We start from the raw sequence: 144,179 nt of genomic DNA, 5'->3' as shown, positions 1-144,179 counted from the left end.
CACACCACTGATCCACAATTCTGTTTTCACTTCTCAGAGCTTTCGAAGGTATTTCCCTCAGCAGACGTTGTCATACCTTCTTGAAGTTCTCAGAAGGAGAATAGTGGTCAAGTCAAATTTCCTACAGCACCTGCAGCACCTTGCCTTCCCTTAAATAATATATTGGATGACTTAACATCAGATACTGTACCACCTGGGGCTTGCAGATGATTGCTACAAACTAACCCCTCTAACCCTTGGAGCATCCTTAAATATTCTTGTGGATTTTCTATAGCCAATTCTGGTCAAATAACTCTCTCAATCCTACCCATAGGCTCGTATGCTGCCATTCTCCTGTCAATCATCTAATCTCTACTCCTTTAATTTGGGGCAATAATCCTGCATGCACACACACTGGTCAATATGTAGATCCACAGTCTAGTCACCATTTCTGAAACCCACTCAGGTAACTCTGTCATGAAATCTCTAAATAGGCCCTTGCATTCTCTTGCATGGCTTCTACCTTACCAGTACATTACCTGTTTCTCTTCTTCCTCAGGCAGATCTCAGAGCAACACCACCCAAAGATGTCCACAAGGCCCGATACTCCTTTCATGCTCACGGACCCGTCTGTGACTTTCACACATGGCCCACCCCTAGCAGCTGTCCAGCCACTCATACTGTTACTCCATGTTACACCTTACCTACTCCTTCCACTGAGGTATGTACCAACACATATTCATAAAAGAAGAGTAAAATACAACACAAAGTCTCAATACTTTGCTTACGACATGGCCTACTACACAGTCCCATGCCCTTGGTCACCTTGAGTTATAAAGTAAGTGAACGGTTTAACAAGTAGGGGTCGCTGCAGCACCCCAATCCCAGACACGACCAAGGTGACACAAGTCTCGGATTCAAATAAAAGGGTTATTATAATAAAGTCAACTTAAAAAAAGGCTTCTTTGTAATAATAACCACACCACAAGTGCAACTCTCTTCTTTCCTTTCCCTCCACTCCTCCCAGGCAAGCTTTGTCATCTTTACCTGACTCCAGCTGACGTGAATGAAGTGTAGCAGCTTCTCTTATACCAGTGCAATTAGTTCTGGCAGAACCTCCACGCTACAAGAGATCCTTCAGCTGCTCTCCCTAGAGGGACCTGAGGACCCCAACAGGACCTGAGGACCCCAAAAGGACTGCCTACCAAAACTACAACTCCCACGTAGATCTGCATATGTCCCAAATGGAAGCACGGCAGTGGCATGTTGCCACAAAGGGTACAAGAGAAGCATATGGTCCTGAGAAGCAGTCTCTCCCTGCCCATCCATTATTCTGGCCTCCCGACCGTGAAAGGTACCACTAGCCAACCAGGTCAGGATGCCCATCCACCCACATCCTTCCATTAAAATGGCCTCCTGGGCAGGTGAGGAACCATCCATCCTGCTGGGGTTCCAGCCAGGCCGTGTTGTCTATTACAATGGACATTAGAATTGATGGCTGATTGACTACAAGACACATTAAACCATTTCTGTGGCAGTCAGGGACCTTGATGCCTGCCTTCCACCTCATAATGTATCCCGGTCTGATTCTGTATGGATCTCTTTCTGAATTTATAAGTTTTATTTATTTAAAGCACACAACCCTCTAGTGAATTGACAGTGCCAATTGTACACATTAGAGATGCCACTTATTACTGTCAGTAATTACTAAACAGTTTGACATAATTTCCACAGTGCTGGCTGACTATTCTAAAACAAGCAATAAAAACAGTAAAAAGAGTTGTCACATCGGTACAATTCCTGCTTCTCACTATCTGTCTTTTAAGTTTTCATAGAGGAAGGTTTTTTTATAGATTTTTTTTCATTAAAGAGGTTGTAAAATTGATAGACCATGTATTTTGCCCAGAAAGAAGTGAGATCAGGAAAACAAAAGAGAAACCGGCACCAGTGTGAAAAACAGGAAGAACTTTTTTTTGAGAGCAAGCGATGCTGACGTCTGCTTGGTTTTTAAATAGCAGATTTTCAGCTATTGTTCATATTTAAGTGCATACTTGGCTCATAGTGCTGAAAAGCAAGCAAACAACTGTTGTCAAGAAAATCCAGCCCGTACCTTTGTGTGAAGTCGATAGCTTTTTTTTTTTATTCTTTATTTTAAAGAAATATATTATAAATGTCTCAAGAAGTATAGTCTGTATTACTGAAAAGATGCACAATTATTCCGTCAGGGGTAACATTCTTGCTTAGTTAAAATCTTTTTAGGTAAACAACAGTAGTAATAATAATTAATTGATCAGTTTCTGAAGGAAAAAAAAATTGGGCACAAGGCACAACTAAACTCTGACTGGAGTGCCATACCATTACTGGTCACATAATGACATGGGTGCCCACCCTAATTCGTAACAGGGCAGTTTAGTACTGCATATTAACCTGTCAAGCATGTCTCTTTAGAGTGGGAGAAAGGCCTATGAGAAAATGGAAGTGAAAAGTCCACACAGACTGTGACAAGCCTACATTTGAATATACTATTTTGGAACCACTGTGTCACCCATTAATAATAATAAGAAGAATAAGAGAATGTCTACAGACAGACATTGAACAACTGTGTCAACAAGAAGCTGACGTGTGAATGGTTGAAAGGCTATGTGGTGAAGGGCCAGACAGAGAGTCTCCTTAAGACAAATCAGAATCAGACACTTAACATGTGCTACCATCAGACGAATATTCTCAAGATGGATGTTGATAGCAAGTGCAGCAAATGCCAGCAACAAGAAGAGAATATCAGTCATATTGTTGCTGGATTCTCAATGCCAGCACATAAAGAACACACTTATCAACAAGTCCTGGTGTCTTGTCCAGTGTTTGTTTTTGCCTTGCACTCTATGCTAGCTGGGATAGCCTCCAACCTCTCGTGATGCCAGTTTGGATTATGTGGGCTAGAAAATTATATGACATGGCAATTATATAGCTAACTGCCTTCACTGGTCAATGCTCCTTGAGCTTGACCTCCCAGTGCCTAATCATCGGTATGATCACCAGCCTGAAAATGTTGTCAAGGCAAAGAACTCCACCAATATGTGTGATATGGCTGTGTACACTGATCACACCATTGGAGCCAATGAACCGTACATTATTTTCCTTGACAGAAGCATGAGGTGATGTCTACTAACCGACATAGCCACTCCAGGTGTGGCATCTTAGTCAAAGAGGTAGAAAAACTTGAGAGATCTTGCACTTGTGGAACACAAAGGCTCATGTGATTCCAGTTATAGTTGGAACTGCTCGACTAGGTTTCCAAAATATTTCAATGAACTGCCAGGTATCGAAGCAGATTTCCCACCTCGGAACTGCCAACATATTTTATAAGGTCTTGACCATTGGACAATAAGACCAAAGGACCCTAGTGGGTTCCCAGTAAAAAAGCAATTAGTACAAATTGGGGGAAAAAGGAAAAACCCTGATAATAATAATAAAAGATGCGGGCACCAAGACTAGAGCTGTGCCAGTGGTGGTAGGGGCTCTTGGTACTATCAAGAAAGGATTTGACACAGAATCTGCAGGAGCTGCTGGGACACCACACAGCCCAAGAAGTGCTGAAGATCACACTGATGGGTAACCCTCACATTCTTCACAGAGTGCTGGCTTAAACCTTCAGTCCCTGGTTGGAGAACAGACACCTCAACAGCTGTCAGCAAATCACTGTGATAAATTATAATAATAATTATAATGAGGATAATGATCTGCACTGCTGCCTCATACCTTCAGAAACATGGGTTTGTTATCCCAATATGGTTTTAGAAAAATGATAGATCAATGAAGGGATAGATGGACAATGATAATAAAACCACCATTGTGTGGACCCATTAACTACTAACAGGGGTATATAACCTACCCAGTTAATTGCTTCTGCTAGGCCTGGAACAAACACTGTGTTCAGTGCTAGTTTATAGCTGGTCAAAATTATCATGATTACTTTTTATTATGGGTGACACACTAACTCAGTAGTTAGCACTGCTACCTCATTGATCCAGTATCATGGGTTCCAATACTGTGCGTAAGTGAAGTCTGTATGTTCTCCAGTAGATTTTTCTCTGAATGCTCCAGTTTTCTTTCCAAACCCAAAGGATGTGCATGTTAAATTATTTGGCAGTTATAAATGAGTTCACTCCAGTTTAAATCCAATGAGGCTAGGATAGGCATTGGCCTGCCATGATTCTGAACTGGAATAAATGGGTTTGAGGGTATAATAATTATAATTTGCTGGCATCTAGGTACCTAAGGTTTAACACAGCAATTCGTGAGTGGTTCCCATTAGTGGAATCATCTGCACTTCTTGGACTGTGGAATGTCCCGACAGCTCTAGCAGATTCTTGTTGAATCCTTTCTTGATGGTACCAAGAACCCTGAACACCTCAGGTGCAACTCTAGTTTTGGTGCCCCACATCCTGATGATCTCGATCTTCAGATCTTTATATTAGCTTTGCTCCTTTGAGCGTGGTGTTGTTGTTATTTGGGACCACTGCATTCATCAGCTGGCATTGGTTCTCCTTCTTGCAATGGACCAACATATCAAGATGGGTTCATAAAACGATACAATCGATTAGCACTGCCATGGCCCACATAATGGTGGTGTCTCCAATGTGGATGACAGCCTCCAACATGTGCTGCTACCATTTCTCAGGAGTTTTGTCCACCAAGTGCACACCACACATTGACCAGTGCAAATAGCTGGAAACTGGTTTATGTAATGGGTAGAAGCATCCATTGTACCAGTGATGATATGGTGGATAATTTCCTCAGCCACATTCTGCACTTTCTGTCAACTGACTACTTCCAAATGTTCAGCTAGAGATATCTGGTGTTGAGTGCCTGGCCCTGAGCTGCCATGACTAGGCTTTCAGTCTCTTCTTCAAGCCTTATTATTATTATTATTATTATTATTATTATTATTATTATTATTACCAACGTTCTAAACCCACAGTCTGCATAAAAAAGCCTACTTCACTGGCAGCAAGCACACTTCCAGAAAGAAAGAAAGAAAGAAAGAAAGAAAGAAAGAAAGAAAGAAAGAAAGAAAGAAAGAAAGAAAGAAAGAAAGAAAGAAAGAAATGTTGATCGTCCTGTCTTCACTTTTTGCCCTTCAACCTGATTTACATTTTCTTGCAGCTAATTTGTAAGTCATTCTGTGGGTGACTGGTACCGATCGCCATTTAAATGCTGTTACTCCTGACCCGGTGCCAAACCCATTTTTCAGATTTATAATTTAGGGTTCTATTTGTAGCTTCTTTTTACAGCGTTTAGAAAATCCAATTGACCAAGTTAAATTGGAATGAAATAGTGACCAGTGGCCAAATGGGATTTGCAAACGCAGCGAGCTGCAAATGGCCTTATGGTTTAAATACTGAAACCAATTTGAGAAAGTAGTTTTCATTCAATATCAATTCAGACCTGTTCAGGGCAATAAAAACAACATTTGCTCATTTAAACCTACTGAAACAATAACACTTGGTGCCTGGTCTGTGACAAATAGGATTTCCACCAGGACGAGGTGTGAGGCAAGCCATCTCAATGATGTTCAGTGTTCACTTTAGAGCGATACTTCACTATGCTAGCCCTTGTGCTGTTTTTCACTTAGCTGAAACGAAATAGAAAGCAGTTTGGTGCCTTGTACCTGCTCCTAGATTAAATCTGAGAAAGGCCTTCATTGGAAAAACAACAAGAACCTGACAAAAGTAGTTTTGTGTTAAGTCATGCTGAAGATTGTTGCTTTAAATAACTCCATGGCAAGAGCCGATGCTGTTCTAATTTGAGCTTTTATTGGTGTTAGACAATAGGCCATTAATTATAAGAAAAAAAATTATAAAAAGTCTGCCCATTCATCAATTTGACTTTATTTCACATATATTTCACACTTTACATTAATGCTGTGGTGTGATTTTATCTACAGTACACCAGAATTCTCTAAGCCTTTAAAGTGGGTGGCACAGTTTCATGATAATTAGCATTGCCACCTTTCCACACTTAGGGCTCAGGTTTGAATTCTTGCTAAGGTGTAAACTGTCCAGAGTTTGTTCTTGTGAAATTTACTCCAGGAGGTCAGATTGCCTGTAACAGTAAAAAGTCATGCCAGGATTATTGGCCTGGTATGAGTGGGTGTGACGGGGAAGGTTTAAGCTGGACTGGCATCGCATATAGGGTATGTTCCTACCTTTCATCATTTTCTGATGTCATGCCTTACACCCTTTGCGTAACACTTAGACCTGGTAATAGGAAAAGTAGGTTCAGGCAATAAATGGATGGATGGATGGATGAACAGATGTGATACATACACTCACTGAGTACTATACTAATACTAGGTAGGACATCCTTTTGCTCTCAAAACAGCCTCAAATCTCCATGGTGTGGATTCCACAAGATGTTGGAAACATTCCTTTGAGATTCTGGTCCTTGTTGACATGATTGAATGATGCAATTTCTGCAGATTTGTCATGCTTTCATTCTACAACATATCAAAACTATTCTATTGGATTCAGATTTGGTGACTGGGAAGGTAAACTTCAGAAAACTGAACTCATTGTCATATTTGTGAATCCAGTTTGAGATGACTTTTGCTTTATGACATGGTGAATATCATTCTAATAGAGGCCTTTAGAAGATGTGGAGACTGTGGCCATGAAGCAATGCATATGGTCAGCAAAAATACCCAAATAGGCTGCGGCATTCAAGCAATAATTGATTGGTTTTAAAAAGCCAAGAAGTATGTTAAGAAAAGATGTCCCACACCATTTCACCAACACCACAAGCTTGAACTGTTGGTATAAGGCAGGTTGGGTGCATGGATTCATGCTGTTGGTGCCAAATTCTGACCCTACCATCTGTGTGCCTCAGCAGAAATTGAGATTCAGCAAATCAGGCTACGTTTTTCCAGTCTACAGCTGTCCAGTTTGGTGATCCTATGTCCACTGCAGCCTCAGCTTTCTGTTCTTGGCTGACATAGTCTTCTGCTTATTGTATTCAATGAGTTGTGCTTTGTGAAATGCTTTCCTGATCACCACACTTGTACAGAGTGGTGAGCTGAGTTATTGTAGCCTTTCTGTTAGCTCAGTCCAGTCTGGCCATTCTCCTCTGACCTCTCTCATCAATAAGGCGTTTCCATCCACAGAACTGCTGCTCACTGAATGTTTTTTTCTTTAACACACCATCCATTCTGAGTAAACTCTAGAGACTGACAGAGTGGAAATCCCAGAAGATCAGAAATTGCAGAAATACTCAGATCAGCCATTCTGGCACCAACAGTCTGGCACTCGATATCACTAAGATCACATTTTGTAACCGTTCTGGTGTTTGATGTGAATATTAAATGAAGCTTCTGACCTGTCACTGCATGATTATAAGCATTGCATCACTGACACACAGGCTGATTAGAAAATTGCTTGGATAAGTAGGTGTACAGGTGTTCCTATAAATGTTTTTTTGGTGTGTGTAGATACAGAAGATTTAGGGTAGAGTGCTCTAGGATGTATGGTATGTCTTATTTGTGTGTCAGTAACATTTCCCTTTGCTACAGGATCTCATTTTGCTGACTTATTATGGAGTTTATTATGCATTGTATTAAACATTCAGACATTTTACAAAGAAAGCTGTATTGTTCTTAACACTAATGGATACGTTGTTGTCTGTAAGAAGGTGTGAACTTTTGAAATTACATCAACAGCCAGTTCTTATACAATGGAACGGGTTTAGTCTTACTCTGTAATGGCTCCTCCCACAATATCTATCCCTCAACCCAAAGACATGCATGTGGTACCAAGTGGTTGAGTGCGGGTGTGTGTATGAGTGACAATATGACAGACTGGCATCTTGATTAGGGCTGGTTCCCACCCTATCCCTGTTTCCATTGGTACAGGGTCAGGCTCTAGCAATCTTGGACTAAGTCAAGAGAGTTTGATAATGGATGTGTCCTGGAAGAAACGGACAGGTGATTTAGTTACTAATCTAAACTGGGAGAGATGCATAAAAGATGAAACCAGAGCTAATAAAAACAAACCCTAGCCACAAGATTCTAATGAGAAACAAGAATCATAGTTGAAAATTAGGCAAGGAAGTCAAACCAAATGAAACTTGTGAGAAGCATTATAACTAAAGGTTTATTATTTAGGAGGTTTGTATCCACAGGTCAGATAATGAAAGGAAACCTCTTATCTCATCATGGAGAATACCGATTTGTAATACGTCTAGCAACATCAGCTCTCAAAATGGATAGAAGGACTTAAAAATAGTATTAAAGACATAGAAAATACCTAATGAATTCATGCAAAACCGAATCATAACCGGATGAACCCTATGATGAGCTGGGGCCTAGTGAAAGGCTGGTCCAGTCCATACCCATATCTTATTCACAATGCCAAGTGTGCCACAGTACGAGGGGTGCTACAAAAGTCATTAACCATCAGTTCTTAGTGACATCATTTGGAGATTTTATTCTTTCCTGAGTTTATTAAAAAAAATCTTACCCACAGGAAGTCATATTCAGTGGTATGAGGGGGAAGAGTGAGAGGAGCGGAGGTCACCCCTGCCTGATTCTGAACAACTCATTTTTCCATTATGACAATGCACTGGCACACACTGCAAAGCTGACCACTCAAACTTTGGAGAAATCTGGGGACTAGTTGGTTGAAGCCCCTCCTTATGCATCTGATTTAGAGTCTTGTGATATCTGGTTGTTCCTAAAAAGTAAAGAGCCTTGGTGTGGAAAAGGTTTTGATTATGCGTTATGAATTAATTGATGTGATGAATGAGTAGCTTAAGAGCTTACCTCAAGTTGATTTTGCTGCTTACTTTGACAAATGGATCAAATGGATGTGTTGAAGTTACCAAAAAACGAGCTTTCATTAAGGAAAACATTTTTGCCTTATTTATTTTTTCTCCCTAAGTGAACCAACAGAAAATGGCACATCTCCATGCCTACAGAAAAGATGCAAAACATGTGCCCACATCTATGATACAGACCGTATAGTTATACCACACTGCCGACTTGAACATCACATAAAGGAATCATTTTCCTGCAGATCATCTAATGTAGTCTACCTAATTTTCTGCATGAAATGTCCTGACACTATGTGGGAGAAACTGGACAAACACTCCGCCAGAGAATGAATTTACACAGGTTCCACATTAAACATGGCAACACAGATGTTCCTGTGGCGGCCCACTTCAACAGCCATGGACACTGTGAGAGGGATTTTAAAGTCACAGTGCTTATGGGCAACTTCAAAACACAGCAAGAGAGAAAAGAATGGGAAGTTAAACTCATGCTAAAATTTAATACATTACAACATGGCTTGAATAAAGACAAGAGTTTTATGGCCAGATATGAGGATTGTTTACATCTCTCAGAATGACAGACAACCTGTCTACAGACCCACATTGTTTTGAAAAACTCATTACAAACTTCAAAAGACTTTGTTAGACAGTTATCTTATCCAAAGATCTTGACCATACATTGTTCTTCTCTCTCTTGTTAAATTAACCCTAGCCTGAATGAATCTATTAATTTTTTACATTCAAAATCTCTCATTTAAAGATTTACCAATGTTGTTTCTTGTCCGAGAGTGTGTATATAAACATAGGAAACTTCAGTTTCTGTATTACATCTTGCCTGAAGAAGGGGCCTGAGTTGCCTCGAAAGCTTGCATATTGTAATCTTTTTAGTTAGCCAATAAAAGGTGTCATTTTGCTTGGCTTATTTTTTCATGAAAGGCTTAAGGACTTTTGCAATACCCAATGTACAACCTGATAATGGAAATATCTGGCTGACTGGGAGTATAGTAATTTTTTACATTTTCTCTTTTTCTTGTAAAAATAATTAAAACTTCATTCTGGGGGTTTTAGATTTCAAGGGTTGTCACATTCATTATTGTATCTAAAGCACTCTAATGATGTTTAAAAATAAATACAGCATATCTTCAACATTTGCGGATTCTTTCTCCACTGTTATCAAAGTGTAACCCATTTCCTGACACCTGTGGTCTAATCTTGCTTATTCATGGCCATGTGGAGTATGAAACAAATTCGGAGGGGTGTACTTTTCTCAGGGAAGAGAAACTATGGACTTTTCTGTTGTATACTGTGAACAGAAGCTTGTTGAGAGATAATTCCTTATTAATAAACTATTATTTACACCCGGGACTTGGTGCTGCATAATCCTTTGTGTCAGGGATTTGGGGTGCTGCTGCTACTCCCCCTACTGGTCACAATGTTAATGAAGCACTTGCCTTATCCGCTTGTGTTTGTCCCTGAATGTATGATCAGCCAAGTACCCAAATTAACCTCGGAGTGCTGCATGCACACTCACACATGCATCTGCACCCGCTCGGATCCTGACTATTTAGTTAAAATTTAGAAGGCAACAAATCACTCTCTTCACAGGCATAGAAAAGCCGTACCCAAAGGGCGACCCTACAAAGACCTAAAGCAGAAGGTGGCATGGCTCTACCTAACTTTCAATTTTATTGCTGGGCGGCAAATATACAAACTATAAAAACCTCGACATTGACACAAATAGATGAACATACACAGGCTTGGTCTGCAATAGAAATAAAATCCTGCAGTACTTCTTAATATTACTTGTTTTGTATCCCTGTAAGTACAAGTCATTGCCAATATGCTAACAACCCAATTGTGCTTCATTCACTCAGAATATGGAACCAATGTAGGAAGTAATTCAAGATAGAGAAGCTTATAACTGTGGCACCTCTGCACGATAACCACCTTTTCCACCCTGTCAAACATAAGCAGTTATTAATGTCTGGAAAACATTCAGGATTAAATCACTTGGAGATCTGTACATAGGCAATATCTTCTCATCCTACGAACAATTACACTCCAAATTTAACTTTCCAGCAATACATTTCTTTCACTACCTTCAAATTAGAAACTTTGGTAAACAAAACCTGCCCAGTTTTCCTCACCTTCCACCTCCCTCTATGCTGGAAAAAATATTGATCAGTCTTGAGGACACAGGCAGCATTTCTGTAATATACAAAAACATTTTAAAGTCCCTTCCTTTCAAAGATCCCAGAGTACAGTGGGAAAAGGATCTCTTAGTCAACATTTCAGAAAAGGAGTGGAAGGTAGCAGTTCAGAGAATTCATTCGAGCTCCATATGTGCAAAGCATTCAATTATCCATCCATCCATTTTCAAACCCGCGGAATCCGAACACAGGGTCACGGGGGTCTGCTGGAGCCAATCCCAGCCAAAACAGGGCACAAGGCAGGGAACCAATCCTGGGCAGGGTGCCAACCCACCGCAGGACACACACAAACACACCCACACACCAAGCACACACTAGGGCCAATTTAGAATCGCCAATCCACCTAACCTGCATGTCTTTGGAATGTGGGAGGAAACCAGAGTGCCTGGAGGAAACCCACGCAGACACGGGGAGAACATGCAAACTCCACGCAGGGAGGACCCGGGAATCGAATCCAGGTCCCCAGGTGTCCCAACTGCGAGGCAGCAGCGCTACCCACTGCGCCACCGTGCCGCCCGCATTCAATTATTCAACTTAAAATCTTATATCGAGCACATCTATCTTGTTTAAAATTGTCCAAAATGTTTCCAGGGTAAGATCCAACCTGCAAACATTACAATCAAGTTCCAGCCTCACTGGTCACAAGTTTTGGGCCTGCACTAAATTACCATCATTTTGGACCAAAATCTTTAAATGCCTATCAGACAGCCTTGGTGTCACAATCCCTCCTAATCCACTAACAGCTGTGTTTGGTGGGCTCACAGAGGGGCTTAAAGTGGAGAAGGACAAACAAACTGTGATTGCCTTTACTACAATATTGGCACGCAGACTTATTTTGCTCAACTGAAAGAATCCTAACTCACCTCTTTTAAGTCAGTGGGTAGCTGATGTTTTATACTATTTGAAACTGGAAAAAATCAAGTTCTCACTTGGAGGATCTGTTCAAAAGGTTTTTAAAATCTGGCAGGACCTAATCAATAACATTTTAAAATAAGCTTTTGAATTGAGGAAGTGGATTCTCTTCCCTTATTTATTTTAATTATTATTATTTTATTTTATTTATTTATTTATTTATTTATTTATGTATGTATGTATGTATGTATGTATGTGTGTTTATTTACTTATTTTCAAACTATTAAAGTTTTACTCTGCTGGTCTAGCTCTCTCTCTCATGGGTGGGGGTTGATTTGATTTGAACTTAGTTTTGTCAAATTTGACTTGCTTGTATGGAATGTTATTTGCTTTTAATAAATTCAATAAAATGTTTATTAATAATAATAATAATAATAATAATAATAATAATGAAATCGTCTAATTTAATGATCACTGATCCAGTCATTTGGGATGAAAATCGTCTGATCTAAATCTTAATATCTCTAAATACAAGTGAAATTAAAGAACCATTTAGGTAAAAGGAGCAGGCATATATTTAGTCAGAATAAACAAATCAGCCAATCTCAATCACAGCATCTCACAATACATGCAGAATCATTGCACTGATTAGCCAACATGAACAGGCATAGATTTATTCAGAATAAACAAATACATACACAAGGCAAAACCAAAAAAAAAGTCAAAAGGTAAAAATGGAAAATTCAAAATACCAAAACAAAACGTGAGAAAAATACGGGCTATTCAAAATGAAAGAGCAGATTTCAAAAATGTATTTCAAACAAACTGTATAAGAGAGAAACACATTCTGCACATTACTGGATGGAGGAAAGTTCAAAGTTTAAAAGCCAGTCTAAAAGTAGCAGTGAATGCCACCGACTTCATTTTCATGCAAGATGGTGCCCCGCCTCATTTCTACTTGGAGGTCCGACGTTACCTGAATGACACCATTCCAGGACGATGCATTGGAAGAGGTGGACAACAAGAACTTGCTCATCATCAATGGGGCCTCTCAGGTCTCCTGACCTTACCCCCTGTGATTTTTGTCTATGGAGGTACATTAAAGAAAGAGTGTTTGTTCCACCTATGCCTGGTAATCTTCAAGATTTGTGACATCAAATTGAGGAATTTGTGAATTCAGTGACTAGGGACCAGTTGACTCGTGTGTGGCAAGAAATGGTCTACCGTTATGATGTTTGTCGCATGGTGTTCATGTTGAGTGCATGCAACCTCAAGGACCATAGGACCAAACTTTGAACTTTCCTCTCTCCAGTGATGTACAGAATGTGTCTGTCTTATACAGTTTGGTTGAGATACATTTTTGAAATCTGCTCGTTCATTTTAAACAGAACTGTATTCAAGTATAATGAAAACTGGATGAAACGTAGTGTGTTAGAAGTCCACAGAGATGCTGGGATGCAGCAATAAGCTATTATTTGTGCTGTGGACAGATTAACTAATAAAATCACTTCTGATTTAATCATGACATATTGAGAAGAGCACCCTCCCTTAGTTTTTAATATTGGGTTCGGGTATCTGGAGTGTCATCTAACATCATACTGCACTTGAGCTGGCCCTGGATGGAGTAGGTCATCTGACAGAACATTGTTATTGGGAGCTATTTGGCTAAAATCTGAGCTTTGAATCTGAAGTTACCAAGTGATATTAGTGAACAGAAGTTTTCCCTGGGGACCCCTAAACATACCATGGTTATCCAGCCAAACTTCCAGGAGCAAAAATCATCCTGGATCTTCTGGATGAGTTTACTGATTGTATTGATAAGGTGTGAATCCATGTGTGCAGTTTTGTGTAACTCTACATTAGTGTTTATATTAAAATTTATGTGCAAAAATAACTATATTGTGAGTCAGAGGAGAAGTGTACAATTTAATGTAAGGCACCTTAGAAAACAAAGAATGGTTGTGTGGGCTGATTGTGGCTGCAGAAAGATGTAAAACAAAAGTTCTGTTTGTCACCCAGAGAACATGTAAATTGGCTGAGACACAGTATGTCTGTCCTTTATTAGGCCGAGGGGATGTGCTTTTGTCAATCAGAGAGTAACAATGACTGTGACCTTTCCCTGACTGTATACATTGCTGCCTTTATAAAAGTAATATATTTGGCTGTGAGTAAGTTTTACTGCTGCTGCCTTTAAGCCCTGAGATTCCTCACTCCCCCAAATCATCATTTGTAATAAAATGTTCATAGAAGCCCCGCTGTTGCATTTGCTATCCTTTTTTCATTACTTCACAACTGGATCTTCAAAACATCCATTTTTTTTAACTGTACACTTTCCAGATGTGGAAGAACGGTGGGGCACATAATGCTATTTAAAAGTCCTCAAATGGAATCGGCATCAGGGCACAGAAGCGCGTGGCGCAGCAGACAATTTATTAGACAAAAGCGGGATTAAGGATAAGTGATTTGTCGATCTGGTGATTCTCAGCAGGCTATTAACCATCTGCGATAGAGCAGAGGAGGCGGCCGTCAGAGGAAGAAGAGTGCCGGATGTGCCAGCTTTGCTGAAACTGAAGAGACGGGGGCTGCACTGCTGGTGCACTAATGCTAGTGCCGGCTTTGTGCGAGGCTCAAGGATGTCACTCAAGTGGATTTAGTAAACTTCTGGAAAGATTGTGTCCCTGGTGAAGAAGTCAACTGTCTGGTCACATGTCATCAATATTCAAGAGCTCTCTTTGAGTGGAATGAAAGTGAGAGACGCATTGTAACCCATTGCTTTCGGAGGTCATGTGGCTTGTGTGCGCACTGCTTACCAGTTGCAGCTTAGTTGGCTGAGCTGGCAGTAGCACTCTGCTGCTAGAGAGTAAATCACTCTGGGCATCACATCTCAGATACAGTGGATTCAGGAAGCATTCAAACCCCTTCACTTTCTGCACACTTTACGTTTTCAATTTTAAATGGAAACATTTGCCATTTTTGCCGATCAATCTGTGCTTAATAATCCATTTCCTTTTTTTGACCTTAACTCATCCTTGACTATGGGTTTGCTTTTCCTCCTTCCTGCTCATCTCCTGATGTTTTCTCCTTGTGAAAGGTTTGCAAATTTCTTAAAAATCAAAACTAAAATACTCATTCGTAGAAGTATTCTGACTCGTAATTCAATACTTTGTAGAAGCCCTTCTGGCAGTAATCAAGCTTCTTGGCAAATCTCTACAAACTTTGCACACCTGGATTTGGGCAGTTTGTCCCACTCTTCCTGGCACATGCTCTCAAGCTCTGTTAGACTGGGTGTGAAGTGTCTGTAAACTGCCATGTTGGTGTTCTGTGGAGTGTGGGCTTCTGGCAAATGGCGAATTTCAAACATAAGCATATGAGGTGTCATTTTAGACTGTTTCAGTATCAATGATTCTGAATATGATGTTGTTTTAGATTTTAATCCTTTATAATCAGAAGGATGAAAAAATGACAAATTTCTCTTAAAAAATCAACATTATTTAGATATTAAACATTTTAAATTGAAGCACATATTTCATATATTTGACTCAACTATTATATACTTCTACCTCTCAAAGTAAATTATTACATTTCTTATGGACACCCTGAATTAGGGCAGCTTACACTGATTCTAACTTTTCTTTTTGGTTGTAATAAATTTTAATTTGGAGTTATTTGTACTTGTCCTAGAGTTCTGGAATATGCAGATTGAAAAATAAATCTTTATTTCACAGTTTACAGCTATTTTAAATTAGTATCATATAGTAACTAAAATCATAACAACACTAATGCAAATCTTTGTTGTTTTAAAATAAAATGTGAAACAGCCTGGCATTTTCCTTTTTTTTTGGTTATTGTCAAAATACTGTTTATGTCTCCAAATGTACTGCATTTTCTGTGTAGAGCATTTAGGCAGCTTTCCTTACCATCAAACTAAGCTTAAGAGAAAGCTGTAGAAACATTTAACTTCTGAAGCATTGAACTTGACTGTGCGCCCAGTAAATCACAGTTGATCCTAGATGAGTGCATGCCTGTTTAGTTTTTTATCGGGGTAATGAACATAAAATCACTACATGCTAAAAGAAAGCTAATTCCACATGAGAATTATTCATTGTCTTTTCTAGCACAATGTCCTGGACCACGGCACACAGGTCAGCTACATTTTTTTTAACTTACACCCTCCAGATCCTCTCTAAAGAACCAGAAATTACAGCCTGACCTAGAAGATGAAGATTCAGCAGTTTTATAAGCAAATGTAACAAAAATAGAATATTTGCATTTCTATTTTAAAAGACATCAGACCTGAATTCAGTACAGAGAAGGCAGACAAACTGTAACTTTAGCAACGATGCGTCTTAAGAGGCACACATAAGCTCCCAAACTTAAGAAGGCAAGCATAGTTCAATTTTAGTAATTATGAAAGTCTTTTTACTTTCTCATATGCAAAGTATAGGAAAAGTATTGTAATTGTCCAAAAGTTCGATGTCAAGATTTTGATGAATCTCGATGTTTTAGACCTCCCTGACTTTCTCATATGCGAAGTATAGGGAGAGTACTGGAATCCTCCAAAAATTACATTTAGAGATTTGGATGAATCTCAAAGTTTTAGAGTTCCCAGAGTCCAAAACACCATTTTTGGAATTATGTCTATGTGTGTGTGTGTGTGTGTGCGTGTGTGTGTGTGTGTAAAAACAATAACTTGAGTTTGCTTTCACTTAGGTCAACCAAATTTTGCATACTAGTATTAGATACAAAACATAAATTTTGAGAGAAAGAATTCTCTGCCTAAAAGGTAATATTTCAGACGTCCAGGGGCCCTTGTGACACTAAGGACTTCTCACTGGGGAGGTACAAAATGCTGATCCTGGAAAACATTCGGGATTAAATCACTTAGAGATCTGTACATAGACAATGTCTTTGCATCCTATGAACAATTACACTCCAAATTTAACTTTCCAGCAACACGTTTCTTTCACTATCTTCAAATCAGAAACTTTGTTAAACAAAACCTGCCCAATTTTCCTCACCTCACACCTACCTCTATGTCGGAAAAAATATTAATCAGTCTTGAGGACTCAGACAGCATCTCTGTAATATATAAAACCATTTTAAAGTCCCTCCCTTTCAAAGATCCAAGAGGACAGTGGGGAAAAGGATCTCTCACTCAACATCTCTGAAAAGGAGTGCAAGGCAGCAATGCAGAGAATTCACTCGAGCTCCATATGCGCTGTGAGACTTGCGCGGACACCATCAGACAGACACCGCATCTTTATAAACAGCACGTTTATTTTCTCTGTTCTCCAACACACAACTCAACTGTCCCGCACAACACACTGTGTTTTTCGCCTCTAATCACCGTTTCTCTCAATGTTCCTGGGCCACCTGTCCTCTCTCTCCAGGAGCTTTGTCCTGCTCCTGCTCCTGACTCCAGCTCCCTGGAGGTGCTCTGCCTGACGTCACTTCCTGGTGTGGCGGAAGCATCAGGACAGCACCCAGAAGCACTCCGGGTGTCCCTGGAAGGAGGATCATCCTCCAAGAGCGTGGCGGAAGTAAATATGTCCTGGGCTCTATGAGGCTTGGGGTGCCCCCTAGCAATGGATACGGGCCCCAACGGGCTTGAGCCTCCCTGCTCCCCTTCCGTGGCCCTCTTCTGCTCCAGGGCGGTTGCCCCCTTGTGGCCCGGAGGGTAAATGCGCCACCTCTCGGTCCTTCTAGGCATCCCGGCCAGGTCTGACCCCTAGCCTCCTGCGACAGTGTAAAACATACAATTATTCAACTCAAAATTATATATCGAGTGCATCTGTCTTGTTTTTAAATTGTCCAAAATGTTTCCAGGGTAAGATACAACCTGCAAACATTGCAATCAAGTTCCAGCCTCACTGGTCACAAGTTTTGGGCCTGCACTAAATTACCATCATTTTGAACCAAAATTTTTAAATGCCTATCAGACAGCTTGGTGTCACAATCTCTCCTAATCCACTAACAGCTGTGTTTGGTGGGCTCACAGAGGGGCTTAAAGTGGAGAAGGACAAACAAACTGTGATTGCCTTCACTACACTATTGGCACGCAGACTTATTTTGCTCATCTGAAAGAATCCTAACTCACCTCTTTTAAGTCAGTGGGTAGCTGATGTTTTATATTATTTGAAAAAATCAAGTTCTCACTTAGAGGATCTGTTCAAAAGGTTTTTAAAACCTGGCAGAACCTAATCAATAACATTTTAGAATAAGCCTTTAAATTGAGGAAGTGGATTCTCTTGCCTTATTTATTTATTTATTTATTTATTTATGTATGTATGTGTGTTTATTTACTTATTTTCTAGCTATTAAAGTTTTATTCTGCTGGTCCAGCTCTCTCTCTCATGGGTGGGGGTTGATTTGATTTGAACTTAGTTTTGTAAAATTTGACTTGCTTGTATGGGATGTTATTTGCTTTTAATAAATTCAATAAAATGTTTATTAATAATAATAATAATAATAATAATAATAATAATAATAATAATGACTGCGGTGGGTTGGCACCCTGCCCGGGATTGATTCCTGCCTTGTGCCCTGTGTTGGCTGGGATTGGCTCCAGCAGACCCCCGTGACCCTGTGTTCGGATTCAGCGGGTTGGAAAATGGATGGATGGATGGATAATAATAATGAAATCATCTAATTTAATGATCACTGATCCAGTCATTTGGGATGAAAATCGGCTGATCTAAATCTTAATATCTCTAAATACAAGTGAAATTAAAGAACCAATTAGGTAAAAGGAACAGGTATATATTTACTGTAGTCGGAATAAACAAATAGCCAACATGAACAGGCATAGATTTATTCAGAATAAACAAATACATACATAAGGCAAAACCAAAAAAAAAGTCAAAAGGTAAAAATGGAAAATTCAAAATACCAAAACAAAACGTGAGAAAAATACGGGCTATTCAAAATGAAAGAGGGGCTTAAAGTGGAGAAGGACAAACAAACTGTGATTGCCTTTACTACACTAGTCAGTCAGTGGATAACTGATGTTATATACTATTTTAAACTGGATCAAATTCACACTTAGAGGATCTGTACAAAACTTTTTAAAAACCTGCTAATCAATTACATTTTAGAACAAGCATTTAAATTGAGGAAGCAGGTTCTCTCCCCTCTTTTACTCCATTTATCTTTATCCATCCATCATCCAACCCGCTATATCCTAACTACAGGGTCACAGGGGTCTGCTGGAGCCAATCCCAGCCAACACAGGGCTCAAGGCAGGAAACAAACCCTGGGCAGGGAGCCAGCCCATCGCAGGGACAAGGTGCCAATGCACCTAACCTGCATGTCTTTGGACTGTGGAGGAAACCCACGCAGACATGAGGAGAACATGCAAACTTCATGCAGGGATGACCCGGGAAGCGAACCCGGGTCTCCTAATTGCGAGGCAGCAGCACTACCCACTGCACCACCTATTTATCTTTATTCATTTGTTACTTTATCTATTTACTTATTTTTACTAGCTTAAAGTTTTACTCTGCTGACCATGCTCTCTTTCTCGGGGGGTGGGGGGGGTTGATTTGTTTCAAACCTATTTTTGTAAAACTTGATTTATTTGAATGAAATGTTATTTGATTTTAATAAAATCGATAAAAGAAAAAAAATGCTGATCCCTCAGAAAGAGCTTCCATCTCTGGTACACTAGCAGGTGATCCACTCCTCTGTTGTCCTGCATCACTACGCTTCTCAGTCCTTTCTCAGAAACATCCGTCTAAAATAATTAATGAAATACAAAGGAGTAAAAAGGATGCAAAAGGGGGTAAAATAATGTAAAATTACAGAAACAAAATAAAATCCTAGAGCTTTTGTTGGTATAGCCAAAGCAAAAGAACAAGCGTCATTCGAGTCTTTGAATGTTTCAATTAAGGGAATAGTTGAACCACAGGATTATTCAGAGGACAAGGAGAAAACATCACGGGATGAACAGGAAGGCAGAAAAGCAAACCCATAGTCAAGGATGAGCTGAGATCGAAATCCAAAGCATCAATGCCAAGGGCCTAAACGGGCACAAAGATCTATAAAAAAGGAAGGTTGAAACCAAAATGAAACTTACTTCCAACCTCTTATTCTAAGGTCATGATCTTCTGTTTAAAAAGAATGGCTTGTTTGAGCTCAGGTAAGGACTGAGCAGCTACCCCAAGTGGAGGAGGTCAAATACCTCAATGACTTATCACGGGTGAAGGACAAGCAGTTAAATGCTTCCTTTACACGCCCCCCAAGGGAAGTGTACGAGTCATGGCACCCTTGGGGGAAGACCCCAAGACACTTTCAAAACGCAACGCAAGAATTACGCTGGATTCAAAAAAGTACTTCCAACCTTTTACATTCTGCACACTTTGTCGTGTTGTACATTTAATTTTAAATGGATAAATTTGATATTGGGCAGTGTGGTGGCGCAGAGGGTAGCACTGCTGCCTCGCAGTTAGGAGACCTGGTTTCGCTTCCTGGGTATAGCGGGTTGGATAATGGATGGATGGATGGAAATTTGATATTTTTGCCCATCAGTCTATACTCCATAATCCATAACGACAAAGTGAGAACACATTTTCAGAAAGGTTTTCAGAATTTCTAAAAATCAAAAACTGAACTCTTTCCTTAATTAAACTATTCAGTCCCTTAATTCTGTACTTTATAGAAGCCTGCCTGTCAGCAATTACTGCTTCAAGTCTTCTTGGGAAAGTCTCTACAAGCCTTGCACACCTGAATTTAGACAGTTTATCCCATTCTTAATGGCAGATCCTCTGAAGCTCTGTAATGTTAGATGGGTAGCGTCTGTAAACTGTCATCTTCAGATCACTCCACAGATGTTCTATGAGGTTTAAGTCTGGGCTTTCGCTGGATCACCAAAGAACAAACAGAGACTTATCATAAAGCCACTGCAACACATGTCTTCACTGTTTGCTACCAGTCATTGCTGAGGTAACGGGTGAACCATCACCCCAGTCAGACTTTGCATGCACTCTGGAGCAGGTTTTCTTCAAGGACTTCTCCTTACTGGCTACATTCATCTTTCCCTCAGTTCTGACCAGTGTCTCTGTTATCCCATTGAGAAACAGCCCCTAGCAAGATGTTGCCATTACGCATCACTGTAGGGTTTAATATTAGACAGATGATGAGTCCAGATACCAGGACATCACTAGACGTAGTGTTGGGAGTGCTGCCCAAACAGTGCAAGTTTTGTCTCATCAGACAAGCGGCTCTTTTTCCTCATGCTCACAGAATCCTTTAAATGCTGTTTGACAAACTCCAAGCAAGCTGTCATATGCCACTTACATAAGAGAGGCCTTCATCTAGCCACTTTCTCATTAATGCCATATTTTTGATGTGCTGCTGAGACAGTCATCCTTCCAACAGTTTCTCCCATCTCAGAAGAGGACTTCTGAAGCTCAGTTATAGTGACCATTGGGTTCTTGGTCACCTTACTGTCAGTTTGGCTGAATGGCCAACTTTAGGAAGAGTCCTTGTGGCTCCAAACTTCATCCATTTCAAAACTGATGAGGCTACTGTGCTTCCTGGAACACTCAAAGCTTTAGAAATGGTTTAAAACCTTGGACCTGATCTATGACTCACCACAGTTTAATCACAGAAAGTTTCTTGGCCTTGGACTTCATGAATTGTGGGAACTTTCATATTCGTGCCTTTCTAAATAGTGTCCAATCAGTTTTATTTGCCACAGGTGGACCACAATCGAGTTCTAGATCAATCTCAAGGAAACAGGATGCACCTGACTACCATTTGGTGTGACACAGCAAAGGTTCTGAATACTTACCTAAGTAAGACGTTTCAGTTTTTGATTTTTTTGATACATTTCCAAAGCTTTCTTAAAACTTATTTTCAGATTGTCATTATGTTGTAATTGAGTGTAGATCGTTGAAAATAAATGGCAAATGTATCCATTTGAAATTAAGTCTACAGCACAATAATGTGTACAGAAAGAGAAGGCACCAGAATGCTTTCTGAATCCACTGTACTGTATACATTTAGCATTTCCCAGGAGGTGTTGTTGAAGTTGGCCTGGTCAGCACAGCTCAGCACGCTACCACTCCGCCCTCGATCAGGATAAACGGAATGAAACTGATGATAATAGTGACGATAACCATCATTTAGTCCGCCATAAACGACTCTAGGCGCAGACAGGGCGTTGAGGGGGTCCGGTTTCGTGGACTCAGGATTGGGTCACTGCTTTTTGCAGATGATGTTGTCCTGTTTGCTTCATCAGGCCGTGATCTTCAGCTCTCTCTGGATCGGTTCGCAGCCGTGTGTGAAGTGGCTGGGATGGGAATCAGCACCTCCAAATTCGAGACCATGGTCCTCAGCCGGAAAAGGGTGGAGTGCCCTCTCAGGGTTGGGAGCGAGATCCTGCCCCAAGTGGAGGAGTTCAAGTATCTCGGGGTCTTGTTCACGAGTGAGGGAAGAATGGAGCGTGAGATCGACAGGTGGATCGGTGTGGCATCCGCAGTAATGCGGGCTCTGCATCGGTCTGTCATGGTGAAAAAAGGAGCTGAGCCGCAAGGCGAAGCTCTCAATTTACCAGTTGATCTATGTTCCTACCCTCACCTATGGTCATGAGCTATGGGTAGTGACTGAAAGAATGAGACTGCGAATACAAGCGGCTGAAATGAGTTTTCTCCGCAGGGTGTCTGGGCTTTCCCTTAAAGATAGGGTGAGAAGCTCAGTCATCCGGGAGGGCCTCCGCATCGAGAGGAATCAGATGAGGTGGATCGGGCATCTGATCAGGATGCCTCCTGGACGCCTCCCTGGTGAGGTGTTCCGGGCACGTCTAACCAGGAGGAGGCCACGGGGAAGACCCAGGACGCGCTGGAGGGACTATGTCTCTCGGCTGGCCTGGGAACGCCTTGGGATTCTCCCGGAAGAGCTAGAAGAAGTGGCCGGGGAGAGGGAAGTCTGGGCATCTCTGCTCAAGCTGCTGCCCCCACGACCCGACCTTGGATAAGCGGAAGAGGATGGATGGATGGACGACTCTTTACACCAGAATGTTCTGGAGGAAAAGAGTGAGACCAGCTGACTAACACTTTTCATAAATTAACGTTATTCCTTTTTCTGGATACTTGTTTTTTATTGTAGAGAATTGACTTTGTGGGATCTTTATTATTTGGAGAAAGTTTAATTTTTATTTTGGTCAATACTGTCTTTTGTTTATGCAATGTACAGTTAGCGTCACACGACCTAGAGAAGCGCATAAGTGACGTAAGTGGAATTTCTGATATAAAAACAGAGGCCTCATCCCTCGATGGATAAATCCTTTCATATAAAAACTTCCGGCATTGCTACAGTAGTTTATCTCCAAGCAGGCCCAGCACTAAATTTCATTTGGGTTTTGACTTCTTTTTCAATTTGCCTTCATGTTTGTTTTTCTTTCCTTTGCATTGTGAACTTTGCCTGGCCTGGCGTGACATTCTGTGGTCTCTCTGTATCTCACAATGATTTGTGGAGACACTCTCTCAGCAACACCTGTAGCTTGTCAGAAAGTGAATCCTAAACACATCAACAAATCTGAAACCGAATGGCCTAAAAAAGAGAAAAAAAAAACAAGTTTGTAGTTTGTGGCCTAGTCAACGTACGGACCTCAACCCCTTTGAGAAGCCATGGCAGAACCTTAAGAGAGCTTTACATGTTTGAAACTGACTCCACCACCATGTGACAGAAAATGAATGGATGGATGGATGTACTGTGCATGCAGAAAGCGGGACTACATCAACTAATTACAATTGTAAAAACCTTTTAAGACACACACCGTGGTGAACTATTGTTGTACAGGATAACATCAATTTTAAAGACAAGCGCATTTTGAGAGAAAGACATAGACAGAGGGATGGATGCAAGTAATTAGTTAAACTAGTCTTTAAATAAAATTACAGTAACAAAGACTTTTTTTAGCCACGGAAAAAGTCCTGTAATTGAGGTAGAGATGGACAACGATAACAAAAGAGACTGGGGAAAAGTAACTAGCAGCCCTTGCGGCACAGCATGGGACGTTCAACCACATGCCGACTTGTGTGTAACAAATGTTCGGAGCGGGCTTCACCTTTGCTTTGCTTTTCTTTTCTTTGAGGCTTTTTTCTTTTTTCTTGCCTTTTGCACAATGTATCATTAAGAGCTGCAGGATCTGTGAAGTCTCTATAGCAATCCCACCAGCGTAACAGCAGCTTATAATAAACTTTCAACAACTTTGGTTGCTCATTAGATAATAAAACTCATCTTACTTTTAATTATATACAACAAGTTGGTATTTTGTGAAATCATTACTTAAATGAACTCCTTACTGTTTCAATCATTGCCTTTTCCATTTTATGTTCACCAAATCCTCAGACCATTAAAGCCGGTCAAAAGAGTTGATGTTTATGAATTATACATTGGGTGCTTTTTTTCATTTAAAATAAAAAGGACTGCAGAACATGACTGCCATACCAGCCTAAACAGAAATAAAAATATCATAAGGTATTAGATGTGGTGGAAAAATATAAAATTGGCATGTTCCTGTAGGAACAGGAAAATCCGCTTCCCTCGCATCCCTTCATTGCTTTTATTTCCACAGCACTTATTATTTAACAGTGCTGGCAGCATGAAGGCTTGGCAGCATGAACTGTGCAAGGATCTATCGCAGGACACACACAGGCTGTCACTTCAAAATCCTTGTAAACCGACTTTCCATAAGTTTATTTATGCACTCTGCTAAGTTGATGTACAAAGGTGACATGAATTCCCATGGCGAATTTAGAGATGTATACAGTGTATGTCAGAATGAATAGATTTTAAAAGAAAAGTGGTGACTTTATTGTTTCTCTCAGTCTCTCCCCATGATTCTTATCCCTCTCAGGCCATCATGTCACTTGATAGTAAGCTGTCGTGGAACTGGAAGCTGTCCTGTGGCTTATTTATTTATAGCTCATTTACTTCTAGTGTATTTATTACTTTATAGCGTATGCAGTGATTTAATAATGAGCTCAATTCAATCATGCCATATTTATGAAATCCACTGGGAGTCTGGCAGAAGCTTTAGATTTGCCCTGCTTTTTAAACAGTAACATGTAATTATTTATTCCTTTGAGTGCCAGTTGAAAACGGGTCATTTCTAAAATAATAATACTGTCATTTTCTGAGCCTTCATTTTTCGTTACAGGGTTTATCAGGGAGTTAGAACCTATCCTGACAACATAAGGTCCAGGGCAATAACCATCCCTGGATGAGACACCTGTCCATCACAGGACACACTCACACACACAAACGGGCAGTCACTTACATGGCACCAATGTGGAGGTGCCAATCAATCTAATGTACTAATGTATGTGACCATGAAATGTAGGGGGAAGCTGGAATTACTCAGAGGAAACCCATAGAGGCATAGAATAACCTACAAAGTCCACGTGTACAATAGCTGAGCCATGATTTGAAACAGGTACCCTGGAGATGCAAGGCAGCTGTACTATCTCATTGTGAAAACAACTAACTTAAAAATATGTCCTATCATGATTGGGTTTCATATTTAATGAATCTTTCGTATATCTGTTGTTCAAATTTTCTTTTGCCCATTGGAAATTTTGAACTTTGCAGAAATCACTTTTGCTCGCTAAATTCACGTGGGATTAATGTTTGGCAGTGTTGATTTTGGTCTTTGTCTTTTCCAATGCCATTTTGTCTTGCAAGGGTTAGGCTTAGGGTTAGGTTTAGGGTTAAGGATCCATTTTCTTGGTTCCTTATATACTGTTGCCACCATGGGATGGTCAGAGGTTGCAGCTTGTGATGTCATCAGGTCAACAGTATAAAAGTCACCACTACTTACATCTTGGTTAAAAACAAAAGACTTCTTTATTACATTTACATTTATTTGCTTGGCAGATGCCTTTATCCAACGTGACTTAAAACACAGGCAAACATAAAGTAATTGAGTAACAGTATGCTAGGGCCTGTTTGTTCAGCAAGTGGAATAGGACAAGTAACAAAAGTTGATTGTCACAAGTGAAAAGATGTAATAAATAATAAAATTAAATGGTAGGAAATGTGTCTGAGCTGAGTGAGGTGTTAATCATATGTGTATTTACAACAGTTAGTGAGGGGGAGAAGGCTTGAAGGAGGCGTGAGGGGACAGGGTCAAATGGACATGCATTTATCTCTAGTAGGATTGACTACTGCAATGGTGTTCACTGGATGTTCAAACTGCTCTTTATACAGCCTCCAGTTAATCCAAAATGCAGCTGCGAGAATTATTACAAGAACAAGAAAATACGAACACATACCTCCAGTTCTTAAATCCTTACACTGGCTCCCGGTTAAGTTTAGGGCAGATTTCAAAATCCGTCTTTTAACATATAAAGCATTAAATGGTCGAGGTCCGGCTTACTTGTCTGAACTTATCATGACTTACAAACCTGAGTGCACATTAAGATCTCAAGATGCTGGTCTGCTTATGATTCCAAGGATTAATAAAATAACAGTGGGAGGTCGAGCTTTTAGTTACAGGGCCCCTAAACTGTGGAATTGTCTGCCTGCTACTATAAGAGATGCCCCTTCGGTCTCAGCTTTTAAATCCCGGCTGAAGACTCACTACTTCAGTTTAGCATATCCTGACTAGAGCTGCTGATTAACTGTACAGACTGCATCTCTGTTGTTAGTCATTAGCACTTAAACATAAGTAACTTGACAGTTATAATTGTATACTAACCCTCACTTATTCTGTTTTTCTTCTCGGTACTCAAATGTGGCACTTGGTGCCATGGCCCACCTGCCAAGTTGTTTTGCCTGCCTAAGGAAAAGTCATCCCAGATGGAGGATCGCAGGAATCGTGGGAAAGAGGGGTCCTTTCATCGGATTGGCTGGCCGAGCACTATTTCAGCCGTGGAATGGCCAAATGGGGGAGGCAGCTTGAAGGATGAGGTCTCCAGGACTCTACACAAATCCAAATCTTATCATGGGATATATCACCTACTCTAAATTCTGCTCTGTACTTCTAAAATTTATATTTTTTATTTCTTACTATATTGAGAAATTGTTCTGTGTACTGTACTGTATTGTATTGTATTGACCCCCTTCTTTTGACATCCATTGCACGCCCAACCTACCTGGAAAGGGGTCTCTCTTTGAACTGCCTTTCCCAAGGTTTCTTCCATTTTTCCCTACTAGGTTCTTTTGGGAGTTTTTCCTTGTCTTCTTAGAGAGTCAAGGCTGGGGGGCTGTCAAGAGGCAGGGCCTGTTAAAGCCCATTGCGGCACTTCCTGTGTGATTTTGGGCTATACAAAAATAAACTGTGTTGTATTGTATGGGGTGATTGGAGAGGAGGTTGGAAACATCAGCGGCAGAGAGTGGAGAGAATGTGGAGAATGTTGGGTGATGCTTGGGAGTAGGCATAACAGGTGGTAGTCAGGGTGAAAAATGACTGCTGATAGCAGATACCCTATCCCTAAAAAAGGTGGCAAAGTCATCAGCCAACAAGGAGCTTGGGGGAGGAGGTGGAAGAGAGTTAAGAAGGGAAAAGGAGATCAGATAGCATGTGTTGGTGGAGCTGTTAACTCTAGTCAGATAGAACTTTAACTTAGCATTGATGTCGGCAGAAGGAAAAGATACAAGAAGGGATTGATACTTAGCCAGATCTACCTGAGCCTTTGACTTCCTCCATTTCCTTTCAGCTGTCCTGAGCTCGGCCTGTTGATTGTGAAGTGCTTCTAAAAGCCAGGGACAGGGGGGTCTTTCACATGCAGGCCTGGAAAAGAGAGGACAAACACTGTCAAGACAGGAGGACAGAGTTGAGCATAGGGTGTCTGTGGCAGTATTGGTGTCTAGAGAGGAGACCTAGTCAGGAAGAGGGAGAACAGAGGAGAGTATTTAAGAGAAATGGGTGAGCAGAGGTGACGGTGGAAGGATACAATGGAGGGAGGAGAAGAGTGAGAAGAGGGAAGCCACAGAGAGAACAGAATGAAAAAGTGGTGAGACGTGTGTAGAGGAGTAACTGTTGCATTTGTGGGAGTGTAGCTGTGTGAGAGAATAAGGTCAAGCAGATTGTGACTCAGTGGGTTGTGGATGAAACATGGTGTGGAAGCAGGAAAAAAGAGCCAGAAACTCAGCAGCAGGAGGGCCGTCCAGATGGATCTTCAGGTCCCCAAAAAATAGAAGTGGACTGCCGTAATCTGGGAGTGAAGAGAGCAGTCCATTCAACTCATCAAGGATGTTCCTGAGCAAATCTGGAAAGTGATAAATAACAACAATGTTCATGTTAATTAGGAAGGAGATAGTAATCGCATGTTACTCAAATGTAGTGATGTTGCGTACATTACCTAGGGCGGTGATTCTCTCAGCCAGATCAGTGGAGCAGTAAGAGTGGGAGAAGCTGAAGGCAGAGGAGAGTGCTATCAGAGTTACTGTCTTTCCTGGTCAAATCCATGTCCCCTTCAGAGCCACCACTTGCAGACCCCTTTGGGTGACAAAAGCTCTAATAAAGTCTGCTTTGTTGACCACAGACTGGCAGTTCCACAAGCCAAAGGAGAAGAAGGTGTCTGAACTGGTGGCTTGACGTAACAGAAGGTTGTCTGGATTTCGCCCTTTCCTGCTAAAAGGGTGAGAGAAGTGTCTTATGTTAATAACAGGAATGTATTGTTGGCACTTACTGAAGACTTTATTGAAAGGGAAGCAAAAAACTGTACCTTAGTCAAGTAGGAGTGACCCTTGCCTTGTCTGGTGTACTTGCTCGGTGGACTTGCACAGGTTGATTCGCCGTCTTTACACAAGTAGGTCTTCAACCGAGGAGGGCTGCTCATGATTACTGATGCTTGTGCCAATGCTTATGCAGCAGCGACTTAAGTTGCCTTAAGTAGAGAGCAGAAGAGTAAGCCTGGATGCCATGATCCTCGAAGCAATTAGCAACACAAAACAAGGGGACGCCATTCATTAAACAGAATGAAACTACACAGTAAGCAGGCAAATAAATACTTTAAGCTGAATGATCTATCCATCCATTATCCAACCCACTATATCCTAACTACAGGGTCACGGGGATCTGCTGGAGCCAATCCCAGCCAACACAGGGCACAAGGCAGGAAAAAAACCCTGGGCAGGGTGCCAACCCACCACAGGGCGTGCAAACACACACACACACCAAGCACACACTAGGGACAATTTAGGATCGCCAATGCACCTAACCTGCATGTCTTTGGGCTGTGGGAGGAAACTGGAGCACCCGGAGGAAATCCACGCAGACACGGGGAGAACATGCAAACTCCACGCAGGGAGGACCTGGGAAGCGAACACAGGTCTCCTAACTGCAAGGCAGCAGCGCTACCACTGCGCCACTGTGCCATCCTAAGCTGAATGATAAACAGTAAAATCAACTTAATAACGATAATAATAACTAAGCACAAGGATAACTATTGCAATGCATAAGTACAAATCACTAACAGAAACCCAAACCTGAAGACACTTACCTCTCTTGAAACAGATGCCTATAAACTGAGCACTTACTTGTTGGTTTATGCTTTCATGTTTGTTTTCCTGGTACTAAAAATTGGTTTTTTGATTTTGATTTTTTGATTATGATTCTTGACTTTATTGAAAGATAGGATTACTTTTGGTTTCATCTTCTAGTCACCATTTTCCTAAGTGTATTTTTCACTACAAACATAACACTGTGACTATGGAACCTAAAACAATTGTGTCATATTTTGAGTTTACAGCATATCTAGTTTGTCAAAAGACTTGTCATAATCTGCTTTTGTATTTATTTTTTCTGGTTTTATTTTCTTTTTTTATCCTTAGTTTTTCTATTAAAAGTTTTGATTTTGTCTGAGTTAATTTCTGCTATTATTTATAAGGATTCTGTTGTTTTAAGGGTCCTAAAAATATTAGCATCGTCCACATTTGTCATATTGTTTCCCATGGATGCTGGCACGGGCGGCACGGTGGCGCAGTGGGTAGCGCTGCTGCCTCGCAGTTAGGAGACCCGGGTTCGCTTCCCGGGCCCTCCCTGTGTGGAGTTTGCATGTTCTCCCCGTGTCTGCGTGGGTTTCCTCCGGGCGCTCCGGTTTCCTCCCACAGTCCAAAGACATGCAGGTTAGGTGGATTGGCGATTCTAAATTGGCCCTAGTGTGTGCTTGGTGTGTGGGTGTGTTTGTGTGTGTCCTGTGGTGGGTTGGCACCCTGCCTGGGATTGGTTCCTGCCTTGTGCCCTGTGTTGACTGGGATTGGCTCCAGCAGACCCCCGTGACCCTGTGTTTGAATTCAGCGGGTTGGAAAATGGATGGATGGAAGTATCTATCTAACATGGCCTCTACATCTTTGTAATAAAAAATGAGAACATAGGAAAACATTCAAACAGTATTTACAAATTAAAATCTGAATATCATCTAGGGAAAAATGAAGATGGCTACTTAAATTATTTTATAACAACAGTAATACAACTTGTGAACCTGTGAAAAGGTCATTTTTGTGTGTTGGACAATGTGATCAGCAGCAACAATTAAATATGTGTGAAGTTTAGAGTAATTTCTTATAATTATAAAAGGTGTGTTTTAATATTTCTGTTAGAATGTTTTTATAATTTACCCACAAGTCTCCAAGACACATGAATGATAAATGAGGCCCAGCCTTGGTCTTTTTAATACAATTACCATCTTGCTTTCACTTATATGGACACTATTTTGTTATTCATCCATGTCTCCTGAGCTTTATTTTTCACAGCTTCGCATGTATTCCCATCATTCCCCAAAACAGGAATGTCATATGAGGCAGCATTAATATAAAATCACATTTCACTCTCCTCTAGGTATACTTGTTCTCACTGCAAGGGACAGCAGTAGAATTTACTTAGAAAAGGAATCAAGTGATGAATCGTAATGAAAGTAATAAGTGGTGGATCGTAACCAGGACGTCAAAGAACAGAAAACCAAGGTTCAAGATGTGTGATGAAAATTGTAGTCAAATAGCAAATAGTCAAAAAACTCCTCAGAATAGCAGCGCCTATTAGAAAAATTGCATGACACTTATATTCAACACTAAACACTAAAATTCTTGAAACAACTTTGACATTTTTTGTAGGGAGCAAGGAGGATTTATAAAATCTTGGAAACAAGAACAATCATGGCAAAACTAATCTTCCATATCTCTTGCAGAGGATTCCAACTTGCATCACAGGAAGCTGGGAGAAGCAAATTATTCTTTTCTTTGTCTCTATCCAGTGAATCTTCTTTTGAAGGATTTCTGGATTAAGCGGAACCAATTTGAATGTTTCCACAAAATCCAGGACAGCAACACCTTTACTCTGAGATCTACCCAGATCAAATGGCTAATCCTCGTGACAGGACAGCAAATATGGAAGAGGAACTTCATTTCTGACACATGTGGAGTTAGCCTTTCACACCAGACAGACACGGGACACACAAGTCCAAAACACACACGTTTCATTTTCTTCTTTACTTTACACAGCACCTGACACAGTGTACACGTACAGCCACAATATAACTCAGTCCTCTACTTTCTTTATCTCTCTCTCTCTCTCTCTCTCTCTCTCTCTCTCTCTCTCTCTCTTCTTCTCTACATTTTCTTTCTATTCTCCTGCCACCTCCACTCCTCTCCCACAAACTCTGTCCGGGTTAGGTGGCCCCTTTTATATTGTGCCCGGATCTGTTCTAGTTGCTCGTTGATGGTATTCCTGGAGCACTTCCTAGTGTTGTGGAAGTGCAGTATGGGCACCTGGAAGCACTCCGAGTGTGCCTGGATTCTCTTCTGGCAGCACTTCCTAGTGTGGCGGAAGTGCTGCAGTCCAGGGCTTAACAAATGTTCAGGCGACCCCTGGCAGTAGCCATGGGCCCCCACAGGGTTGAGCTTCCAAGCTCCGTGGCTCCGACACTCACCAGGGGGACTGCCCTCTCGTGTTCCAGGGGAGATACTATTCCTCTCCCGGTGATTCCAGTCTCCAGGCGTGTCCTGGTCCTAGCCAAACTTACAATGACAGTGGTGGATAGATTGAACAGTAAATGAAAGCTCTGGTCCAACAGAAGGCCTGCATTTCCTCTGATACTGGAAAAATCAACAGGTCAATTTCATGATGCTCTCTACCCTCTCATGCAGCTCTTAAACCCCTACAGCAAGGGCAACTGAGCTCCCTTCATCTTCAAATGAATCGAAAGAGTCGTGATCTTAGATTTAGATGTGCTGGTAATCATCTAGAGGTCTTCATACTCAGTTGTGGACCCTGAAGATTACACCCAGCGAGATGAAGAGGAAACATACATACTCAAACTGAAAATATTCAGCTCTCTGTATAAGCTCTGTCTTGATACCCTGTCCATAAAAGAAAAATAAAATATCCTGTTGAAAAATGGTGTCCCTTGTCAGCTTTTGTCTGCGGGTGAGTTTTGTTTGGTGGCGATCTGTCACAAATATTGCAGTGAGATGTGCTTGTGCCTGTCAGTTACACACAAAGGAAGCAGAAAACAAATCTGTGGCACTTTGCATTTTTGTCACATTGGAATGTGACTTGCGTGACATTGGGCAACAGATGTTACAATATACTACAAAACAGAAGCAACTTTTATTATTAAAGAATATCTATCATCAGAAAATGTGTATTTTTACTATATGACTGTAATAAAGATGCTAAGAACTCTCATTGAAAAACCCTAGCGTGTTAGTAGTTCATAATAATAATAGTAATGATAATAATCATAAATGTTAGCAGTGGTAATATTCATAAGTGCTGCTAAATTACTGAAACATAATGATATGAAAGACAATATGATACAAAACCCAAGATGATCGCTCTTGAGTAAGATTCCTCACATTTAATTCAGCAGTAATGATCATGGAAATAATGCGTGTGTGTTTCTCTTTGTCTCAGAACTCATCTCTAGCCATTTTGATTACCTGATTAACTGCTGGCCGTCATTCCGTGAAACCTCTTGCTTCAATCTCGCTTCTTATCCCCAACCTCATTATCCATCTATCCACTTAGATACCTGAGACACAAAGAATTTACCAAAACTGACCACCCACACTGGGTAAGATGTGGACATCCAATTAACCTAACGGACAAGTCTATGGAGTGTGTGAAGAAAAACGCATGTTTTCACAGGAAGAACAAGCCAACCCCACTCAAATAAAGAGCGGGTGGCTCGCCTGGAGTTGTGAGGAAATGATCCTGTGTAATGGTGCTGCCAAATTTCTAATTATTAAACCCCAAAAGAAAAAAGCAAACTTTAGTTTTATGAAGACACTTTTCAGTTAACAGCGAGCTGTGCATTTTCACTGATGCGGTAATCCGATGCCTTCTTATAGACTACCTGCCTTACGGAAACCTTTTATTGCCCTGTCTAGCAAAGCAGCAAATTGCTGGATTAAATAATTTATCGCAGGGATCATGTAAGGCTAAAATAATGAAATAAAGTGAAAAATCAGTGATGCAGCTTTTTAATACAGCGTTGCTGCAGCAGCAGCTCACTTTCGGCCTTTATGCTGTCGAGCAGCTCTTTAGTTGTCATCTAAGACTGAGTCAGGAATTCTTAGAACAAATAAGAAAACCCCCGCCAGCACGAGGGTAATAAATGTAGACAGTTCTATCATTCTGAAGTAGCCAAGGCCCATTGACTATTGTATTCTGACAGTTGGTTCTTTAATCTAGCTGTCATTATTAGTTCAATGTGAGTATTTTCCAGCGCAGCTCTAATCTACTGAGTTTCTGTGTTATCCTCTGAAACCTTCATGTATATAGAAGCCTTATCAGGTATGTATACAGATGTGTCCAGGGATTTTCAGTAAACAATCTGGTACAACTCCAAGGGCTATTCTAATAAAAAATTTAGAATGACGGATTAGGGGGTAGAGGGTGGGGAGAGTGCAGTTTCACATGATGGTCGCATTATTATTGCTGTATGCTTCATGTGGTTACTTCCAGAAGTAGGATTTACAATTCCTTAACCTTTTGAATTTAAAAGATTTAAAGTATGTTTCTCAGAGATAATAAGTCAGTTGTCCTTGCTTAGGGATCATAGATATAAGCCTGTTTCCATGGAACCCATCAATGCTGAAATACCCTAGTGAGCCTTTAGTACTAAATCTTATGGAATAGCTTATGGCCCAAAGTAATGGCCCACAGTAGTCAGAGAATTTCATGAATTGTAATAATACTTACATCAGTAGAAACATGAAGTAATGTCTCCTTTGTAATTAAATGATGTATTTAGAGCAACGTGCAAAATGGTCCCTTGATACATTGATGATGTATTCTAATAGACTCCTCTTTACAACCCCTCACAGTAATATTCATGCTTCATACTTGAAGGCTTTGCTTCTTGTGGAACATTTAAATTGGGGCATTAAGTACAAAAGTGGATTAGACTAGAAGCTTCCCTAATAAAAGGGACATTTAAGATAAAAATAACAAAATGGTCCATCACTGCAAAACTGAACCTTGTTCTCAGCATTTAATGTTCGATGAAATGCTTGGACATGTTTTTTTTTTTTTTTCAGTCAGATAAATAAATGTGCATATATCTGATGGCAAAAATATTTTAGCAGTGGAGCAGAATATATAAAAGAATAATAAAATTAAAGGCTGCCCTCTTTGTGCCTTGCCATGAGGCTGCCAGCCCCTGCCTTGTCAAAGTGGGCAGAATAAAATGGATGGAGAGCTGAAAGGGTGAGTTCTACAAATAAAGCACATAAAGTGACCTGAAGTGTTTCAAAGAGATGGATAGAGAAATAAATGAACACACACACTTTGGTCTGAACAAAGAGGAACATTAAAAAGAAAGAAAAGGTATGAGTTTGGCAGTCCCAGTCACAATGAGGCATTGCATATATATTATATAGGAGCCCCCGTAGTATTTCTTGATAGACTTCTGTTAAATAATTTGTTGGCTGAAAGTCCTCAGTTTTGGTGTGTCAGAGAGAGGATGTGCAGCATTATGCATAATGGCACTCAGTTTTGTTTTAATTCTCTCCAGGGGGTCCAGAGTGCATCCCATGACTTAGCCTGTCCTTTTAATTAGCCTGTTGATTTGGTGGGCCGCTTTTAATATAATGTTACCAGAATGTAGAATATCACATTAGCCATCACAAAGATCTAGAAGATCCAGTCTTATGAAAAAGCTCTCAGCCTGCATAATAATTTACTTTACTTTCAACAAAAAGGATAACAGTGGTATGTCTTTCATTTCCTAGGAACATCTGAGTACTGGGGTGATTTCCGAACAAACATTTTTAGTGAAGCAGTATTTAGTTGTATGAAAATAAATCAAATGTGAAAAACTGCAAAAATGTGGGTCCCCTTGTAATTTTGCTGATTTGAATGCATGTAACTGCTCAATGCTGATTACTTGTAACACCAAATTGGTTGGATTAGCTCGTTAAGCCTTGAACTTCATAGACAGGTGTGTCCAACCATGAGAAAAGGTATTTAAGGTGGTCAATTGCAAGTTGTGCTTCCCTTTGACTCTCCTCTGAAGAGTGACAGCATGGGATCCTCAAAGCAAGTCTCAAAAGATCTGAACACAAAGATTGTTCAGTCTCATGGTTTAGGGGAACGCTACAAAAAGCTATCTCAGAGGTTTAAATTGTCACTTTCAACTGTAAGGAATGGAATCAGGAAATGGAAGGCCACAGGCACAGTTGCTGTTAAACCCAGCAGGTCTAGCAGACCAAGAAAAATACAGGAGCGGCATATGAGCAGGATTGTGAGAATGGTTACAGACAACCCACAGATCACCTCCAAAGACCGGCAAGAACATCTTGCTGCAGATGGTGTATCTGTACATCGTTGTACAATTCAGCATAATTTTCACAAATAACATCTGTATGGCAGGGTGATGAGAAAGAAGCCCCTTCGGCACTCATGCCACAAACAGAGTCGCTTGTTGTATGCAAATGCTCATTTAGACAAGCCAGATTCATTTTGGAACAAAGTGCTTTGGACTGATGAGACAAAAATTGAGTTATTTGGTCATAACAAAAAGAGCTTTGTATGGCTGAAGAAGAACACCGCATTCCAAGAAAAACAACTGTTACCTACTGTCAAATTTGGTGGAGGTTCCATGATGCTGTGGGGCTGTGTGGCTAGTTCATGGACTGGGGCCCTTGTTAAAGTCGAGGGTCGCATGAATTCAACCCAATAACAACAAATTCTTCAGGATAATGTTCAATCATCAGTCACAAAGTTGAAGTTACGCAGGAGTTGGATATTCCAACAAGACAATGACCCAAAACACAGTTCAAAATCTACAAAAGCATTCATGCAGAGGGAGAAGTACAATGTTCTGGAATGGCCGTCACAGTCCCCTGACTTGAATATCATCGAAAGTCTATGGGATGATTTGAAGCAGGCTGTCCATGCTTGGCAGCCATCAAATTTAACTCAACTGGAGAGATTTTGTATGGAAGAATGGACAAAAATACCTCCATCCAGAATCCAGACACTCATCAAAGGCTATAGGAGGCGTCTAGAGGCTGTTAGATTTGCAAAAGGAGGCTCAACTAAGTATTGATGTCATATCTCTGTTGGGGTGTCCAAATTTATGCACCTGTCTAATTTTGTTATGATGCATATTGCATATTTTCTGTTAATCCAATAAACGTAATGTCACTGCTGAAATACTACTGTTTCCATAAGGCATGTCATATATTAAAAAGAAGTTGCTACTTTGAAAGTTCAGCCAATGATAAACAAAAATCCAAAGAATTAAGTGGGGTTCCCAAACTTTTTCATATGACTGTATGAATCTAACTGTTCATTTTTAATATTTACATTGTCTTTGAAAAGAGAAGTAGAACAATTATTTGGCCCCTGGTTCATCTGAAAAAGTGGATCGCTGCTTACTGATCTTCTTTGGTTGTAAATAAATATCAGAGTGGCCATGTTTATTCCTAGAAAAGAACAAGAGAAATTGACTGATCAAGGTCGAAAATACCATTTTTACACTTGTGCACGGGGAATGCTGTACATCCAATCCATACAAGAATTATCACTGAAAATTGTTGACTTACCCTCTTAGTATTTCTAGCATGGTCATGGGGAGTTTAAAATTTATTCTAACAGCATCTGACACAAGCCAGGAACCAGTTCATTGCATAACACACCTGCTGATTTTCAGATGCAGCTTTTCTCAGTTATAGGATCATAGGGAGCTTGAGGCCTCAGTGACATCCATAGGCAGGAACTAACACTGGATGGGACATTTACACACATTCATTTGTTATGTTTTCCACAAATTAACATCAATTACAAAGTAGGAGTCAGCCCTTGGGTGGATGTCAGTTTATCTCCGGGTACGGTCACATTTTACTAGGAGGCAATTTACAGTGCCTATAAGAAGAACTGCATTTACCTCCTTGGTCTCATTAATGTCAAAGTGAAAACAGATACCTTTAAATTAATTACAAATGTAAAACACAAAATACTTGATCCCATAAATATTCATCCCCTTTAATTTGACACCTCTAAATCCTCACTGGTGCAGACAATTATTGGTAGAAGTCACAAAAATTAATTCAGTGGAAATCACTTGTCTGGGATTTTATTGGATTGTCATCTAAATGCACCTAATCTTGAAGATCCAACTTTTGGTGAGTCAGTATGGTGCCTTAACCTGCACAATGCAAGTAGGTGGAGGTGGTGGCTCTCTGGCTTAAGGATCTGTGATAGTAACTGAAGATTTCTGGTTCGATTCCTGGGAGCATCAGAATGAATGCTACTCTGTTGGGCCCATGAGCAAGACTCTTAACCTGCAATTGCTCCAGGGTTGGTCTAACTCTAAGCTTCTCTGGAGAGAAAGTTGGGATAGATAGATAGATAGATAGATAGATAGATAGATAGATAGATAGATAGATAGATAGATAGATAGATAGATAGATAGATAGATAGATAGATAGATAGATAGATAGATAGATAGATAGATAGATAGATAGATAGATAGATAGATAGATAGATAGATATGGATTTTGACAGAAGGCCCTGGGAAGACCAGAGTCTCTGAAGTCAGTTGGAAGAAGGTCCTTTGGTCTGATGGGACCAAAATTAGGCTATCAGACTAAGTCCCATGTTGCACTGCATTCAATAAAAACACACCATCCCCATAATCCAGCATGCTGGTTGTAGTATCATACTATGGCGATGTTTCTCTGTAGCGGGCTCTGGGAGGCTTGTGAAAGTAGAGAATAAAGTGAATGCAAAATTAAAAAAACCCAATGCAGACTGTAAGAAACCTGTGCCTTGGGAGAAGATTTGCTTTCCAGAAAGACAACAACCCCAAGCACAAATCTTTAGTTATACAGGAAAGGCTTAAAAACAACAATGTGGATATCCTGGAGTGGTCTGGTCAGAGTCCAGATCTCAAAAAAGCCAACTGATAATTTGTAGTTGAGGTTGAAAAGGGTTGTCCAATCAGGATCTCCATGCAACCTGACAGAACTTGAGCAGTTTTACAAAGAAGAATGGAAAACAATGCCCAAATGTACAAAGCTGACCTGTGCACAGAGACTGAAAGCTGCCATGACTGCCAAAGGTGAATCCACTAAATACTGACTTAAAGGGGTGAATACTTATGGGATCAATTATTTTCTGTTTCATATTTATAATTAATTTAGATCACTGTGCAGACATCTGTTGCCACTTTAATATTAAAGAGACTTTTTCTGTAGATTTGTTTCAAATAAGCTAAATTAAATCCTTGTCATTGAACATTGTGTAACGATTAAATGTGAAAACTTTCAAAGGGTGTTAATACTTTTTATAAGTACTGCATAGTGTTTGATTAACCTGACAATCATCTCTCTGAAAATCTCAAGAAACAAAACTTCCATAAAGGTAATTATTATACTAAGAACAGAACCTCAGGAGCTGGAGCTGTAAGCTAGCAGTGGTAACCTCTGCACCATCATAGCACCACCACCACTTGCATAATTATAAATAGTTGAATTACGTCAGCAGGAACATAAAAGCATGCAAATGTGTTATTATGAGAGAATTCAAAATTGGAATGAACGTCAAACTGTTTTCACCATCAACCTAAGACACCGTTAAAATGATATTAAAATAACACCAGTTTGGAAATACTAAATAATTTCAATCTTTTCTAATTTCTTTTAACTTGTTATGTTTCAGTATTTCCTAAGTGTTACAATGCAGGTATACTACTGAAAACAGACTGAAGAACAGATTGATGCTTTTTGTTGGTTTAAAACATAAACACCCGAGTAGATTATTCCTGCCATTTAAATAAGTACATGGGAATCCGTGCTGAGATAACACCCAGAAGGCCATACGTCAGAACAGAATTTGATGCACCTGATACTCTGGTGATGCATACTGATATCTCACAAGTCGCCTAAATAATTCACACACCTTAGGCAAGAGTCCCAAAGCACATAAGGCGAGGCGAGAACATGAGGACCTGCCTGGTCTCTGTCAGATCTGAAACTAATTTCAACACTTTGGAAGGGCTGTCAGTTGGCATAAACATCTTAGTGAAACAGGAGTTTAAACCAACTCATAATTGTGCCTCCCAACCTTACCTTACGCGAGACTTTAAGACAATACAGACTGCTGGGGCATAAAGGCAGTTATTTTGTGTCACATGGGAGAATCACAAATGACCATCTCCTGAAGCCAAGTAGCTCCACATAAATCAATACCCAAAAGACAAGTTCTCATTCCTCCTAACCCATACTGTTTGTCATTTAGCAGATGGAGTATTTTTTTTTTTGGAAACAGGGTGATGCAGAAGTGATCTGATAAATTCGACAAGTACAAAACTTAAGAAAGCATTTACAGGCTTCATGTTGGTGTAAAGGTTTTAAGAGGACTGTCAAATTCCCTGTGTTTAACACTAATTTCTGTGTGTATTATATAATTTTTCTTCACTTTAATTATTTGGAATTATCTTTTTTTTTTGTTTGTTTCTTATCTTTTTGAGTTTTTTCTCCACAAATAATAATAGATAGATAGATAGATAGATAGATAGATAGATAGATAGATAGATAGATAGATAGATAGATAGATAGATAGATAGATAGATAGATACTTTATTAATCCCAATGGGAAATTTAATGTCCCTCTCTTTGTGCTTTTTTCAGGTTCCTGGATTGATGGTCTGCTGTTATCAAGATTCCATGATGTAATGGGTGACACCTTATATAAAGATGAGGTGCTGCTGCTGTCCATCAACTTTAAGAGAAATAAAAGAAAATCTTAAAATAAAGAAGTTCAGGTTTCCATATTTGTTAATTCTCCACTTTAAATTATGGTTTTGCCCTGTGAAATGAACAACCTCGACACACACAAAAAGGTTTGGGGCAGCCACACATATATTGTCCCTGACATAAAAGGGTTTTGAAATGGCACTTATGTGCATGGAATTGGGTCCTGAATTGAACTGCTGTTAAGCAGGAAAGATGGCGGCTTTAAAGGGTCTGGACTGGAAGTGACGTCATCTTGACACCAGAAACCGGAAGTGGTGTCGCCAATGTGGAATCCAACTGGATTTCCCATGTTTCGTCTGCAGAGATAACAGAATTAGGTTTAGTGTACCCCGCCACCCCCTGGCCTGGCGTGGAATTACCATTCTAATGGTCATTCAGCTTCCTCCTTGTCTTGCGTGTGTGACAGCCCTTAGTGTGAAAGTTATCCTGTGTCACACATATGTTCATGGGAGGCAGCTAGAAGAAACCAAAAGAAGGTAATCCTATGGTAGGCCAGGGGGTGGTGGGGTGCATTAAACCTTTCTCTTTAATCTCTGCAGACCAGATACAGAAAATCCTGCCTGATTCCCATGATGTCATTTCTGGATCCGGCCCAGAAGACGTCACTTCTGGTTCCGGTCACGAAGATGTCACTTCCGGTTCTGGTTGTCATGTCGTCACTTCCGGTTCTGGCCTCCATGACATCATTTCCGCCAAACTGCCATAATACCCAAACCACTTCCTGCATGAACTCAGTTCTGTCTTGGACTCAATTCTGTGTACAACTCTGCAGCCAGGATTCAAGTATACGGGTGGCTGCCCCAAACCTTTTTTTCGTGTGTCAAGGCTGTTCATTTAACACCTGATTATTTTAAAACCTACCTATTGTAGATGGAGCCCTCCTTGCATCATGGAGGTGCCCCGAAGACCAGCAGGGAATCCTGGACAATGGAGTTTTTATCCACAGCCCTACTGGATACTGTGGGGGCCGCTAGAGGACGCTGCAGGGAGAAACAAGGAGTATTTTCCCTACAACCCGGAAGTGCGTCCTAAGCACGTGGACAGAGGAAATGACGTGCTTCCGGGTTGAAGATAAGGAGTTTTTATCTGACCCGGAAGTGTTCCTAGTCACATGGACAGAGAGAGTGAAACACTTCCGGGTCACGGACTATATAAAGGACTGTGGGAGATCCCAGAGTTGAGCTGAGCTGGGTGGAAGGTTGGCAACGCGTCTGGGAGAGTGGAGGATTGATTATTGGTTATTTGTATTGATTTATATGAGTATTGTGGAGAAGAGGGTGCTTTGTGCACTGAATTATTGTAATAAAAATTATATTTGGACTTTTATCTGGTGTCTGGCATGGTGTCCGAGGGTTCAAGGGTGCGATAGCGCCCCCTATCTGTCACACTGTTTAACATTTTGGATTGGTAGTTTAGTGATTAAAAACATCTGCCATTTGGTTCTGAATTGAGACATTTACAGATCTGTAAGTTGATAATATATTTACAACCTATCCAAGTTCCTTTATCTTTCACCTACAGTGGATTCAGAGAGGATTCAGACCCCTTCCCTTTTTGCACATTTTAATCTTTTGTAGATCTAATTTCAAATGGATAAATTTGCAATTTTTGCCAATCTATCTGCACTCAATAACTCATAATGACAAAGTGAAAACTTGTTTTCAGAAAGGTTTTCAAATTTATTTAAAATGAAAAACTGAAATCTTTAATTTGTATAAGTATTCATACCCTTAAATCAATGCTTTGTAGAACCCCCTTAGCCACAATTCCAGGTTCAACAGGTAGATCCATAACAGGCTCCATACAATAAATAACCATGCACAGATGTCAGCAGATTTGTGAAATACCAAGGGGTCACAGTTTTAAAAGGATCCTCTCTGCATACAGTAACATGAGCCATGTTCCGGTCTTCCTAATCTGTTAGTGTCCTGCTACGGAGCCTACCAAACATTAAACATTTCAGTTTTTTCACATATTTAGAAGCTATTCGATGGACAAAGAACCAACTTTATATGTAAAGATCCCGTCCCAGGATGAAATAGTGCTTTGTCAAGCAATGACTCTATGAAGAACCACACAACCCAGTAAAGAACCATAAAGTGCTATTATAGAAGCAGGATTTCTAAAAAGTGGGGTGATTCTGTTATAAAAGAAATTATAGAAAACAAAGGTTTAGTTTGATAATAACTTGGTTTACATTCTTGGCAACACGTTTGGTTAACATATTTTCTTAAAACAAATCATCATCTGCAAAACAAACCTCCCCTGTTTAGCCCCTCAAAGTTTTCACAGTGTATCTCTGCCACTCAAACCTCAAGTAGTTTTTTTAGAAATATGTTTATAATTTAGGGGCTACAAATAACACATCACGATGCTTACAAATAAAGAATAAAGGAAAGAATACACAAGAAAGACATCAAGCTGCCAAAAAAGAGCAAGAGATGTTTTTATAAAGAAAGCATCTACCTCTCTTAACTCTTTCAGGGTGGATGTCGACTTTTGTCGAAATTCAGGATTAAATGGCGACAAAACTCGCTGTTATGTTTTAGTCCGACTCTCTTTGCTAGCTTCATTGATTTGACTTCAATTACCTGCGCATGCATGAGTAGCGAAGAGCAAATGACCTCTAAAATGGCATCGATATCTGGAGAGAGACCAAAGCGAATGCACAAAGAAAAATACTCCATCAAAGACATTCTGCATATTATCGCCAAATCTGACTCTGATTTTGATGCAAGTGATCTGAAGATGGGGTTTGAAAATGAAAGTGAGGTACCGGCTTTAGCTGGATCGGTCCCCAGGTGATCGTGGTGCTGGACACGCTTATGTAGCTGATGCGAATACAGCAACGTTCACCTGGGAGGACTGCCACTTACAATGACAAGAGGTACAAACCAGATTGCATCGCACTGCCACACGAAGACAGGCCAGGCAGCCGGCCCGCCATGCATTCCTACCGGCCATTGAACTGCCCCTACACAGCCACCAGAGATTCTGAACAGGTGCCAATAGCAGCCACAGTAATAGATGTTTTACGTTGATTTACATGTGAAACCTTTGCTTTGTGTGCTTTTCAGAAAATTGAGTTGCCTGCAAAAAACATTCAGCCCTCAAAGAGTTGATAAGATCAGAAAAACTGATTGCTTACTTGAGATTTCATGTCCTTTCATTTGCCTTGAATGATATTTGCTTGTCGTTCCTCTGGGCACATTAACGTCTGTACGCCCCTCACACACCCATGCCACATGGACACTATACAGCCTGATGAAATTACAAAAAATATCATGGTAAGACAAAGCAGAGAAAAAGATGAATGTCATGACATGTCATTTTCTAACCCGATTAATCCAGACCAGGGTCAGGTAGGGTGCTGGAGCCAATGCCAGCTAGCATAGGATGCAAGGCAGGGACAAAAAGGGCACCAGTCCATTGCAGAATCAACACACACACACATTCACCAAACACACATTAGGGCTAATTTAGTGTTGTCAATTCACCTGACTTGCATGTCTTTGTACTAGTGAGAGGAAACCAGAGCACACAGAGGAAACCCACACAGATACAGGGAGACCATGAATGCTTGGAACACCCTGGACATGAACCCCAGTCTCCTTAGCAGCACTATCATTGTGCCACCCTATGATGAATGTATACTGCTTAAAAGAACATGAAGCATGTTCAACCATTTATAGAAAATGGCAGTTGCCCTGAAACCCATTGACTATCAAAGTTTATTCAGAAATCACTTAATGAATAAAAATGTCCAGTGATGTTTTATAGCTCATATTGTAGACAGTGTCCTGTAAAACAAGGAAGAAGGGGATTAGAGAGATTGAGAACTCCTTAGGTGGTGAAAGGCCATCACAAAACCTATGCCTGGAAGCTGCATTTTTCCCATATGATATTCTGAGATGTAACACAGGCAAAAGCTAAGAAGGTGGCACATGAGCTTTAAAGGGGAGTCTTATTTGTTGAAAGTTGAATTCAAAAGACGCAGGTCACAAAAGTTCAAACTGATACTCCACAATTATTTGACATTGTTTGTAGGTAGTGTTACTTAAATTGTCAGAGTAAACACACATTATATCAAAGCCATGGTTAGTGCTTGAAAGATGACACTTATCTTTGTGGACGTTGAGCACAGCAGTGGAAAACACAGTCTGAAATGACAATTTACTTGACTACATAACAGGTCTGACAAAAAATGAGCATTTGAATTCAAAAGATTCAAAACAAAGGGAGTCCTTCTTAAGAATGACTGCAAAACGTTCTGTGTTTTTCTCCCTAAATAGTGGACAGTCACCCATCCATGACATACTATGTACGATTGTCACCAGAATGTCCAGAGAAGAGTGACTGGACTGATTCTGGGACTTGGGAGGTATGAGCTATGAGGGGAAACAGAAAGAGCTGACCCTTTGACCCTTTTCAGTTTAATCAAATGGACATTAAGAGGTGACAAGGTTGAAGTTTTCTTAAATTATTAACGGAATTAGTACTGTTGATTCCAGTTGTTACTTTAATTTTATTTCTTCAAGAAGAAAACAGGGACATGGTTGGAAACTTGGTAAGGGCAAATTTAATAGAAATGTTAGAAAGTTTTCCTTTACATGGTAACAAATTATAAAACACAACATTTGGGGTACCATTAAGGCAAGCCCCGTGTAATGAAGTGAAAAAAAAAAGTCGAAAGAATATAGAACACAAATGACGTCTATCAAACAGTTCTTTATACAAAGAGACACTACTGTTGTAATGAGCTGCTCACTCAGGTGTGGATTCCACAAATGAACAACATTGAGCTTATTTATATCTCGTCCGAGATGGAAGGTGTGGGACTTCCAGTCACTTAGTAAAGAACGTGACATCAGTAGTCAGCGGGCAGGTCTGCCCTGTAGGAGAAGGTAAAAAGGTAAATGAGGAGACAGTATTACCGACAGTACCCTCTCTCACTTGGTGGTGGTATTGCCCTTATTATTGGAGCCTTCTAGTTACTCCCTACTCACATCTTCAAAGAACCACAGACACACAGAGTAAATTACCATGTAGTGTGGAGGAGAGTACGACATTTAGGTCATGTGAGGTCAGGTTGGGGAGCATGCACTAGTACAGCGCGTTGCTGCACCCACCAAACGACGAAACAGCTCGGGATCCTGGTCTGGCAACCCCCCAGGCAGACACGTGGTCTAGTCCCACCCTCTGTAACTGACCCTCTATCTACCGCAGCTAGGTGTTATGTGGGCGTCCCCTTGGCTGGTCCAGCCACTCAGGTCCTCAACAATGAGGATCCTGTGAGCTGGATCACCTTCGGGGAATCGTGTCACATGGCCATAGTGCCATAACTGATGCTCCCTCACAATGCAGGTAATGTGCCTCTTTCAGGACCCTGTGAGCAACTGCTCATTTGACACAAAGTCAAACCAGCAGTACCCAAGTATTCTCCGAAGAGACACAGTACAGAAGGAGTCCAGGCTTCATCTCAGGTCACTGGATAGCATTCATGTCTCGCAACCATATAGCAAAACAGGAAGTACTAGGACTCTAAAGACTTGGATCTTCATCCTTTTGCACAGATATCAGGAGTGCCACACACCCCTTTCCAGTGACCTCATGACCCCCCCATGCTGTCCCAATCCACCTACTAACTTTATAGGATGAGACACCAGAGACATGAATGTCACTGCCAAGGTAAGTAAACCTCTCGACGAGGTCGACACTCTCCCCGCAGACAGACATGCTGCTAACGGTTGTGCCTAAGAAGTCATTAAAGGCCTGGACATTAACTACTTTTAATCATGGTGAGTAAGTGGATGGGTGTGTTGGGCTGAATGGCCTAGTTTCATTACATTTGTTCCAAGACCAGAATAGTTAGATGGGTAGTGTTAGGGAGCACGTCTCTACAGAGTGAAGTTCACTGAGGGAGTGTGTACTGTGACTCAAGTGAAGTACAAATGTGATAAAATGAGCACTCACAATCAAACTTCCAAACAAAGAGAATTTATCTTTACAACAGCAACAATTTATTTCTTGTATAGACCAAAAATCACGCAAGGAATGCCTCAATGGGCTTTAACAGGCCCTGTCTTTTGACAGCCCCCAAACCCGTGCCTTTGACAAGAAAAAACTCCCACAAGTAGTAGGAAAAAATGGTAGGGCAATTCAGAGAGAGAGAGACGTCCTTCCAGGTAAGTTGGGGATGCAATAAGTGTTAAAAAATGGGATAAATACAACCCACAAAACAGAACACAAGTAATCCTCTTCACAGAGCTAATGGCCATACTGTCATTGCCACCTCAGAAATACAATACGACAGTACAGACTACTTTGTTCTTGCACAGCTCTCTTCACCAAGTGCAACTCTCAAGGGAAAATGCAAAAATAGATGACACCATTCACTAAATACAGAACTGTCACATATAAGGGTACAGATTTGTTTAAATATATCAAAACAAAAGTAGAAACTAATTAACATAAGTGAAAAACAACAATATCTATTCATCAGCTATTATAAAACCATGGCCAAATTCCTTAAAAGGAGTCTGAGAAGCGAGGCACAGTCAGAGTCCTGGAGATCTTGGCCAACAAGTCTTCACCCCACTATTGGCCATTAAAAACTATTCTACAGCCGGGACAGTGCTGGGCCGGCCAATCTGATGAAAGGATCCTTCTACCCAATGATTCCATTGCTCCTTTATCTGAGATGACTTTTCCTTAGGCAGGCAAAGAGCTTGGCACTAGAGCAGTGGCACTAAGTGCCACATGAGGATACATAGAAGAGAAACAGAATAGGCGAATGTTAGTAAGTTTAAAAATATAATATTTATATTTACTTTGTCACAAGAATGAATCGTAGCCATCAAAGGTTTGGGGCAGCCACCCATATATCATGCCCTGGCTGCAAATGGGTAAATTGGTTGTGATGCTCACAGGTCAGAGTCCAGAACAGAACTGCTTTAGGTATGTCAAAATGACTGCTTTAAAGCCCGGGACCGGAAGTGACATCATTGGGATCAGAAGTGATGGCATCTTGGGTTCCGGAACCAGAATTGGCATCATCGTGGGCACTGGCCCCAGACGTGACGTCATCATGGGCGCCAGAACTGGATGAGATTTCCTGGGAATGATCTACAGAGGACAGAGAGAGAAAGTCAGTGCACCTCGCCACCCCCTGGTCTGGCATGGAAATATCATTATTCAGGCCCTTTATCTGCCTCCCATGCGCACGTGTGTGACAACTTATATTTTAGTACTAATGACTAATAACAGAGATACATTATGGATAGCTAATCAGCAGCTCTAGTCAGTCTAAATTGAAATAGTGCATCTTCAGTCTGGATTTAAAAGCTGAGACTGAAAGGGCACCTCTTGTGGCAGCAGGGAGACTCTTCTACAGCTTCGGGACCCTGTAACTAAAAACTTGATTTAAGCATTGTTATTTTGTTAAACCTTTAACTTTACGGTATCTAGGAAATACTTTTTGCACAGTCAAACACAGTATAATAATACAGCATAATAGTATGAAACAATTTGAGTAAGTAGCAAAAAACAATGCAAGACAACTAAAAGCCATAGATGGGTTTCACCTAATTAACTATAAATATTTTAGATACCTTTTAAGCATTTAGAACTTGCTATGGAATAAACAATTTTTTATAACATACTGTATAAGCTCCTCTCCATTCCTGTTTACCTAGGTGGCCTTGCTGCCTATGTAATAGTACCAAATTAGCTCTTTATTTGCTGAGCGAATTTGACCATGACAATATTTTGCTGCACTTGCAGTGCTTTTCCTTTTCATACTTGCCTTCACATCTCAGATTTGTTTAGGAATCTTAAGAACCATTTGTAAAGCTAGCCTGACTTTTAACTGAGAAAGTGAAAATCAATAAACACTGATGCATTCTGGAGATCAAATATACCCTTTTCGGTTTTGTATTCTATATGTCTGAATGCATGCTGTATCCACTATTTTGTAAGGTTACCTTTTCTTTAGTCTTGTGACCTTAAAACGCCTTTTATTTGCTTAATTGGTGCATATTAGTCATCAATGGGTAATAAACTCAGCTACATTAACGTAAAATGAGGGAGGAAAAAGATGATGTTCTGTGTAAGCATGCCTGGCTGCCTACAATATTTTGTTTAAAAGTGAACAATTCATATGAAAGATTCATAATTTAAATAAAGGCTCATTACACATTTGTCCCAATTTATCAAACTTCAGGCCTTGGAGATAACATCTCCAGCGGTCTCTTTGCCATTTATACTAATTATTTCTCCTTTCATCATTATGTGTTTTTACATTTTTCATATTTCTCTGTGAACTTGAAATGGGCATCCTGAGGTCAGTGGCCGGGAAATCTATTTATCACAACAGAGCTAAAGGGGCAGATTGCTGATTGCTACAAAGAGAGAAGTGACACACATGTCTACTCCAACACTAAACAGTTATAGTATTAAGGTCGAGATGGAAAATGGGAAGCCTGAAGACTAAAAAGAAGACTTGATGACCATGAAAGAAAAGACTGTGTTAACTAAAGATTCTAAAGTTAAAAGGCAATGTCACTAAGGCACAAGAGAGCCAATCGTCACTGGAAGCAAAATCGTTAAAGAAACAACAGTTGAACATCCATAGTCGGGCTGCTATTCTTTCTCGATGCTAAATCTACAAAACCTCCATTTGTTTTTTGTTTTATCCATAAGTTTCATACTGATAAATGTTTGCTGCCTTCTTAAACAGCAGCAAAAAATGCACTGCCACTAAACAATTCCTGTGGCTGGTAGTAAAATGGCAGAACCCATAAGAAAAATAAAACACAAAAAAGGCATCAAGATGAGGTTAACAAAGTTACACTAAATACTATTTAACTTGTCCAAAGATGAAGCTGGACACAAAATCATTATGAAAAATTATCACTCATGTTCAAAAAAACAAAATTACAACAGAAAGGAGCCCCTAGGGCTGAAGGAGTGTCCATTTTGGTGAGCACATGTGTTGCTCATTTCCAGTCTGTTACAGGGCTGAGCTCAACATAAATCAATCCAATAATCCATTTAACTCTGTTTTATAATTATTAGCTGAGAGCCTCTTTTATTGAAATCAGGAATGCAAGTCGTTCCATTAGGAGCCATGTTTACACTTTCTGAAAAAAGTGAGTCTTCAGCAAGGCTGGATTTAGACATAGAGCCTCACAATCTGAAGGAACTTCTCAACATTTCAGAATTTTTACCTGTTACACATTTATTTCAATATTTTAACATTTCTAAAGGTGTCAGCCTCCCCACAACCTCGTATGGATTTGATATACACCTTCCTTGGTGGCATTCTTGCCAAGCTTAGTTGCTACACAGCCTTAGGGCCTAAATCTGGTCTCAGTTTTCAGTTAACTTAACATTTGCAAGTCTGACTACCCAGATTTATTTCATTTAGACAAGACGTGAACATGCAAACTCCATGCAGACAATGATCAGCTAAAGAACTGAACCCTGGTCAGTCAGTGTTCTACCCCAGCAAAATTCTATTTCAGAAGGTATAATATATGTATATTTCAGTATACTTCACTGGGAGGTTTTTATCACATCTACTTCCTATTATAGGAATAGTGAGTTCTATGCAATAATCCATTGAAGGTGATCTGGGCAAGATACTCTTTTATGTTGTGGTAAGATTTTGGGGTGAGCCTATCCTAAAACATAGATTCCTTTACTCCCATGCACTGATTCTTCATTACGTAAACCCATACATATGTTCTCCAACCCACCTCTTCTTCTCTTATCCTTGCACTCACCTGCCTTGGAAGGAGACACAACCTACAGATGTAATACACTTGCACCTGGGACTATGGACAGACTTCACTCAGGACATGACTTTTACTGTGCTTTTAGAAGACGTCTCCGCCATTTCTCTTGTGAAATTAACAGACTCAACACACTTAAAAAGGTTTGGAGCAGCCACCCGTATAATTTCTCTCACTGCAAAAGGGCTTGAAAAATAGCACTGATGTGCATTGGTTGGAGTCCGAAACTGAACTTAGTTAAGCAAAGATGACGGCTTTAAAGGTCTTTGCAGGAAGTGATGTCATTTAGATTGGAACCGGAAGTGACATCTTTTTTTGAGGCCAGAACCGGAAGTGATGTCTTTCTTGGTGCCGGAACCGCCAGTGATGTCATCAAGTCTGAATCAGGCAGAATTTCCTATATTTGGTCTGCAGAAATAAGAGAGGAAGGTTTACTGCACCTCGCCACCCCTTGGCCTGGCGTAGAATTACCTTCATAAGGTTCATTCAGCTCCCTCCTAAGCGCATGTGTGTGACACTCTGTATATGCTAGACGGCAAGGTAGAGCAAATACTAATGCAACCAAGGAGCGCAGGAAACAAACTTTTATTCACACATTATAAATGCATCATTCTTAAAATGCCAAAAGCAGAAACAAAATTAAAAGATAAATAAATCTGTAAAAATCACACCGTGCAACCTCAAGATTTTTAGGAGTTGTCACAGCTCTGTATGTGGGTCCGCATTCAATTTCTGCACACCATTAATGTTCTGATCTTTATTCTCCTTCTTCTTGGCTCAACTTGAAGTTGTTGATTTTTAAAAGCTTGCCACAGCCAAGGTGAGCCCCTCTCTATCCAAAGTCATTTTGACAGACCATATCAGTACATGTGCATGAGGTGTGCATGCATAATAGTATCCATTGGTTCAAGGGCTTTGCTTTTACACATGTGGAAAGGACAGGAAAATGATCAGTTTACCATTTAGGGTTTTGACTTTTCATCTTGCCAGACTGCACTGTTTTGCACTGGTAAGTTTAATTTGTTCTAGTTTATCCTTTGGTCTGTTGCCTTCTCTTTCTTTGGTTAGACAAGCTACTTTTACAAAGATCAAAAGTTCAAGCAAAATAAAAACAATGAAAATCAAGGTTCTATTCTGCGTTTATTGTACAAAAAAGTCTTTTAACAAACAAACTTACGATGTAAGAAAGACATTTTAACATTAATAAAAGAATTATATTCCCTAATAGATAGATAGATAGATAGATAGATAGATAGATAGATAGATAGATAGATAGATAGATAGATAGATAGATAGATAGATAGATAGATAGATAGATAGATAGATAGATAGATAGATAGATAGATAGATAGATAGATAGATAGATAGATAGATAGATAGATAGATAGACAGAACATTATTTGTCCCCAGGGGTAAATTAGCCTTTTTTACAGACGTTCTTTAAATATATAAATAGGTAGATACATAAATAAACACACACTATGATCTGAACACACACCAGAATGACTATAAAGAATGAAAATTTGAAAGAAAAAGTTCTGACTTAGCTGTCACAGTCACAGTGAGCCATTAGGCAGATGTATTGCTGTTGGTATCAAGGAGCCTTCTTGACACACTTATGCTGAATAATTCGTTGCCTGAAAGTATGTAAGCATTTTTCATAATGGCACTCAGTTTTGTTTTAATTTTCTTCTCCTCTAGTACCTCCAGAGGGTCCAGAGTGTGTCCACAACGGAGCTTGCTCTTTTAATTAGCTTATTGATTCAGTGGTTCTCTCTTGAAGTGATGTTAAAAGCCCAGCACATTACAACGTAGATAATCGCACTGACCATCAGAGTTGTAGAAGATGTGATGGATGTCACTTCCCTCATTTAAAGAATGCAGTCTACTAAGGAAAAGGAGCCTGTTCTCCAATTTCTTATATACAGTAGTTCCTCTTTGTTCTGACACCAGTCCAACTCATCTCTGATGTGGATCCCCAAGTACTTGTAGGAACACACCACCGTTGCATCCTCTCCTTGAATAATGACTGGAAATATAGAGGCACTCTGGTACGGCGAAAGTCAATAACCAGTTCCTTGGTTTCGCTGATGTTAAGATGCACACAATTCTGTTTGCACCAAGAAACAAACTTCTCCACCTGTCTCCTTTGTCCTGTCTCATCCTCTTTATTAATTCACCCCCTAAGTGCAAAATCATCTGAGAATTTCTGCAGATGATATGACCTGGTGTTATATTTATAGTTACAGGTATACTGAATGAAGAGAAAAGGAGACAGGACTGTTCCTTGTGGTGCTCCAGGCCTCACAAACTGCACTCTGCCTGACTAATAGTCCATTATCCAGGACACCACAGGTTCATCCACCTGCATATCTCTGATTTTACCTCTTAATAGAAATGGCTGGATGATACTGAAGGCGCTGGAGAAACCAAAAAACAGAATCCTCACAGTGCTACCAGCTTTGTCCAGGAGAGAATAAGCCGTGTGGAATAGACTTCAATCTTTGTCTGATAGGCAAACTGCAGTGGGTCCAGGTGGTCTACCACAAGAGGACTCATATAGTCCAGGACCGGTCTCTCAAAGGTCTTCATGATGTGAGATGAAACTGCCACTGGTCTGTAGTCATTAGGCAAATAGGTGCCTGCCTTCTTTGGAACAGGAACAATGCAGAATTGTTTTCACAGCAGTGGCACTTTGTGAAGCCTTAGGGACAGACTGAACAGGTGACAGAGGACAGCCAGAAAGTTGGTCAGCACAGGCCTTAAGAACTCAAGGATTGAATCTGTCTGGTCTTGCAGCTTTTCGTTTGTGTAGGTTCCACAGTTAACTCCTCACTTGCTCTTCAGTTCTAGACAATCCACACTCTTGGTCAGAGGTGGACTTGTCACTGGCCATTGCAGTTGATGTAGTAGGAGTTGTTGATGTAGTAGGGATGTTGTGGAAAAAGGAAAGGAAAATCTATTAAAAAATTGGTTCAGGGTGTTAGCTTAGTCCACATCACCTTCTAGCGCTTGAACCCTGTTTTGTTTGAGTCCCATAATTATGTCCAATCCATTCCAGACATCCTTCATGTTATTCTGAGTGAGTTTGTTTTCTATTTTAGCTTCGTAAGATTCCTTTCCTTCACTCAGCATTTTCTTTAGCACATGCTGTATCTCCTTCTAAGCCTGTTTGTCACTGGATTTGAATGCTCTCTTTATCTCATTCAGGAGACCTTTTAGCTCTTTAGTAATCCCGGGCTTGTTGTTTGGAAAACAATGCACTGTCTTTGAGGTACCACTTTGTCGACACAGAAGTTAATTTAGTCTTAGACGCAGTGACAGAGTCCATCGTTAATGTCCCCATGTGACTTACACATCATTTCCCAGTTTGTTATTTGGAAGCAGTCATTCAGAGTCATTTCAGCTTCCAGGCTCTATATCCTCACTATTCTGGTGGTAACAGGTTGCTGTCTAATAACAGGCTTGTAGCTGGGAGTAAGATAAAGCAAGCTATGATCAGATTTGCCTAAAGGAGCCAGTAGATTACACTTAAAGGCATCTTTAGCATTTGAATACAGCAGGTCCAGCTTATTATTTCTTCAAGTGGAACTGTCACAAACTGATAGAAATTTGTCATTGTTTCTTCCAAATCACATGGTTGAAGTCACTACATTGTATAACTGCAGGGTCAGAGTGAGTTATTCAAACGCTCTTAGCATTCTATTCTATTCTATAAGGTGCTGCTGCCTCACATATTCTCAGTCATTGTGTATGTGGTTTGCATGCCCCCCTGACGTTTACATCACTTTACATGTAGCTGTTAAAGGAATAATCCACAGAATTGATGTGATAGTGATGCCCAAGAAAAAAAAATAATCTCATGGTTTTATGGAAAACAGAGATAACAGACTTTTTGACAGAATTGGCATCAATGGAGAACAACTTTGGACCACAACAAATATTCTGAACGGCATGGATAAAGTAGATCGGGCAAATTTATTTCAGCTAAAGGGTGAATTTTGTTGTACTCAAGGTAATCAGTGGAAATTAAGACTGAAGCCAGGAAGCACTTCTTTGCACAAAGAGTTGTGGGAATCTGGAACAAAATACCGAGTGTCACCAGTCGAGGAAGGACAGGACTCAAGCAGAATATTGGGGTGCCAATGGGGCCAACCTGTTGACTTGAAATAAAAAAACTGAAAAAGGTAGGCACGTGATAGCGCATAAGTAACAAACACTAAGGTTTTAGCCATTGGCTTCACAGCAATAGGCTCTGGAGAGCATTCTTTGCACAGGATCGGAACTCCATAATGAGACGCCACTTTTCAGAAACACATTGCTTGTATAGCTCCTAGACTCAAAGGGGCGTAGTTAGTTGCCCTTAGTGAGCATCTTCTCAGAGCTGTGGGTGATAAAAAGAGATACAAGAGTTAGCAATCACACCCCCTGGTGTCCCGGTGTGGTAGCACTTTCTTCAGATAAGCTCAGAAGGTGACTCTGAGACGCACATGTGTGACATGAGTTGAAACAGAAACGTTGACAACCTTTAAGAAGAATCTGGTTGAGATAGTGGGACAGCTTAGCTATTAGCTAAATAAACAAGCTTGATGGACTGAATGGTCTGCTCTCATTTGTCAAATTTCTTATGTTCCTTATGTTACTTATGTTTCTAAATATAAAATGTCCATGAAGAAATCTCACATTACTTGTGTAATATAATCCACCTGTCAATTCATCCAAAACCAAACCATTACGCAAATTCAAAGTTGAAAAACTGAGGCAAGAGATCAAAGACAGAGAAATAAATAGCAACATGCAGTGACAAAGTTTTTAGAGGATTTCAAACAATCTAGAATGTCGCTTCTAATTACATGTGGGCTTTTATATCATCGTGCTATTGATGCAACCTATCAAGCCACACCCCTAGCAACTCCCATGACAACAATAGCACAACGAGGAACCACCCATGCTGAAACAAGATGGTGTCATAGTAAAGTATAAATACTTTTAAACTACCTTAAAATGTCATCAAGCAATAATTTTGACATTAGGAATGTTGTCTCCATGTTAAAACCCCTCAAGATCACATATAACAGTATGAGGAAAAGTTTATTTTAGGAGAAACAAATTTATAGAATAGGGTGACTCATAACAATGACAACCACAAACTTGAACTTGATATAATGCAGTATAATGCATCTCTTTATTGATCCCAACATATTTGTTTACTAGTAGTGATGAGCGAAACAGACAAGTTTCAATTCACATCCAGTATCTAAACTGGAACATCAGGCATTTTCACACCTAGTTCATTTGGTACATTTATTTTTTTAACTGTGGTGCAATTTCCTCAAAAGTCCAGTTCATTTAGGTAGATGTGAACAATAAGAGAGGGACGGTCGAGCTTCAGTCTCACCTTTTAAATCCTGGCTGAAGACTCACTACTTTAGTTTAGCACACCCTGACTAGAGCTGCAGATTAACTGTACAGACTGCATCTCTGTTGTTAGTCATAAGCAGTAAAACATAAGTAATATGATAGTTATCATTTGTTACTAACCCTCACCTATTCTGTTTCTCTTCTTGGTACTCAAATGTGGCACTTGCTGCTACTGCTCACCTGCCAAGTTGTTTTGCCTGCCTAAGGTAAAGTCATCTCTGATGGAGGATCGCAGGAATTGTTGGGTAGAGGGGTCCTTTCATCAGATTGGCTGGCCCAGCGCTGTCTCAGCTGTGGAATGACAAATAGGGGGAAGCAGCTTAATGGCCAAGATCTCCGGGACTCTGAACAAATCCATATCATATTATGTGTTATCATCTACTGTTGAATTCTGCTCTGTGCTTGTAATATTTTTATTTTACTATTATATTGTATTGAGGATTACTTCTGTTCTGTTCTGTGTGTTGTATTGTACTGACTCCCTTCTTTTTGACACCCACTGAATGCCCAACCTACCTGGAAAGGGTTTTCTCATTGAACTGCCTTTCCCAAGGTTTCTTCCATTTTTTCCCTACTAGGTTTTTTTTTGTGAGTTTTTCCTTGTCTTCTAAGGGTGTCAAGGCTGGGGGGGCTGTCAAGAGGCAGGGCCTGTTAAAGCCCATTGTGGCACTTCTTGTGTGATTTTGGGCAATACAAAAATGAATTGTATTGTATTGTATTGTAACAGCCGCACTCGGATGCAGACAAAAATAAATGGACTGAGCCCCTTTGAAAAAGGTTGTCTCAGTGTGGTACCAAGGGAAATCCGGAGTGGTTTGTATGAGGTATGAATGTGATCCAACACAGGACTGATCTAAATTGTGTATTTATGTGTGAAATTGTGAGTGCGTTGGTAATCGCAATAAGCATCTGCTGTTGGTAATTAGGGAATTTTTTTACAGTGTAATCAGTTGAGGGTTAACATGCAACTTTACAAACAATAAAATGTAAAAATAAATATGCACATAGGTACAAATGTAATACAACTTACACAATTCTATGTCAATCAGAGCAAGGCTAGTACCTAATGAGGCACCTGAGACATGCCCCTTGTACAGGCGACTGTACATTAATTGAAAAAGGGAAAAAAAGTGTAAATTCACTTGTGATTGGGTCAATCAAAACACATACAGAGGTGATAAGAAACGAACAGCCATGCCCTGCGAGATGCACGTGACTATCCAATGAAAGAAATCCATGTTTGCTTGAAGGTGTGTGAAACGCACCTGAACCAACTGGGAATTGAAAGAAAGTAGTGAATCGTCCACTGATTTGGAACATAGCAAACAGACTGTGATTGTGAAAATTCATTTTGCAGGCAATTTCACAATTCAAAAACTGACTAAAGGCTTTTTGGGGTTTTTTAAAGTTTTGGGGGTTTTTTTTTGGTGATAATCAAACAATACAGCTCCCTAAAGTCTTAATCAGACTTCTGAGTATAGGTGTGTTCTGCACCATGCAATCCATACCACACCTGTAAAATCAATTATATTTATACCTGTTATATACATCACCACAGGGAAGTGCTGTATTTTCTGCTTGAAGACACACTAAAATACACCAATGAGCACATTTCTGTGTTTCCTTCACAGGAAAACGTAGTACATAGAACGTTGTTGCTGCTAAACCTTAAACACCATCACCTAGTAACCATTTTATCCTAGTTGAGGATATGCACAAGTCCGATGAATTTTTTCAGTAGAGATCTTTATTTAAATACTAAATGACAGGCTGAGTCATGTGGAATTAACACATGAAAACATTTCCGGGCAGGATCTGAATGCCTATTTACTTGTGTAAATGGCATGAATTTAGCTGGAAGTTCTTTCACAAATTCTTTTGTGAAGTGAAACACTGAATATTGCCGCAAATACAATTTTGCGCAAATTGTTTCGCTCATCACTATTTACTATACTTCAGCAACAGATTTTTTCTCACCTGAGACATGAATGAATATAAGTTTATTGATTCAAAAATAAGGAACACTTTGAAAACACATCAGATCTCAATGGGAAAAAAATCCTGCTGGCTATCTCTACTGATATGAACTGGGTAATGTGTTAGAAACAAAAGGATGCCACATTGTTTGATGGAAATGAAAATGATGAACCTACAGAGGGCTGAATTCAAAGACACCCTGAAAATCAAAATGAAAAAATGAGTCCATTTTGCCGAAATTTCATTGCAGCAACTCCAAATTGTACTCAGTAGTTTGTATGGCCCCCACGTGCTTGTATGCAAGCCTGATAGTGTCGGGGGGGGGACATGCTCCTAATGAGACCACGGATGGTGTCCTGTGGGATCTCCTCCCAGATCTGGACCAGGGCATCACTGAGCTCCTGGACAGTCTGAGGTGCAACCTGGCGGCGTCGGATGGACCAAAACATAAAGTCCCAGAGTTGTTCTATTGGATTAAGGTCAGGCAAGTGAGCGTGGGGGCCAGTCAATGGTATCACTTCCTTCATCCTCCAGGAACTGCCTACATACTCTCACCACATGAGGTCAGGCATTGCCATGCACCAAAAGGAACCCAGGACCCACTACACCAGCATAGGGTCTGACAATGGGTCCAAGGATTTCATTCCGATACCTAATGGCAGTCAAGGTGCCGTTGTCTAGCCTGTAGAGGTCTGTGCGTCCCTCTGTGGATATGCCTTCCCAGACCATCACTGACCCCCCACCAAACTGGTCATGCTGAATGATGTTACAGGCAGCATAACGTTCTCCACAGCTTCTCCAGACCCTTTCATGTCTGTTACATGTGCTCAGGGTGAACCTGCGCTCATCTGTGAAAAGCACAGGGGCGCCAGTGGTGGACCTGCCCATTCTGATATTATGGCAAATGGCAATCGAGCTCCACAGTGCCAGGTAGTGAGCGCAGGGCCCACTAGAGGATGTCGGGCCCTCAGGCCACCCTCATGAAGTCTGTTTCTGATTGTTTGGTCAGAAACATTCACACCAGTGGCCTGCTGGAGGTCATTTTGTAGGCTCTGGCCAGTGTTCATCCTGTTCCTCCTTGCCCAAAGGAGAAGATACCGGTCCTGTTGATGGGTTAAGGACCTTCTCTGGCCCTGTCCAGCTCTACTAGAGTAACTGCCTGTCCCCTGGAATCTCCTCCATGCCCTTGAGACTGTGCTAGGAGACACAGCACACCTTCTGGCATTGGCATGTATTGATGTGCCATCCTGGAGAAGCTGGACTATCCTGTGCAACCTCTGTGGGGTCCAGGTATTGCCTCATGCTACCAGTAGTGACACTGACCGTAGTCAAATGCAAAACGAGTGAAAAAACAGAAAAGACGAGGAGGGAAAAATGTCAGTGGCCTCCACCTGTTAAGCCATTCCTATTTTGGGGGTCATCTCATTGTTGCCCCTCTAGTGCACCTGTTGTTAAATTTATTAACACCAAAGGAGCTGAAACTGATTAACAACCCCTTCTACTACTTAACTGACCAGATCAATAGCCCAGAAGTTTCATTGACTTGATGCTATACTCGAATTCAAAAGTGTTCCTTTAATTTTTTTGAGCAGTATGCAATATATTATTAATATGTATAAACTGTGGGGCAACACGCTAACACAGTGGTTAGCACTACTGCCTCAGAACAGCCTGTGTGGAGTTGACACATTCTAGTTTTGTCTGTATGGATTTTCCTCCCACATCCCAAAGTTAAATGGTATTTCCAAATTGCTTATGTGTGAGCATGAGTGTAGGGAGGGGGGGGGGGGGGGGGGGGGGGGGGGTGGGGGGGGATTAGGGTACTAAAGGAGAAAAGGACCAGTTAAGGACTGGCACTGTTTCCTGCTTTATGCACTACACTTCATTGCTGGCTCTGACTCCCCGTGACTTGGAGTGGGATTACGTGGGTTTAAAAATGTTGCTGCTGTTGCTGCATATACTGTAGAAATATAAAATATATGGCACATTTCTAGTAGATACATGTTTACATTTGAACTTCTTTGGAATTTGTATTTTATCGTACAAGGACAATGTAAAATCTTGAATTAGGAAGCTGAATTTAATTTTTATTTTATGGTGTGACTCAAGTACAGGATCCCTAGTCGGTCTATGAAATGCTTTAGCAGTTATAAATAAACACAGAGTCCGGTATGACATTCACACTGTGGCTCCAAACTTCTCCATCAGCACACTCTGGTGCTACCATGGGGCCTTTGACAGAGTGAGCAGCACTTTGAAAGTTACAGGCCGCGGAATGAGCTCAGCACGTGTTGTAAATTAACTTTAAGTTTCTTTTTCAGTCAGTATTTTTGTTGTTTGTCCAGTTGAATATATGATTGAATATTAAATATAAGATTGTATTTTCGATTGCAAACAAAAATTTTGGATGCCTATTACAACTGACTTTGCTGTGTTGAACAGCACCTTCTCTGAGCTTGTATTTCACAAATATTGTAGTAACAAAAGTTTCTTTTTTATAAAAAAATATTAATAAATACTTGGCACACTATTATTATCATTGTTGTTATTGCCCAGTGTTCAGTGGGTGCCCCATCCAATTTTGCACCCATTATTAGCCATTTCTTGAATCTCTTTCAGTCCAATTCAGGGTATTATTTTTTTTTAACATATTAAGTTAAAGTTCCTTTACTAAGAAGTGTTGCTTCAGTCAGAAATGTGCATCACCAACATGATAGTCAGCTAATAATAAAGTGGGACACACCCAGTGGTGAAAGAAAAAGCTTGAAACCAGGGGGGTCCTGATTCAAAACTCGGCACAGCCACCGACTCTTTCTTTGACCTTCAGCAAGTCACTTAACCTCCTTTTACGCCATCCTTTAGATGAGACGTAAAGACTGGGGTCCTATTGGAAGTGACTTGGATGCACTTGTTTAAGCATTAGTATCCAACACAACGGGCATTACCAGCTACATAATTGATCGTGGTGACAGTCAGATGCCTGAGTGAAGCGAGGGCATCCAACAAAAGACAAGGTCAATTATCTAGCTAGTAACGCCTGCTGTGAGGATACTAGAGCTATTATAAAACTAAACAGTTTCCGATTTGGCACAAAATAAATGTTTATGCTGTCATCTCTGCATATTATAGGGCATGTTTTCCAAACAATTGTGCACAATACGTTTATTGGACTGTTCAAAATGCTCGGGTTATCAGCTGAGGATTAGCTCCAATCTGTTAGAATTCTGATTGACTTGACCTAATCCATCAGGTTGAGGACGACACATATTTCACTGCTTAGCCTCTGTGAAGTGATTAGACGCACCATTCTGTTGTATGTTAGCCACTTTCTTGGCACGTCTTGAATATACGCTTCGTTTTAGAGTTAAGGCTTATCTCTGCAGTGGTGGGGACTATACAGTATGCAATATTGTTGTTTCAATTATGTATTCATTGCTTTAACTGTAATATTATAGATAGATAGATAGATAGATAGATAGATAGATAGATAGATAGATAGATAGATAGATAGATAGATAGATAGATAGATAGATAGATAGATAGATAGGAAAGACACTTTTGGCCTATAGGGGACATCTCTGATTCCCCAAATCCCACACACAAATTCACCACAACAGCCCCAAATTCAAGAAAACAATTTTCATTAAACAAAATACCTTCTTACAGACTTCTTCCATTAACTTTCCACAATACCTGAACTCCCTTCCTCAGCCTCCGCTCCAGGTTAAGTGTCAACCTACTCTGTTCCTCCCTCTGACTCATCTGTCTGAGGAGGATGGTCTTCTTTTAAAATGGGACATGTAATCGGTATTTTTGAAAGCACTTCCGGGTCAGACAAATGAGGGCAGGGAAGCTGCCCCTCAAGAGCTCCCTTCAGCAGCCCCAGAGTTCTCTGACTGAGCTGCATGTTCCCTGTGGTAATCCAGACTGGAGCAGCACCACAGGGATGCTTCCACCCAGCGTACTGAGGGAATATATTACCGTGTAGTTAGTCCTTAACTGCTCGTCCATTCAGGAAAGGTAGCACTGACCATCCACATCGCCTGTTCCCTCACACACTACATAATACATAGATTGATAGACAGTACTTTATATGTATTATTGTATGCATTGATGGACCTACTGTAGTGTATACAAAGTCTATAAAAACCAAGGCAATGACAAGAGGACTAACTACTAAAACTACCGGATCACTTATTGAGAAAATGTAAAGTTATGAAGGTGAAATATATATTAAACAAGGTAAAACTACAAGGAACTAGCAAATACATACATAGATACCTTATATGTGTTATTGTATACATAGATATACTTTTTATTAAGTATTCAATGCTTTGACAATACTGAACTTTACAGGTTTGCTTTAAGTCCAATAAAGTTTACTAATTAAACTTCCATTTTTTATTTTTTGAAAATATCAATAATCAAAAAATATTCATACCAATACATTAAGAAATGTAATTTCCTATTATTACTTGTTCAAAATGGCAAAGACAAAGTTTATTTCAAGTAGCAGTGGATGCTTTCCCTTCTCTACTCTTTAAAGACTCACTGTCTGTCACTATCACCATCACAATATGCAATTACAGTACTTTCTGGCACCCTGATCTGAAGTGATCCCTATTACATGGCCGCCTCGCTGTGAGTGATGGGACTCACTGTTTACTGAGCTTTAAACCTTTCCCAAGCAAAAATGTAAACACCAAATGGAATTCTCTCCTTATTTATTCCACATCTATATTTTGTGTACTTTATAAATTCCCAAATAGGTTTCAGCCCCATGCGAACGGCACCTTTAGACAGCGATATAAAAGTCATCAAGTGTGCATGTGTGTGAATGCTTTTAAATTCATCACCCAAATGATTCATTTACACCCTTTTATATTACTTTTATTTGTTAGAAGCACACACCATCTATTCTGTATAATTTGCCTATTAGCTTGACACACATTTATAATTTAACAAAAAATGGAAAAGTGTTTTTTATATATAGTGTTTAAAATATTGCATATGTTTATCCTCATTCTATAAGAGACGTTTATTCTGTTCAGTAGTCTCTTTTGTTTTTCTTTCAGGTACAATTAAGCAAAGATGATATGGGCTCTTTTTCATACCTAAAACACTCTTGATATTTATTCATTTTAAACTGTTGTTTAACAGCCCCTTCAGAAATGCTATTTTTATTTTGTCATATATACCGTATGTCTAATTGTGTATAGTCGAAAAGGTCAGTGGAAAAACATTGCATGTCCTATCACATGAAAACAATCTGACTGACTACATAATATTTAGAAAAAATAAAATGTAACACAAAGAAAGAGACATATATATGGGTGTAAAAATATGTTGTGTATGAGATGACCTATGACTGAATATGCATTACAGGTGTCCACGGGGAAATTGGTTAATTGTTTTAGTTTTTTTCTTAGAAGTAATCATTCTTTTCTCCACTAATCCAGGTTATTTATACAAATAAATTATGAATGAATACTGAGGAAATTCAAAAGAATGCTTTCCATCCTGAAGGTCCTTGGTGGGCTTGCTGTTTCTCTGTTTCTGTACTTTTAATTTTGCTAACTTTTCTCAGCTTAACATCATCCCAAGACAATTCAGCCATTGTGTTTTTTTTCCATTGTTTTCTTGCCAGATCTACTGTAAATTATTGCAGAAGTCGAGTGAATGTGTGAGAAGCTGAAACTGCAAAAACCCCTCCCATATGAATTTAGCACAACAGAGCTTAGAGCTTTGGTCCTGCCTGTGGTCCTGTTGACTTCATAACTACCAATAGGAGGTTGTCAGCCAAATCTTCAGGTTTGAATTTCATGAGGCAATGCTCTCTTGACAGGCAAGACAGCCAGAAAAGGCAAGTGATGCATTTATTACAGCAAAAAAAACTACTGCTGACAGCTGAATTGTGTAAAAATAAAAAGACGACTATGGATTGTTTTTTTTTTTTTAGTTTTAGTAGTGCACATAATTTTGTTTTTATATACCGTGATATTGTAAAAAAAAAAAGGGTTTGTGCGTGTCAATATATTGTACACATCATATGAGTGTTCAGGGGTGTGTACAGCTGTGTGCCAATAAAGATACCATAAAGTGGAGCTGTGCTTAGTCTGCTCCAGGGCTGCATGACAGGAGTTAAGCCACTGCAAGGGGAAACAGAGGGTTATTGTGGTACAGTAACACGGAATGGCTAAAAAGGGTCTAAGTCCTCAAACAAAGAGCAAAATCAGATAAGGGCCTTCACCAGTCTGTCTACCGACAGGTCTTACGCCAGGAAGGGTGACCCCAAACTCCACAGGCAGGTTTCAATGCCTACTCCAGTCCAGAAATGGGGCACAGGCTTTTAACAGTTCAAAAATACAGTAATCCCTCCTCCATCGCGGGGGTTGCGTTCCAGAGCCACCCGCGAAATAAGAAAATCCGCGAAGTAGAAACCATCTGTTTATATGGTTATTTTTATATTGTCATGCTTGGGTCACAGATTTGCACAGAAACACAGGAGGTTGTAGAGAGACAGGAACATTATTCAAACACTGCAAACAAACATTTGTCTCTTTTTCAAAAGTTTAAACTGTGCTCCATGACAAGACAGAGATGACAGTTCTGTCTCACAATTAAAAGAATGCAAACATATCTTCCTCTTCAAAGGAGTGCGTGTCAGGAGCACAGACTGTCACATAGATAGAGAAAACAATCTCTAGCAAACAAATCAATAGGGCTGTTTAGCTTTTAAGTATGCGGAGCACCGCGGCACAAAGCTGTTGAAGGCGGCAGCTCACACCCCCTCCGTCAGGAGCAGGGAGAGAGAGAGAGAGATAGAGCGAGACAGAGAAAAACAAACATGCAAAAATCAATACGTGCCCTTTGAGCTTTTAAGTATGCGAAGCACTGTGCAGCATGTCGCTTCACTAAGCAGCTGCACAGAAGGTAGCAACGTGAAGATAATCTTTCAGCATTTTTAGACGAGCGTCCGTATCGTCTAGGTGTGTGAACAGCCCCCCTGCTCACACCCCCTACGTCAGGATCAGAGAAAGCGCAAGAGACAGAAAGAGAAAAGTAAGTTGGGTAGCTTCTCAGCCATCTGCCAATAGTGTCCCTTGTATGAAATCAACTGGGCAAACCAACTGAGGAAGCATGTACCAGAAATTAAAAGACCCATTGTCCTCAGAAATCCGCGAACCAGCAAAAAATCTGCGATATATATTTAAATATGCTTACATATAAAATCCGCGATGGAGTGAAGCCGCGAAAGGCGAAGCGCGACATAGCGAGGGATCACTGTACTTTATCATATAGCCTAGATAACATTGTATTGTATTGTATTGTATTGACCCCCTTCTTTTGACACCCACTGCACGCCCAATCTACCTGGAAAGGGGTCTCTCTTTGAACTGCCTTTCCCAAGGTTTCTTCCATTTTTCCCTACTAGGTTTTTTTTGGGAGTTTTTCCTTGTCTTCTTAGAGAGTCAAGGCTGGGGGGCTGTCAAGAGGCAGGGCCTGTTAAAGCCCATTGCGGCACTTCCTGTGTGATTTTGGGCTATACAAAAATAAACTGTATTGTATTGTATTGTATATGCAAAAAAATCCCTCCAAGTTCAGTGCAAGCCTGGGAACTGATTGGACGACAGCTTCATCAGTGCGAACAAAGCCTGTTATCTAAGAGCAGAGGGGCAATGCTTTCTTCGCACCTAATTTTTATTAAATTTTATTGTCTCACTGGGTTACAGTTTTTGCCTAACAATGCATCATTTTGTCTCATCGTGGGTTATGTTTAGCCATTTTGAACTTCTAAAAGACAATTTTTGTCCATTTTTTTTCCTATGGAACTGTATTTGAGAAAACTAAAAGGGGAGTATGGAGTTGAAAAACTTCAAAACACCATCTTAGTAGAGTTTTTAGTTTGCTCAATCATATCTAAAATGAGGCGGCATGGTGGCGCAGTGGTAGCGCTGCTGCCTCGCAGTTAGGAGACCCGGGTTCGCTTCCCGGGTCCACCCTGCGTGGAGTTTGCATGTTCTCCCCGTGTCTGCGTGGGTTTCCTCCGGGCGCTCCGGTTTCCTCCCACAGTCCAAACACATGCAGGTTAGGTGGATTGGCAATCCTAAATTGGCCCTAGTGCGTGCTTGGTGTGTGGGTGTGTTTGTGTGTGTCCTGCGGTGGGTTGGCACCCTGCCCGGGATTGGTTCCCTGCCTTGTGCCCTGTGTTGGCTGGGATTGGCTCCAGCAGACCCCCGTGACCCTGTGTTCGGATTCAGCGGGTTGGAAAATGGATGGATGGATGGATATCTAAAATGAATTTTAGAGTAAATTTTGTGAAGCTGTATGCAAAAGGAAACTCAGCTGTTTCATTCACCATTATGTATTATTTTGTGGTGTTATAAGCACAGATGGATGGATGTTATACATAACTAACAGGGAGAGATCTGGGCTGCTCGATAAGGACTGTGGTGGTGTGCTCTGTGTTTGTTATACATGCAAATAGGAATGTTCAGTGTACACATCACAAAATTAACTGATGACACTGAATTATTTATCAAAAAAACCTTAGCTTTTTGAAAAAGCTAACACTATTGTACACCTGCATAGATAGATAGATAGATAGATAGATAGATAGATAGATAGATAGATAGATAGATAGATAGATAGATAGATAGATAGATAGATAGATAGATAGATAGATAGATAGATAGATAACTTATGACTCTGAATTAGTCTTGTTACTCACGCCTATTTGGGTTCTGCATGGTAAGTAACGCCACTCCACAGAGAGAGGGGACGCTGTCACTAACTACCTCTTCTTTGTTCCCTCAGTCCAGAAGGGCCTGACATAGAAGATGCATGACCAGCTTCTGAGAGGAGCTAGAACTTCAGCTTTCTACCAGATAACTTTAATTTCAAGATGGCGATTGCTGAATGTTTATGTCTTACAACCTTACTTTGCTTTGTATTAGAACAGACAGACCAAACTAAAGAATTGGGGACCCATCCTAGTAACCCTGTATAACTGTCTAAATTAAAACAAAAGAAGGCACACAATAAATTTCATAGATGTCTTTTCAGACCCGAGTCAAGCAGGATGAGGCGAGTCCAGGTGGATGGACACTTAAAGTGACGACAGTGGTGGAGAGGCCGTCATTCTTCCAGTCTGCAGAGGGAGAAAGAGATATCATTACACAGATCCAACCCCTGAACCATTACTAGAGCCCTTAAGCTGTCCCGTATGTACGCACGTGTGGCAACTTTTTGTGTTGAAAATAAGCGGGTGCACCAAGAGTGCAACCCAACCCTCGAACCCATGTCTGCATTTTCTTTTCAAACCCCGGTGTAAATGAGTATACCATGCCATCACGAAGTACCCATACACAAAAAGTGGGTGCCGAAGGTTGATCCCTGCTTTACTCCGGATACTGCTAAGGTAGACCCCAGCTCCTCACAAACTCTGTATTGGAATAAGTGGCTGTCAGAGATGGATAGAAGGAAAAGGAGTGACTGAATGCATGCTCAGACTTTGCTGCAAGATCAGCTATGCAGGGATGATCCCAGTTAGTCCCCATCATTTCCACATCTCTGTGCTATTATTTCATGGCATTAGTTAAGTTAAAACGTTTGACCTTATAATACTACATAGAATCGACTGATGAATAGGAAACGGAAGGTTTTACCTTAACCTATACAAGCTAATGTAAATTGATGATTCTGACTTACATTTACAAAGATTTTTATCCAAAGTAACTTACAAAGAAGTCAATATAACCAAGTAAACATCATTCTGGGGGAAATGTGTTACAGGACAAGGTTACAAAATTGATCACTACAAATGAAGAGCTCAGAACAAAATACATGCAAGTTATAGTTTCTAGGTTACAAAAACCTTACAGCTAATATCAGTCACCAAACAAGAGAGACTTTGAATGCTTCTTAAACTCACTGCAAGAGTTATAATTATGAATGAAATGAAGGTGGGCAGCTCGTCCCCCTAGCCAGGTGCTACACTTGAGAAGAGTCCGGACAGAGATTCGAAACCACGCAGAAGTCACATCACTAGATGCCAATCAACAGCTGACCTGAGTGGTCAAGAAGCAGCATAGGACCTCATAAATATCTCCATAAATATGGGTGCTGAACCACTGACTACTCTGTAGACAAGCATCAAAGGTCTAGTGTTAATATGTGCCGCTACAGGAAGTCAGTACAGTGATCTGAAAAGAGGTGTGACATATGCCCTACTTGGTTGGTGGAACACCGGACGTGAAACTGCATTTTGAAACATCTGCAGTGCCTTGATGACACATGCTGGTACTCCTGCCAATGAACAGCTGCAGCAATCCAGATGAGACAAGACTAAAGCCTTGACCAGAAGTTATACTGTTTATTTTGTCAGATGTGGTTTGATCTTGTGGATGTTGTACAGAGTGAATCTGCAAGACTGAGAGACTGTAGCAGCATGGTCTCTGAAAGAAAGCCACTCATCGATCACCACTACAAGGTCGCACACTGATTTACCAAATGTTGGTGATAATGAGCCAAACTGAGCAGGGATGGAGTGCTGACTATATGGACGAGCTGGAAAAACATGAAGGTCCATCTTGCCAGGTTGAGTTGGAGTTGGTGTTCCTTCATCCAGGTTGCAATATCAGTGAGGCATGCAGAGATTCTAGATGATACCATGTGCTCCTCACACTGTTAATTTATAATGTTCTTATCCTAAGTAGACTTTCTATCTTTGTTCTGCCTTGTAGTTTTAAACCAAGATGTAATGTAATATAACATAAGGTAACTCGTATATTCTGAGTTTATTAGTAAATTATAGAAGAAATAACATAACTTTAAGTATAGAAAATAACAGAAGCTCAACAAGAAAAAGCTAAGATGGTAAAAAGATACAAAATGTCTCTCTCTCTGTAACCAGTGTATTCTGGTAAATTCTTAATAATATAAATTATGTTAACTTTAAGCTCTTTCAAGTTTTTTTGTTTGTCTATGAATGTTGACATTTCAAAGGGTTTTGCCTTACAACTCATGGCATCTAGTATTTCAGATACAAGCTAAAATACCTTCATGTGGTTGGCTAAAATGTATACTTAAATTTGATTCTACAATCGTAGCCAAATGTTTTGAGAATGACACAAGTATTGGTTTTAACAGAGTTTGCTACTTCAGTGTTTTTAGATCTTTTTGTCAGATGTTTCTGAAGTATACAAGCATTTCATAAGTTTCAAAGGCTTTTATTGACAGTTACATTAAGTTTATGCAAAGAGTCAATATCTGCAGTGTTGGCCCTTCTTTCTTTTTCAAGATCTCTGCAATTCACCCTGGCATGCTGACAATCAACTTCTGGGCCAAATCCTGACTGATGGCAGCCCATTCTTGCATAATCAATGCTTGAAGTTTGTCAGGATTTGTGGGTTTTTGTTTGTCCACCCGCCTCTTGAGGATTCACCACAAGTTCTCAATGGGATTAAGGTATGGGGAATTTCCTGGCCATGGACCCAAAATTTCAATGTTCTGTTCCCCGAGCCACTTAGTTCTCACTTTTGCTGTATGGCACGGTGCTCCATCATGCTGGAAAAGGCATTGTTGGTCACCAAACATTCTTGGATGGTTGGAAGAAGTTGCTCTTGGAGCATCTGGTACTGGTAGAATGTCCACCATGACACTGAAAGTGACATTGTGTGGTTTTTTAGGAATCGTCCTCTTGTCTACAAAGGTACAGTGCCTACCTGCTTTGAGCCTGGAAGATATTACTGTGTACGATAATACAGTAAAAAACAAAAAAAAAGCATTAAAAAAATTAAAAGACACACATACACACACACATGAAAACTATTCATAATATATTAATATTATAAAAACCAAATACAATATTATTTGGCAGAAATATCAACTATAGTTTTACCTAATAAGGTAATGGGTACTTTGAAACATTTACATTTCTTCAGGTGCTTCACCAAAACACAAGGCTGAGAATCCCTGCTTTACTATTTTCTCTTTAAACCTCTTGGCTCTTCATCTTCTGGTGCCTTTTATTCAAAATGTAAAAAATCTCGCATTTTTATGTTTTGAGCAAGTATTATTTCTCTTTGGTCACAATATTGTGGTTAGCTTAATAGGTACGTTGTCCCAGTATCCCATTTGGGTAATTTTTAAAGGTTGTGGCTGTTTCTGCTTTCGCTACATGACTCCAGATTCCCACAACTCTTTTTAAAGAATTGATTTTGGCTTCAGTCTCAAGTACATTTCCCCTAATTTCCCAGCTTGGTTCCTGCTCACAAAGGGTTGGTAACCTGGGAGTTATTATTCCCTGGATTACTCTTAACTACAAACCAAAGCTCTCTGCATCCTTGGACACCAGAGCGCAGGTTGCTGGAGTTTGTAGTACATCTCCTAACCCCAGAGGCGACTCTTCAGAACTGGACACTTGGACTAGGTAAAAGAGGCCACTGGAGATTAGAAAAAGAAATGGGAGAGCTAGTGTTTACAGGCTGAGATACAGAATGAGATGTTTACTTTGAGAAGATGGTTAAGTCACATCATGAGGTGAAGTAAAGACTAAACTGTACTCCGTAACAGTGTGATTTTATTATGTATCTAAATTTAAAGTCTGGTTCTGTAATCATCATATCTGTGTTTTGATTAATAAAACCACAATATTTGTGTACTCTGAGCCATTCTGTTATCAGTCTGGTTTGTACACATATATATCTGTGTATACCACCTTGAAATACCCAGATTAATTTTAATGAAGTGACAAGTATCAGTAACTGTATTTTTCTATTTGGCTATTTTCTTACTTGCTTATCCATTTCAGGCCTCGTGGAGGTCCACAGTCTCATGAGAATTTGGCATATGACAGGATGGGGTGCCAGCCCCCCAAAGAGCACTGTTCATACCAGGTCAATTTAGAGTTACCACCTAACCTAACAGACATGGCTTTGGGAGGGGAGAGGAAGGATGATTGTCTAAATTCAACACTGGCAGTGACTGGGGCCCATACTAGAGCCCAGTTTGTGCCGGACCAGTGAGGCAGTGTATGGCAGTGTACCGCCCTGTGTACAGTGTACGGTACCGTAAATACATTGGTTCCATTACATTTGGTGAAAAAAAGACTAAACAACAATACAACAGAAATTCATGCATGAAGCCTTGAAATTGCTTGACTTCCCATTATGACAGTTTTATCAGTCAATTTTGCCATTTACTCTTACATTATAGTCAGAACAAATAATTATTTTTCACTTTACTTCTACAGAGCAGCATTTAATGTCACCTTCAATATACAGTAGATGTATAATAACATGAATAAAAAATAATTTTGCATGTGGCAAAAGTCAAGGTCAAGTAATTAATTGAAAGTTTGTATTATTATAAAAGGACTGATGTGAAGCTACAGTTTACACAACACCAATCTAAAACGTTCTTTTCTTATTAGAAATGAAGACTTTCTTTTAATATAAACACTGGCAAATGCATTAGCAATCCATAAAAGACTATAACAATGGAACAGAAAATATCTTTAAAAAGGAAATAAAAACATTATTCTCTCAAATTCCCAAATACCTTTAAAATAAAAAATACACACATAGCTCAATATATTGTGCAATTTACTTTTCATGTAGTCACGATTTCCTTTCATAGGACACACTGATACTTTTTGGATTTCTTTTTAAATAATTTTCATATGGTTCCATGGCCTATAGATCACATATAAGTGGGGCACCCAGGCCTAAGCCCATGCTTCTTTTGGCCTTCTGCATTGTGCTGTTGTACTTTACATAATCAAGAACGAGAGTCATGGCACTAAAAAATGGTATGTGTTGCGTATTGGTATCTGTATCTGCGTATCTGTTGACCAGGCATGCAAATAAAACTTTTATTGTATTTTACTTGTGACAATAAATCTGAATTGAATTGATTACACTTTAGTAGATTTTTGTGTGGAACTCCGTGCAGTGGGAGTTGACATCATGCTACACTCTGGACCCTTGTAGTTCACGAATAAATGGTGAGAGATTTCGAAGACACAGATCAAAATATAAACGATGAAAAAAAGCAAGTGTTCTTTATTTATAGTTGCTCCCACCAAAAGAGAAAAAGGTGTAAAAATGAAATTCCAAAAACCCAAATTGATAGAGTGTCAGTAACTAAACAACAACATTCAAGTGTGGGTTGCACAACTGAACGACATTGAACTTCTTTATATCCTGTCTGAGTTGGTCCAAAAGTAGAGGACATGATTTCAGTAGTCGGGAGACAGGTCTGTCATGGAGGAGAAGATAAAAAGGTAAAAGAGGAGATGGTATTACCGACAGCGCCCTCTCACACTTGGTGGTTATATTGCTCTTATTATTGGAGCCTTCTAGTTACTCCGTACTCGCATGTCTGACAATGCAAAGAACCATAGACACATGGAGTAAATTACCAAGTAGTGTAGTGGAGAGTAGGACATTCAAGTAACAACAATCTACCAAGATACAAGATACCAAATCCCATAGCCATAGTTGAAATTATTTATAGGATTCTGACTACCTACTCTTATTTGCAATAATTAAAAGAAACATGAGGTTTTGTTTTGTTTTTGTTTTTTTTAATTTGGAAACATGGCTATTGGATTGTGAGCCACCATCTTAAATAGGAAATGGCCTGTGACATCATGCCTATGGTGATTTCCAGTTACATGCCTAAGAAACCAGAAACAAAAAATGTTGGCATCTGTGAAATACTAATGAAAATAATGATAAAAATTAATAGCAATTTCAAAATGAAGTGAAAATCATAAAATACATACAACAGAATGTTCTCTATGTATAAAAACCTCATAATCATAACTGCTCTGCTCCTCCACCTCCAAGTTACTGCTCTATTAAGCTCTTATAGCACTTTATATGACAAAAACATTTACAATTTTACATTGTTAAAAACCCTAGATTTTCTATTAAAGCAATAAGAATCAAAAACAAGCCTCTTAAATAAAATTTAGTTTAAGACTAAGCTATATATTGCTGAAAAATACCCAAACAGAAGTGTCATGCTGGAATGCTCCTTTCTGTTTTTCTCACTGTGTGACACTTAATTAATGAGACGTATCCATTCAAATTAGTATTTCTCTTCTGGTTATAAAAACTATTAAATAATGTTTATATTAAACACTTCTTGTCGGTGTTTTTATTTTTGTGAAAAAGTCTCAAAGTCAAAATGGTATTAAATATTAAAGTTAAAAGTTTGGGATTTCTTTTGAATGATCATTAGTAATTTATTTGTCCGGAAAGATAATTTTGTGGTCATAACTAATACTAATTTTCAAATTTGAAATGAAAAATTTGAAGAACTCCCATGGGTACGTTTGAATTATGTTAATGGTGGATTTCTGCTTTTGAATATATCTAAATACTGTAAATAAAAAGATTCATCCTTACTTTGCTACTGACGCTGAAGTGACAAACTCCAAGACCCACAACCCAGAACTAGATTAAACAGAGAGCTGAATGTATTGTAGCCCCGTTTCTAGTGCCTATTTCAAGTTTTTATTACATTTTTGATAGTCACATGTAAAAGGCACTCTATCCAGAGTGTGTTCCCACATTGTAGCCACCACTGACTGAGAATGTTTGAATGAATGAATCTAAGAATCGATGAATGAATCACATAGAAGTGTAGTAGTTTCTACTGTTTCCTTACAGCTCCAGGAGCTCCTCACGCCTCACTGTTTATGTGGTGTTTGCAAGTTCTCCTTGGGTCAGCAGCCCAATAGAAAAGTTAAAGTCATTATAATTCACATTACCTGTGCCATGAAAAACCTTAAGATGAACTGCGTTTAAGAGAAATGGCTGTTTAGCCTACCTGGTGAACTCTTTTCATAACAGGATCCGTTTTTTTGCATGCTTAACAGCTGTAATATTTTAAAAATCTAGATAAAAGAACATTCTTTGGACTTGAAGTTACAGATTACAGGTTTCCTAGCCTCTTTAAGGACTGTTTGCTGATAGATGTAATGAAGAAATCTCAGAATATGATTAGAATCCTTATTTTAAAAAAAGCAGACCAAATTCTAATTACTTAATATTTTATTGATTGTGTAAATTGCATTGCAGTGTTGATGATTTAGGCCAATCAAAACCTAAAAAAGTCTTGAATCCTTCAAGGAAGATCTGAGGCTTACCAACTGCAAACAGGCATGAGGGCCAGATATCACAAAAGAGAGGACCAAGCTGCTGTGGAACATGTTACATCATTACACTTACATTATTCAAATGAGTGCTGAATATTTTTCTGTGTCCACCTTTTTCAATTAAGTATAAAGCCATCAAAGAACATTTTGGTAAAAATAGTTAAAAACAGCTCTATTTTGTTATTGTTTGGAACTTTCTGTAATGTTTTTCCAGCTTCGATCTTTGCTGCTTATTTTGGTTATTAACAATTGCCTGGCTTCTCACCCTCAATCAGATTTTTTGACATCTTGTTTTATAAATCTTTTCTGTACTTCACCTCCTGGTCATAGTGGCTCAATGCTTAATAAATTACGTCTAAAATATCTTGGACTAACTCCATTCTAGCATTGCCTATATTAATTGCTAGTATAGCAGAGCTCAAGTAGAACAAGCCTGCAGCAAAGTAAGGACACTCTCCTTGATAAAAGAGTTCTCCTTTGGCTCTGTCTACTAATATGTTTGAATTCCTTTCTCGATGTGGGAAGAATCCAAGTTCTCAAGTTCCCATGTCTTTGAAACTCAACAATGATAATTCATGATGGGAGGACAACCCTTGAAAAGATCCTAAGTTTCATTGGTTCCAAGACCCAGATTCACCATGGAGTTATTACAAGTATTTCTCCAAAATGGACAAAGTTCTGTCAGGTGAAGCAAAGCTCAAGTGTAAAGAGTGTGCAGTGTAGAAAGGAGTTAAAAGCTTATCACATTAGTTATTTGAGCCAACAGAGGCTGGTTATACTGGCAAAGAAGGTAGCTTTCCACTCTCTACAAAGGATGAAGACCTAAGTTCACATCTCAGTAGCTCAGCTGGGTGGAGTGCTGTCGTACAAAACTAAACCCAGTTAAGCTTTCTTCAGATTACTATCATTCTTGAAGGAGGTCAAGTATTTTGGTGTCCTGGTTACTGATGTGGAAAGGAGTGAATTTAAACATGATGTTTGGATGCTGCATAATCAGCAGATTAGCAGGTAATGTGTTATCATGTGGTGCGCACATTAAAGCTGAGTTTTAAGACAAACCACTTTTATTTAAGTGCCACAACACATTCACATCCATATGTTCCTATAATCATCAGATATAGATAATAAATTTAAAAAGTACAAAAATTAGATTTCCAGGTTGGGTTTCTAGGCTTCTTCTTCATATTGTGGTGATGAACCCAGCAATCTAGAGGCATAGCTGCTACAGAAATCCAGAGGTTAAAATCAAGATACCTTTAAACAAATAGGAGTGAAAGAATGACAGTAAATACAGAAATACCCAGGCACATTGATGAGACAGATGCTGGACCACTTGGTGGTCTGTTAGTCAAACAAGTGAGATGGACTTAATAGTCTTTTCTCATTTTGTAAACTTTAATATCCTTATGCTATAAAATAATTTTAAAAACTCAGCTTGACAACAGTAGAGTCATAATCTTCAGAATAGGAGGCTCTGCATAATACTTAATAATTTAAAGCTCAATTTAGGGTAATGGGAACATACAATATAGTCTGGAGTGGGCAAGATAATAAAAGGTAACCAAAGAAAATCACAAAGAGATTCAGAAATACAAAGCTATTAAATTAAGAAAAAGATTAGGCAGATGACTTGCTATTTAGCATGACAATGATCTTAAGAACATTGTCTAATTGCAAAGTATTGCTTGGTTGCAATAGGGTGAGGATTTAGAATTAATTCTATGTCTGCCAAAAAGTGAAGAAGCAAGCAAAGCAATCTTGGATTAAATGTGTGAATCCCAAAAAATTCTTTATGACTAGTGAAACAATGGGGGAGTGCAATGCAATAGAAAGCATTAGCCAAAGAAACAGCAGTATGGAGTATTAAGTGATAATGCAATATAACATTAACCTACTTTAGGGTTGGAAGGCATCCCAGAATTAGCTTAATTGTGCAAAGCAGGCACAGAGTCAGGACAGTATATCAGTCCAGTACAGGGTCCGCTCATGGACACACCCAAACTCATTCTTACACATGTCTAGTTTTGAATGACCATTGAATTGTTGGACTCAGGGAGAACATGCAAACTCTGCACAGACAGCTACAGAGCCAGGAAATTAAATACAGGGCTCTGAATACAAAATGATAGCCATCACAAAAGAGGGTGTAGGTGTGTGAAAAACTTACTCAGTAGTATCTGACCTTTGAGATTTATCTCATTTTGTTATTTATTCCATGTTGTCATGACAACATATGGTTCAATCTTGAGGAGATATCTCCCATAAAGAGTAGCCGCCATACCTGCACTTGTGAGTGTGCAGTGATTGGAATTAAACCTTCTAAATTATTTAAGGTTCATAGTGAAAAGCACTCTTTGTTAAATAAAGCAACAATTTTATATATAAATATACACATTTTTACCTTTGAAAAGCAGAACATTATAATGGCATATTGCTCACTCAAACAAATAATGGTAACATAACATGTACAAGCCTTTACTTCAAAATCAATTCCCAAAAAACTAACTTAAAATAAAAATACGAAGGAAAAACAAGATAATAAAAAGCAATTTTCCAAACAGAAGAGAAAGAAAAAACAAAATAAATCAAGCAATACGACATACGGTAACAGAGCCAAGGTGAATGAGCCTGTTACAATATGTATAATATGTAATCCAAAAAATGAAGAAAAAATACACAAGAAACAGAAGCAAATCTCATAAACTGCATTCCTCTTTAGTTAAGAAAATAATTCCATAGCTCAGATTTTCCATCTTTCATCTATTCATCAATCCATCCTCCTTTAATTATTAATTCATTCATCCATTGTTCTATGAACACAATCAGACACGTCTATTCATCCACTTTCTAAAGCAACTGATTTAATTTTAGGGACCAGAGCATCAAGTGGAAGACAGGACTAGGACAACAGTCTCTCACAGGACATAGTCCTGTACTCCCTCACGCTCGCTTCTGCTAGGACAATTTAATGTAATCATCACTTAACTTACCCTCCTAGTCTTTGGAATGTGGGTAGACTCAGAGTATGTAGAGAAATGCATGTGCAACAGTTACATAGACATTGGACAGAGACAGGGTTTGAAGATGGATCCCTGCATCCACCCATTAGGCCACAATGCTGTCCCTCCTTTGCTCATCTGACACAGGTAATGCTACCCAAGATTGTGAGGTGGGTGATTGTGTTAAACTGTGTTTTTCCTCTTCTTTTCCCTCTGCATTTGACTCTGCCCACCTTTAAAGCCCATCATTGCCAGAAGGAGGTAGTCAGTTCTGATTCAACTGACCCATAGGGGCAGAACTCCATAAAACTTAGCAAAAAGATTACCAGAAGATATTCGCTTACTTGCCATGTTTGGTTATAGAGGTGCGCATAGTGGCCCTTTTTTGTTCCTTTTATTGGACTGTGTTCCTATGGGAACATGCAGTGCCTTATTCATCCACTACATATATATATAAAGATGAAGATAAAAAGATAAACATTTTTAATCTTATGTTTTAATGGAGAATGGGTATCACAAAGTTTATGATGCAAGGGAAGAAAATACTGAACAAGAGCAAACAATTTAAAACCTCCATGAAAAAGCTACATAATCCACATGTCAGTTATCCAGTGGTATGCTCACACCATCTAAAAGACATTTCTTGCTAAAATGCTGTTAAATAAATACATACAGCACTTTTGCAAAATTAAAATAGTGTATGAACTTCCTCCGCATTCATTCATTGGTCAAGAATCCTGTATTCAGTTAAAAAGCTCAATTTCATCTGAACACACTTCACATTCGTGCACTACTCTGAGAAATTAGGAAGCTCTCAAACACCTTCATGACTCATAGCATATAGAAAATTATATTAGAAGTGAGTTACCATAACACTCTGCTCTGATTCAGACATAACTGTTTACTTACCCTGTATACTTAATGAAAATGTTTCATAGAAATTAATTAATACGTTAGCATTAGCAGATTTTAAAATTACCTTTAACAAAAACTCCTTACCTTGTAGCACCTCCCTGCAATCCAGCCTGTGGATTCTCCTTATGTTTCAAATTAGGTACTGTTTTATAAATTTGACCTATTTTTACTGCAATCACCATGATACATGATGAATCTGAGAAAGATGAATTTGGTCAGCATATTATAAAATGTACACAAAGCATTAGTGATAATTAAGGGAAGTGGAAGCAAACATATTCCAGGGTTATGATGGAAGGCTGAATGAGTTGAATGGTTTATCTTAATAAAGAAGAAAAGATATGATATTATATTTAACACTACAAAAGGAATACAATATGTAAATAAAATACAATGTTATTTTAAATGATGATTCAGAAATGCAACAGAAGTTTGACATCATCATAAATTACTGTATGTAGAAATGTAAGGGAAAACATCTTCATCATACTAACTGTACAAACATTTACGTGGTTACCTAATAATATGATTAAAAGCAAATAGTGGGAGACCCTTAAGTTTTCACTTAAATATTCTGAATGCACTATGTGAGATGGATTTTAAAGGCTATTCTGAATGGTGTGTTTTTATTTCAAATATTCTAAGAAGATGCTATGATGACTTAAGGTGTTAACTGCTTGGAGTTTACCGTATGACATAATAAATGTAACGCACTTCAGGCTATATGGAGGTCAAATACAAAGGCCAAAACAACCACATGAGGTGAAGCAGGAAGAGGCGAAGAATGTACCGTAGAAGGCCAAGCTGTGCCATAGAAGCTACCATATGTTAAGGTCGAGTAAAACTGGAAGAGGCATTCTGGAAGAAGGCCAAAGAGTAGACACATCAATGTCAGAAACAATTGGAGAAGCACATAAATATAAAATGACAGTGCATTTGGAGAGGGCTTCACCAAGTTTACCATACTGAAAGTTGACCATTGTTATTCAGTCTTTCATTAAATGTCCAGTAATTGTTTGCTTTTAAAATACAAATGTTTGGTTTGAAAAACATAGTTTATGCGATCCTTTCAATCTCTTAATCCATCTTGTGTTTCCAAAAATAGTTATATATGTCTCTATCTAACTATATCTGCAGGATTTTACAAAGAAAGTTTGAATGGTTAGATTTTCTTTTCCTTGTTTATTGTACAACATTCCCCAAAGAATCAAACCGACACACTTGACAATGAAACTTGTAGTTAATAATTGGCAAAATGCTAGAACTGTTCACAAAAAAAAAGACAATATCTTAGGTGCTTGTTAATGTCAGCAAGTTCCCAGCCCTGATAATAAATTGAAAAGCAGGGAACAATCCCAAGACCAATGCTATAACTGCTGCAATGACAGGCAGGCTGATTGGTCTGTGGGCAGACTTATCTACTCTATCAGATGGATTCAGCAGCAATCTGATTTCTAAGAAGACTTTACTGTCAAACGCAATCTAAACACAATCTTAATTTCGCCAAAAGCAAGATAGGCACAAGCATCCTTTTGTGAAAATATGGAGACACTAATTTCAAAAATGATTTATCAAAATTTAGACATTAAATAATAATTAATGAGCACATCATTGTTATGAAGATTCTATAGTAGCCAAAATTGCACATTCTACTCTTTTTTACATTATTCAGATAAACTGGTACTGTCAGAAATGTTCATTCCTACCCAGTTAAGCTACTTTTCATTGTTTATATTTAGGGGATGACATTTTGATATTTTTTACTAAAAACTGAAATAAATAAGTAAAGGGAATAATGCAGATCTCAAAACTCTATAAACATGAGACAACATAAGAGAACCTAATTCAAAAGTATTTGTTTTATCATGGGAGGACTTTTAGGAAAACCTCTAATTAACACATAAACCCTTTTTCAATACATTCATTTTAATGTGGACCCAGAGTACTAGTCTAGTTCTCTTGTACTCTGATCTTTAACAGCGCTTGGGTAACTGCTCACATTTTATTCTGTATTCTGCTACTCGCATTCGTTCCTATACAGCCTGCATTATGCTACTGTAGCACTCTTTTGGAGTGTCCCCCTCACCCACTGGCCTAACTAAGACAGTTCCCGGTGGTCGAATAAACCGACCTGCAAGCTAAAAAGACAGGAAGGTCATTCAATTTAATATTATAATGTTCAGGATATGAATAGTCTCTAATCTTGTGTGCCAAATTAAAAATAAACCAAGTAACACACACACATTCCATACAACCAAGCAGTGCTTTTTGGAAGTCTTCCAGGTGGCTGAAGTCTTTGCTTTGTTGTTCAGCACCTTCACAGCTGCATGTGTGACTTGGAGTTTTATCATGGAAAGGATTCTGGGGGTCTCCTCTCATTAAAATATAAATCCCCGTTATCAAATGCACAGATTCTTTTTGGTGTGGACCAACAGTATAATTAATTTGTTGTTACTACTGTAATTTGCCTATACTTAACACTTGCCAACCTTTTGTCAGTAGATCCTTCAGACTACACCCAGGTATGACAGTCGATGTGACCTCCCTCCTGGGATTGTGCTCCACCACTTATCTCAATTGACCTAACTGAGAAAGAAGCTTGGTTCTCAGCACCCGGTGGTAAAAATAAAACAAACATGATGGCAGGAAATCAGGCTTTTAATAAATGTTAATCTTTTTAAGCATTATTCAAATCGATAGTGCCATCAACAAATGCAAAATGAAATCTGAACACCATACAACTTGATACTGCTAGATGTTTAGTCTTTCCAGGCAGCCCAGTTTTTGTGTTGCTTAAGGTGTCAGCAGTAATTCAGAGCAATGTTTCATTTACTATCTCCTTGTCCTTTGTTCTCCATCACCTTCTTCTTCTCCTCCTTTTTGTCTCTCCCTCTCCTTTTTTTCTTCTCTTTTTATACTTATATGATCTTTAACAAATTTTATAAAGATCTTTGCTATTATCCAAAGTTCATTAAACTAAAATCAGCTGCTTAAGGTCACGTTTCTGACATCATAAATGACAGCCAACAGCACAACATTTCATTTAAACCAGTTAATTTCTCTTATCAACAAAAACATGCACACCTTAGAGTTACAATATAGGAGACCTTATTAAACTTTTTACTTTAACTAATCATCAAAATGTTAATTTAACTCTTAAACAAACACAAAAGTGTTAACAGACAAAGTACCTTTTCAGTAGCCAAATAAGAAACTGTTTTAACATAGCAGGTTATTTCATCATGGAAAGGAATGAAGCATCTATATTAAGGTGTATGTTTTAAACATTACAAGAAAATGTCTCTTTCCAGAAAGTTCTGTTCCTTTTTCTAACACTCCGTCATGATGGTTCTAGAAAAAAAAACACCCTGAACAGTTCAACATCTAAAGCTAAATTGTATTTTTCTATTTCCTTAAACCTCACAGCTTGTGGTTTCTCTGCCACCCACAGCTTATGAATCCAGATTGAATGGGCCCGGCAGTGAACTAAGCACCCTCTCTAAATTAATTTCCTTATTTGTAGTCATTGCTGCTAGGGTAGGCTCCAGGTCTTGGCATTGAGTTGCATTAAATAAGAGAGGTTTCATTGTTATGTTATAAAATTACTTTTCTTTGATCTAAAATATTCAGATATGTCAAAATGGGGTGAAAGTGGTCCCAGGCTTGCTCAAGTTACAGAATCATACTGCCTACTTAAAAGTTATTACACAGCAGGTAAATTCCTAAAACTTAATGGGTTATTTTTGCAATAAATAAATGCTAGTAATAGGTTATAAAAGGATTTGAGCTTCACATAGTTATTAGTTACTTGGTTCTATAGTAAGTTGTCATACAGTAGGATCGATACTGTAAAAGTAGCCTGTATTCTGAAGTATTAAGTCACTGGTGCCTTATTAGTGTTATTAACACCAAAAATGGTGTATGTCATTCTCCTCTTATATCAGTAAGTAACTAATAGCTGCGTCTAGGTAGAGCCTATTCTAAAGTGTTACTAAAATGTCTTGCAGACATTAAAAAAATTAAATTGCAGACATTACCCTTGGGAAGCTCAACCTCTCCATTGCTGCTGTATTTCCTCATCAGAGTGTTGCTGCTGTGGGCACTGGAGAGGTTATTACAACCGATTTAGTTGGACAAATTTTTAATAAAAGAGCAGATGAGTAAACATTCCTCTTATGGGTAAAACAAGTTGAGTGTTAGAGTCATTAGCCAGGTCTTTACATATAGTATTGTTCTTTTTACCAAACCCAAATTGAAATCAAAATAGAAATAAAAGTCTTAAACTGAACTGTTCTTAAGTAGCCTTTTTATTAGATTGACTACTCTCTCACAAAGTCTTTTTGGTAGGAGATCTTGAAGATTTTTTTTAAAACAAGTTCCCCTCTTATATCCTATGGGTTCCATGATGTACCATCAGCCAACATAGCAACAGGACACAAAAAATGATGGTGATGACTGCTGCAGGTTCTCAGACACTAAATGAGGTTGCGCCTCCATAATCTAGACTCAGACCTTTATGAAGTTTATATATCTATACCAGAATGTTATGCCAAGGCAAACCAACGTACATGGAAGATTTGATTAACAGTGAGGAAAAAGGACAAGCAAAAATACAAAATCGAAAGTAACAAATTTAAATGAGTGTTGCTAACCTTAGTAAAAGTCCAAGAGAAGCAAGCTAGACTTATTAAAAAAAATAAAAAATAAGCCAGAATAACACGCAACACTTTCATTGGTGAGAAATTTCTCTGCATGTTGCCATATCTGAAGTGCTGACTTATATAATGTAACAGCAACCTCCAAAGACACATGTCTAACGACCCACAGTCACATCTAGGAAACAGTTCTTCAAAATGGCAGTGTGTGTACAATAAAACAAAATGGTGCTGGAGCAACTTTCCAATATAGATAATAATAATAATAAACTTTCTCAAAAATAAGATTTTCCACAAGATAGCCAACTTAGAGTGTTCTTTAATAAAACTCATAAAGAGCTCCAAGACATTTATTAAAGGAGAATTATATTTTTAACCCTATGCATTACACCAAACTCAAAGGCAGACTATAAAGGGGAAATGGCCTAAAGAATATCTTTAAAAATATTCAAAGGTAGGAGATGAACTCTTAACCCTTGAGTTTCATAATGATAACTAAATCTTATAAATTTCCAGAATTTTTTGACTCATTAAACCTAAGTCTTCCTAGGTTTATCTTGCCTCAGGAATTATTATATCATTTCCATTTCCTTCTAAATATCTATATTTAATTAATAAGAATTAATAATGTATTAGTTGCCATTTTGCTGCAACTCCGTTTTGAACTGTTGTCATTTAGAAGCAGCTATGGGTTGCTAGAAGGAAATTACGGGAAGTTACGCCAATGTGATGCCCATCCATCCATCATCCAGCCCGCTATATCCTAACTACAGGGTCACGGGGGTCTGCCAGAGCCAATCCCAGCCAACACAGGATGCAAGGCAGGAACAAATCCCGGGCAGGGTGCCAGCCCACCGCAGGACACACACACACACACACACACACCAAGCACACACTAGGGATAATTTAGGATCGCCAATGCACATAACCTGCATGTCTTTGGACTGTGGGAGGAAACCAGAGTACCCGGAGGAACCCCAGGCAGACACGGGGAGAACATGCAAACTCCACGCAGGGAGGACCCAAGGAAGCAAATCCGGGTCTCCTTACTGCGAGGCAGCAGCGCTACCACTGCGCCACCATGTCACCCCAGTACATATGGAAAGTTAACCAAATTTATAAAAAATAAAAATCATTATATATTTTGCTTTACGGTTAAAATTGTCTGTTTATGACCTTGCACACCTTTGACTTGTGATCCTTGGTTCTTCTTTTTGCATTGGAGTCTCTCTTGAATCTGTCTTTCTGGTTATTGACTTGTGTCCACTTTCCTGACTATGCGCGTTCTTTAATTTTCTTTGTGCTACTGACAGCCTCACCAGGCAAAGAAATGTGTCAAGCTAAAGAAAATGAAAAAGATGCAGCTACAAAAAATCCACATGAATGTAAAAGCATGAATGTTCTCATTCCAATGGTCTCATAAGAGATACTAACTCTTAGCTAAGAGGCTGAAGGTGGTCCCTCACCTGCAACACCAGGTGTGGGTGACCCCTATGGTTCCTTCCACAAAGCACACTGCATATTATACACACAATAAACAATACTCAAATATACTTAATATATTATTAAAATTAATTAAACTAATATACTGAACATTGAAACGTAAAAAAAATAAAACACTAAATGATAACAAACACAAAAATATTAAATAAAAAGAAAAAGACTAATGGCACAGCACATAGCACCCACAAAACACAAAATAAATAAAACACAAAATAATGGTAAAAAAATGAATAAAAATAAATTGTGCATGGAAACAAAATCACCTGCAATGTCAAATTAATGATACGTTTCTGACAAGAGACATGTATAAAACTATGCGATTGTATCCCACCCTAAATCAATCCTGCACATGCCAGCACCATTATAAGCTGCCAATCCCCAGAGTGGCAATTAAAAGAAAAATAATCTGGAAACGGGATGGTAACCAAATTCACAAATACAGAATAAAAATGAAAATAAATTATTATTGTAAATCAAAAACACAAAGTTATTATATTTAAAGTATTTCAAAAAATTACCACACACACTCATAATAGAGGACAATTTATAATGAACCAATAATACACTAACTATACAGTGAGTTTGAAAAAAAATAAAAAAACAGAAGGTACTGTAAAAGTTGACTATTTAATCAAAGGAATCAGCCAGCAATATTTTAAAGTTAAAGAGTAACAATCCTCCTAGAGTATCCTCTTCAGACCAGGGCTTGAAGTGTCCAGTGTAATGGCTTTATCTCATTTTAGTACCATCAGTAAATGGTTGTATAGCATTGAATTCAAATGGGACCAAACTCTGTCCCCCAGTTCTTTGATATCAAAAACATGTATCAGTGTGCTTAAAACTCTAAGTGGGATGCCCTCGATTAAAAAATTGTGTTAATTTTCCAGCACGGAAGACCAAGAGGCCGACAAAAACAGCAATTTCTTGTTCCCACTTCAAGCACTGCTGCAGATCATCAAGGCCCTGTCCGTGATTCACCTCTTGAGAGCCTTGATCCCAATTTCTTCCTTTTGTTTTATCTTGGATGAACTTGTTTCCTAGGTGGCCTCATCAAAGTTTCTTTTGTTTGCTTTTTCCATATTTGCCACCTCTCTTTAACTCTTTCTTTCCGTTGCAGTCCCTCCTTCTTACATTCCTAATTGACTCTCTGAGGCATCTGCTTCATTCAATGCAGTCCTTAGGCTTGTATTTATTTGGGGAGACTCCCTTTTAACTTTTAATAGAAATACTAAAAGGTACAAACAGACAGTGTCAAAGTTTCCACATTACAACTGTTACAATATAAACACGTTCCCAGGGAGCTTGTGAATCTTTCTGGATAGACAGGGTGCTAAATAACGTTAACTGCATTTGTCAAACTACAAGTGGGCGAGTTTCAAACTGCAGTATGAAGCTCATTTGGAGGTAGAAATGTCAAAAAAGACCAGGAAATGAAAAGGCAATTTAAGGGGAGATACAAAAAATAGAAAGCCAAAGGTCAAAACTAGGAAATACAAAAACCATTTGTCATAGCCAAAACATGGGACAAAAACAAAAGCCGGTCCCAATTTAACACATTGCTGACAAAAATTGGTTATATCAGGGTCTTATCCATAAACCTGGACGTTGATAAAGGCTATTTTGCTATTGTTTATAGGTACATGTCAGGATGTCACATGTTATAAAACACATAACTGAAAATAAACTTAATTTTCATTAAGTATGTAGTGACAAGCATGAAAAAATTTCCAAAATAGCACCGGATGAAATTTACAAAACTGTCCTGTGAAAAAATGATTAAATAAAATCAATAACTGTGATGAAGTAATATAAAAGAAATAATTGTTTGCTTTTTTCCTGGTTTTATAATGCATCTTTTTTTAATTTACTTTTTGTCCTTTAAATTTTTACTTATGTCAATTTCAAATACTTAAAACATACGTAATTTTGTTCATTTATATACATGTGTTTTTTCAATGCCATCTTGTATGGGTGCCATAATTTTGTGCTATGATTGTTACAACGTTTTTATAGTAATTAGGTTGGAGGTCCCAGCTTGTGGTCATGAACTTAGAATTCCCAATAAGTTCTAAAAGCACATAGTGCCAAACACTTCCAATAATGCCCACTAGATAGGGATAACACCCTATTAAATCCTAGCTAGTAATAATGACAAGAACAATTTATTTCTTGGATAGCCCAATATTGAGACCTCCTTCCAGGTAGGTTGGACGTGCAATGGATGTCATAAATGGAGTAAATAATAAGGGCAAGCATAAGAAAATGTATAAAATGAAAAGGTTTATTTCACAAAAAGCTTAGTAAATACATGATTTCTCATTGAGCAGACAAGGCAAAAAGGAACTGCATCAAGGGCATGCCAAGACAAACAAGTCAGAATGCGAAATCACAACAATACTCAAAATACAGAGCAAAATAGACAAAAAAAAATCCAATGAATCACCAAACTCCCAAGCAAATCATAAATGAACTGCCAGAAATTGTGGGAGACCCTCTGGATTTATAAAGTGGAAGGCAGTTCCTGGCAGTGATTGGTAGGTTGCCTCAAACCTCGGGGGACCACCCACAAAGCACGTGGAACATAACACAGGGGGCTTACAGACATCAACAAAAACAAAGAATAGTGTGTATAATAAGCTAAAGTAGCATTACCGTAAATAATCAAAAACAGTCTTAGAATATGAATATGAACCCCAGCCAGGGAAGGGACCCTGGCTAAGACGTGCTGCTTGTGACATCAGCAGCGCAAACAGTATAAAAGGAAACCACCTTGCACTTCAGAGTCATTCGAGATTTGGATAAAAATACTTTTCACGTGTTGTCCTTTGCTTTTTGTTCTTTTGATCCAATGTACAGACTTCTCATTTTACTCTTCTGCTCATTTTGGCTTTGGAAAAAGATAGGACTGACTTATTGGTTACTAAGTTGACTCGGTTTCTGATTTACATTTCATCTTTTTATTTAAACATTCCTGCACCTTTTTCTTAAGGTAAAAAATAACCAAGTAAAATACACATGAAAATGAACCAAATATTGTCTAACATCATTATTCAGTTTTACACCTGCTACTGTCAGTTTTATCTTTAGCTTGTTCCAAAGGTAATATACTGCACTTCTGTACCACAAGCCTCAGCTTTATCTGTCAGGATAGAACAGATTTGTCCTGTGGCTGGATTAAGTGTTGCCTGGATTTTAATCATTTGTCCGCAGTTCTGGCCTCAAGATTTTGACACTTTTCTGAATTACTGTCTTTGGATGAGAAGATCGCACATTGTTCAGTCTTCTGTACCCAAAAGCATTCGAAATCTCACAGTAAAAGTTCAACAAGAGCCACTTGAGTGTCTTCAATACCATTTCTTTCCCTTCAGATTGAATTTTCAGTCAATAACTCCTGGACCAGAAACAATGGAATTTATTGCTTAGTGTTTTGGAACACATCAGCTGTGGTATTATTCCTGGAATGTGACTGCACATCAATGGATGCATGATGACTGAACAACACTGAGAGAAATAGGAAGGGAGAAAAAATTGTATATAACAGAAAGATCATAAAAGGATGCTGCCTACAACAGGGTGCAGAGTTTCTGATAAGTAAAGGTCCCTCTTAAGGTCTGATTTTACTTGTTATTGCCTTAGAGGTAGAGAGAGGATTGCAAGAAAAGTTGCATTACTGCATTAAGGGAAAGATATAATAGGAATTATTTTAATATCAATTAAATATACATCTTTAAATTTTATATATACGTATATAATGTATATATATATATAATGCATAATACACACATAACTTTAGGGGCACTCTTATGTCATTCCAAACCCAAAAAAGTACCAAAAATTAAGAATTAATTTTAACAAAAGTGAGAGAGAGATGAAGAAAGGAAGTGAATGCAAAATATAATTACATTGTGGCCTCGCTGGGCCAGATCACAAGGTCTTGCGTGTTATGTTTAAGCCCAGGTTCCTCCTTTGGCTCATGCTTACACTTTTTTGTTCATTTTTGATTCTGTGATAACCATCGCATATGTTAATAATGTGATTTATTTTTTGTCTAATTATGTATCCTATGTCAATTTCATTTTCTTTATTTATTATTTAGTTTTGACAATCATAATCTTTTTCGCCTGTATTCATTGTATTTTGAGAGGAAACTAAGGAACCTCAAGAAACCGACCCAGTCTGCACAGGCAAGCTGGGAGAGCAAGTACCTCACAGTTCCTTGAATGTGTTTAGGTGGAGTGCTGGATTTATCCATCAGTATTGCTTTGTTTCTTTGGATTTTCAACTTCTTTTGATTCTGTTAAAGGATTTTGTTTTGGAATTTGCTTTTCGATTGCCTTATTTGCAACTCCTTTTTTTTTTTTGTTTTGCTTTTTTGAAGTTTTTGCTTTCTTTTGATAAACAAACCTTTTTTTATAAAGAACATTTTGGATTTATCTTACAGCCAGAGTTCTTTATGGCTTTCTCTGTATAATAACATATTTCCATATTTTGGGAAACTTCTAAGCATTTTGCAAGGTGTCATTATGTTGGCTGAAGCCTCCCAGTTTCTCAGGATCAGACCTTTGGGTTGGCCAGTTAGTTTCTTTGTCTTTGTGGTGCAATGCTTTTGCCATTTCTGAGAGCACTGAGTAAAAACATTGTGTTCCTATCTGACTTCCTGATTACCCAACAAAGAGCCTTAAACACTCTGGGTATCTTCTCTAATACTCTCATACTTTATTTATGGTTTGGACACTTTTTCTTATACCAGTCCTGTCTTTATCTACTCCCATCTATCACTGCTCTTAGTCTTACTTTCAGGCCCCAGTCCTGAATTACTTTTGGGTGACCCATAAGAATCATTTTTGGAATCCTGAATAACGTAGCAAAGCTCTGAAGCCATGTAGACAAAGTTTCTCTTAGTGGTGCTTCTTCATTTATCTCCTGTATTACAAAAACACTGGTGGGGATCAGACAGTTTTGTAGTGGCCAGTATTCTAGAGGAACTACTGCTGTGTTGGAGCTCTGTAGTGCCCTCTAATGGGAGATCCATTCTGTGGCCTTGTTCCTTTGCATAAAGCTTTAAGTGGCACAAGAAAGAAGCATTAGGCAAAAACATTTGTTCACCTAGGGGGGATTTTCCGTACATCACTTAAATCATCCGAGATCTGATGCCTCATCTTGGATGAGTTAATGCTGGTAAAACTCATCCGGGATAGGTCGGTTTTTCAAATGCAGCCGTGTAGTAGATTAGTCTAGCTGGATCTAATCATCTGAGATGAATGCGCGCCCGCACTGATTGAAAAGCCCATATATATTTAGTCTAGAAAACATGATCAGCAAGTCTTTGATAGGCTGTAACAAAATGACAAAAGAACGGGCACATTTTTTCACACAAGCGGAGCAGGACCTTTTATTCGAAGGATATGAAGAATTTCAAGATTTAATATGCACAAGGGGTAACACTGCAAAAGCAGCCCAAACCAGAAAAGACGTCTGGCAAAAAGTTGCCGACAAATTAAACGCGTAAATAGTGTGTAATGTACTTACTGAATGCAGCGTTTCATTTCCTATGTGTCAGATTAATTATTATTTAATATGTCATAATTCCAAATCAAACATAAGCACAAGGAGAACATGGGAACAGGTTAAAGTGAAGTACAAGAATATAATTCAAACTGGTAAATATTGGTATTTAACTATTTAAAGAATTGTTGACAAAGAATCATATATAAACATTAATTTTAAAGCTAATAAGAAGGCAGACAAGCAAAAAACAGCTGGAGGTCCATGCGGTCCAGACCTAACCCCAGTAGAAGAGTTTTGCTCTTCAGCAAAATGCCAATCGCCCTGTTTCTGAGGGCATTCCAGGGGGAAGCGCCTCCTCAGAACCAGTGACAGGATGCAGTGGTCACTTCATTTCAGGTAAAGGATGGTCATTGCATATATTTGTCCTCAATGTGTGCCATAGGTATGTTATTGTTTTTTTTTGTTGGGTCAGTTGCAGGGAATGTCATATCACTAGAACCTGTGTCTGACCAACGAGATATTGACGAAGGTCAAATATTTGATGAAGATAATATGTCTGATTATTCATCAGGAGGAGAGGTACATTTTCCAAATAATGTTTGATCAAACTCCACTCTTATCAGTCCCATGTGCCCCAATCTCATTTGAAAATCCTGGGGAATGAGAATGTTAGGCTGATTGTGAGATTCTTTATGGAACTGTGGGTGTTTTTGCCTGTGTATTACCTACCTGCAATGGCATGAAGCTCATCTTTTATGGTCTGCACATGCAGGTGTCCAGGAAACACTATGAAAACCCGAAGGAAATATTTTAGAGACAAACAGACTTTACGAATTGCCTGGCAAACTTCACTTTTAGATAGATTTTCCATATCGCCTACAGTATATAAAAAAAGGGCCGTTTGCAAAAAACCTCAAAGTAATGCCTACTGTCTGTGTGGTTGTGAGAGCTCGACTTTGCCTAATTTGACTTCGAATATAAGATACCAATAAATCTTTGAGGTACAATATTCCCCCTCGGCTAAAGCGATATCTTTCAAAAAGAATTTCTTCTGGGAGCAATAAAGGATCTTGCCAATCGCGCAAAACCCTCTCTATATGAAATTCTTATAATTCTTATAATTTGCGAACTGATATCAATTGCTCGCTCATTCACGAACGGCAAAGCCATGACTGAATGAATTCCATGTACGGACACTGATTAAGTGTGTGAGCTAATCCTTGTTTACATAGAACAAACCTGCTCCGAGCAGGTTTGAGGATTTGGATGTGCTGCTATGACAACACATCCAGCAAGAGTTTCGAAAAACCGACAGATCCAGGATCAGGCCAAATCGTCAACAATTACATCCGGCTAAACGAGTAATCCACGTACGAAAAATACCCCCTCATGGATGTAATAACAACAACTACCATGCATTTATTTATATAGCACATTTTTATACAAAAAAAAATAGCTCAAAGTGCTTTACAAGATGTCAAAGAGAAAGTTACCAGAAAAAAAAAACAAATAAGATTAAGACAAGAATATTAATGAATAAGTAACAATGAAAAAGCAAGTAAATCTATATGATCTTATAAAACAGATATATAACTAGTAAAAGAGCAGCATCTGCATATACATACAATTTCATAAAGTACACGTCTAAAGATGGGTCTGGTGATAAGGTCAGATGGGCTGGAGGACAGAAAAAAAATATTTCAGTTACACTCGAGAGAAAAAAATCTGCAGGGGTTCCAAGGCCAAAAGACTGCCCATCCCCAACTAGGCCTTCTGCCTACCATAACTGTGCTTAGATTATTCCTCATTGCCTCCCAGCTTCATCCCAGAGGATTCAATGCATTGGATCTCATGTACAGGTGCCTGCATGTTGCCTCGGTCAGATGGTGGTGGCACAAAATGCCACAAACGAACTGGAAATGACAGCAGAGAAAAGAAGAGAATAGAATGGAGGAATATACTTCTATGCCTATATAGTCTATTAATAGTACAATTAAAGTATAAAAATGAAAAAGCCAAATAAAAGTAAAGGGTTTTTGGCAGTTTTTAAAAATGTTATGCAAAATTTAGATTCTTTATAATGAAAGTTTTTCTTGCAGTTTTTAAAGGTAGTACAATATATTATACTTAAGGAACTGGATGTGTATTTAATTCTTAATTTTTGTGCTATTATTTCATAATGTAAAAAAAAAACTTTTATGAGACTGTTGCCATTAAAGAAGTGTCGCCTGAGGTTATGTTAGGGAAAAATTGGAAATTCCTTTGCTTTATAAATTTAATTGTAAATTGAATCAAAAGGGACTTCAAACTCTGGCAACAGCTATATATTTAAGGTTTTATTTACAGGTAATATAAAGGGATAAGTTCTCTTGGCATTACTTATTAAAACTAAATTAACTAATAATATTAAGTAACCTTAATAAAAAACAATTGGGCAACCTTTTGGAATTTGATACAGAACTGTTCAGATCTTTATGAATCTTTGGTAGAATATAGAACTTTCGAGGCTGATAATTTGGTGGACCAGATAAACATTCATATCGTTTGTAATTTAAAGAGCCTTCCTGTCGAAATAAAATTAATATCTCTAAAATCTGTTACTTTGTTTTTGACTGAATAGATTGTTGCAAAAGTATATAATGTTGTGTATTGTTTATTTGATTATTAGTTTCCCACAGATATTGATATATATATATCCATTATAACTACTGTCAAAACCTTATCTGTTGGTTTAATGACAATATTCTCATTATCTTTCAATTTACGCAGGGATCTACGTTCTTCAAGAAACAGATTATCAACATCTCTATTATTCTCTACATTTAGTTTACCTAATAATTTTCTATTTGAGGAGATTACAGATAAAACAGGAGGGGAAATTCAATCACCAAGAGGTTCCCATTCCAAGTGGGGAAGCCATTTCTTATGTGTTATTTCTTCTGTCCTTTCATAATAATCTGTTAACCCTTAAACTGCCACATACTTGGGGGGTTAATGCAACCCTGGATGCCAAATACTTTTTTTGCGGCACTTTTTAAGGAAACATCATAATTCACCGAGAAAGAGATGAAATTTTAATGGAACACAACACTGATCATTTTACACACTGCCAATGAACTGTAAAAACTATAAAAAATTATGGCAACAATCTATTATTATATGTACAAGGTGCAACTGATGCCATTGATGAAATTCAGTAAATCACCAAGCCAACTGCGCTTGAACTGGCTGCACGCAAGCACACAGAGGCCGACGCTGATGCCTGCAGGCTAGTCTAGTGCAGCGGCTGAATCCCAGGAACAGCGATGCTGATTCGCTAGGGGGCGGCAGTGGTCATGAGCTGGCTGCTCAAAGAATGTACGGCACTGACTGATTGCACTGGGAAACGACTATAGCCAGTTGCGGTGTTAAACGAATGTACGTTGCTGAATATGCTTGGCTCTGGCATGCTGGCAAATTGCATTGGGAACCAAATACAGTATAGCTGGTTGCGAAAGTTTAACGGTTAATATTAGATGTCTGTAATATGCATACAAATCTTTCAATAAGTTTTGTGTATTCAAATATTTAGGTTTTGGAATGAAAGTTAAGCCTATTGTTAATAAATTCAAGTTTGATTCCAAGAGAGATACAGTAATCCATAAGAAAGATTTATAATATTGGATGGAATTATGTTGTCACTGACTGCCCCCCCCCCCCCCCCCCTTTTCTAAATTTAATTGATTTATCCAGTATTTTAAGTTGTCTTCAGTAGTTTCCTGTGTGCAATGGATTTGATCTTTATATGAAACTCTAAAGAGATATTTTGGAATCAGATTCAACTTATGTTTTCCATTACCTATATAATCATTAAATTATTATTTAATAGTTGTTTGGGTTTTTCTGGTAATGAGTCTGAATAATGAATTAATGGGACATACTGTACTGTATATTTTGGCTTCTGCGATAACGTTTTCTGTTTGCATGAATAATTGCCCAATGTTTTCTTTTTTGATAGTTTAAAATGAATACTATGCTAAACAGTTAGTAAGGCTTATAGAAAGAACTACTATTTGAATTTTATTAGAGAGTTCTAAATTCTTTAATAAATGTATCATATGAAGTGTATTAGCTATCTAATTAAAATAGGGGATTCTTAAACAAGGGTATTCTACTTAAATTGGAGTCAGCTCTTATCAATATTGGTTTCAAAATAGTAATCTTCCAAGCCCTATTTTTGTAATTCTTAGTTACGTGTCGTGTTGGCCTACCTGAAAGAAACTCCTCTTCTGATTCCTCGGAGCATGTGGCCCTTTCTGAACTATTGATTATTTTTGGTCATTATTGCCTTCATCATATTCCCAGAATGAGAAGGCCACCCAGATCTGGAGCATCTCGACTGGTAACTGGCTGTATTCTTCGGTTACCTTTTGGAGAGAGATCTTTTTTAGAACCTTGTGAATTAGATATTGTGCAAATTTCCTGCAAATTTAGAGCTGTTACATTACTAAGGATTAATTTGTTATTACAATTTATATTCACATTCTGTCTCAGTCTCACTAAAAATTCTGAGCTTGAAGTAATTTCTTTAACTGCAGTTTTAAGTGTATGAATCTGTGATTTGATCGTTATTGAGTTTCTCCATGCAGAGTTTAAAGGTGTCCCTAAAAAAGAGGGAAAGTCGTGTTCTGTAACTAAAGGTTCTGGAGTTTCAAAATTAGTTCTTTTAGTATATTTTGCCTGTTGTTTTGTGTTCTGGTAATTCAGAATGACTACATCATCCAAAACTGTTGGGTCATGAATCAGTGGAAATATTACAATCTTAGACACTTGAATTAGACTCAGCACCGAAGTGGGAGAGAAAGTTGATTCTGATATAATCTCCATATGTACAGCCCCAATCTTATTCTTGAAAGTAGTAACAGAGGAATCAGCTAATTTATTTTTTGTATCTTATTTTTGCATACTCAGTCACCCTCTGAACGGCTTTCTGGTTAAAAACTGGTAACGACTGTAAACTTCCCAAATAACTTGAGTAAAATACTTTTTTAGATTCAAAAAGTTTTCTTTAAGCCATTCTTTAATGTTATTTCATATTCCTTACCCTAATTTTGAGGTGATCACTTTGTTTCCTCACCCCATGCACCAGCCATGGCTTCTGCCAATCTAATCACCTAACCAGGATTGTTGGAACACCTTCCCACAGAGGAATAGGTCAGAGGTGACTTTTGCCATTGTTAAATAATTTTTAAACAGATTTAAAAAGAAAATTAGTCGTAACCCCCCTCATCCACACCAAGTAATTTTGTATGACCAAATTTCTTACTGGCAGCATTCCTTGCTGATCATAAATTGTGGCACTACCCAAGCTTCCTAATAAATACATTGTGCATAATTTGTAGGTACAGTTCTAGTACATACAGAATTAGTCGGGCCATGTAGTGAGCCATAGACAGGAACTGAATTGGCAGTCCTGACATTTAAAATCAAATTATTCAGGAATTATATGCTAACCTTTTACCTAGCAAATACTGTATGTATTTACAGTTGAAGCACAGGCAGGTATCAGATGAGAGTGTGAATGCATCATCCACTCCCAGAAATAATGTAGGTAGGTTTCCTTCATTTGGAGAAATCATGGATTTTAACATGCAAGGGTTATAGGGACCTGGAACCTGAAATGACTTCCTTTGAGGTTGTTACAGTAACTCTGACAGGCAGTCATATAATAAGTTGGTATGAAATAAGAATACTGCAGTGCCGTTACTAGCACTGCTGCCTGATGAATCTGGTGTCCTTGGTGGACTGCTGTTCCTGGTTCATGAAGTGTGGCATTTGCATGTCCTCCCAGTGTCTGTAGTGCTTTTCAGCAGGTACTCCAGTTTACCTCACACATTTTAAGAACATCTATTAATTGGTTATCTAGCAACATTAAATTGTTACAGTGTGATTATATGCTTAGATATGCCATGCAGTAGGGCAAAATCTGGTCTGGGGTTGGTACGTCTGTTGGCTCCCCACAACACTGAACTGGATAGGCATGTTGAAAATGGATGAATGACTAAATAAAAGAGTATTTAAGCTTTAAATACAAATGGAATAGCAGCACTTCAGTTACTATAATTAAACTTACACATTATAATTATAGAGTAATTACACTACACTCAATGTGCCATGTGCAGTATTGTACTTTTAATTACTTCAAGTGTTACACCATGTAATTACAGAAAGTTTAGTGTTTGTTAAGCATTATCACTTACTTTGAAGAAGACTCAGAAAGCTTTGATCAAAACAAGTTATGCAGCCTGTTTTAGCCTTTGTTTAATTTCTGAGGCAAACACACGATGAGTGGAGTTATAAAGAAGGCACAAAGTAAGATTTGAAATGCATTAAACAAGCACTCAAATGTGAAAAGGGAAAAGAAATATTTTTCCATTTAACTGCACCGGAATATTAACTCTCACTGCACCGTCTTCTTCTTCTTTCAGCTGCTCCTGTTAGGGGTTACCACAGCGGATCATCTTTTTCCATATTACTCTCACTGCACCACTCAGAGTATTTATATCACTGTATCTGAGTGTGGAATCACAGCACTACAGCAGCTGATCTAAAAGAGAATTATCAGTATAAAGCATCTAGCACACGCTGCCTCAGCCGTGTGCACAGTCTGTTTGAACTGCTCACATACGGCCAATGTTTCAGAGCCTTTCCTGTACTGACCTCATGGTTCAGAAACAGTTTCGTCCCAAGAACTATAAACGCACTCAATCAGTCCATCAAGTTCTCCTTGTAGAACTGTTTGAACTTATAAGTACAATTACCTCACTGTAAACTTGCAATACTGTTATAATATTGCACAACCTGAGCCACTTTATAAAGTGCATATTTACATATGATGACGATATCACTTTTAAGATGAAATGCAGCAAATATGTTTATTACATTATACAGATAAAATGTTAACATCATTTAAATAATCTATATCTATACTAATTAATAAAAGGCAAAGCCCTCACTGACTCACTGACTGACTGACTCACTCATCACTAATTCTCCAACTTCCCGTGTAGGTAGAAGGCTGAAATTTGGCAGGCTCATTCCTTACAGCTTACTTACAAAAGTTAGGCAGGTTTCATTTCGAAATTCTAGGCGTAATGGTCATAACTGGAACCTGTTTTTTGTCCATATACTCTAATGGAGGAGGCGGAGTCACGTATCGCGTCATCACGCCTCCTACATATTCACGTGAACTAAAAAAAAGGAAGAGATTTACAGCACGGGTCAAACGCGGAAACGAAGGTAAATGACTTAAATTTTTGAGTGTCTTTTAATACTGTGTAAGCATACATATTAACACATGTGCAATTAAATGTGTGCATTTACGGGGTGATTTCTCAGGCTTAAAAGCTCGCCTTTTATTAAAAAAGTAAATGCAAACTGTTTTCATTCTGAAGCGCACAAACCACGTTGGATTTTGTAATGATAGTTGATTAGTAAGGTCTGTTAAGGGATACTTACAGAATGATTAGTAATGCCTGTGAATGCCGATGCAAGTAGGAGAATGGGCGTGAACTAAAGAACGAATAGTAACATGTACAGTAAATGTCTCTAAAGTCTGTCTATTAAAAAGTTATTATATCTTTCAATCCTGTGTATTGATTAAACTACGAACCTAACAAGATCACTACATGGTGTCAGAAGTGGCGGATTGGAAGAGGAATGTGAAGAAGAGGTTCAGCTTTTGAACGAGTCTCGTATCTGTGAGTAACCCGAAAACGTGATCAGAAAGCGATAAGACGTTCTAGCAAAAAAAAAATGGAAGGATTACAGCCCCCACCAAATCTCCAATTAAAGGGAAATGTAGCTGAAAATTGGAAAAGATTTAAACAGAGATTCGAGTTGTATCTTGCTGCGATTGAAGCAGATAGGAAAAGTGAAAAAATGAAAGCGTCTATGCTTCTATATGTAATTGGCGAAGAGGCGCTAGAGGTGTATAACAATTTTTAGTTTCAAGAAGATGGAGACAATATGAAATTGAACAAAATAGTTGAAAATCCCATCAGTGATAGGTGAAAATCCGCGATATAGAAAGACCATATAAATAAACATTTTTATAGTTTAAGCCTTAAAATACCCATCCCACACGCTTTAAACACATGTAAACTTATAAAACACACTTTGTTAACACATATGATATGTGGATGTCGGACTAGAGAGTAACATCTCTCTATTATAAAACATTTTAAGTTCATGCAAGACAAGGCAGTGAGACAGGAAAACAGCTGCTGTACAGGCTTATTGACACGCAGAGCGACAAGCAGCACAAAGTCCACTTCTCCTTAGTGTGCATTCAGCAAGCCCGCTCCCTTCCCCCCCTTCCCCTTCCTTCACAACGGGAAGTGGCAGGAACGTACCGCGCCTCGGAGAGGGAGGTTTGAGCGAACATGCGTTCAGCCCTCACACCCCCACACACACACTCCTCCTCCTCCTTCAGAACGCGCAAAGCGACAAGCAGGCATTTTGGCAGAAGCAGCACAAAGTCCACCTCTGCTTAATGTGCGTTCACCTGCCCCCCTCTTCACAAAGCGAGTGGCAGACACATCAGCGTCTGATCGCTGCGTGTAGTGTTGCTCTGTGGTGTTAAGAGTGTAGAAAGTGTTTAAGAGAATAGGAAGTGTTTATAAGAGTGTGGGAAAGGTTAAAAAGAGAGGTGGGAAGGGTTTATAAAGCCTTAAAATATATATAAATAATAAAATAAATATAGGTCGGTACTTCACGGATTTTCACTTATCGCGGGGGGCTCTGGAATGTCACCCCCGCGATAGGTGAGGAATGACTGTATTTCTGTTTTATTTAAACCTTTTAAGTTCATATGCATAGCCCCATTTGGCTGTTTTAGTTTTTTTTTCTTTCTTCAGTAATACTTAATCTCCTTAAAGAAAAACAACATATGCATTTTACTTTTTTTGTATCTCTTTAGTAATATTTTAGTGTAAAAGGATAACCAGTATTTAAACCTTTTATGTTACTTTATAAAGTTATTTTACACAATGTTGAAAAATTAATAAGAAAGCTACATATTTTGGCAGCTGCTGCTTTAATTTTCAATGAAATGAAAAAAGCTCTCCAAGAGAAAACCTCAATGAAGAAGAAACAGTTTGCACTATCTAAAAAGGAGAAACCATCATTTATAAAGGTTTGCTGCAGATGACTTAACTGAAAATAAATGAATAGTTCCTATGTGTATAATACATATTTATCTATTTTACTTATGCCTTTATTCCAGCAACTTGCAACATCTGAGGTACAATTTGTTACATTACTTTTGTTTTTTGCAGCACAGGCAGGTGAAGTGACTTCCTCAGGGTCACACAGTGGTGTCAGTACCAGGATTTGAACTGACAAGCTCCGGGTCTGCTGAAATATTACTGAAGAAAGAAAAAAAACGAAAACGGGCAAATGGGGCTATGCATACAGATGTCCATCCATCCATTATCCAACCCGCTATATCCTAAATACAAGAGTCAATCCCTGCCAACACAGGGCACAAGGCAGGAAACAAACCCCGGGCAAGGTGCCAGCCCATCGCAGGGAGCACACACCCACACACCAGGGACAATTTAGAATCGCCAGTGCACCTAACCTGCATGTCTTTGGACTGTGGGAGGAAACCGGAGTGCCCGGACGAAACCCAGACAGACACGGGGAGAACATTCAAACTCCACGCAGGGAAGCAAACCCGGGTCTCCTAACTGGCACCTTTCACTGCGCCACCATGCCGCCCGCATACAAACTTAAAAGGTTTAAATAAAACAGAAATATATACCTTTATTTTTACTTCCTTAACTTGTGGAGGGTGTATCCTGTAGCAAAGCCCTAAGTTTTTTCATGAAAGCCCCTTTCAGTCAATAAGCCTTAAAAACAGGTGTAAAGCTAAACTTGCAGCACCGCTATTCAATTACACTCGCCTAACGCCTCTCCTAAGGGGACATACTGTGGGATCAAGGCATCAGTCAAAGCACCAATCACAGGCCCGATTAGAAAGCGGGAAGCTGTGATTTGTCGTCTCCCTCCCATGTAACAATCACAGCCCGTGTTACAACGCACTATGTATGTATGTGTATATGTATATATGTATATGTGTGTGTGTATGTATGTGTGTATATGTATGTGTATATATATGTTGATATGTGTATATATATATATATGTATATATATGTGGATGTGTATATGTATATATATGTATATATGTATATAAATGTATATGTAGATATGTGTATATGTAGATATGTATATATATGTATATATGTATATGTATATATATGTTTACATGACCTCTTTAACACACTACTTCTCCGCTGCGAAGCGCGGGTATTTTGCTAGTTGTTAATAATTAAACATGTGAGGACACAGAGTCGCAGCGCTAGCAAGGAGCTGGCAGTTCAGGGATTGTTCCTGCCTCGCACTGTATTCTTGCTGGGGCTGGCGCGACACTGGAAGGATAGATGGATAGAATAGTTACACATGTACTGTGAAGATATTTCAATGTTCCTTAAAAGTTTTGAGGAATCGGCATTATAAGCTTACAGATGACTTAACATGTATTATTGAGGTGATTGTGTGGCGATTGGGTACTTTGAGAAAGAAAAGGAAGGACAGAAATTGGGGGTTATTATGTTTGAAAGAGACAGTACTGCTGCAATAAATTATTTCATCGAGGTCGCGCATAGCGCAGCAAATATCTTGTGTGAGGCAAGAACAATCTCTGAATGGGGCGCCAGTTTGTCACTATCACTGCGCCACCGTGTTCCCATGTTTAATATATGCTTTAATTGATATGATATGAATACTGAAATGATATCAAGTATACATCTCAGTATTTAAATTATTCAGAGAGCTGTAATATCACAAATGTAATGGATTCTGTGTCCTGTCGGAGGAAGAGAAAGCCCATTTAAGAAGCACGTAGTCATTCACACACCATAGAGCACATAGAAGAACAAATACAATACAAAGCATTCAACGTGCTACTTTAGTTACGATGGTATTTGAGAAACTAGTAAATTAAATGATTTTAAGATGAAGTTTATGATGTTCTACTTTAATGACAAAATAAACTACATGGTTAAAGTGGAAATTTTGAAATTAAAGTTGCCATTTCGAGCTTTTTTCCCCACTGTGTCCCTATTTTTTTTCTTTCCTCTGTACCCTAATAAGCTTTCATATGACACTCAGACGGTGGGCTACGACTCGCCTTTTCACGGCAATATCTGACAACTTCTTTTTTATTTTGGGCACTGTGTGACTTTGTGAACTTGAGCTTTTGAGTTTCTCTGACACTCTGTGTCATTCAATCAACTTCCTTTTGTTGTTTATACCATTGTTTAAACCAGCAAATACTATGTTTTTCCTTTCCTCCACTTGGTGTTCGCTGAAATTCTTCTGTTTTTCCCTGTGCTTTTGCCATTGCCTTTTCACAGAACGCTGAGCTTAAGTGATATTTATATTGATTTGCATATTCAAGGAGGTGTAATTCTGGGAGGAGTTGGGGAGTGGCAGCAGGCACATGCACACATGCGTTACATTTCACGCTGACTGGGATTTACGGAGCGGAAGAACGCGGAAGCTGGCGTATGCATAGATTCATGCATCTGGATTTTTTTGTGCGTACAAACATTTCCACGTTTGTCCGTACGCCATGTTTTAGTGTGAATTCTACGCACAGGCCCCAGGTCTTTTGAGATTGGGCGTGAACATAGTCCAACAGTTGCTGTGGATCTAGAGAACATTCAGGCCCATTCACTTTCTGCACACTTTATTGTGCTGTAGATTTAACTTTAAATGCGTAAATTTGCCATTTTTGCCCATCAATACACACCCAATATTCCTTGATAAAGCGAAAACGTTTTCAGAAAGGTTTGCAAGATTTGCCTCAGACTGACGTAATGGTTCACCTTTCAACATGACAATGATAATTAAGCATACAGCCAAGACAACACTGAAGTGACTTTGGGACAAGCCTTTGACTGCCCTTGTGTGGTCTAGCCAAAGCCCAGACTTAAACTCCATAAAACATCTATGGAGAGACCTGAAGATGTCAGTTTATAGACGCTTCCTAACCAATCTAACGGAGCTTGAGAGATCCTGCTAGGAAGAATGGGATAAAATGCCCAAATCCAGATGTGCAAAAGTTTTAGATTCTTGCCCCAGGAAGACTTGAATTTGGAATTGCTTCCAAATGTGGGGTCTAGAAAGTACTGACTTAGGAATATGAATAAGTTTGAGAGATTTCAGTCTTTGATTGTTAATATTTGTTTTTCTGAAAACATGGTTTTTGCTCTGTCTTTTATTGTTTTTTGAGTGTAGCTTGATGGGCAAAAATGGCAATTTTTTCCATTTAAAACTAAATCAGCAAAACACAAAGTGTAGAAAGTGAAGGAGTCTGAAAATTTTTCATTTCATTTATGTTAATCAGTTTCAAACAACTTTGTTTCCCATTTGCTGAAACACATCTGTGCTGTTATGTGTACTCATTCTGTAATATACATAATGTGACTACTAGGGGGAGTTGCAGCACCCCAAACCCCAAGCACAACCTCACAGACATAAGTCCCAGTTTCAGTAAAAAGTTTCATTACACAAATACCTTTCCAAATGGCTTCAACAGTGACATAAACAATACAATTATTCTTCTCTATCTTTTCTTCTACTACACACCTCTCAGGCGAGCTTTGTCTGTCCTCCACACCCAACTCCAACTCGCATAGATGAATACAAGCAGCTTCTGTTATGTTGGAGCCGGGAGTACTTCCAGTGCTAAGGGTATTGCCTGATGGAAGTCATAAAAACTAATGAATCCCTGCAGCAACCCCTGGCGGCACCCATGCAACCTGACAAGGCTGTCCTACATGACGAGAATACCCATTGTGCCTTGTGGGTGTCTGCTCAGGTAGCAACGCTCAGGGAGGATGCCACCTAGCATGACATGGGAACATTTAGATTGTCTCCCCCTGTCCTTCCTCTTCACTGGCCTCCCAGCCGGGTCTTTTTCCTCTGTCAAACCCTGCCAGGATGCCAGTGTACCTACTGCTGCACTGGTATCTTCTGCCTGACTCTTTTTTGAGGCAGGGTTGTGCCTTTGAAGGGCTGACCTTCCATCCAAATAACAAATTTTTCCCTAATCCAGCTCGGATTTCTGTTCAAGCACCATACATCACAATGAATATATATATATAATATATATTGTGGGGAACAGCCCGTACACAGACAGGTAGACATGTTGGTTTCACCACACACACGTTTATTATACATTATATTTACAGTTCAAGTGCACAATCCCAGTTTCGCAGCACCAATCACCCCTTGAGTCCTTGGCCACAACACAATGACTCGTACTGTCTCTGGTCTGCCTCCACTCCTCTCCTCTTAGCTCCGTCTTTCTCCTCCCGACTCTTGCCACTGACTGGAGGGGGGCGGCTCCTCTTATACGTCCCAGATGGACTCCAGGTGCATCCTGAGGAGCTTCTGTAGCCACACCCCTGTGTGGCGGAAGCTCTGGCGGTGCATCCGGAAGTCCTCCGGGTGTCCCCAATCCTCTTCCCCCCCAGCACTTCCGGGTGTGGCGGAAGTGCTGAGGTCCAGGGCTCCCAAGGCATCGGGGCGCCTCCTGGCGGTGACCACGGGCCCCTACAGGGTACAGCTTCCAAGCTCTGTACCCGTGGCTCCCACAGCAACCAGGGAGGATGCCCCCTCATGTTCTGGAGGAGGCACAAGCCCTCCTCTGGTCCTCCTGGGCATCCCGTCCGGGCATGAACCCCAGCCGGGTGCCACAATATATATATATATATATATATATATATATATATATATATATATATATATATATATATATATATATATATATATATATACACACACAGACACACACAATATAGTCTGAAGACATACCATATTGACTGAAAAGGAAAAACATTGAAAAGAAAGGAAAACATCTGAATTGGCAGTCATAGTCACAGTGGTGCCATAGTGGATCGATAAGTACTTGTAGGAATGAACCATCTCTTCATCCACTCCATGAATATTGACTGGACATAGAGGTTTCTTGGTTTTGGAAAAAGTTAATAACCAGTACCTTTGTTTTGCTGATGTTAAGATGTAGACGATTCTTTCTGCATCAAGAAACAAAGTGCCCATCTGACTCCTCTCCTCTGTTTCAACCCCCTTAAGAATACACCCCATAAGTGCAGAATCATCTGAGAATTTCTGAAAAGTGACATTCTTTGTTGTTATATTTATAGTCAGAGGTGTGCAGAGTGAAGAGAAAAGGAGACAGGCCTGTTCATTGTGATCCTCCAGTGTTGTTCACATCCATTTCAGACACCATGGGAATGAATATGGAGTTGGCACCCTTTGCAGCGATTACAGCCTCCATCCTTCTGTGCAGGCTTTGCCTAAGATTTTGTAGTTTATCTGTGGGAATTTGTGCACATTCAGCCAATGGCCCATTTATGTGTTTAGGTATTAATGTAGACCTGGTTTGCAATTCCCAGAATTCAAATAATCAACAAATATGCGGTCTTCAAATGCCAAGTAACCACTGAAGGATCAACTTTCCAGTCTCAAATATAAAGGCACAGTCCATCCGCAAAACCCAAGGAACATAAATGCATTTAATTACAAAATGCCTACTAAATGATAAATAAAAATAACAGATATTACATAAAACATGTAAAATAATAATTCAAAAATAAGAAAAATAGCAATAAAAAGGAAAATACACATAAATCTTGGCTGTAACATAACAAATACAAAAACACAAGGTACATCACAAAGGGAGCCATGGAAGGTTAATACCTTAGCTACCTGTATAGGGCTCACTAAGCTCTTAAATAGGGCATCTTGTAGGAGATCCGAGAGCATAAGTTCTCTGTAAGTGCTGGGGAGACCCTGTTCTTCTGGGCTCAGCATAAAAGAGAAAACAAAGTAAAATATTTTTACAAGAACGATGAAAGAAGATTACAAAATGACACATTGAAACCAGAAAACATAATGAGAAACAATCACATTAAAAACGGAGATATTAGCAAATATAGTTTTGTCAACAAAACTAACAAAAAATTGTTAATTCTGCTCCACCCTAGAATTGTGTATTTCCCACAATTTTTATTTTTATTTGTAATCTACTATCTGTTCATCTGTTTATTTTCCAACAAAGATTTTTAGGTTTCACAAGAGGAAAAAAGCAGAAGCAACCCCTCAAAGGGACACCAGCTGCAAAACAATTCCAAGCCATCCTTTAACATCTTTTTCACGTATCCAGAGCACAGTCATGTGGACACTGGGGTCACATGCAAACTCTAAACAGTGTCGTTGTCTGAGAGAATACACACATCCACCAAAGAAATGTTGGGTCACCCCTTTTATTAATTAATGAGTCCAACAAAATAAAGAAGCTCATGGAGATACAAACACCAGAACAACAGAAACAAAAATGTCAATATCTCATATATGGATACTAACCATTCCCAGTGGCCTTGCCCGTGTAGTAGTGAAACAAACTTTAAAAATCAGTATACAAAAAGGTATCGCTAGATAAGCGGAGGAAAGTTACACAGAGATAGACTGACTCCCCATTCCTGATGTCATGCTTCCCTCTCCCCTCGGCTCGCAGCCTTTGTCTCGGATTAGTGAATGTATCGCTCCTGCAAGTGAATCTATAATTCTTAGCGTAATGAGAGAAGTCCCAAAATCAACCGGAATGTTCAAGCAAATTATAGAAAAAAAACGGATCTAAATCAATTACGTAGTTATCTCATTCGCTAGCTAAGCAGATGTAAGTTAAGCCCCGAGGCTGGCGCAGGAGTGAAGAGGGCCCCGCCTCCCCCTCCCCTCAGCCACCGCGTGTCTCTCGGATTTGTGTAAATAAATCGGTACCACAAGCGAACTATGATACATAACGCAATGAGAGAAGTTGCAAAATCAGCCGGAATGTTCAAGCAAATTATAGAAAAAAACCTGATCTAAAACCGTTAAGTAGTTCTCTCGTGAAAACCAGTCAGACAGACAGACAGGCAGACATATGTTGGATTTTATATATAGAGAGAGATGACAGTTCAAGGCTCTGTAGAGCGCTCACAGTGTCAGGTTGGAGAACCATGTGATAGTCAGCTCTTCCCGGAATAAGACGCCCCCCCTTAGCTTTATAATTGCTGGACCGCAAGGGGTGGAGTCAGTTATCCTCATTGGGCCATTACTTTGAGCTGTGTGTGGAAAAAGAGACAGTACTGTCAGTGACAGCACTCCCTTGCATCCTGGAGTGGTGTTGCTTACCTCTGAAAGTGACCCTCTACATTAACTAGTCTGGTAATCATACCCAAGGCCCTGAAGTCAGGCAGCCACATCACAGATAACTGCACAGCCATGACACCTTATTTTTCTTTACCTTCTGATCTAACGTACTCTAGGCTGTAATTTTAACATTAAAATATTTCCCTTGATCATATAGCATGTATCCATTTCATTGTGAACAATAACAAAAATCACTTGGAAGAATTATGATGCAAAATGTACTTTAGAAAAATAATCATTTGTTTTTTTTATTTTTTAAAATAAAATTAACTGCATGGCACATAGTTATTTATTTTTTTTTTTAAGAAGCCAGTTAACTTGCACAATGCTCTTTTTAATTTGAATTACTAAATGCAAGTAACATTCCAGATATAAACACAGGAACAAAAATTAAACACACAGTAGAGTGCACCACATTCTACACGTTTTGTCCTCCATTTGTCAACTACTTGAAAGCAGAGTCACATTTAGATTTTAAATTTCACATTGAAAATACATAAAGTCTCAGTTCCTACAGAAATCAAATTGTGCCACTGTGACTAAATATAACTGAATTTGTCTTCCATCTTGCTCTGCACAGATATTCTTCAGAGAATATATAACTGGATGAGTTAAACATTAAATAAATACACTTTAAGTCCCATCACCTTCACTGCATGTGTCTGCTGCACGACTCCAAGCAGTAAGTTACAGTGATGGAGCATGACAGTCACAATAGCATACACTATTAGCCGAGCTACAACTCTATTACACTGCTATATATGGTGACACACAATGAAGGGACTCAAGGCTGAGGGGTCAAAGGTAGGAAAACATTACATTAATCTGTTTAGTTTCTAGACAACCGTTTGTCAGCATGTTAAATGGGCAGCAAGCAGAATTGTGTTAATTATTGCTAGAACACACTTGCATGGTTTGTATTGAAAAATCAAAGATGTACTGACAGTGAACAGCCTTACCAAAAATACTACATTTTTATATCCCGTTAATAACATATATGATGATGCTATATATATATATATATATATATATATATATATATATATATATAATTAGTAAGTCACCTTGGATAAAAGGCACCTACTAAATTCATACATAAATAACAATGAGACTGTAATGGACTGGAGCCCAGTCAACATGATTTTTACCTTTCATCCAGTACTGCCAGGATAGGTTCTAGTTCTCAGTGATCCTGAATTGGATTGTGCAGGTTTGATAATGTATTATGTAATAATAAAAATAATAATATTAATAGTAGAGAACAGTTAGTTCAGGCACAACTGGGATTGCTCCATTGTCACTAACGAGACAATAAAGGCTAATCATCCTAATATTGTCTTGATCAATAAATATGAAAAAGCAGCCAGATTGATTGATATTACAATACCAATATCTGTGACTCTAATGAAGATCTAGTGAAGATGTACACTTAGAAAATCCACAGATATGTACAGTAGCATTAATACTGATCGTCTCTGTGACTGGAGTGGCATGAAATGTGTATAGCAGAGTGTCTTAGACAAAAATCATTGGAGTCAGATTCATACATTAGAAGTAATTTCTCTGACACACACATATTTATGTGTAATTACTTATTAATCCCTCACCAGCGACAATTAATTCAGGCTAAAGATACTTTAAAAAATAGTCTATATGCTTCATTCATACCTTCATTGAATCTGATGAGTTATTCATTACGTGTTGCCGCACAACAGATAAGAAAATGTGTGATTTCTATTGCTGGACTAATAAACTCAAGTATACAGTACACCGTTGCCCTAAGCTATCAACTTGGTTTTGCATTATGTAATCAGTCATTTTTCACCAGCAGACAATTTTTACCCTAAAAAGCTCTTACACAAATGGCGATTTTTATTGAGTAGAGATCAGATATAAGTACACCGCTCTTCAAAACACATATTTCTAATTGAAAATAATTGAAAACATCCCCTTTGAAATATTGATTTGGAAGAGCAGCACTAGAAGCTTTCTAACTGAAAATGCTAATGGATAATACATTCAGGTTTGCTTATTTTTGAAACTGCTATATTTTTTCTTTTCAGAGATGTAAAAAAAATGTAAATTATACGCTGAAAATTCAAATTGGTGCCTAGTATTTTTCTTTCCCTTACAAATTTCTAAAACTATAACTTCTAGATATACAGTAAGCAATTAGATGTAAGCTACAAGAAAAACAAAGCAAAACACGATAATGCTTATATATTTTTCAAGTGAAAGCTTTTATTTTGTTAGCTGCAAAACTCCTAAATTTGTTTAATATAAATACAAGCAAGGGAATGAAGGGAACTGAACATTGCAGATAAGCCACTGGATTTTTTATTTTCATTCTGTACGTCGTGAACTACGCAACCTGTCACATAGGAGCATCAGAGGGCCATCCTCCGAGTTCCTCCCAGGTATGTAGTTCCACACCTGACCAAGAAAGGACGCTGTCACTAGCTGTGTCATCTTCCTTTTCCTCCACAGTACTGAGTAACTGCCCAGTGAGGGCAACTGACTCCGCCACTTCCGGTCCCTGGGCCATAAAAGCACGACCACCCAAAAGGAGGTGTCCAAGCCACCAAAGAGACTGAGTTCCTTCTATAACCTGAATAAACCTTTAAAATTATTCCACCTTGAGTTAACTGGAGGCTGTTGTTTTGTACAGTTCTGATGCCATTGAACATGTGTTTTCATTTTTCCTTTGAAGTAAACAGGGACCGCTGGTTGGTGCCCCAACCTTTATTTTGTACACCACTACATGGTGTTCCACAAGGATCTATCCTGGGTCTGCTGCTCTTTTCAATCTCCATGTTTCCATTTAGGTCAGATTGTCTCAATGCATAAGGTGAGCTACCACAGCTATGTTGACGACTCACAACTGTATTTATCGGTGGCCAGACAATTCCCCACATCAGTCAATTCCCCACATTCCCAACTCCCCACAATTACAATTCCCCACATCACAATTCCCCACATTGCAATTCCCCACATTGCAATTCCCCACTTCCACAACTCCCCACATTGGGATAATATGGAGTGCACTGAATTAATAATATAATGAAGGAATTCTAAAATGCAAATAGTAGTAATTAATCTCCAAAAGTTTTATTTCATGACAATTTATTGAAATGCATTACTGATTACAAAATACAAGTAACTGATATACACAAATGAACAAATGAGTTTAATACAAAATATGCTTGGTACAAAATAATGAATTAGATAAGGTCCTATTCCATTTGCTAATAATTCCACTGTACAGGTTTATCTAATAAAAGAAAATCATTAAACTAAATGTACAGTACAAAAACTATTAATAATTGACAAGAATGACTAAAGTACACAGAAACTACTAAACACAAAGGTTACTTTGGAAACTGCATGTTGGCCAATTTTCTCAAATACTTAATCTTATCCTGTTGATTGGCATACCCTTGGACAGCCTCAATTACTTTGCTATTTAGGGTCTCATACTTCTTCCTTTTTGGCTGTGGTCTGCCATCATCTGCATCAGCCAATGTCTTGCTGTGGATGGCCATGTCCTTCTTCAGACCTTCCAGAAGATCCCACACACCTGGATGACTGCAGTGAAACAGGGCTCTCAGTGAATTGTGGTATCCTTCACAGCAGTTTGTTGTTCTTGGTAGGCCAGTAGCAGCAGCTTCAAAGTGATTCCAGATTCTAATGGGAAACACTGCATCTCTGCCTCTTACTCCAGTAATGTAGGTTGATTCAAAGTAGGCAAGAAGGTCATTGTAGTTGTCTTCATCAGGGAACTCTGCTATCAAGTCATTGAACAGGCCTCTGACATCCTCCACTGGCACAAATGCCAAAGCTGCAAGTGACCTCATCTTGAATCTCATTGGCAGCCGCTCTTGATCATCATAAACTGTTTTCAATCCAAGGGCCCCAATTTTTCTTAGAAGACTTTGGTTAAGGTGAAAGAAGCAGCCTTTGATCTGTGCCTCTGGAAAGGCAGTTTGGGCAGCAGTAATGCAAGCCTTTTCAAAGTCCAGAAGAATTGTCTGTGGGGACAGGTTGGGCAGCAGTTGCTTCAAGATTTCAAACATCCTATTGTAGGTGGGCTGATCTTTCTTTTTAAGGAGGAAGTAGATGCATGGTGGATAGGAGTTGCCAATTTTTGCATGCCAAGTGTAGAGCTGATAAAACATGGCAGGCACTTTGTCAAAAGTTCCATCTCCAAAGATTGTGTCTTTCTGCAGCTGATCCATAAGTTCTCTGTCACCAATTGCAAGAATTCTTTCAGGATCTTCTTCTCCTGAATCATGAAGAATTATTTCCCTGTATTGCTCTGGGATCTCAAACTGTGCAGTGACTGGATTGGGGATGTGATTTCCTCCTGCTTTCTTGACTCTGTTCAGAGTTCTCTCAATGGAAGACTTTTTTGGCATGTGGGCTTTTACCTCCTGAGATAATTTCATCTCTTGAAGAACTGTTCCCATCACATTTCTTGGATTGGCCCCAACAGAATTCATTGTTTCTTTCATCATCTGCATTGCCACATTGGCTTTGATTTTCTGTGGGAAAGAATCATGTGAGTGTTCAGTTGGTTCAGCAGTAACCTCATGGTTTTCATCATCAATGGTCCTTATTTTTGAATGGCAGTTGAATTTTCTGTAGTGCCTGCACCTCCAGTGTACAGTGCCATTGATTTTTCTGTGGAAGATGTACTCATGTCCCTGAAAACCCAAGACCTTTCCTCCCCTCTCACTCAAGTAAAACTCCATTTTTGCGTAGGGTAGGCTTTAAAATTAAAAATAAAATACTGTAAATATGTACTGTAATTTTATTAATTAAACAGCTAGTAGCAATTGCAATTTTATTAATATTAAAAGATAAATGCAGATGCTGCCGATTGCCTACACAAATTCAATGGGCAAATCACTTAGTGATTTGCCCATTGAATTTGTGTAGGCAATCAACAACTGCGCAAATACATGAAGATCTTAAGATCTCCAGATCTAAATCAAAATTAAACTGATAGCGGTCTTACCTCGTCAACAGTCAACTCAGACTGTGGCAAAATAGCAGAAACACAGGGGGTATACCAATGCGTGGTACCTATCGTAGCCCCGAATGTAGATGGCGACACCACTTTCGGACTCCCGACTAGGGTAAGTTCGCTACAGACTATCAAACGTGCAAACTTGGTGCGCGCGACGCGGAGCACGTAGATACGTTGTAAGGCGCGAGAAGAATTTTATTTGATTTATTTCGTGTTTTTATTTTTACACCATAAGTAGAGTCTATTATTTTTGAGAACTTTAATTTTGGTAATTTAAAAAAGATAAAAATCAAAAATGTTACGTTTTAGCATGTTTTAAGAAAGATTCAAAAAATAATAGAATTCAACTTACCTGTTTCAAATTTTTAAAAGGCAAATTGTATATAAAAATGCATGCTTGGATAATGTATTTTTACATATTTATTAACAAGTAGCGTTTTTAAATAAAATAATGCTCGATGTGGGGAAACGGAGGGCACGCTTTTGTATCATTATATGGACTGTCTTATATAGTACATTAGTCTATGGTTATAATAAATATTATCCCAATGTGGGGAGTTGTGGACGTGGGGAATTGTGAATTTGGGGAATTGCAATGTGGGGAATTGTGATGTGGGGAATTGTAATTGTGGGGAGTTGGGAATGTGGGGAATTGACTAAGGTGGGGAGTTGTCATGGAACCGTATTTATCAATAGCGCCTGATGACCCCGACTCTCTTGGTTCACTGACCCAATGTCTTACTTGTGTTTCTGAATGGATGAGTAATAATTTTCTCAAACTAAATAAGGAGAAAACAGAAATCTTAGTGATTGGCAAACATGGATATAGTGAGGGTATTAGAAATAAACTTGATCAATTTGGCTTAAAAGTCAAGACAGGTAGCGAATTTAGGGGTAACTATTGACTCTGACCTGAATTTTAAATCACATATTAATCCGATTACTAGGACAGCATTTTTTTACTTAAGAAGTATAGCAAAAGTTAGATCTCTTATAACTTTGCAAAATGCTGAAAAATTTGTTCATGCTTTTGTTTTTAGTCAACTAGATTATTGTAATGCACTCCTGTCAGGACAACCTAAAAAAGACATCAATCTGTTGCAACGAGCGCAGAATGCAGTTGCCAGAATCTTATATAGGAACAGAAAATCTGAGCACATCTCTCCAGTTTTGATGTCACTACATTGGTTACCCATTCAATTTAGAATTGACTTTAAAATACTGCTTATGGTTTACAAAGCCTTAAATAATTTCGCTCCATCCTATATTTTGGAATGCCTCTCACCTTACACTCCAAAATGCAACCTTAGATCTTCAAATGAATGTCTGCTTAAAATTCCAAGAGCTAAACTTAAATGAAGTGGTGAGGCAGCCTTCTGCTGTTAAGCACCTAAAATCTGGAATAGTTTACCGATAGAAATTCTCCAGGCTAATACGGTGGAGCACTTTAAAAAACTGCTAAACGCCCATTATTTTAACGCGGTTTTCTTATAGCTACATTTTAGTGTAACCTTGATATTCTGCATATGCATTGAATTATTGTTTTTATCATGGCCCCTACTAACCCCTATTTTCTCTGCTGTTCTCTGCGCCACCACCACCTGATTAGGGCACCATGCCATGACGGATTGAAGGCCAGATGTCAACATGACCATTATCATCTAATTCTTCCACGTGAAGCCCGCAAACCATGAGGACTGAGTGCACAGTGGGGCCTGGGTGGTTTCATGGCCTCAGAACCCCTGCAGATTTTGTTTTTTTTTTCTCCAGCCCTAAGGAGTTGTTTTTGTTTATTCTGTCCTACCAGCCATCGGACCTTACTTTATTCGTTGTTACTTAGTATTGCCTAATCTTATTTTTATATTTTTATTTTTTATAAACTTTTCTTTCTTCATCTTGTAAAGCACTTTGAGCTACATCATTTGTTTGAGAATGTGCTATAGAAATGAATGTTGTTGTCAAAACCGTCATTCCCTTGGACGACCACAAACCATAACCCTTGCCACTCAGTCATCAGGAACAACAACAAAATGAAAGCACACTCTGTCCTTTCTGCTTCAAAATAAAGCACATGTATTATTTTTTAGGAAATTTCTGGGTATCTATATTTCTCAGATATCTTTTTGTTCTCGAATAATAAATTTGCTTTGCGTCTAAAGTTCAGGACCCCGCGTGTTCACACTTACCATAGTCAAAATGGAAAGGTCAGGAATATTTTTGTATTCAGATGAACTGTATATATTATGGCTCACTACACTGAGTTAGCCTTAACTTGGTGGAGCGGCCGTGACTTAGACTGACTCAGCCTCCCTGCCATCCCACCAAGAGTCCATCCAAAATGCTGCAACTTCTTGCCATCCCTCATTGTCCTGCACACAGCTTGTCACATGGAGTCCCGACAAGAAGTGAGGCGGTGAGATTGAGGATTATGCACCCTCACTACCACTGATATCAACAACTCCTTTGTTAGGCAGAACACTTTCGGGAACTCTTGAACCAAATGAACCCAGTCAATCCTTTGGCCGTCAAGGAGGTCCTCATGGTAGCCCATCTCACTGAACTAGATGAGTGTCCAACTCTGCAAGAAGTGCAAATTGCCGTTCAAGCCCTGGAGAACAAGAAGGCTCCTGGTGAAGACACTGTACCTGCCGAAATATGTAAATATGGGGGACTTAACCTGCCTGTCAAGCTGATCAACTCCTTCACTCTGTTGGAAGCAGGTAAGATTCCCAACTCATGGAAACATACCATCATCATCACCATCTGCAAGAACTAACTAACTAAACTGTGGCAACAGCTGTGGTATCTCACCGATGGATGTTGTTGGAAAAGTCACGTTTTCTCAAGCTTCTCCATTGTAGGTGGAGTACTGTATCTGCAAGCTGGGTTTCGGCCCAGTTGCATCATGATCAATACAATCTTCATTGCCTGCCAACACCTAGAGAAGGCTCGGGAACACCAGCAAGACATCACCTTTGACTTTTTCAATATCTGCAAAGCATTTCACACAATCAACCATGAGATGCTTTGGAAAGAGCTGCATAAGTTCAGAGGTCCCCCAAAATTCCTCAGCATGCTCCATCTCTTCCATGACGGAATAAGGGTCAAGGACCTTGCTGGCGTGGAAACATCTGCTCCTTTTGAAATTACTGTTGGCAATAAGCAAGGTTTCATCCTGGCTCCGGTGCTTTTCAACATTTACCTTTACTTGTCCTTGCTTGTCTCTTCTCGCCAGAAATGCATTGGATGCCAACGTAGATCTGGTTTCTGCTGATGTAGGTCTTCACTTAAAAAGTCTTCAGAAGAACATTACGTCCTTTCAATCAGCCTGTTCCTGGATGCACCAGGAAAATCAGCACCACTAAGTCACAGCCTTCCAACACGCAGATCCTGTAACAGAAATCAAGACTGGCAGAACAATACTGGGGAACACGCAATCATTCCCCCAACCTTGGAAATATCTCTAGTGAGGTCTCTGTGACTGAGGATATTGTCAATTGCCTCCTCAAGTATGTCTTTTCTAAACAAAATCTCCACATGGCAACCAAGGTTGTGGTCTATCACGCAGTGTGTATATCATTCTCCTGTGTGGGTGTGAGTCCTGAGTAGGGATGAGTAGGGATTCTACTACAAGCAACCGAAACACAAAACAAAATACTGTAACAGAGAAACATCCGAAAATATATACACAAGTACATGAATATATACATAAATAGGTTTATAGCATCATTTTCATTGTGTATACAGAGTAGAGTGTAATTCTTACTTGGATGTGTTAATCAACATACAATATGTTGCCACTCTCAGGTGCCATGATTAGTGAGGATAACTATCTTACGTCAAAATGTCTGTCTTAATTTTACTGATGAGGATAAACTATAAAACTGAAAACAAATGTCAAAGAATACATGTTTTTTACTTGCAATAAAATACCTGGGATGATCAAACTAAATGCACAAAGTCAGCCACACTCTGACAAGAATCATTCTGTCGGCAAACAATGACAATTTCATTTGTCTACCTGATGATATATTATCTACATAACACTTCACTTTATATTTCTGCAAGTTTTTTTAAAAATGTGATTCAAGAAATGTTGCCATTTTTAGTGTTTTAAAATGTAGATAAAAGGCTACATGTGCAGGTGCAGCTCACCATCAGTAAGTTCAATGTATTTTTCCTGGTGAGGGCTGCAGATGGATGTGGTTATAGAAGCTATTTAAGATGCCATTCTTTAAACACTGTCAGTATCATCTTCTGTCTTTTCAGATTTCCTTATAGTTCAGCAGTATAACAATGCAGTACAAGTTATATTCATCTATCCATTGATATAATGAACACCGTATTTACTCCACTCGAATTATATTGTTACATCACTTAGGGTCATTGTTTTACTTCTACTGATGTAGAAATACCTTAACTGTCCTCCATTATTACTTATATTTAATAGCTCGTCAAGAAAACAGATGAATATGGAATATAAGCAATAGAAATTTAATTGTGCACTCATCTTGACATTTTTGTTACATAGTGTGAAATATTTTATATGGCCACACGTGAAGCATAGATAACCATGAAAAAACTATTATGACCTTTCCTATCTTCTTTAAATGCCTGAAAGATTACTATTCTGAATGACGAGAAAATTAATCTATTATTGTGATCCCTTCTGAACATATTTTATACTGAGGAGAGAGGAAAGGCGGGCGTACGCATATGTAGACAGAAGAGCGATCAGAGCAGAGCAGGTAATTTTTACTGATTTATTCAGAGAGAAGCGTATTTCAAACTTATGGGTTTTCTTGAAAATACAATGTAGCAATTTGTGCTTCGGTGGGTTTGTGGTAGAAACCTTACTTATTGCAAATGTCCAGACGTACAGCACATGTTTCCTTTCAGCCTTGTTGTAAATGAAATACATAAAGTGACTCAAATGTTAAACTTTTATTCCCCAGCAGCAGCATAATATACAATACAATTGTAGTCCTTTCTCTGGTGATACTTTCTTATTACTGTGCATTTGTCCAAGGAGTCTTACAAATGTAAGTGCCCTATTCAATCGGCTCTGTTTATATAACACTTCTTAAATCTAGTGCCTTGGCTGATTAATCGACTTGCTCAGGGCCATTCAGAGACTCAGAAAACAACAAACTTGAGGTTTGACTCCCCCAACTTTAATGAATAGACCACACTGCCATTTATTTTACATGTTCCAAACACATTGAATGTGAGGCAGTAAACAGACCTGAATGTTAGGCCAGTCTATCACAGGGCACAATCATACACAAACCCACACACACACTCACTTTTGGAATCAGGGATGAGGGGGAAAACCATACAAAACTCAGTAGGCTAGAATATGAACATGAGACAGCCTGTCTAACGTCTGCACCACCATATTGCCTATTCTTACAAAAAAAATGTGAAAATATAATAAATATATTTATTTATTATATTTCTTAATTTCTTAAAGCTATAACATTTTCATAAAATCTAAATAATGTAGCATATCAGTTTTACTGTAACCCAAGCCTACAGTATTTTCCATGTTTTGTGTGTTTTTTGGTTGAAGAATGTAAAGGAAAATTAAGTTCACTGTTGCAATGTAACACAGAAAACAGGGAATAAAATAGGTTCATTGAAGATGTTTCCCAAGACCTATAAAATATACAACTTAGGATACCTAGCATTTCTAATATGAGTAATGGTGAACATGCCTACAACAACAACATTTATTTATATAGCACATTTTCATACAAAAAAGTAGCTCAAAGTGCTTTACATAATGAAGAAAAGAAAAGAAAAATAAATGGCAAAATAAGAAATTAAAATAAGACAACATTAGTTAACATAGAAAAAGAGTAAGGTGCGATGGCCAGGGGGGACAGAAAAAACAAAAAAAAAAACTCCAGACGGATGGAGAAAAAAATAAAATCTGCAGGGGTTCCAGGCCACGAGACCACCCAGTCCCCTCTGGGCATAAGTGATAGCGATAGACTAGTGATAGACTAGTGTCTGTCCAGGATTGGGATTGAGTAGGCCCCAGCTTGCTACAAATCTAAACTTGGATTAAACAGATTCATTCAATACTCAAATTTTACTCCCATATTCCCAAGATACAAGTGTAACCTTACCCAGCCGGCAGCTACACCTCCAAGACCTGTGGCCTGGATGAATTACTGAGAGGAATCTAAATATCAAGCCGTATCTCTAACAAATAAACTTTTCCCCACAATTGACGGTGTAAACATAAGCACAAAAAAAAAGCAGATATGTAAAAATAAGTGAAAATATTAAAATAGAACACAACAAAACACTATTGCACATACATCATGTAGAATATATATATATATATATATATATATATATATATATATATATATCCCTCCATCAGAGTAATACCGTGACAGCACTATATATATATACACAACAAACCCTCCCTTGCCCCTGTAACATAACAAACAACAATGAATAACAACAATGAATGAAAAACGGAAAATGGCAATGATATTGAACTTGAGTCCGAGTGTACAACTGTCCTGAATGCGGATGACTGGTCAACTGATAAGAGATGTGTTTGTATTTCCCGGATTACATGGAGCGTGTGTATTGTACTTACTGAAAGCAGCGTTACGGATTTTGCAAATATTCATTTTTTTCCCTCTGCTTAAAAACATTTAAAAAGCGGCGTGATTATGTGGCGTATACTACACCGCGGGTTGGTATGCAGCGTGTAAAACAGTTTGTTTGTCGCGGATAATTTGTCTTTTACTATTACACGAAGACAATCTCCTGTTAATACTTCGTTACATTGATATAGCTATGTTCTCAGTATTCAAAGCACTATCCACACAGGGAGGAACCGGGAAGCGAAACCACAATCTTCCACAGTCACCTTACTGCAAAGCAGCAGCACTACTACAGCGCCACAAGGCAGTTAAAGAATACACCAAGCTCGATTTTGTTTTCACTTCTGTTTACAGAGATCGGGTCGTAGATAGCATTGTTGCAATGTTACTTTTCTTGGTGGCTTATTACATTATGGATGTTTCACATGTTCATGTTTTTCCCTGTGCTTAAAAGACATTAAAAAAGTGTTTCTCAACTGTGACTCCGGAACATCTCAGTACGCAAGCTATATTAAGCGTCAACAACGAAGACTCGCTACACTTTAATCTACAAGTACTGACACTTATCCCTACCGACGAAGTAACTTTCACCAGCGTCGCCTTCTTCGTCACAGACAATCCCGCTTTCAGTCACGGACAATTATATGTTGCTCTCTCCAGAGGTCTATCTTTTCATTCACTCACAGTGGTATCCACAAACCCACCCCATTTGGACAACTGTGTCGTTCAGGAAGTGTTCACCCATCAATACATAATTATGCGGTGTATGCTACGCCGTGGGTTGGCTAGTTGCAAATATATTCATCCATCTTTTAGCTCAGTCATAAATTTCAGGGTAGCATGAAACTGCTGCCTAACCTGGCAACACTGGGGGCAAGGCCCATCACGACATCCTGGGGCCCACTCACACAGAAGGAAGAGCTTCCAATAAATCTAATAGGCAAACATTTTGGGATAGATAGATAGATAGATAGATAGATAGATAGATAGATAGATAGATAGATAGATAGATAGATAGATAGATAGATAGATAGATAGATAGATAGATAGATAGATAGATAGATAGATAGATAGTACTTTATTTGTCTTGAAGTGGGTATTAAAACTTTACAGAAGCACAAGAAAAATATAAATATTATAATAAATTACGTGGTGCTACCTCGTAGTAAGGAGACCCGGGTTCAATGGAGTTTGCATGTTCTCCCCGTGTCTGTGAGGGTTTCATCTGGGTGCTCCGGTTTCCTCCCACAGTCCAAAGACATGCAGGTTAGGTGGATTGGCAATTCTACATTGTCCCTAGTGTGTGCTTGGTGTGTGTGTGTGTGTGTGTGTGTGTGTGTGTGTGTGTTCTACGGTGGGTTGGTGCCCTGCCTGGGATTGGTTCCTGCCTTGTGCCCTGTGTTGGCTGGGATTGGCTCCAGCAGACCCCTGTGACCATGTATTTGGATGGATGGGTGGATAATAAACCACAGCCCCCTGAACACACAAGAACTTCTAGCTTGGATAATAACAGAGCTGCTGCCGTCTGATCAGAGGCTTGTAGGCGGCAGTAAGATGTGATGAGATCTGCCCAGTTGTGCCACAGGTTTATATTTAAAAGCATTAGCATTTGGATAGATAAGGTCCAGCTCCTTGTGTCCACAAATGGAACAAGCTGATATAAGTTTGTAGTTTCCAGTTTCCTCTGGTTGAATTCACCAGCATTCTAGGTTCAGAATGAATTTATTAAATGAACTAATGGAGATATATTTAATCTAGACAGCATGGTAAGATAGTTTTTATTTGGACCATGATCTGATTACCAGATGTAGTGCTTGTGTCATGGAATTCACCACAAGTTCATATGTATTTCCTTTAATCATTTCCACAACTTGTGACTTTAACGCCAGCCAGAACATCACTGCTGACAAAGAGTCTCCTTTGAATGGATGGTCTTTACCGTGAGCTCCCACTATTCATATTCCTTACTCTAAGGGACTCAAGAAGCCTACTACACCTCATGTTATGGAGTTGATTGGCAACAATGAGATGAGTGTGAATGAGTGTCGTATGTAATAGCGAGCCCTCTGGCACTCTGTCCAGGTTCAAGTCCTGCCTTCTGAGGACTAGAACCTGAATTAGCAGTGCCCTAAAGATAACAGATTGGAAAATAATCACATGACAACTTGACCGCAGTCGCATGCACTTTGTAGTCATATGCAATTCGTATTCACATGACGCATCAGTACAACAAAAACACTAAAACCAGAAAATACAAAAAGATTCAGTAGAGGTCTTTTATATACTGTACATTCATTTTTAAGTCTCTAAAAATACGTCAAATGCTATGGTAAGAAGGACAGAAAGAAACAAACTCCAGGGGCAGAATGCTGGAGAAAAACACAAACTCTGCAGGGGTTCCAAAGCCAAAAGACTCTCCAGTCCCATTTGGGCATTTTACCTAACATAAGTGTCATTAAGTAGTTCATTATTGTTTTTAATGATTCATCCTAGAAGATGGGTCTCGTTGACAGTTGAAGTATCAGCTTTAATTCCAACATCTCAGGTGGGTGCAGAGGATTTTGATCAGATGGTGGAGACATTTTAGAAAAAATGAGAAAAGAAAAGCGAGAAAAGTAGAGGTTAATAACGATTGAAAATGACACTTTTATGCATAAATAATCTATGGAAAGTAGAACTAACATGCACCTGTGGAAAATTCAAATTAAAAAAGTGGGATTTTAAGAGATTTTTAATGTTCCACAGTATTTGCCAGTCATATTGCAAATAAACATTTCTGTTTTTATTAATATATTGGTTACCATGCATCACTGTTACCTCAATATTCATCTACTCCTGTGTCATATTCAGTGTTCCTCATCCATCTGATTGATATGCATAGTCAGTATTAAAACACATGCTAGTGCCAGTTAAAGGGATCTTCCCTAATAACACACACAACTCACTTTTAACTTTTTAAGAGGGGCCTTTGTACCCAGAATAACACAAAGGATGCCAACGTGCAAAACATACATGATTATTTAAGCAAAATAATAACAGGAAGAAATAAATGGAGGGAGAACCCAACGTTACTGCTAACAGAACATAAAAACAATAAATCTGGAGCACCACAAGGAACAGTCCTGTCTCCTTTTCTCTAATCTCTACACCTAAGACTATAAATATAACACCTGGTCATTTCACTTGCAAAAATTCTAAGATGATTCTACACTTATGGGATGTAAGATGTATAGAAGTCAAGTGGAGAACGTTGTTTCTTGGTACAGAAAGAATTGTCTGCATCTTAACATCAGCAAATTCAAGGAACTGGTTATTGACTTTCACAGCACCGAAGAGTCTCTGTGTCTGGTCACTATTCAGGATGGAGAGTTAGTCCATTCCTATAAATACTTGGAGGTCCACATTAGTGACTGGTTGGACTGGTCTTGGAGCACAGAGGAACTATAAAAGAAAGGACAGAGCAGGCTTTTATTCCTTAGGAGACTGCATTCCTTTAATGTGGGTAGTGAGATCCTTTCCATCTTCTACAACTCTGTGGTGTCCAGTGCAATTTTCTACACTGTTGTGTGCTATATATATATTTAGTTGTTTATTCATCTGCCTATTTATGTATTTATTTATTTAACGAGCTTTTATAAAATGCCAAATTTCCCTCTGGGGACAACTATCTATCTATCTATCTATCTATCTATCTATCTATCTATCTATCTATCTATCTATCTATCTATCTATCTATCTATCTATCTATCTATCTATCTATCTATCTATCTATCTATCTATCTATCTATCATTTAGTGCCTTACCTATCTACAGTGCATCCAGAAAGTATTCACAGCGCATCACTTTTTCCACATTTTGTTATGTTACAGCCTTATTCCAAAATGGATTAAATTCATTTTTTTCTTCAGAATTCTACACACAACACCCCATAATGACAATGTGAAAAAAGTTTACTTGAGGTTTTTGCAAATTTATTAAAAATAAAAAAACTGAGAAATCACATGTACATAAGTATTCACAGCCTTTGCTCAATACTTTGTTGATGCACCTTTGGCAGCAATTACAGCCTAAAGTCTTTTTGAATATGATGCCACAAGCTTGGCCCCCCTATCCTTGGCCAGTTTCGCCCATTCCTCTTTGCAGCACCTCTCAAGCTCCATCAGGTTGGATGGGAAGCGTCTGTGCACAGCCATTTTAAGATCTCTCCAGAGATGTTCAATCGGATTCAAGTCTGGGCTCTGGCTGGGCCACTCAAGGACATTCACAGAGTTGTCCTGAAGCCCCTCCTTTGATATCTTGGCTGTGTGCTTAGGGTCGTTGTCCTGCTGAAAGATGAACCGTCGCCCCAGTCTGAGGTCAAGAGCGCTCTGGAGCAGGTTTTCATCCAGGGTGTCTCTGTACATTGCTGTAGTCATCTTTCCCTTTATCCTGACTAGTCTCCCAGTTCCTGCCGCTGAAAAATCTATCTATCTATCTATCTATCTATCTATCTATCTATCTATCTATCTATCTATCTATCTATCTATCTATCTATCTATCTGAGACCTAACTAAACAGGAGGTATTGTTCTCTGTCTGCCTGGTAGAGTGGCTCATCGACTCTCTTACCAATATTTTTGGCTGTGAAAAGATACTATATAAAAATTGCTTGTACAGGTTGTTTTGTCTCCTCAACTTTTTTCTTTAGAAAATATATAACCTGCTCCAGACCTGCATCCTGGCAACAGATCTGTCTGTGCCAATTGCACTAGTTCTCCTGTGACCCCAAATGAGGTAGACTGGATGAGAAAACAGATGGAAGATCATATAAATATTGATTTCTATTTATATTTTATAAACATGCAGATCAACTCATTAGACTCAGGTTTCACAATTAATCTTTAATCTCCCAGCTTGGATTGCAGACTTTTAGTTGTTCCATCTTAATTCAGGCAATGCTTGTTTCATGAGCAAATAAGACAGCAGGTAAAAGGTGCAAACATGTGCAACCAGCCAGCCAGCTATAATATGAATAGAATAAATAAAAGCTATATGAGCGTAACAAACAGTGGCCTGTCTCCATGTAGTCTTAAGTTAAGTGGACCTGTGGTGCGCCTAAACACACCCTAACTCTGACTGACATGCAGACCCTTTCTTAGGAACTTATGACAATGCTAATGCAATGAAACAATCCATCATCCTATTCACACACCACTAAGCCATTCGTTATTAACATTAGCCATGTGCTTTGCCTGGCTTGTAACGTCTACTGACAGCTGAGGTTTCTCAGAGACTGGCTTGTCACATTTGTTTATTTTATTATAGATATGTTGCAAAACCCACTCACTGGCACAAGTACAGTACCTGCCAGCTAGTGTAGATTCTGCCACTTTGTTTACTGCGACACAGGGGCTGTTGGTGAGGCTACAGATGCAAACGCACCCATAAATTTAACTGTGTAGGTTTTTTTTAATGTCTTATCACTGTGTCCTTCTGCCTAATGGTAGTATATGGTACTGAATTTATAATGACTTGAGAAGGAAAGCTTTGAAACCATAATGACAAAGCCTCCCTTCCTTTAGCACCTCATTATTGGAGTTGAGTGGAGTGCATTAACACCTAAAATAGTGATGCAAACCAAGTGTATTGTCATGTGTTCACAGTACAACGAGAATCAATTAAATTTATTTTTGTGCAGAGGTGTGTGCTGAACACAGACTCTGGGATTCTCCCACAAACTAATGACCGCAGTGTAATACAACAAGAGACACTGAATACAAACTTGGAAATTAAATCCAACACGTGTTATGTCCTGAGTACAATAACATTTAAAAAGAGAATGATACTATTACAGTATCTGTGTTCAGTAATGTAGATGACAATAGGGAGGCAAAGAAAGTCTTTCTTCTTACAGGTTAATGCCAACACTAATGACATATCTGTTCTTGTTCTCTGGGTGAAGGGCAGCATTTGACACCATAGACCACAGTAGTCTGGTTTCAGTCTTAAATAACAGGTAGAAAACTCTTTGTAAGTTTTGGTGATTGGATGTCAGAGGTTCATGATATCGTAATACAGAGTGCTGCAAGAATCTATCCTGGGCCCGCTGTTATTTTCAATCTACATGCTCCCGTTAGGCCAGGATTATTTCACATTACAAGGTGAATTACACAGCTATGCGGATGACACACAGCTTTACTTATTTATAGCACCTCATGACCTTACGGCCCTACGTTCTCTGATCAAATGTCTTACTAGCATTACAGAATGGATGAGCAGTAATTTCCTTAAGACTAAACAAGGAAAATGTGTAAGTTTTAATTGTTGGAAAAATGTGTCTTAGAAATGAACTTGATCAACTAGCTTATTAAATCAAACCAGAAGTAAAGAACATTAGCGTTATTATGGATTCAGATCTAAACTTCAAATCACATATTAACAATACTTCTTTATTTAAGAAATATTGCAAAGGTTCGGCCTTTTATAACATCTCTAGATGCTGAAAAATGAATCCATACATTTGGTTTTAGCTTACTAGATTACCATAATGCACTGCTAGCAGGACTTCTGAAGAAAGACATACAGTAAATCGACTGCAGTCAGCTCTGCATGCAGAGTCAAGAATCTTAAGCAGGAAATGAAAACTAACCACTGCTAACACCACTTCAAGTCCCCCCACCCACCAAATCACACTAATTAGTTACTGTGTATACAACTTGCAGAGATAGGCCCAAAATGGCGGCAACTAGTGATGAGTGAAAAATCCAACTTTCAATTTGCATACAGTTTTCAGAAATTGACACTAAAATTTGTTTCGCTGGAGAAACAGCAACCGCTGTTTCCTTTTTCTTAGTACCTGCAGTTGAGGTTGAGGATATGTACTCGCAAAGCACCATGGAGCTTCGACTTTAATTTCTGCCTCCGATACATTTTTATTGATCATCGAGACTGACACCATAACTGGCAAAGTGGGTGTCCTCTTACCAGTACAAATACAACACATGTACAAATGCTTAAGAAAATGTCTTCATGTGACAGGAAATTAATTGAGTGATTTAATTTATTTGCAATAAAAATCTTGAACTACGAAATGTGAAGGTGATGCATGGGAACTTAATGCATGAAAACACTTCCAAGCTGGAAATAAACACTTTCTTTTTTTGTTAATGGCATGTTAAGTGCTAATTCCACCCCAAGCATATAAGGTGCTCCATTATTTTTACCCAAACAATACGATACAACCGTATTTGTTCAGACCCGACAGACCGAGATAAATAACTGCAGGAGCTTAGACAAAATTTCATCAGACAAAGTTATACCCCCAAAATAATAGACACTCAAATAAAAAGTGCTACTGCCATACAGTAGTTCCAGAGACAACCTTCTGGAATATAAAAACAAAGACAACAAGAACCGCATCCCCCTTGTGGTCAACTACAGTATAACCCACATCTTGAAGCACTTCGAAAAATTATGAAAGAACTTCAGCCAATACTAAACAATGACAAACGCTGAAAAAAGTATTTCCAGAACCTCCCCTCCTGGCATACAGACAACTGCCAAACCTGTAGCAACTAATTGTCCGAAGCTCCCTACGTGATTCAAGAGGAAATGGCATAACTCTCTGCCTACAGAAAAGATGTAAAACCTGTGCTCACATTTATAATACAGACCTTGTAGTTATACCACACTGCCAACTAGAACATCGCATAAAGGGATTATTTTTTTCATCTAATGTGGTCGACCTAATTCTCTGTATGAAATGTCCTGACGCTGCACTCTATGTGGGAGAAACTGGACAAACACTCCGCCAAAGAATGAATTTTCACAGGTTCTACATTAAGCATGACAACAGGGATGTTCCTGTAGGAGCTCACTTCAACAGCCATAGACTCTGTGAGAAGGACTTTAAAGTCACAGTGCTTATGGGCAACCTCAAAACACAGCAAGAGAGAAAAGAATGGGAAGTTAAACTGATGCTAACATTTAACACATTACAACATGGTTTAAATATGACCAGATATGAGGATTGTTTGCATCTCTCAGACTGACGCAGACAACCTGACTACAGACCCACATTGTATTGAAAAACTCATCAGAAACTTTGACTTTGTTGGACAGTTATCTTATCCACAGATCTTGACCATACATTGTTCTCCTCTCTTGCTAAATGAATCTTAGCCTGAAGAAGTCTATTAATTTTTTTTACATTTAAGATGTCTCACTTAAAGGTTTTCCTATGTTGTATCTGTCCTGGTGTCTATATAAACACAGGGAACTCCATTATTACATCTTGCTTGAAGAAGGGGCCTGAGTTGCCTCGAAAGCTTGCATATTGTAATCTTTCTAGTTAGCCAATAAAAGGTGTCATTTTGCTTAACTTCTCACTACTTGTTAATGGCATGAAATTCATAGGAAGTGAAACAGAAATTTGCAGGTTTTTTTTTTTTTGCAAAATGAAATATAGTTTCACCTCAAATTCAATTTTGCGTGAATTGTTTAGCTTATCAGTAGTGGCAAATGAAAAACAAAGAAAAAAGGATATTGCTGTGATGATATCACTGTAATGATCATAAGATAAATAAAGAAATCCAACATAGTGCATTGTAAAAATGAAACAAACTGATTTCATGAGAAGCCACAACACAAGTTCTGTTTAATTACCTCATAGAACACAATACCAAATTATGTAGTACACACATTTCATTATACAACAGCCTAACAAAACACATTAGTCATGCACAAAGTACATTTTGGTTGAACTTTTTAAAATAAAAAATTGATTCACAAAACACCACACATTAAATCAGTAGCGGTTATCGGATAATGTAAAGCAGTCGGCCCAAATAATATCATCCATTATAAGTCTGACTAGTAACATTATATAAGAGCAAACAATTTGTTCATTTATAAAGCGCGGCGCATGAGCTTTATGTGACTCATGTTTTGAGCATGCCTGATGCGTGCTTTTCAGTCTCTAAATCTACAAGTGAATTTTTGGATATCCTGCATTCTAGCCATACATTGTATCTTTTGTACCGATGAGCTGCCCAGCTGTGCACCTTGGGAACTTTAGTACCATTTGAGTTGGTGTTCTTGAATATCAGAAAAATCTGTGACTGAGTGGTTGTAGATTTTCCTGCATAGTCAGTAGAGATGTTGGTAGCAAACCAGTCTCCAATGTTAGCAGATCAAGTGATGGGGTTTTCACTTGCCATTGGAGCATCTGTGCAGACTCTGGAATGTTTTGCAGTTTTATAGATTTCCTTTTGTTAACACACCCTAAAAAGGGTCATCATTCACGCTTATCTTGCTTTGTTCACGTTTCCCTCCAGTAAGGCTCCCCTGTACAACTTCCAGAATGTAACAGAAGCACAAAACACAGGTTTTCTCTCCACAATACTTCCTTCCTACCGCACTACCCTCCTCCACTCAAGTGTTGCTCCGACTCGCCTGGATAAGGGAATGCGGTCTCTTTTATTACAGACCCAGGAGTACTTCCAGTGCCAGGGCAACTGCCCAATGGAAGTACTTCAGGGTCACACGGAATTCCTATTAAAACAGGGAACTTGTCTCCCTGCAATGCCCTCTTATGGCCCCCAGTGACTCCAGCAGGTCTACTTTGCCAAACTACATTTCCCAGCATGCCTTGCTGGTTTCCTAGGGGGCACCGATATCTGGGGCTGCTGCCATCTACCGTGCTGGGGGAATAAAAAACTTCCAGCAACGTCTTTCTTTCCTAGTGAGCTGTCCATCCATCTCTTTTTGGTCCTCCCGTCAGGGTAAGGAACCATCCCCTCTCCTGGCCAGGATGTCCGTCCAGCCCATGTGGCATCTACAGTATATTTGTGTGTAAAAAGCTACAGGCATATGTGACAAAAACAAACAATGCTTTGGCATTCAATGTGATTAGGATACACAAATAAGAATTTCATTGTACTTCTGTATATGTCATAATACTGACCCTATGAACCCATGCATGCACCCGATAATGATGATGATGCTAATAGAGGAGGCTATATGATAAAAATAAGCATTAATATACTTCAAAAGAGAAATATTTTTATGAACTCCCAGCACCCCCACCATTAAATAATTTTACAGCATTGTTATTGTGTGTATCTGCGTGACAAAAGCTACAAACAGTTGATTCAGCTCCTAAGGGCTCCCCCGTGTCCATCATAGTGAATTTGAGGGACTCACAGGAGCCAATACTGAGCCATTAGTATGGGATTTTCACATAAACCTCTGCTGATAAAAAAGAAAAGCAAAAAACAGAGGGAGAGAGAGAGAGACTGAGAAGTGTTTCTTTCTATTTATTCAGCCTCTGCTGTAAAAATATGAAACCTTTTCTCTTTGTGTTTCCACAACACTAACATCAGAATCCCAGGGTATTCACATGTGCCTGTAGCCATCAAGCTGGAAGAAAGTTTGAATACAAAACAATGATGAACACAGTGTTATGCAGCAATAAGAGCAAATCAGACACAGCAGTATCCAGTTGTGAATTGTGCCGGGACAAGGCAGCTTTAAAGCGCAACATTTAGTCTAAGTGGGATTCTATAAAGATTGAATAAGTACAACTCCAGAGAAGAGCTCCTTATTAAATGCATCTTGATTGATTGATTGATTGATTGATTGATGGATGGATAGATGGATTGATCAATTGATTAAAGCAGTAGGACATTTCTTTTAATGGACAGAATAGTGTATTCACCCAGCTGTAAATAACATATTGGCATTTCAGAATGCTTCCCTGAGGAATTTGCTGCAGAGTCAGAAATGGAGAGGGAGCTTCCTGCGAGCAAGCAGGCCTGCTGATTGTTTTCAGGCAAACAAAATTTAGCAGCCAAGTCAATAATCATTCTTCAGTGACTGACAGAGTGTACACGATCCGTGCGTTTTAAATGGAAAGGCAAAATTTAAGTCATTGTTAATGGTAGATTATTCATTGCATTTCAGCATCACATTCATTTCCCGGTAACTATTCATTCACTCTCATTTTCAAGGTGGCTAATGCCACAGCTTTCTTTCCATCAGGAAAGATGATTATTGGTTCTGACAGCAATGTTTCACAAGACAAATAAAAAGAAGACAATTTCTTGCAGAGGCAGATTACTGAGCTATATGAGGCGCACCAATCCGGAGAATGTTTTGTGCAGTGCCTTGTTAATACGCTGCTGCTTTAATAATTAATCGGTGTGGGTACCAACTTCAGCATCCACGGGGCTCGGGGGCCATGGGTTTGACTAGATAATGGCTTGCTATCTTTATCTGTATCCCAATATTATTTTTTCTCTTGATTTGCATCAATAACCACCTGGGAAACTTTGTTTCAGGGGACAACAATATATGGCATACATAAAATAATATTCACAAACCTGGTTAGTTCAGTTCTGGGTCACAGAAGATCGGACGCTTTCCTAGCAGCACTTGGGAACCATTACTAAGAGCCATTCATACACACCCACAGGTCAGGAATGAGCAGTTTCAGGAAATGGAAAAATGGATGGATAATCTACATAACATATCATTCTAAAACCCAATTAGCCCTACTATTGGTTGCTGGAGGCAGGAGCGTGATCCACACAGCATTGGGAAGAAGACAGGACCCAATCCTGTGTCAGTCCATCACATGGCCCACTCATAAACACACTAATCCATGCAGACATGGGAGAATTAGCAAAAATCCACTCACACAGCAGCCTAACTGCAGTGCCATCCTACACTGTAAACATTACACATACTGTACTAGTACTGAGTTTTTCTTATTCATTAACTAGTATTTATTCCATGTCATGTACACATGAAGTTATTAGGTGAAAATCTGAGCTCCTCCTTGCTTTTATTTGAATTATTAGCTTTTTTATTTTTATTCCACTAATTAGTTTGTAATATTTGATACTACATTATAATGTTGTTTACTTTGTTATTGTACTGTCTCGGAGGAACAGAGACAGTTTTTAAGCAGAGGACCAAGAAATAAGGCATAGTCAAAACATAAGCTCGGATCATAACCAGGAAGTTAAGCTGCACTTTCAGAGGATCCAAAAACACCAAGTAAAAGTTTAAAAGGTACTTGCAAAAGTCATTAACAAACACAGGGAATCAGAAGTTCAGTAAATGCTAAATAGTCTTTGGTGATTTATGTGCAAACTCGGATTTAAAATGGCTGAAAAAGATTACTCTTTTATACCCACTTCATAATTGGTGTTGAGGTCGTGATCACATTCATCTCAACTAATTAGCGTCACAAAATAGTGCCAAAACAAATAGTAAATATGAATGTTGTAAAAAAAAATGTAAAACTTTAAACATAAGTCCAGACAAATAGAACAGAAGAAACCTGATAAGCAAGAGGAGACCATTCAGTCCAGCAAGCTTGTTTCTTTAGATAATAGTCATTCTGGTGTGTGTTCAGACCATAGTGTGTGTATATGTATGTATGTATGTGTGTATATTTATTTATTTATTGTCAATCTATCTATGTATGTATTATATAGTATCTATCTATCTATCTATCTATCTATCTATCTATCTATCTATCTATCTATCTATCTATCTATCTATCTAAGCTGTCTGAAAATCTCATCCAGATACTTCTTAAAGTTTATCAATGTTTTTCCTTCAACTTCATGTCTTGGTTTAGTTTGTTCCAGATTCCCTCACCTCTTTGCCTAAAAAGTGCTTCCAGGCTTCCGTCTTAAGTGATCTTCCCGTTCATTTTCAAAAAATAAAGTAACTAATGAAAAATACTCCCGGGGGTCTATCAATTTTCCAACCCGCTGAATCCGAACACAGGGTCACGGGGGTCTGCTGGAGCCAATCTCAGCCAACACAGGGCACAAGGCAGGAACCAATCCTGGGCAGGGTGCCAACCCACCGCGGGACACACACAAGCACACCCACACACCAAGCACACACTAGGGCCAATTTAGAAACGCCAATCCACCTAACCTGCATGTCTTTGGACTGTGGGAGGAAACCCACACAGACACGGGGAGAACATGCAAAGTCTACGCAGGGAGGACCCGGGAAGCGAACCCAGGTCTCCTAACTGCGAGGCAGCAGCGCTACCACTGCGCCACCATGCCGCCACTCCCGGGGTCTAGAAATTCTTAAATTTCTTTGAAAAAGGGAAAAAATTTGTAGTTGTAGAACAGAGTGCCATTGCCTTCTTTTTTTTACATAGTACGTGAGACTTGTGGCCCATTTAACTGAAACATAAAATCCATCCATCCATCCATTTTCCAACCCGCTGAATCCAAACACAGGGTCATGGGGGTCTGCTGGAGCCAATCCCAGCCAACACAGGGCACAAGGCAGGAACCAATCCCGGGCAGGGTGCCAACCCACCGCAGGACACACACAAACACACCCACACACACACCAAGCATACACTAGGGCCAATTTAGAATCGCCAATCCACCTGACCAGCATGTCTTTGGACTGTGGGAGGAAACCGGAGCGCCAGGAGGAAACCCACGCAGACACGGGGAGAACATGCAAACTCCACGCAGATACACAAAAAATCAAACCCTCAAAATGTATGAGTCTGTTCCTGGAACTGCTACTACAGCCTCTCTGTGATATACAACAAGTGGATATTTATCTGATAAGGCCACATCTATTCAGTTGAAGAATATTTGTGCTGGTATATCAAAGTTCAGAGACAGACGTAGCACAAGAGGATCATACTGTGAAACCTCAAATACTGTAACTACAGTATACAGCTCTCCACCATAAGTTGTGAACAAAGTACCTAAAGAGAAAGGCGGGAAAAGCATATGGACAAAGAAGGACAAAACATGCTCATCCTTACAATGTATGCAAATGAAAAATGTTCCATAGGCCCTGAACAATGAAAATGTCAGGATAAACTTGTCAGTGACCCGTGTGTGTTACAAACTGTAATTTTACTCAACCCTCTTTATAAAGTTCCATTTTAGGGTGGGCGCCGGTGAAGGGTGTTTTCTTTCACGTTTTCCTATGATAATGCCCTTTCCACATTTGTTATTGTCCTCTTATTTTTCTGAATATAAATAAAAAACTGATCACAAAAAAAAACATTGCCTCCATCCTCTGAGATGACACGAACCAGACACACATGACAATCACTGATGTACAGTATATTACCATATGAATTTCATCTTTTGTTATGTGTGTCGAGAAGAATAATCCATGTGATGGATACATTTTTAGCTTTTATGAGCTTCTCTTCCTAAATGTAATAGAAATCTAAATTTGCAAAAGCACTTTTCATTACTGACAACAGCTTCAGACTGTAATAGCTTACGTGTTTTATACATGCATTCTGGTCTGTTTTGTTGGTATTTTTTTGTTATCAATATTCTGTTTGTTGAGGTTTGTTTTTAATTTTGATTTGTTTTGACAAAATGTAATTTTGCTTCATTTTTCTTTTTTGTGATCTGTTTTGGATGTGATTTGTGAATGCGATCGTCACACTCATAACATCACAGAAATGATGCTACAAATATGGTGGTAGCTCCCTCAATGGATACTCTTTGCCTTGAAAGTCTGCCAAGCGTAGTCAGCATTCATTCCAAGAAGGCATTAGTGTCAGGTTTTGTTCTTGATTTTGGTTTACTTTTTGCTTTGAATTTTGATTCTCGTTTGGCCCTGGTTGCCTGCTATATCTGAATTATTGGTTCTGACCTCTACTGTCCTTTTGCATGTTAAGCCTCCATTTATCATCTTGTGGTCTAATCTGACCACTGACAATAATTCTTGGAGACCTGATACACCATACACCATCATGGAGGAGAGTGGAAAGTGAGTGCAGATGTACTGCAGAAAGAATCAATATGCATTATCAAAACTTGTAGGTACTGAGAAACTAGTAACTAGAGAATAACTTGACCATTTCACTAGGTAAAAGACCAGAAGTTTTACAAAAGTAGAAAATCAAGAAAGGAATATATGAATCATAAGTTTGAGTCCTATAAGGAAACACTTATTGTATGAAACTGTACAGTGCTTCAAACTGTGCATTCTGTTGTACTAAGACGTTCTGAATCATTTGTGCGTACTGGGATCGTTACAGAGTTTTATTTTGTTTTTTGGTAATAATTTTCATAAGAAGTCCTATTAAATGAACCAGATACTTACAGACGACTTTTAATCTGTTCAGTATTGTTGTATCATTAGATAAAGTAAAGCAGTGGTTTTTAACCTTTTTGAATTGTGGACTGGCAGAAGACTGGGAAAAATCTTCTCGCACTGGAGAGGGTGAAAATTTAATAAATGTGTGTACTTAGTGACAAGATTTATTAGCAGTAGATTGGGTGTTTGAGTTCTCCTTTGAGTTATGAACATCTAGATTAACTAACATTAGATTGGAGTGTGTGGGGGAGAGAAGAGTTCTCCTTGAAGAATTACAAGCATTACATCTTAGGCATATCCTCCTTCTAGTTTTGAGCATCTACAAATCTACAATAACTAACAGTACAACGCAGAGCATTACCTTCAAGTTTCACTTGTCCAGATATATTAACATTAGATTGGAGAGTGCTTCTTCTTGGACTTTTGAGTGACTAGACACAACTAAATGTCATTTTTGGTTCAAAATCTTATCTGAAAAGACCTCACATTGACTAGGCAAAAATATGTTATGGAATATTCGAAGAACGTCAGTTGGGAAACACTGAAGTAATGCAATGCAGAGAGATGTTTAAAGATCATAGCATGTATCTGCTCAATGATTGGTGAAATTAAAATTCTTTCTAGCTATGTTATGCAAATGAACATAACTTGTTAAAGGCACTATTCTATTAAGTTTGGTGACTCACAACTATTCTTTATTTACTGGGTATTTTCCCTAAAAGTCCTCTTAATGAGAGAAACAGAAAGAGAAACCAAGCTTACTTAGATTTATGGTAGGTGTTTATAGTCTGCTTCTGAATAACGCTACTTATATAATACTTCTGTTATCCTCATGTTATAAATAAACTGTCATGTTTGGGTTATTTATTGAAAAATAGTCTGTTACCACGTCCAGACCACAAACAGTCAAAGTGAAGGTTGATTTGTGCACATCTTCTCAAATTTTGATAAATTGTAATTTATATCTCTCCAAAATTCTGGCATCTTGCTTGAAAATAACACCGAGATATCCCACACAGCTGATGCTCCACTTCCCAGCCCTTATTCTTATTGTTCTCCATGCACTCAAATTTTCCTCCCATATCCCCAAGACACAAGTGCTGGTTAATTGACTGAATGTGAGTGAACATTGACAGTTAGTCCTAGTCTACACCAAATGCTGCCATTTTAGGGTCTGGCCTTCTAGACCTTGAATTTTACTCTGCAATTTTGAAGATAGATGGTTAGAAGATTGATAAATTGATGGAATGACCCTGAACAAGAAACTTAAATTGCCACTATAGATAGATAGATAGATAGATAGATAGATAGATAGATAGATAGATAGATAGATAGATAGATAGATAGATAGATAGATAGATAGATAGATAGACAGACAGACAGTGTGTTGCACGAAAAACAGAATTGTTTCCGACCAGCTGGCTCGAGCTATTATACAGGTGAGTACTGTCGTGATTGCGGAGCCTCGTGGGGCTTTATAGGTCCTTGAACTTTGAGTTGGAAGTAGACTTATAAATGTTCAATTCGCAGGAAGAAGAAAGGTTGGGCGGAATGTTAAGAAGGTGTTGAAAGTGAAAATGAAGTGTGCCTTAAGGGTGTTTGTGGTGAGTAGGTGTAATAGACCATCCACGTGATGGGACGCATTTAAAAGTAAGATTGATTGTTCTTCCTCATTCTCACCTCTTTACATTTATTGTTTATATAATAAGCCATCTTTGTTTAACTTTCTTTGTGTCAACTTGGAGTCATTTTTGGGTTCAGGGACAGCTTGTGAGTGCCCCCTGTAGTCTACAACATACTTAACCATAATCACATATTGTTCTGTCAAAAATCATATTGCCAGATTCCAACTGCTTGTTTTGCCAACCCCACAATGAGCATTCTGCAGTTGTTAGCCACCAAGGTTTGACACATTTTCTACTACTGATGATGACACATCAATTCCATGGTATACTAAGTAGTACTGCAGGACAGAAATGGCAAAGTGTTAGTAAAAAGCCAGTCTAACTTGTCTATGCTCTGCCAAAACAAAAGAGTCATGAAACTTACTATAAATGCTGACACCAATGAGGTCTTTTTAATTTTTGCCCATTGGTCATTTTAGTGTTTAGGGCGCTGTAGAGTTTTATAGTTTAAAGTCTCTGGGACTTTTAAACAGGCTTGCATCTTGAGTTCACAATAAACGCTCTGGAGTATAGGCATTAATATGACTCTAGTTGATGTAATTTCCATAATTCATCATGAGATGTTGTTTACTTTACAAAAAGGATATTTTTATTACTCAGGGCTAGACAAGACTGGTTTCTTCTGCTGCTGGTGCATTCAATGGAGAATTGTGTGTGGTAATTTACAGAATTGTTTTTAATCTTTGTCATACTGACCGTGCACTGCATCTTAAATGTTGTAATTTGGATGTGTAAATTGAGAAGAAATGTGTGTCTGTTTAAGCTCAAATGAAAAAGATGAATTCCATGAGTAGGATTCACAGAAACATGTGGAGAACATGCAAAACTTCTAGTGTAGTGTCAGTTTCCTTCAAGCAGTGATTGTATCCATTCTACCACCATGGTCCCCATTTTATGTTTATTATCGTATATCTCAAATCTATTTGCTGTTGTTGCATTCTCACATTATGCAAATCCATTAGATATCCCTTTTGGCAGCCCACCACTCAAGTGACTGTAATTATACACTTAATTAACAGTCTAAATTGGCACATGCTAAATGCAAACAGTCAATTAAGGCTAATTAAGAAGCTAGGTGGCATGCTGTCCCTTTAAATGGAACACTTGGGAAAGATGAGGCAAACAAGAGACACACAAAGATGTCTGAGAGCAAGAGAAAGGTGGCTGTGAGGGGCCCTCATAGATGACAGATAGAAACGGAATGAGAGTTGCTACTGAAGTTAAGGTGGGGCGATACCCAGAAAGCAATGTGGCTAAAAAGACAGTGCAGGGACCATCAAGGCTTGAATGAAGTAGGTAAAACACTATGAAGTGAGACAATTTGCATTATTATTTTCATTAGTTTTTTTTTGTTTCCCTTGTGCATCTACTGCATTTTACGTTAACTTGTAATCTATCTGTTATAATAAAAAAGCAGACTACAATCGTAAAGGTTTGGGGTTTTTAGGCCCCGTATACTGTAAAGCAAAAGTTTGTCAGTGTTTTCAAAAACCATGTACAACAGACAGAAATAAAATGGCTGGGCGGACAATTTACAAGGGAGGACCAGAAGTGATGTAAATGATGCTGCGGAAGCCGTGGTGATAGATGACGTCATCAGGAGGGGACCAGAGGTAAGAAAGGAACCCGGAAATGGATGGAATCAGTAGTCTTCCGGGAACAGTTATGGCGACGGTGCTTCGTTCTTTCTGGAGAAACATAAAAAGAGAGGTTAGTACCCCACTGTTGTCCCCTGGCATGACTTGTCACGGCGCGCGTCAGGTCCTTAAGCCGCTCCCTATGCGCTTGTGCGTGACACTGTATAATGACTTTTCTACTCAAGGGATAATGACGAAAGACCCTTCGAACAATTACTACTAAGACAAGGGATTCAGACCAACATAGCTGTCCAATCTAACTCATGAAAAAAGAGTCAGAATTTGAAAAAACCCAAAGTGTTACTGTCTACCACAGTATTAAGTAACTTATACCTATGTGTCTATGAGAAAGACATTTATCCTTAACAAGTTTCTGTGTGTGTCTCTCTCTGTTCTTGTTAACAATGTAATTTAAAGTAATAGATTGGATTGGCTAATTCTTCTCATAATTCTAAACATTTCAATCATCTCACCACTTAATTTCCATTTCCTTAAACTCACAGTTGAGCTCCTTTGATCATTCCTCTTAGTTCATACCTTGCAGTCCTGGTAGGAGCCCAGTCTCTCTTCTTCAAGTTTTCTGTAAATCTGCTATGTCCTTTTGTTCAAGACTCCAGATGAGGAACACTTCAGAGAACAATGTAAGTTAAGAAAATAAGAACATTTGAATTTTAACAAATAAGAGATAATTAAGTCCACTGAGTTCATTTGGCCATTTCACCACTTCCTTACACTGCACACTCAACTTCTTTGAGCGCTTAATATACAACTGTATCAAAGGTGATGGTCATGTTTATGCTCAATATGAATAGTCTCAATTGAAATTGCAAATTGTAGGCCTGCAAATGGATGACTTGGATCATGTGGCACAAGTAACATGAGATTTTTTGTTGGACTTTTTTCATACTTTTTGCTGTGTGTGACAGGCCATACTACAGGGTTTGATTTTGCTACATATTATAACTATTATAGATTTATTTTCCAGTTAATTAATTAGGCATACAGTGCACTTAACTTGATTTTATGAGGTAGTGATGAGAATGTTTGATGGAAGAAATGGCTGGGTAGCAATACAAAGTCATGCTTCAGATAGAGGTGCGATCACACAGTCATGCAGGTTTGAGGAGGCACATGGAGCGGCACATACCTCAAGTGCCAACATCCCAACTTCACTCCATGGCTGCAGTAAAAAAGATGTACGCTTAACCCACCTGAGTTGCAGAGATGATCGGCATAAAGACTGCACATATACGGGTAGTGCATAGAGCCATGGGTAAGTTGAGATACCGGGAGAAGTTCAGGTAAATCTACCTGAGGATTGCATATACTGTATGTATGCCGGCGAAGGGAAGTGAACATTAGGTGAATGTTGCAACGTCTTTTTTTGATTGGTTATGTTGGGCAAATGTTTCTGAAGTATGGCCAGATTGTTCTTGCTCTGAATATAATTCAGACGACCACCAGCCAGTAGAAGTTGCCTTTTGGTGATTATACAAGTGGAGCTACGAGTGAGTGTGCTACAATGTTTGCATTAGCACTTCTGTAATTACAATCACCATTTAGTCAGTCGTTTGGGAAGCTTTCTGGATTGCATAGCACTGAATTTTTTTTTTTGTTGTTCATAACTGTATTTCCTCGACCACTGATCTTCTCAGGTACAACTACAGATACCTGGAGTCTGAGTATGTGCCAGGGTGTCAGCACATGGGACATCAGGAGCCTTGGTTTGAGCTGGGAGAATGTTTTGCCCAAGTTGAGCTCCGTCAATGGGGGGAATGTAATAGCAGGCTGCTTGCTGCTTGTGCTGACTGATGCATTTACAAAACAAAAGACGCTGATGGAGAGGTGCAAAGGAATTTAAGGTGCCAATGTATACTCTAAATCTACAGAAGATTTCTTCCCTTTATCCTCGAAACAGGTTATGTTTATTTTTAAATTTAGGTTATGTTTATTATGTGCAATTTCCCCCCTGCACACATAGCACATATTTATATATCCAATAGGGTTTTTTTAGGAGACTTTTTGACTGTAGATGGTTCATCATAATCAGAAATTTTCTGTCTATTGGACCAGGTTAATGAAAGCACCTCTGATCTTTACTGTTCAAAATCTGTGCCCTAACTTTGAGCACTGCCTTCATGAGGGGGTAGATTAGTTTAGCAATGTACCACTCAGTGAGCTGTCTAATTGCTCTCGCCCAGTTTTAGCAAAATTCACCCATGGTTGTCTCTAGAAGTATATATTATACATCTGGCTTCAGCAAAACTATTTGCTGGGAAAAGTGAAAATCAAGTATGCTATTAGAGGTGCAGAATAATGTCTATTTGGAGAAGAGATAATGACAATTGCATTGATAACCTTGAATTTTTTTTAACAGAAACTAGAGTGGTGATTATTTGAATTTGGGTGTTCAATTTGTGGCCATTGGGTTAAATGTTAAAAGATTAAACATCAGAGTTGAAACAATTAAATCTGTTCATGGTGTGAACTATAGAGGAGGCCCTACCAGATAAGGCGAGAGTTCCAGTGAAAAGGTAATTTATTAAATGGTGGAGGGTTCTCTATTATAATTTTAAAGTAGCTATTTCATTATTTCATTATTTTTAAAAATTAAAAACTTTTTGTCAAAATTCTTTATCATAGATTATTTTTCATTTTAGTTATGTTACTGTATGTGTATGTTGGCTCTCAAGTTGATAGAGCAGCTGTGTCACAACCTGCCATGCAATTTTCTTCTTTTTGATTTTTACTTTAAAAGCACACAAATTTATAAGTTATCTTTGGCAAATGTTTTTGATCCAAAAAAAGTGAAAGTTATCTTTGGCACTCTTTATTGCTTCTAAATGTCTTTCAATCAACAGCATTGTTAAAAAAACACACACCGCGCTTTTTGTGCTAATTTTGGTTTTGCATAACAAAATAAACCCAAAAGTGTGTTTGTTCCGTTAAAGTCATATCAGTAAATGTTGTTAGCATAATCCATTTTAGGAGCTGCTAACCAGCCTGCCCCGTAGAATATGTAACTCGAACACATCAGCTCTGCAAAGGTCCAGGCTGATACTTTTGGGAGCCTATTCTGCCCTGATCTATCGGCACATATAATGAACAAGTAGTGGATAAAGGAATGGAAGGAACTTAACTAATTGCTGTTCAGCAAATACAAGGCAAAGAGCTTTCTGCTCTCTGAAAAAACATGTCCATTTTTCTGAGGAGCTGGCCAATGCAGAAGCAAATAGTCATGTACAGAGAATTTACAGAAAAAAAAATCTTTAACCAGCAAAATAGTTTATTACTCAAAAAGGAAACAGAGATCACAGAGACAAAGCAAACGTACCCCAGACAAAGGAATTTGAAATAACAAATAATTAACATTAATTTACTTCAAGAAACAAAACTCTTTTTTTTACACAGCCTAATTTGTTTGTAAACCCACAGTCACCCAGCCTGCACATTGTTAAGATTGGTGGTTTTTATTAAATTAAAAAAAAAAAATGTAATTAAGTTTCATGTGGACTTAAATTACTGTATATTGGTATCATTTTTGGGGTTTTGATATCAAGAGAATCAAATCCTGTCATTAATTTTGTGAGAGGAGGTTGTTTAAAAGTAAATTTATTTCACGTCTTTTCCAACGCTATTTTTGTTTTGACTATGCCACAGCCATTTTGGGGGATTTATGTCACCCATTTCCATGACAATCTGTCCAGCGATGCTGTGGCACAAAGCGACCATGACGTCATTGTTGTTACTGTTTAAGGGTCACCCATGCAGTCACCCATGCTGCAGAACGCATTTGCTGTTCTTGATTACTGATTTTTGAATGTAGGTCTGCATCCACCACTTTGATTTCTGATTTCTCTTTTATTTGCTTCTCTCTCCCGATCCTCACTGAACTGTTTTTCTGGGCTAACTACCTTTTTAAGTCAGAACACCCATACACTAGGATGACCTCCCTAACATGCCACAGTGTAATTAATACCCTGAATTCAGACAGTGTAAGCATTGAGGTATAGTAGATAAGGAACTGAAAACTGAGCCACAACTGAGCATTTCAGTTCTGACTCAATGTGATTGTGACTGTGTGTTATGCTAGAGATGGGACACTAGCAGAAGGACCAGAAGAAGAGACATAGGAAAGATAAAATTACCCTCAAAAATAACTGTTGTCAAGCACTAAATGATTAAACAAGAATTGTCATCTACCTTTTGGAGCAAAAATATCTTAAACCAAAAAAACTTTTAGAAGTAAGCAATTAAGCAAAAGGGTTGAGTTATCTGCAATCTAAGATAAAGAAAGTTTGTTACTGCCAAACTTTTTACCAGTCACGCCAATAACGGCAGACATTGGGACCTCTGGGGACAGGCCCCCAAGCACCCAGGAGTCACGTACTAACAACAGAAATCATAAAATGGCTATGTCCCAAACAAAAATGGCATTGGGAACAGTGTGAAATAATTTTCAGAGCTGTAAATACTTATTGGAGTCCAAAACTGATGTCATGTTTTATTTCCTTACAGTTGAAAACCCTGTATTGGTATAAAATATACGTGCATTCAAAATCTGGAATACTTTCCTGATAGAAATTCTTCAGACCAGTACTATGGATTATTTAAAAAAAAAAACCTGCTAAAAATATTTTAATACGGCTTTTCCTAGCTATATTTCAGTTGTATTCCTACTATATGGGGATGGAATTATCACATTCTTCAGGAATCCACAATCTCTGTTATTCTCTGCTGTCTTTTCCAATCTGTGGCACCACCACCTGATCAAAGCACCATGCAGCCCCCTGCCTTGATGGATTAAAGGCGGGTGTCCCAGCTATCCACAAGTCCAACACCACCATTTATGTTGGTTAGAATGCCCATTGGGGGCTGGGTGGTCTTTTTGGCCTTGGAAACCCAGCAGGATAACTGGAGTTTTTTCTATTGTCCTGGCCATCTGACCTTACCTTTTCCTTTGTTACTTACTCTTTAACATTATTATCTAATCTTATTTAGTTTCTGTTTCATATACGTATATACTCGCATTTAAGTTCTCCCGCGGACAAGTGGGGGCTTGATTTTACAATATAACTTCTGTATTTTATAATGTCGGCCATATAAGTCAAATGAGGAAAACTCACGCTATTGGTTCAAGAGATTACGATATGCTAACACCCACCAGAGAGAGCAACCACAGAGCACACAGCCTTTTTTTTATGTATTGTGCCTACGTGACCACGTGGTAATACCAAAAACTATTCCAAAGCGACGTTTGCACTGTTTAGTGTTATTTGTATCTCACAGCCTCATACACCTTTATCATATGAGAATCCCTTATCTACGATAGAGCATTTAATCAGAAGAAAATATGAAACTGGTTTTAAATTAAAAGTTGTTGTTGTGGCAAAAGAAATTGGTAACTGCACTGCTGCAACAAAGTTCGCTATATCTGAGAAACTGGTTCGAGATTGGAGGAAGCAAGAAGATGTAAAAAAATAATAATAATAATAAATATCATATTTTTGAACTGGCATATAAGTCGGGGTCTGATTTTATGATTGATTTTTCGGGTTTCGAGACCCGAGTATATATGGTAACTTTCTTTTGGTCATCTTGTAATGCACTTTGAGCTACTTTGTTTGTATGAAAATTTGCTATTTAAATAAATGTTCTTGTTGTTGTAGTACAAAAGAAATTACAAAAGACCTTACAAAACATGAAAAATCAACCCTTTCCTAACACTATGTCATTTAACCTGCCTGTGCCTGACATGTGAAAATACATTGAAGCAGCTGAGCTGTATATCTGTAAATGGATGGTGTTCACAATGGAGTGGTGCGCTATAAAATAAATGTTGTTTGCAATAACATTTCCAGTAAGATTACTAGTGGATAAGACAATTAAGTGGGGGCTTTTTTATTTAACAGTTCTCTTATTTTGCATAGACTCTGCATTAGACTGTATTTACTTAATCTCTTTCTCACTGCACTGCATAACATTACACACCCCTGACTGACTCACGGATTGACAAGAAGTTCCTAGCAATTAGTAAACAATCTAAAGAAAATGGTTTCATTAATGGATCACAGTCATGGCCGTAAGAGCCAAAAAAAGTTAATTTAGTTGTGAAAAAGTCTGAGAAAACTGCAATTGTGGTTTGAGTCCTGTTCATATCCTTTTTCATCTTGATCTTGATCTTATCTTGATCTTAATTTTTTTAAGCAAAAAAATATGCAAAAGAAGATATTTAAGTGATATTAAAAACTTAATTATTACTATAAAATTATCTCTTATCATAGAAAAATATATTGCCCCACATTGTTTTAAAAATGCAAGACATGTCATTTACTTCTATCCTTTTCTTATGTATTAAGATATGCAATTATTTTACATTATTTTATTGTCTGGAGGTATATTCACATCTTTGAATTTTCCTTGGCCGTCTTCTGCATTCTGTAATTTAAATTGATTACATTACCAATAACCCACAAAAAATCAGAACTGTCACAGTCTCTGTCTATGCTGCAATGTCCTTCATTAGTTCATGTATCTAACTTGCTCTTGCACAATTATTTAGCTGTGTGTCTAAAAATATTACTCTAGTTCATAACTATGTCATTAGTATTCTGTAAATTTCTGTGTCCCTACTTATACTATGAAAAGGTGAGAAATACTGGGGGACTGGTGAGCTCTGGGGCCACCTAATTAACCCAATTGACCCTCTGAAAGCCTGAAAATAACTCCCTGCCATTACAGAGTTCAGAAGAAAATATTAGAGGGCAGAAAGTTCTTTACAGACAGGACTTGAAGGCAGTGATCTGCAAGCGTTTCACAGACTGGACAGGGCTAAATCCAGGAGGAGGACTGCTTCCTTTAAATCAGGAGGATTCAAGATGTTCACAGGAAATTAATAATTCAGTGCCCCACACAGTCGTTAGTGTCTGCCTGTGTGGGGCATCACCATAATGATGATGCAGAGTGTGACAACAATTGCTCATACCAGGATACTGACACTGATCAGGTTGGTAACAGCATGGGGTTCCCAGTTTGTATTTGTTGTTTCTCATAGCCAGTAAAATTTTGAACATGAAGTTATCAGCCTTGTTCAACTAACAAGTCTATTATTGGGCTCAACCTGTGGCAGTGCTGCCAAGAAGACTTTAATTCCCAGCAGTCAGCGGTGTGTAGGGCCTTGATATGTGCATTTATTAAAAAAAGGGAGTTGGCATTCATAATGAATGAATCAGAAGAGAGCTGTAGCAGTCTTTCACACACAACATCTAAGTGCCATATGTTGAAAAAAGTGGCTGTTCTTTGTGTTGCTGGTCAGAAGTTCAAGATGGAAAGACTTTTGTTGGTAGAATGTGCATCCATGTATGATCTGATGATTTGTTTCCTTAAGATAGGTAGATCATAAGTAATTTAATTCTCCAAAATTCATTTATTGTGTATTCTTTAATATCAGAGTAAGACTTCAATTGTCCACCAGCACTTGAACACTAATGGGACTGCCTAATTATCACTAGATATTTCATACACTGGTACTATCATAATAACAGTGTTATCCATATCATAAGAAAATTAAATGAATTGCAGAATGCAACCCTTAATTGGTCTGTTGGCAGAAGGGGCTGCTGGGATTCTTGAGAAAGTTCTACACCCGTCTTGCTGCTGTCACAGGGGCAAATGAGCAGCTTGGGTGGCTGCTGAGTGAATTCCTTAGAAAAGAATTGACCATAACAAAGATTCACACTTTTCTCATTAGTGATGCAACCTAATATAACCTACTTTATAACACAGCTCAGGTGAGGTCAGGTTGGGGAGCATGCACTGGTACAGCACGTTGCCGCACTCACCACACAATGAAACTGCTCAGGATCCTATTTGGCAACCCCCCAGGCAAACACATGGTCCGGTCCCACCCTCCGGAAATGACACTCTATCTGCGGCTGCCAAGTGTTACATGGGCGTCTCCTTGGTCTAGTTCGGCAACTCGGGCCCTCAAAAATGCGGATCCTGCGAGTCAGATCGCTCTCAGGGAATTGTGCCACATAGTGCTGTAACTGATGCTCCCTCACAATATGGGTAATGTGCCTCATTGGGGACTCCATGAGAAACCGCTCATTCAACACAAAATCAAACCAGCAGTACCCAAGGCTTCTCTGAAGAGACACAGTACCAAAGGAATCCAGTTTTCATCTCAAATCACTGGATAGCGCCCATGTCTCACAACCATATTGTAAGACAGGAAGCACCAGGACTCTAAAGACTTGGACCTTCATCCTTTTGCATAGATATCAGGAGCGCCACACACCCCTTTCCAGCAACTTCATGACCCCCCATGCTCTCCCAATCCATCTACTGACTTCATAGGAAGAGTCACCAGAGACATGAATATCACTGCTGAGGTAAGTAAACCTCTCGACAAAGTCGACAATCTCTCCGCAGACAGACACACTGCTGATGGCTGTGTCCAAGAGGTCAGTAAAGGCCTGGATCTTGGTTTATATCCAGGACAGAAACTGCTAGAAATGTTAAAAACAAACAGATACTGTACCTTTGTATCATACACTCAAAAATTCAAATTCAAAAATGTTAATTTCCCCTTGGGATTAATAAAGTATCTATCTATCTATCTATCTATCTATCTATCTATCTATCTATCTATCTATCTATCTATCTATCTATCTATCTATCTATCTATCTATCTATCTAAATTCATATTTCAAAACATATTTAAGTCCCATTCAGGTCAAGTTATTGTATTTCAC

The sequence above is a fragment of the Erpetoichthys calabaricus genome, chromosome 8 (genome assembly GCF_900747795.2).
Source record: "Erpetoichthys calabaricus chromosome 8, fErpCal1.3, whole genome shotgun sequence".
NCBI lineage: Eukaryota > Metazoa > Chordata > Cladistia > Polypteriformes > Polypteridae > Erpetoichthys > Erpetoichthys calabaricus.
The sequence above is the reverse complement of the archived record's forward strand: the minus strand, read 5'-3'. Positions refer to the sequence as shown.